Source organism: Coffea arabica, chromosome 2c (genome assembly GCF_036785885.1).
Source record: "Coffea arabica cultivar ET-39 chromosome 2c, Coffea Arabica ET-39 HiFi, whole genome shotgun sequence".
Classification (NCBI taxonomy): Eukaryota; Viridiplantae; Streptophyta; class Magnoliopsida; order Gentianales; family Rubiaceae; genus Coffea; species Coffea arabica.
This window is the reverse complement of record NC_092312.1, coordinates 3,886,695-4,024,517: the sequence shown is the minus strand read 5'-3', so window position 1 is coordinate 4,024,517 and position 137,823 is coordinate 3,886,695. Positions and strand designations below refer to the sequence as shown.

Sequence of the window (137,823 nt, the reverse complement as noted above, 5' to 3'; positions counted from 1 at the left end):
ATGTATATAAACTGGGAAGAGGGTGCCAAAGCATGGTCGTCCTCCATGTCTTCCTCACGTGCGGGTTGTGAGAGTTGAGCATGACCTGGAATTCCTTTTTTTTTTTTTTGTATTTATACTTGTACTTTCTTTTGTCCTATTCTTTCTATTGTTGTATGGACTCAGTCTCAGCATCATGCGTCTCTTGTCCTTGGAACCAAAAAAGGCGTCAAACGTTCTCTGTCCTTGGAGCCCAGCAGCAATTATTACATCTTTACTAGGGCTGCAAACGAATCGAGCCGCTCGCGAGCGGCTCGAGTCAAGCTCGAGTCGAGCTCGAGATTAATCGAGCTCGAGTCGAGCTCGAGTCAAACTCGAGCTCGAACTCGAGCTCAGAATATTAAGCTCGTTAGCTCGCGAGGCGGCTCGCAAGCTTGAGTATATATATTTATATATATTTTTTATTTTTATTTAATAATAAAATTACGTATATTATATATAAATATATTTTAATTTTTTATTTTCATAGTGAAATTACGTATATATCCTTAATATTTTATTATTTATTCAGAAAAAATTATTATTTTTTTTATTTTTTTAAAAATAAAATAATTTTTTTTTATTTTTTTCGAGCTCGAGCTCGAGCTCGAAAATTGCCAGCTCGTCGAGCTCGAACTCGAGCTCGAGTTTGGTAAAATTTAGTCGAGGCTCGGCTCGATTAGCTCAAAGTTCGACTCGACTCGGCTCGTTTGCAGCCCTAATCTTTACTAAGAGCCTTATGGAAAGGCGGAATGCTTTCTATCGAGCTGTTAAAAGCAGGGAAGTGATGATTTGCTTTCTATTAAAAGCAGATAATAGAGCTTGAATGAATTACTAGAACTTGCTGCCCCTATACAGTTTTTTGGTATTTTTGTCTTGATTTATATTGTAGTGTGATAAATAGGAAATTGCTTGACAACTTTTGCCCAAATTATAGAATATGTCAACAACCCATGCAATTTTAATAATAATATTAATCAAATTACCATCAATTGTGCCGTTTATTAACTACGATTATATGTTATATTAAATTATAGTGTGATAAATGCGAAATTGCTTGATAACTTTTGCCCAAGCTATAGTATATGTCAATAGCCCATGTAATTTTACTAATAATATTATATCATATTACTGTAGTTTTGTGATTTATTAATTACAATCATATATTATATTAAATTATTGTAGGAAATTGTATTTAAGTGGAATAATAGCACTTGACAATAATGTACATGTTTTGGCTATTTTTGTCTTACCTTTACTTTATAGTGTGATAGATAAGAAATTGCTAAATAATTTTTGTTTAGTGCATGAGACATGGCAATGATCCATGTAATTATGCTAATTGTGTTATGTTAAATATTGCTATTGTCCGATTTATTGGTTAAATAAGAATGTCTAATAGGAACATGATTTTTGGTGAATCACTAACACTGGCCGACAATATACATCTCTTTATGTGCATGGACAGCCATATATTCACTGGCTACACTAGCTTTTGACGCTTTAATGGTTCCTCGAATTTGTAACGCATGGGCACTGCACGCTTGTGAGGCTTCTCTTCGCAGCTTTTCATGAAGTTTCTCCACCCGGCTTTTTATGAATGGAAATGGAAAGTAGCTTTCCATTCATTTCTCATGCAAACTTCAGGCCTTATATTCCTCCCATGCAGCTCATTCTGTACCAGTTGCTCAGCCTCCCCTGGTTTTCTTTTTTCTGGCTCTTGGCATCAGCATCGGTATACTTCTTGTTGCCATGAGGTGGAAGAGGTGTTCCTCCTATTTCTACTTTAGACTTCTTTTAATCAAATTATATTTCTTGTTTCTTGGCTATCTATCCAAATTCTTTTAGACTAGATGTTTGCTCCTTTTTCCTTGGTTTCGCACTGTTGCTGCACTAGATGTGCTTCTTCCCTTTCTTACATGCAAATTGTATGTGCGTCTCCTGGAGTTGTAGCCACTTTCTACTCTTCGAACTATGTGACTTTTATTGTTTAACCTCCTTGCTCATTCAGTCTTTTTTTGTAAATTTGTTTAGTCTCTTCTGTTTTTATTTTGCAAGTTTTCCTACTTTTTCTGCTATCATTTGCTATTCCTTTCTTGTTGGTCTTGTTTCTGTTAGTTTGCTTGGATAGTTTGTCTACTATAGATGTTATGTGGTATGAAAGTAGCCATATATATCACCTTCATGTCTTGCCGCTGTTTTGGCGTTTTTTGGCTGATAGCTAACTTGTGTTTGGGAGTGTGTGAATTATTTACTTCATTGGTGCCAGCTTAATGGATAGAAATACCAAGCATCGCAAGCGTTATGCAAAAATGCCACAGGAAAAGAAGGATAATCTCTGAGACGTCTTTGCTGCTGAGCATCAACTAGAACTGGATGAAATTTTAGCTTTCCTTTCTGAATCAGCTTACACCTACAATGTTCTAATTTTTTATGAGTATGGTGTCGAAAAGCAGTTCTCATGGTATCATAGTTTCCATGTGTACTCTAACATGAAAAATGAGTGAATTTAGATCTATCAAAATAAGAAATTTCCCTGCGCCGTATTTCTTTTTTCAGCGTTTAGTATAAGGACTATTTTTGCTCATGTATTATTCCATCCTTCATAACTCCTTTTTCGTTACTAGCTTAAACTTAACAAATGAAAAACCCTCCTACCGAAAAAGTTGCCTACAAACATTTCATTTTTCTAGCCTCTATGCCTCTGCACTCACTGCTAAAAAGCAATCAGAGTGCATATCACAGGCTATAGGATAAGAAAACGAAAATGTATTTGGATTATGTCATTTTTCCTTACCACAGTGATTTCGAACTTGCATTGTAATGTTTTTATTAACTATTGGCTCTCTCTCACATGCACACACAAAACTGGAAAATTAAAGGGTACTGTGAAAGCTTTGGTGTCCTTTTGATAATTTACTTCTTGCCTAGGTTGCTATTTAGTTGTGTTTTTTGCATTTATGACTCTTTGCCTTGTTCTTTTTCCTTCTGTTACAATTAGGTATAGGATGTCAGGATGCTTATACTGGATTCTTTGGGTCAATATGTAGCAGCTTTGGCTATTAACTTAATTGAGTGGATGATGCTTTAGAGTTTCTTCTCCCTGTAGACTCACAATGGTGTCTTTGTTTTTGGGGAAGAAGAAAAATTTGTATCAATCCAACTGAAACTGAATGCATTACATTGGAATAGCATTAATTTCTCATGTGGACATTTTAAAGTATAGCATATTCATTTTCTTTGCATACTTAGTGTACACCAGGAATTTTAAATGTTCTGATTATCTCTTTAAATATAAAATAACCTATAGAATTAAAAAAAATTCCAACCAAGCTTAATAAGTTCTCTGTACAACAAATCTCTTCTAAAATAAATATTTACTATACTTTCAACCTGGGCATACCTACAACTTATCACCGTGCGCGAGCACGGTGAACATCTCCTAGTAAACTATAAAGTTAAACCAGAGAGGATTTTAAGTCCTTCCTTAGGTTGTATGTGAAGGTTCAAATCCTCAGGAGTTATGCCAAAACGCTCTCTTGGTTTAGTAAGGTCTGTATGTCTGCTAGCCCCAAATACAGTCTCTTTAAGCTCTCCGTCCCTGTAGTTTAGAATAGATAGGTTATACAATAGTTGTCGTCTTAAAAAAATATATATTACTTGGTCATTCTCTTTCTTTGTTCTTGAATTTTAGGTATACTCATCCCTCCCTCGGAGAAATTGGAGGGAAGAGGTAATGCAGAGGAGTGTAATCCCTGTCTTATAAATACTCAATATCAAGTACACTGTGAATTTTTGTATGTGTATATAGCTTTTAACGTGTGTGTGATCCTACTATTACTCTTTTCTTTTCTTTTCTTTTTTTTGGTGATGGAAGGAAAATCTTTTCGTGTTACTCTCCCAATCACTAGGTAAAGACGTTTTTAAAGGGGTTTATCCGATACGCATTCTCGTATGGCGGTTACAGGTTCTTTAGTTAACAAAAAAAAAAGAAGACGTTAAAAATTAATCTGCACTGTCATAGGATTAGTGTACATCAATAAGCAACTTATCACTGAAACAGAAAACACAAACACAAACAAGGAAACACAAAAAAATAAGAGAGAGAATGTCCAATTTGGAGTTTTTACTGGGAGTGATACTTCTAGTGCAAATTGTTGTAACAAATGTTGGTTTGCTCAGTAAAATGTATACAAGGTCAATGTTGTAGTCCCTTGCATCAACCAAACACACCGCAGTTTTAACAAACAGTAACTTGTAATAGTTAACAGTTTCACAAACAATTACTTATAATACTTCCATCAATTAGACAACAAATTAGTACTTGCTTTGTTATTTGCTTTTGCTGTGCCTGTTGAATTTTTAAATACATATGGAAGGCCTGTATTTACTCTTTTCTAGTCCCTCCCCTTTCCTCCAATTAGGTAGAAAATGAAAAACAGTGAATGAAAGGCCGTGCTTTTCCTTTTCTGACGGTAAGCTCTGTTTTTTCTTCTCCTTGGAATTTACAAGAGATTTGAAAATGTGTCCCTCGTGTAATTTTATGCCAACATTAGTTAACTTTTTTGCATAATTTTTTTTGGTAATAAAAGGGATTATATATTGAAAAAACTTAAATTATAGGTACAAAACGAGAGAAGCAAATTCCTTTAATATCTGCATCTACTGGATTCTTCAAAACATGAGGGACACTGTCATAACACACAAAATTCATATTTTGTTGAGTACCCAATTTCGTCAATCTGTCAGCACACTAATTTATTTCTCAGTAAACATGTCTAAGTATGACTTTCAGCGGAATAGATGCCAGGAACCTGCAATCAGGGATAATTAAAGCATACTCATGAGTTAGAGGTATCTGCAGATATAAGCAAGTGATTTCAGGGTGAAGCACATGAAGGTAACACGTGCTGATACATTAATCAGACAGTTGTGACGCGTGCTACCTTGCATGGTGAAGCACATGAAGGTGCATTGTGTGAAGGTCTCTTGCATTTGTTAAAATTTGAAAATTTTTTTGTGGCGTTTACCAAGTTGATTTGTATTCTATGTTTTTTTTTAATAGATGCATTGAATTTCCTCCTTACTACTAAAAGGTGACAAATAAAATGTTGATGCATTTACGATTCCACTACTACATTACCTTGCACCTGTGTCACGGCTTTCTTCTTGTGAACTGCCATTTGGTGCGAGTATAGGTCAAATTTGCTGATTTTCTCGGACTAAATTTGCCATTTGCTGCAAGTATAGGAAAATACTGTAGTAACTATCATTATGGTAACTAAATAGTTTTTACCTGATATAATAGGTTATTATATTTTTAGCGACCATTTAATTACCAGTTAGACCTATCTACCCAGGCATGTCAATGGGTAAGATTTGGGTTTGATCCCTTTGATCCAGACCCAGATCCATTTAATTTAGTTATACTCAAACCCAGATCCATACTTTGGGTCCAAAAAAGTAAGTTCATACCCAAACCCTTATGAATTTGGGTATCCAATGGGCATCTATGGGTATTTTCTGAACATACTAAAGTAAAAATGTATTTAAAATACATAGAGTTCATAAATAATATAAATACCATCCAATTTTTGTTTTCAAATAATAAAATTAACATTCAACAAATTAAATGCAATATTGTGAATTCAAAAAAAGAATTATTATAGACTACTTCTATATATTTTCAAAGATTCAACTGCATTCACATCCAATATTTTATTTGTTTGCCTTTACCTTTTCTCCTTTTCTCGAAAAAGTTTGTATCAATTATAATGATAACTAGGACTAGTTTTTAAAAAAAGAAAACAACCATAACATATATAAATATTTAGTCTTATTAAAAAAAATGTAAATTTATACCTCTTTTTCTTATTTGTCTCGCAATCCAGCACTAAAATAGTAAATGAGATAAAAGTCATTTGACTAAGAATCGATAGCAAATAAATAACAAAATAAGAGAATTTATAAACACTTACTCATTTTTTTTATTCAATCCAATTATCAGCAATCACTAATATTTCAACCATATCTAAAAGCAATTAGGCACAACTCTCATCAATCACCCAACCGCCAATACTAAATGCAGATTCTAATGCCATAAAATCTTACTGTATTTGATCCAATAGTCATAAAATATTATATTATTTTATAAATTTACTAATATATATTATTTAATTAAATAAATATGGGTTTGGGTAAGGTCTGGTATAAATCTAAATTTGAATATAGATTCTAGAAATCCAAACCCTACCTAGAGTCACGGCTCTCTCACTGGGTCTGGATCTGGGTAGGGTCTGGATTTAAGAAATTAAATCCAAATCCTACCCAAATATATTGGGTCTGGGTTGGATCTGGATAAAACCCGGCCCATTGACCTAAATAGGATAATGCCTAAAAGTAAGGAAGTAAGTTTCTCATTTAAATAGTAAGTTAATCATAATAATTAGTAACTTGTGTGTTTTAAAAGGTAAATTAGAATAAATATTAAACTTACTTTTTAAAGAGATAAATTATTATTTTATATCCCAAACATACTTTTGAGAAAGTAAGTTTACTTCAAGTAATAGTAAGTTTTTATACATAAATAATAATTCTTACTTATAACATAATAAATTTGATTAATGACCAAAACTGACTAATTTATGGCACAAATATACTATTTTGCTTAAAAAAACTTATACCAAAGCAATACTAGGAAGTTTATTTGAAATAACAATAAAATGTTTTATTAATAATTAAAACTTAGTACCTTAGTTAGTAATTACTCATAATATACTTGTATAATACATGATTATATTTATAATTAAAATTTTTTTTTGTATTTATATACTTTAAAATACTATGAAAAATATTTTGACCTTTCACATAACCTTATAAAATAATAAAATTTTGTTGTATTATAATTTTTTAATCATTTTCAATTTCATGTGGGCCAAAACCTACAAGAATTGATTTAGAACCACTACCTTCAGAGACAGACATACTCTATAAATTCCAGTACACCTAGGCCTTCACAGAAAATCTAAAATAAGTAAATGCCATATAATATTAACAAAAATGTGGTGCTCGGCATCACTTTTCTGATGTCTTGCTGCGCTCCTCCCAACTACTTTCCCGTGCACATTCTCCACAGACGGTGCTGCAACCCATTTTTGTGCCCTGACTTCGAAGTGTCAGCAGATGGGAGAGATTTGTACATTTTCTCGTAATCATCCGGTTTCTTGCGCGTGAAGGTGTGGCTTCAAGATTGATTTCAGGAGCAGAGGGAACTGTGTTTCTGCGTGCTGGTTTTTCATCAAATGCAGTTTCCTCGAGGTACTGTCTGCTGCTCATGTGCAAATTTGTAATTCATTCGTCTTTCTCTTGCTGATCAATTGCAGATGCATCAGGTCAAACTGGTTGCACTTTCTCCCATAAAAAAGTTCTCCTGAGTACGTCCCAAGCCATCTCTTGTTCCTCTTTTGACAGCTTTTCCTCTTCATTCTCTTGCAAGAGTTTCATGTTCATGATAATGTGCAATCCATCTACATGTAGCACAACTTTATTAGTGAATATGCATAAGACTGCATTAGACATGCAGCGAAGTTTACCATACCAGCTGAAGGTCCAAAAAGAAATGCAGCACAAGCTCGACTATTAATCTCTTGGCGGATACAAGCAACCGATGGTCATAAAAACGAAGTTGTTTTCCATATTGGTAGTGAACTTGTAACCTACCTAAGATAATGCAGTATTACGTTCTCATGAAATAATCTCATAGACACTCAAACGAAAACTATTGGAGACCTAGATCAGTCGTTGAAAGATACAAGAAGAAAGCCTCCCAACTAATCAGAAACAAGTCAATAAATATTCAAATAGTTTGAAGAAATACTACTGTCTTTCCATAAACAGTAGGAAAATAGACAATCCCAAAATCTAAAGATACTTGTCAACTACCATTTACAAACAAGCTCACACCAAAGGTAAAAGGAAAACAACATAGGTTAGGACCAACAGAAATGGAAGCGGAAAAGACTCTCAAGGCAGACATAGCTTGCAGAGTGTCAGATATTTGCCCAAACTTAGTAATTTCCAGTTTGATACCTTAATATTTATTTGCTTTTTATACCTGCCAGAGTTGAAGTAGACTGAAGAAATATCTAAGATATTAAATAATGTCAACACTGTCACCGAGAGACATTTGATTTTCACAATATTGATCAACTAATTAGTCATCAACTTTTAACTAGGTTGAGATAAGTGTTAAAAATTTGAAGATGGTTAATTTCTTGACATTTCATCTGGCCAGGCAGGAAATAGATTTCTGTGTATAACGTCTTTGAATCATTCTAGAGCCTTGCTAAAGAAGGGCTGAGGATATGTAATGCAAACGCATAGCATGAAGACTTTCTCGAATAATGAGAAAGATACTGTTACTGGCAAACTACCTAAAGCACTACGAAAAGCTGCTTACCGCAAGAATTAGTGTACGTGGAAAAATAACGGAAACTAAATTAATTTTTTTCTCAAAAAAATACGGTTGGCATTTTTCCAAATTCATAAAAGGCGCCATCATGTCATTACAAAAATTGATTCTAAGCCACAAAAAAACACAACCACAATCTTTTCCGATGACTTCTCTCTGGCGCATGTTCATCTGTGTCTCTGGTTTCACGTCGCGCTCTATAAGAACAGCCCGGTTTCCTCCATTTACCTTCGCCACTTGCTGGCTTCCAAGAAAGCATAATTAGCAAGTCAAAAACAAACCAAAATTGGTGACATGGCCTTGAACAAAGCAATCCTTTTTTCAACCCTTCTCTTCATTCCTCTTGTTCTTTCAGATGATACCGTACCTGCCCCCGCTGATAAGGCTCAATTGAATAGCTGGTTTGAGCAAAATGTGCAACCTTTGGCATCCCGGAAAGACACTTTGGACCCGGCACTAGTCGCTGCAGAAGCCAATCCCAGAATCATCAAGCTCAAGAGCGACGGAAGCGGTGAGTTCAAGACTATAGCCGATGCCATCAATAGCATCCCAAATGACAATACCAACCGCGTCATCATTTCACTTGGCCCCGGAAACTATACAGAGAAAATCAAGATTGAACGTAACAAGCCATTCATCACAATAATTGGAGATCCAAACAATATGCCTACTCTAGTGTTTGATGGTAACGCGGCCAAGTATGGAACCGTGGAAAGTGCCACCTTGATTGTTGAATCTGATTACTTCAACGCCGCTAACCTCATTCTTGCGGTAAGCGAACTACATATATAGCCAGCACGCGTTGTTCTTGTTTCTTTTTCCTTGAAGGTCTTGTTTCTGATCGATCACATCTTGGGTTGCTTCGAATTGCTCTAGAACTCAGCACCAAGGCCAAACGGCGACGTGAAGGGAGCCCAGGCGTTGGCTGTGAGAATTGGAGGGGATAAGGCTTCCTTTTACAACTGCAAATTCCTTGGTTTTCAAGACACCCTTTGCGACGACAAAGGAAAGCACTTGTTCAAGGATTGCTACATCGAAGGCACCGTAGATTTCATTTTTGGCAACGGAAAATCCATCTACTTGGTAAAATATTAGTAAAAATAGAAGATCAATTCATCATCTTTTACTTCTTTTCTGATCATTTTCTCGAAGAATGCGAACAAGCTGTGGATGAAATCTTGAATGTGATTCATATTGCAGAATGTTGAGTTGCATGTTATCCCAGGCGACCAACAGGCATGGATCACCGCACAGGCGAGGCACACCGATGCTGAAGACACAGGATACTCATTTGTCCACTGCAAAGTGACTGGCACAGGTCGCACTGCTTACTTGGGCAGAACTTGGATGCCTTATGGCAAGGTCGTGTTTGCCTACACCGATATGAGCGACGCGGTAATCCCCGACGGATGGTCTAATAACTCCCATCCGGAGACTGAGAAGTAAGTTGTATTCATATTTAATGTACAGTACACGCCAGCGAACTCGGTTTTCAAGATTTATCAAGACAGCTTCTTTTGTGTGTGTGTGTGTGTGTGTATTGTTGGCTGAGAGTTACTGATTAGTTATTCCTTTTCTTGTTTTTGTTTTCTTGGATATTTGTCTAATGGTGGCAATGGTGTATTGCAGGACGGTATTGTTCGGAGAATTCAGTTCCACCGGACCAGGTTCAGACACAAACAATAGCCGGGCTGCATTCACCAAGAAGCTTACTGAAGCAGAAGTTAAACCCTTTCTGACTCTTGGATTCATCGAGGCTTCTAAGTGGCTGCTTCCTCCCACCCAAGTTCCAGCTTAAGCTTCTTAGCTCTGGATTGCCCTTTTCTTCATGTAATTCGTTCATCCGTATTCCCGAAATAAATATTTGGAGCGCACCATAATTTTTACATTTAGAAATGCTTACGAAAACTATAAAGTTATAGACGTTGTAATTTTGACACAAACCAGTTTTAATCATATTTCAGGAGAACTAAGTAACTTGTTCATTCAACCGCTGAGCTTGGCTCAGTGGTCACGGGAGGGTCTTAAGTCCTTTCTTAGATTATAGGTGGAGGTTTAAATCCTACCTATAGTAAAAGAATTCAAGGATTATACCAAATTACTCGCTTGATCTAGTAAAATTTGTGTGCATGCTAGCCCCAAAACACAGCCTATTTAGGTTCTCGCGCTCCCTTCCTGTAGTTTAGGATAAATAAGTTATACAATAGTTATCATCTCCCGAAAAAACAAAGTAACTTGGTCATTCTCTTTCTTTATTCTTAAATTTTAGGTATACTCATCCCTCCCTCGGAGAAATTGGATGGAAGAGGTATTGCAGAGGATTGTAATCCCTGTCTTATAAATACTCAATATGAAGTAACGCTGTGAATTTTTGTACGTGTATATAGCTTTTAACGTGTGTGTGATTCTACTATTACTCTTTTCTTTTCTTTTTGTTTGGTGATGGAAGGAAAATCTTCTTCGTGTTACTCTCACAATCACAAGGTAAAGACGTTCTTGAAATTTAATCTGCACTGTCATAGGATTAGTGTACATCAATAAGCAACTAATCACTAAAACAGAAACACAAAAAATAAAAAAATAAAAAAGGAGAAGAGGAAAATGGATGCAGATAGATCTGTACTCAGAATTCGGCAAATGGGGATGACGCAGGGACCTCGACGTCATGGGCCAAGGCGTAAACGCATTTGCTCCAAACAATAAAACTCGTTTTCAAAATATTGTCAGCATCATCTCTCGCGGGTTTGGGCTGAAGAAGCTGTACAGACGACAAAACAATAATTTCATGACGTTTTATTCCAATGCCCACTAGATTGTCATAACAACCGGTAGAAACAGTCCCATGATCTTTGAAGATTCCGAGGTAAATTTCTTCCCCACATTATTCAGTGATATTCTTACAACACTTGCCTACAAAATCCTGGGCGAGGCTCAGATGGCAAAGTGAAGTTCTCCGTCTCTTACCATTTGGTAACTGGCGATGCATCCTTTTCTACTGCAGCTGCAGGGGTAAGTGTAACCATGACAAACAGGCCTAGCACCCCTGCAGCTACACCAATGAATGAACGGATGTATCGTCTTTTTCTCAGATTTACTTATCAACAATCAGATTGTAGCCTTTTTCTTTTGGGAGTTGCTTTTGATTCTGGGGAAGGTAATGAGTAGTATTCTGCAACTATATTTAATGATTCCATGGTTGCTTCTATGGTGGAAAGTCGGATCAACTATGCACCGTCAATTGGGATCATCGGTGACATGTTTTCTGTGCCAATTTAATGCCACCTATAATATTGCGCCAAGTGTCCTGTTATTATTTACACTTGTGTTAAACCAAACCAAGTTGAATTATTAGAAAATTAAAGTGTAAATAATAACAGGACACTTGGCGCAATACTATAGGTGACATTGGATTGGCACAGAAAACATGTCACCGAGGATCCCAAATGATGCACCGTAGGCAGAACTATTGCTAAGATGACAACTCAGCATAGGCATCTTTGTCTATTTGTTTGGATCCCAAAGGTAACCGGCAAAGTTTATATTACCTGAAGCAGTGGACAGCAACATTGATATAAATTGGTTGGTGTAGATGCTAATTTTTTTAAACTTAATATTATAAGAGAGTGAAAAATGGATCAATAATTGATAAACTTAAGCAATAAATAAATAAATAAATAAAAGAACAAAGTCAAAGAATCACTTAAATTCTACCACTGTTGCATTAAGTTTCCCTATGTATGTAGAAATAATTAATTTTATGGTCATTTAAAAATGTATTTTTTCATGAAAATTGGTTTTTCAATTTGAAATTTAATTTGTAAAAGAATTTTTATGATATGGTGATTTTTGTACGGTATTTACTTATTTGGTAATTACTAACATTAACTGAAAATTTACAAATGAAGTGCTTAAAAACAAAAGAAAGGCACAGAAAGGAGGGTGAGTAATTGGTAAATAATTAATTAACAAAACTACTCAAGAAACCGTAACTTTTATATATGTGAGGAAATATTAAATACTCTTAATAGTAAGACACAAAAGGAATTTAATAGATGAAAAATGTGTATTAACAACACTTAGTGATGCTCCCAAATATTGGATGGATGGTATAAAAAAATATTAATCTAAATTAAATTGATAGTGTATACACTAAATACCTAGATGCATGCCATAATTTGTGTAGATCATTTTTTTTGTGAAAATTCATGAAATATACGATGCAATCCCAAACCACGAGTTTAATGTTTTGAGAGTATGCAAAATGAATTAATGATCAATTGTAAGTAAAGAAAAAGAAAAGTCAATGAATGATTGATACTTAATATTATATTAGCGCAAAAGACACATTCTAGGTCTCTCTCTCTCTCTCTGTGTCTCTCTCTCTCCATTCTAATCTTTATATATATATATATATATATATATATATATATATATATATATATATATTTTCAATATTAATAAGATTACCAAGGAAAAGAGATTAATACTTGCTACTCTAAATTTTTTATTATTCAAAGAGAAGAGTATTTTCTTCTAAAATTTATGATTATTTTATCTACAAGCTCAATTCTAGTTTCTTGAAGTACTATGTTAATTAAGTTTATGATTACTCATCTACAAATTCGATATTAATTTAAAAGTCACCATGTTACATATAAGATTACTTATCTAATTTCTAAATTTAAATTAAAATCTTCTAGGTTAATTATGTCACGATTATAGTTACTTGAAGTATTGTGTTAATTATGTTTCTAATAAATCATCTATAATTTTGATTCTAATTAAAAAGCTACTATCTATTCAACATATAAAGTTAGAGAGATCGCAGTTAGTGTAAACATTTTTATGTCATTTTTCAAACTTTCTATTTTATCCTTAAAGAAAAACTAATTTTTACTCTGACTACTTAATCACATTTTGCCAATATAACTACTGTAACTACTCTAAACAATGTTGGTGTTTTAAATAATGTGTTGGATCTCACCTCTTTATTTTATCGTCAAGTGCATTGTTTGGATATGTATATTAATTTGAATACGAGATTGTAATTGACATTTATATAGATGTCATTGTTTGTTTGTTTCAATGGATTTGCTCTCATTAGATAATCCTTATCACAACAAAATCTTTTAATTCAGTACTTACTTTTAAGAGTAAATTTTGATTTTTGCTATAATTGGTTATCCTTATCATTAGATAATGTTAATATTTAAAAATTCTCAAATTTTGACACTATTTTACTAGTCAATTTTGTGATTTATAGTTTGTCATGTCCAGTACAACTAGTTGCAGAGTTAGAACTTAAGTTGGTAACTATCTAGTTATTTCAATAGTTCAAACGTTCAATCTTTGAAACTTTTGTATTATGTGATTTATGTTTATGAATTTTTTATCTATAATCTCAATTCTAGTTTCTTGGTAGGGGTGTGCATCGAATTCGAATTCGGTAATTCAGAAGTTTGAATTCGAAATTTTTTGGAATTTTGGCATAGGAATTACCGATCGATTTCAATTTCGAATTCACCAATTCCGATTTCGATTTCGATTCCAAATTCGATTCGGAATTTGGTAAATTTTTAATTCACCGAATTCGGAAACCTTTTTTTTCTTTTTTGTTAGATGTGTTGTTATATAATATAAATTTTATATTGCATATATTATAAAAAATATTATTATATATAAATATATTATAAAAATATTATTATATATAAAAATATTATAAAAAATATTATTATATATATAAATATACATAAATATACATATTATAAAATGAAATTGAAATAAAAAATATTATTATATCTATAAATAAATAAATAAATATTAATATATATATTATAAAACGAAATTGAAATCGGAAATTCCAAATATTGGATGGATGGTATAAAAAAAGATTAATCTAAAATAAATTGATAGTGTATAACTAACTACCTAGATGCATGCCATAATTTGTGTAGATCATTTTGTTGTGAAAATTCATGAAATATGTGATGCAATCCCCAAACCATGAGTAATTTTTTTAAACTTAATGTTTTGAGAGTATGCAAAATGAATTAATGATCAATTGTAAGTAAAGAGAAAGAAAAGTCAATGAATGATTGGTACTTAATATTATATTAGTGCATAAGACACATTCTAGGTCTCTCTCTCTCTCTCTCTCTCTCTCTCTCTTTATATATATTTTTCAATATTAATAAGATTACCAAGAAAAAGAGATTAATACTTGCCACTCTAAATTTTTTATTATTCAAAGAGGGGAGTATTTTCTTCTAAAATTTATGATTATTTTATCTACAATCTCAATTCTAGTTTCTTGAAGTGCTATGTTAATTAAGTTTATGATTACCATCTACAAATTCGATATTAATTTAAAAGTCACCATGTTACATATAAGATTATTTATCTAATTTCTAAATTTAAATTAAAATCTACTGGGTCAATTATGTCACGATTCTAATTTCTTGAAGTACTGTGCTAATTATGTTTCTAATAAATCATCTAATTAAGCCATGTGTACTCCAATCTTAAACTATAAATGCTTACCTAATGTTAATCATCATCAGGTAACCGTAGTTTGTTTTGGGATTCATAAAACATGCCCACAACTTGTGCGGGTACATGTTTATTTACAATAATACAGTCCATATACTAAAGTGGGTCCCATCTTTACAACTCCTTCTACCCGGTTTCGGTAGCTATTTCACGGTCGCTGTCCTTTGCCTGGCCCATGCTCATGTGCTGTCCTGATTCCATTTGTTCTGCCTACGGTACAAAGCTGACTCAGCTTTCCACCATAGACGCACCCATGATTCCATCCATAGGTTCCGCTAGCATAAATAGTAGTCATTTGCTAACTTGTGAGCTATTTAACTCAATCTATCTGAACTCAGCCAGAATCCTCTGTATCACTATTCGGTAACAAATTTATTGTCAATCCTATTTATCACGTGATAGTAGAAGAAATTTAAATAAATAACACATGACAAAAATTATATAAACAGGATACTTGACATAAATATAAAAATGATACTAAATTATCAGTGAAAAAGTAATATTGAGGATCCGGTGATCGAAACGACCCAAGGAGAGAAAGTCTTGGCCTACTTTTTCTTGTGGTTGCAAGTGAGTTGCTATGGCATTCGATTTTGGCTCAACTTGCAAGATCTCGCCTGCACAATAGGTACGATTTATCCATGGGAGTTTCAATTTTTTACTCCATTTCCTTTCAATTGAATTTTAGGCATGGCTGCACCTGCACGTGTATAGCCACTACCAGTGTATGTGTCCCTTCTGATAATGAATTGCGGTGGACGAGCCTCAAAATAAGAGAGATAATGTCCAATTTGCAAAATAAGAAAATGATTAAATTTGTTTGAACATGAGGAGGATGGTAATAAAAGTGGGTGTCCGCGATTGTCCACGTCACGGGAGAGTAAAAGGCAAGGGACGGAGCAGGAGACAGGGAGGATACTCCAACCTCGTCCCTGCTTCAAACTAGTATTTTACATGTATATTGCATGTATATATTAAGTACTTATTACTGCTTATATCCTAAGCTTCCTAAATTAATTTAATCAAAGAGAAAAAAAGGTGAGTAACTACTAAATGTCCACTTCATTAATGACTCACTTAATTTGATACATTAATGACTACGAATTCTATTGCAGTGCTAAGGGCTAAAGTCTCGTTTAATTTGGTACATTAATGACTAACAATTTTATCACAATACTAAGAGCTAGAAGAACCCGCATAAAAAGTGATAAACATTGGTTGACAATGGACTGCCTTAGCCCAAAAGAATTCTGGTAATTAGCGAAACACACATTAACACACTCAATCATACACCATCTTTTTGTAATTATGCCCACGTTTCTGTAAATTTTGTTTGTCAACAAAAAAAAAAAAGGAGCCTTGGAAAATGCACTGAAGAATTCTGAGACTTTAAAAATGAAGATATACATATATATTTTTTAGCGCTTTATAATGTCTCATGAACTTTTGTAAGTTAAAATTCATACCAGCAGTGGATAGGGCAGAAGTAGAGATGACAATGAAGATAGGTTCAATATGGGGAGTGTGGAAGCAAGGTTAGATTTCTCCCCGAGCGTTAAATAGGACACCCCCGGCCCACCCCCCTTAAATATAAAATTCATAGTATATAATATGTAATATATATAATATACAATATAAAATTCATTATATAATCTACATACGTGTATATATATATCAAATACAAATTTCATAATATAATATAGTTGTATATATGTAATATGAAATGAGTAATATGATATTTTCTTGTGATAATATAGTATAAATTTTTTGTTAATAATTTGTAATAAAATGATATTTTTGTCAATAATTACTCTTTTTTTTTTTATGGAATGTTGTTTATAAAAAATAATGATACTTGATTCATAATTTATGTAAAATCAAATATAGAGCAACGGATTCACAAGGTCAAAATAATTTTTAAACTTTATCTCATGTTAAATTTTTTTACTAAAAATTCAAAAGAACGATTAGTAAATTTATTATTAGTGTTTAATATATATAGCGAAAAGAGATCGCCCTCCGGGGTTTGGTCTGGTGACTAAAGTTACTAAAGATGGGACTTAGGTCCCTGGTTCGAACCTTGCCCTACCAACAAGTTGCGAAGGGTGAGGAATAGCCTACAGGATCCACTCCCTATAGGATAAAAAAAATAAAAAAAAGCAGCTAAAAAAAAAGAAAAGAGATAGGGATGCCTGTACGAGTAACGAGACGAAGGGCAGGGCGTGGCGAAGATAACAAGAATGGGACGGTAGATGGGAGGAACTTTTAAGTGATAGCCGATAGGGCGAAGAGCGGGAAATCTCTCGCCCGCCTCAAACCCCTTCCATTGCTAATCCTAGGCAAGGACGTGGGCCAGAGGACGATTGGCAAGGGATAGGTTCAGAGGCGACATCAGGGGCAAGTTCAAATCAAATTTCTTTTGATCATTGATCTATTTATTTCATTTCCTTAACAGAAAGTAGGCCTGTCGGGTCTAGATCCGGATCCGGCCCAGATCCGTGAAATTATTGCGGGTATGGGTAGGGATTTAATTCCGTTACCCGGATCCGGATCCGGATCCGTTTTATCAAATAAAAAATGAGTCGGATATGGAATATAGAATTCCGGCCCGTATTAGACCCAGATCCGGATATAAATGGATTAATAATTTAAAATATGTATATTTATTAATATAATTTAATTAAGATGATGTATTTGAGTAAAGTCAATTTGATTTATTTTCTTATTTATTTTTTTTGTATTGGTTAGAAATTAGTGTACAAGTATATTTTTTCTCATTTTCATAATTTTTTTCGAGTAGACCCGGATCCGGAACATAGAGTAAAAGCCCCGTCGCGTAAACGGGTCGAATTCAGATCCGATTTGATATGCCGGGTCCGGAATAATGAATTTCGACCCGGACCCGACTCGTTGACAGGCCTAACAGAAAGGCACCGTTTTGTTTTTAAATGAATTGGGAAGAAATAAGAGGAAAGGCAATGTAGAATTAAAATTTTATCTGTTAAATTTGATTTTTATGAAAGGAGGATTAGATCTATTTATTACAATGACATGTTTACAATGAGATAAATGGGATGGAATGAGACAAGATTAATGAAGTAATTTTATATTTCCTAAAAGAATTCTTTTCTTATTTACAATTAATTTCTTCAATAAAATATCCACATCATCATCAAACCTAATTTCTTTGTTAGTAATATTTTGAACTTACCAATATTAAATAGTTCTTGTAAATTCAAATATTAATGTCTTATTAATTTTTAACACGTAATAAAAAAAAGGATGAATACCACCAAACAGAACAGAAAAGAAAAAAGAATCATAAGGGTTAAAATATGCTCACAAATTAGACTTTGTAGTTCAGACATTTAATTACAAATTCAAATACCTTTTAAGTAATCCAATTAATTTATAAATATTTAAGAGAATTTCAAATTTTTCATCAAAATTCCTCAATCAAAATACGATCTAATAGAATCTTGAACTACCCAAATTATGTTCTACAGCAGGTATTAAAGTTTGCAAACAAAAATTTTGTCTGACTCACGCAATTCTTTTAGCTAATAACCTTTTCCATATTAGCTTTCAAAATTTTTAAATTGATCACTGTCACATCATGCCATAGATATTATTGCCTAGAACAAAGAACTCAATTAATTATAGATCAAAACTGCTAAATACATAAATAAACAAACAAAAAGTTATCTTTAGCGTGACTAAGAACCCTAAAAATTATAAAGGATCGTACACTTATTTTAAACAAAAAAAGAACCGAGCAGGTATATTTTGAGTAAGGAAGAAATTAATAGGTATATTTCATAGATATGACACAAGTATAGCAATTTGGATTGGCTTCGCGAATTAATGAGTTGAATGTAGAAATATTCGACTCGACTCGAGTGACTCACCAAGTCAACTTGAGCTCAAAATTAATCGAATTCAAATTGAATTTTGATCGAATAGACTAACAAGCACTCACAAAATAGCTCCACTTGTTTGCAGCATAGGCTCAAACATACAATAACTTGGATTATTTCTTTATTTATTTTAATCCATTTTTTATCTTTTATATTTTTAAAGCTTGTTTCTGTCTAGGGATAATTGCAAAAACCTTCTCTAAGTTTTCTAACAGTTGCACTCACTTCCCCTAAAGTTTCTAAAATAGCACTGACCTCCCCTAACATGAATTTGGGCCTATAATTGACATAAGATATGATGAATTTACTTTTATACCCTATGAGTCTAAGGTTATTAGTAAATAAATTTGGAACAAAAAAGTAATAAACAAATGTAGGATAACTAATTAAACAAGTTAATAGATATTTCTTATCTGATTAGGCACCGTAAGTGCACTTACAAAATGGCACCACAAAATAGTGCTACTTGATGCTTCAACATTGCATCATTTTGTTATTGACAACACTTGAGAGGACAATCCAAATCGTATAGTATATACACAGAAGATAAGTAGAAGCAAAGGGCAAGAAACCTCAGAGTTAAGCTCCATAAGAAAATAAGTTTTGGTGGTTTTGATTAAACTCATTTCATCTTAAGCATTCATGAAAACAAAAGTAGAAAGAAAGTAGCAATCAAGGCAAATGTTGAGAAATTTCCCATTCAAAATTTGTGGCAATTAGAAGATAATACATAAATAATCCTTCGTAGTTTCAATTTAATACACAAAGTTTCTATGCGCATTAGTGAATGAGAGTTTTTTAAGTTGGTTGTATACATTCTATGCTTTAGAACCTTAGATTTCTGAACGTATGTTCATTTTTTCTTCTGGTTGTTACTGTTGCACTTGTTCTCTTTGCATTTATATAAGTTTCACTAATTATTTCCAACTTTTAATTTTATTCATTCTTTTAGTAATTCAATCTCACAAGAGGCAAAAGAAGTAAAAATAGAACAAAATTATTATCCCTATTCTCAAAAAACTTTTTTAATGAAACTTTATTTAACATGGGCTGAATATGCTATCAAAATCTTAAATTCAGGGGAGATTAGTGCTATTTTCAAAATCTCAGAGAAGGTGAGTGCAATAATAAAAAATTTCACGGGAGGTTTCTGTAAGTATCCCTTCTATCTAAAACGATCCTAATTTTAATTATAATGAGATAAAATATTGGACATCATGAAATTTTGGAAATTCACATGTACTAAAAATAAACTGGTCCACGAGAAACGGCCTTCTTTCCCATTAGATTCTAAAGTTAAGGGACTAAATTAGTCATGATGATCGATAAGGGACTAAAATGATTAAGACTCCACAGATGAGGGACTTAAACAGCATTTTCACTTTTAACAAACAAAAACAAGTAATTTGTCAAATATCGAGGGGTGCAGCTGGCCGATGGTTCAAGCGTCCATCCATAAATTTTCCGGTAATTTTTTTAAAACCCAATAAAAAATTTCAGCTTTAGATTGAAAAATAATTTCAATACCCAGATCCGGATCCGTTTATTCTAACAAAAAAAGAGGTCAAATACGAAATATAGAACTTCGAACCGTATCTGACTCGAATCTAAATAATATATTAATAATTACTAGGCATTGGACCCCGCGGCTATCGCGGGATGCCCATATTATAGGGTTGTTGAGTGATGAGGAATATAAATTAAAGTAGAAAGAATCATAAATAGAGGGTTATTATTTTGTTGAATATTAGAGTAGTGATTGTAGATTAAGCAAATATGAGATAGTATATGTAAATGTAGAGCGATTTGAAATTGGTATTTATTGTATCTAGTGTAAGAGTGCTAACTGATGGTTTATTTATGAAGAAGATGTTTGTGCAAGAAATAGATTATGAATAGGAAAGCAAAAAGCATGTGTTTTTTTTTATATATACATCCTAATTTGAGAGTGTACTTAGGTTAATGTAAGATTTATTTAATAACATAGATTTAGAGTATTTTGTATCATAATAGAGTTGGAATAGTGGATAGAGAATTGATAGATTGGATTGATTTATTTATAAATAGATATAGTAAAATTGGTGTGATTTGTATTGTGTTTTTTAAAATTAATATGATCTACAGATTTGATGGATAATATTGGTTTCAAAAAATTTTGTTTTTTTATTTTAATTTAGTGATAAGTAAATATTATTTAAATTAATGGAATATATATTAATTTTTTAAAGTTGATAGGATGGAAAATTAGGTGGAGAATTGCATTGAGAGTGTTAAAATTTATTGAACTTTGGGTGTTGGTAGTTTATGTATTCTAGGATGATGATATTTTCATAATTTGGATAGCTAGGATGAGTAAGTGTGCATTGTTGCAGCAGAAAAGTCTATGGAAAGGATATAAAAGAATGGGAAGTTTGTTGAAAAATAAATGAATAATAGATATTTTTTGGCCAATTTTGATATAGTTTGGGTGTTGTGTGATGAGATAAATTAATAATTTGGAATAATTTGATATTATAGCTTGGTAAAATATGTGTTTATTCATTAAGTAGGTTTTTTTTTTCTATAAGTAAAGATGATATTGATTTAGTTATGAATAAATGTGATTGAAATAGATGAGAGCTGTATTTTTTTAATTAATAGAATCTGAATAAGGAAAGGATAATATTAATTTTGAGAGCTAATAGATTTTATATTAATAGGTTAGTACTAAATGGATATTATTGAAAGTAAGGTGATGCATATAAATTTTTTTTATAAGAAATGGACATGATTGCACATGAAAATTATAAAGTTTAATCACTATAATTTACAGTAGAATTTTTAAATATTTACTGTTTGATGTTTATGCGACTTATTTTATGGTACTCAAAGTTGTAGTGAATTTTGTATTAATATATATATATATATATATATATAGGTACACGATATATTTTGTAATATGTGTGGATATATATATATATATATATATATATATATATATATATATATATATATATATGCGTGTGTGTTTAGTATTTTATTTTAGGAGATATAATGGTTTAATTTTTTATTGTTTATATTTTTTGGGATTTTGTTTGTTTGTTTGTTATATTTTTATTATTTATTTATTTATACACATGTATATATATATGTATATTTAATATTTTATCTGAGCTTGTAAGATTGTTTAATATTGTTTTATCGTGTCTATCTTTTCTAGTTTTGTTTGTTTGTTATATTTGTGGTATTACTATTTGTCTTGTGATTCATGTGTCAGTGCGATATTTGTTTTTTGAATTGTATCATGTATATTTTTGCTATATATATAGGAGTTCGGTTTTAAGTATTTGTATGTAAATTTCTAGTTGTTTGGTTATATTTTTTTATAGTTTTAGAGAAAAGTTTGTCTTTTTTATTTTGGTTTTCAGTGCTATATTTTTAAATTTTGAAATATTATCAAAGTAACATTTTTGAAATAGAGGGAAATTATCTTGTATTTTTAAAAACAATTAGTTGTATAATGCAAGCTAATACAAAGTGGCACAATTGATTTATATTTATTAGATACACACAAAATTTTTGTCGATATATATAATTTTCAGAAAATCAATATTTTTGTCGATATATATATTTTGCTGAAAATAAATATATATAAAAAGGCACACAATTAATCATCACTTTGTATTGACCACATTTATGTTATGTTACTCAATCTTAAAATGCAAAAGCTTTAAATTAATAATTTAGTAGTTAACAAATATTATCGAAGTAACATTTTTGAAATATAGGAAACTTATCCTATATTTTTAAAAATAATTGGTCGTATTAGTGGAAGCTAATACAAAGTGGCACAATTGATTTATATTTATTAGATATGCACAAAATTTTTGTCAATATATATATAGATAAAGGCACACAAATAGGATGCAATAATATATATAGATTTGTATAGCCCTAAAAATTCGTGCTGCATTAGGGAATGGAAGGTAGCAACTGGAACAAACAAAACCAAAGAAACAATAATTAAGTGAGATGACATCTAAAGACCACAAGTTACAAAATTGATAGGGAAATTACGAAGAGACCAGCACAAAAGAGGACAAAATCAACACCGAAATTACAAAATAACCGGCGTCCAAGGATAATTGAAGTAGCGGACAAAAGAGGACGTGGAAGGAGAATTGCACCAGCGGACAAAAGAGACAAAATCAACACCGAAATTACAAAATAACCGGCGAAAATCACTGTAGCAAGCCCTTCGGCGCTTTATGTAGTTAGAGAAGAGATATAGTATAAATATTTTTAAATATTTTTTTTATCAAATTAATAATTTAATAATGACTTTGTAGATGGATTTGTTATTAGTTTTGGATTGATTATTGTAATTTATTTGTGATTTAATTTTATAATTTAATTTGTTTAAATTTGAAAATTGAATTTATGATTGATTTTAGATTTAATTTTGAAATATTTAAATTTGAATTTTTTTTTCGAATAGATCCAGATTCAATATGGGATCCGGTTCCAAAACCCAAAAGTCAAGACTTATCGGGTATACAGATCGAATCCCGATCTATTACATAAAACGGATCCGAATATGAAATTTTCAATTCTGACCCAAATCCGACCCGTTGACACTGCCCCATCCTCCAACACCTTCCAAGTTCCAAATTAAACCCCTCTGGAGCATGTAAAAGACGTTTCTATTTTGTGCCGGCGCCGATGAACCCCAATTTTCTCCGGAAAAGTGGAATTAGATAAATTGGTCGACAAGAGATAACCTTTATCCTCGCCTTGCTGCTGTCTCCTTGTCTTCGAAGGGCTCGATTAAATCAAGAAATAATCTTTTATCCTAGCCTTGAAGGTTAGGGTTTGATCGGGTTCGTGCTACCTCTGTCCCCATTCTTTACCGCCAACGAACGGATTGACGCCATCCTAGCCTCATTCAGCGGCTCCTGTTCCCCAGGTATCTTCCGCCATCATCCCCAAAGTTAGGGTATTCCTCGAAGCTTGGGGTAGGATTTTTTGCTTAGCCGTATTTGTTAGAGCTCATACATAGAATAAGCTTAAGCGAGAGTTTTTTTCCTTTGGATTTTCCCTATATTATTTGGCAGGAATCATGTCTGTAACAGCAGGGGTTAGGGACACAGTAATTGCAGTTAGGGATAAACTTAGAGGTAAAATTGGGCAAACCAAAGTTAAAAGGTACTGGCCTGGAAAAGCGCCTGAGTGGGCTGATGATAATGATGAGGATGGAGATATTAGGATGTCAAGGGCAGCTGCCCTTGAAAAAGCTTTCCCTAAGCATGAAGACTCATTGGATGCTGTTAGAAAAGATGACCCTAGGTTGCGGCGGTTGGCTGAGAGTAGGATTGATAATCGTGAGGAGATTAGGGCTGATCATAGACGTATCCGTCAAGCTGAGATTGTTTCGACGATTGAGGAGGAGGAGAATAGGAGACAAGATTGGATGGACGTAGAAGAAGAAGATGAAGATGCATTAGAGGAGAGGAGGAGGAGAATTAGGGAAAAGTTGCTGCTGAGGCAGCAAGAAGAAGCTGCACTCCTTCCAGAGGAAGAGGAGGAGGAAGCAGAGGAGGAAGAAGAGGAGGAGGAGTCTGAGTACGAGACAGACTCTGAAGAAGAACAACCAGGTATTGCAATGGTGAAGCCAGTGTTTGTTCCTAAGTCGGAAAGAGATACTATTGCTGAGCGTGAGAGGCTTGAGGAGGAAGAGAGGGCCCTTGAGGAGTTGGTAAAGAGGAGGAGGGAAGAGAGGAAAGTTGAAACAAAGCAAATTGTAGTTGAGAAGATTCGGGAGGACGAAGAGATTCAGAAGAACATGGAATTGGAGGCTAATGTTGCTGATGTGGATACGGATGATGAAATGAATGAGGCAGAGGAATACGAGGCCTGGAAGGCTAGAGAGATTGCGAGGATCAAGAGAGATAGAGATGACAGGGAGGCAGTATTGAAGGAGAGGGAGGAGATTGAGAAGGTAAGAAACATGACTGAAGAGGAGAGGAGGGAGTGGGAGAGGAAAAATCCAAAACCTGCTAAACCAGGAAAGCCTAAATGGAGATTCATGCAGAAATACTACCACAAGGGTGCTTTCTTCCAGTCAAATGCTGATGATCGTGCTGGAACTGCTGGCTCGGACGGTATCTTCACTCGTGATTTCTCTGCTCCAACTGGAGAGGATAAGATGGATAAGACTATCCTACCTAAAGTTATGCAAGTCAAGCACTTTGGTCGGAGTGGAAGGACTAAATGGACACATCTTGTCAATGAGGATACAACTGATTGGAACAATCCGTACGTACTTCTTCTTGCAAATTGCATTAACTGCTGATATTGGAATCTGTACTTGAATCCAGATGGAAATGAATGCTTGATGTGGTTTAATTCGACTAAATCCTAGTTTTCCACTACTGGAAACTGGAATAAGTAGCCCATTAAGAAAGTTAGCATAAAATATTTTTCCTTTCTAGTTTAAAGTAAGCAAGCAAAATTTTACTTTATACAGAACAGGCAAACTTTAACTTCTCTCTGATAGGTTGTATATATTTATAGTTTTGTTACCTTTTTTTTTTTTGCAAAATTGCATTATGATAATTGCTTGCTATCATGTGTCAACAAATGTTAATCCTAGTTTTCTTTGCTATACATCTCAACCGTTATATTATGCTAGATTTCTCCTTGCTTGGTTCTAGAAAAAGGTTCTAGTAAATGTAACTTTGCAGGTAAATTATGTGTTTATGATGGTAAATGAAGATAGAGTGAGGACCTATTTGTGTCTCTCTGCAAATGGGTAATTTTGAAACAAATTATGTATTCTAAACAGTTCAATGATTGCATTCGTACTTAGTTCAATCCTGACAATTTGGACTGAGACACTGAGATGTGCATATTGTTTTCTTCATCTGAAGAAGCAACCACACAAGAGGTTTTTAAGTATGTTACTTTTACAAGAGGTTTTTAAGTATGTTACTTTTACAAGTAAATATCTGACGAAATACTAGATGGTTGATTTTGAACACCTGTTGGTGAATTGATTTTGACCTTTCGTCGTGAATTATGTTTTTCTGCTGCTTGATGTCTTGATTCTGAGTGCAGATGTAATTATTTGTGTTATGTTCTTTGTTGCAACCATTATGACGTGCTTGGAAGTTGGATTGCCATTGGAGTATTCTGATTTCCATGACGGACTAATAATTATCTTGTATCTGTGCAGGTGGACTTTCAATGATGCCATGCGGATCAAGTACGATGCAAAGATGGCTGGAATGAATGCACCTATAGCAAAACCTAAAGGAAGTAAGAAGCTAAAGGATTGGGAGTCTAAGTGATGCTGCATGTCAAACTTGTTGTGCAGACATATCAGGACGCATCTCTGTAGGTTATCTGATTATTACGTGAAGGTTTCAACCCGTTTTTTGATGGCTCTGCTATTGTAGCCAAAAGTAGTGCTTCTCAGTGTGGTGCCTTTTCCTGTATCTCAGTAGTAATGAGTTGTCTTTTTAGACTACTCTCACCCCATCACAAATCGCCCAGTTACAAAATGAACTCTTGTTATACTCATGGTCCTTCTAGTTGCCTGTATTTCACAATGATATTCTCTTACCCTCTCTAGGCGCCCAAATGGCATGGATTGGAATCATGCATTTTGTACACCTGTCTTTAATCTAGGCGCCCAAAGAGGATTTACTGACTCTTGACTGCATCCGGCTGATGGCATTCAATCCTTCGGAAAGTTGCAGTTTAGCGTTTTCGTCTTTGGTCACCCTTTTGTGAATTGGGAAACATTTATATTGTGCTTCGTCTGAGTTTGAGAACCTTGCGCTCTCATTAAACGGCTTTGCTGATGGACGCTTGTAGTTGATGGGTGTGCCTCCCAAAGACGGCAAAACTGAGATTGCTCTCATTTATGATGTAACGCTTCTCTTCTGATTTATTCGGTATAGATACAGCTTTGATTCTAACTCCTCAATCCAGAGAAGATCAACCTGGGATCAACTTTTACACTTTCATGTGTTGATTCGAGGCTACAACAATCTAAAACCACATTATGTTCAAGGATCTTCATGGTCTTGTTTGGATTGTGGTGTTTTACAGAAAAATTTTTATGTTTATTGTAAATATAATTATGTTTTTATTTCATATATATTAAATTGTTATGGTGGAAGTTGCATGGTAATAAATAATTATCTTGAGATTAGTAAGATTTTTTCCTTCCCAACTTTCTTCATGCGCTACGCATGCCCGTCTTGTCGTCGGGAGTGAAAGTGTGATGGTTGTGTCTCAACCTTTTTTGTTTGGAGCTAGGACGGTCGTGGCTCACTTAAAGTGGTCGGATTGTTACCAGTTCAATTGGTGATAGGATCAACCGCTAGACACCTGATTAATCGAACCTTATAATTCGGTGTCTGTCGCAAAGAAGACAGCTGCCGAGCCGAGTCGACAGCACAAGTTCATCTGTAAAAATACAAGAGTGGTTGGGGTTTTGTCTACAGTCTCACTCCTATGCTGAAGTTAGTTATAGATCGAGGGTTAAAGGTACAAGTAGTTGGATGGTTCGTAACGTGTACCTGACTTGCAGATAATGATGAGTAATTATAAGGGAAAATTCAATGGACGGGATTTGATACCTATGCCTGATTAATGATTAGATGACAAGCTATAGCGACATATTCAAACATAATTCTGATCACTAAGATGGTGGGCGGTCACATCAACCTGTCAATTATTAGTCATCTCATCCACTAAGGTATTAGGTGTCGGAGTCTATAACTGTGCTCAAGAGAATAGTGAAGTTGGGTCAATTAACCGAGATGATCCTTCATCTCGAGACGACGAAAACGAGATTCTTGAAGAAACTAAAGAGCCGAGATAATCATCTTAGTATTGAATAACCGAGGTGGTAACCACACTTCTCGTTTATAATTTGCTCTGCGATGCAACTACTTGTAAAACAAAACCCAAGACAAATCCTAATCAAAATTCACATCTCACAAGATTGAACTAGAAAAACCCTGACCCCTCTAGATATTTTTATTTTGATAGAAAGAAAATGGAGAGAAGTTTAGGGGGAAATTCATTTCATTTCAAATATAGTGTAGGCTACCGATGCATTTTTAGTTACTGTTTTGTACAACTCTCCTTTAAGTAGCGTGACCAAATCAATCCTACTAGTTGAGCCGCCCATCGAAATCGATTTAAACACGAATAGCGGAAGGGGGGATAGGAGAAGAACTCATCAAACCAACCCAAAGTGAAGAAAGGGAGTAAACCGGGTTGAGTCAAGTCACGGAAAACTCAAACGTGAAAACCATTAGAAAATATTTTGAGATAATTTCAAAACCCCTTCTAAGCTTTCTCCTAATATCACTTAGCACCTTTGAGATTTTTAAAATTTCATTTACCTCCTCTATCCACTTGACAAGATTAGATGTCCTTTTTAATAGTCACAAATTAATGCCATTACCCTTACATTTTTAATAATTATTAACAAAAAGTTCCCAAACAAAAAGAGATTTTTTAACCCCAAAAATAACCAAATAACAATCCAATATTAGTTAGTATATTATATGTATCTAGATGGTGGTAGATTAGCAAAGGAGGTGATTAAGTTAAATTTAGTAACATCAATCACTTAAAAAGATTTTTTGATAAATAATTTACACCTTAAAAAATTTTGTTGGACGATCTTAAGGACTTCAAGCAAATACACAATGTAATTCAAGTTGTATTCGAAATTAAAATAATCTTTTTTATACATGTAGTCTGCATGTAAAGCCTACTTATAGAAAAAAATTTATAAATAAGCCATTTTTAAAATATTAATCAAAAAACGATCTCATGATAAAATATCAAAAAATTGCCTATACTTTTTTTTAGGTGAAAACAACATGGGCAATTTCTAGGTATATTTAGTTTTACTTTCTAGTCTTATTTTAATTTTAATTGTTGATGTAAGTTTCATAAATAAGACAACATTACCGTAGTATTGGAAGTAGAATTTTTTCTCTCTTTGCTTTCTCCTAAAGGGCCTAGAATGTTACAAAAAAAAAAAAAAAGTAAATTCAAGGGGTAAACTAGGACTGTAGTTGAAATTTGACTTTCTCCGCTCCTTCCATCACGGACCCTAGTGAAAACAACATCCTCTACTGAAGAAAAATCCAATTATTTTCCGCCCCTCGCCCTCTATTTAATCCATATCTCAGTTCCTCGATCATTTCTCACGCCTGCTAATATATACCTAAAGAAACTCATTTTTCCATACCGATAACCTGCATTCATATATACATAACTCATTCTTGGGAAGTGAAGTCAAAGAAACCTTCGACGATGGAACCTGACTACTTCGGGGATGAGCAAGACGAGAAAGACTTTGAAGCTGAAATCCCCCTCGATGAGGAAGAGGAAGAGGAAGCACAGAGGACTACTGTTTCTGAAAATCTAAGCACAGAAGAGGTTTCTTTCTCTCTTTTTTTTCTTGCTTCACTTCACTATAGCTCGGTTCTGCATATGTCTATTTTCCTATCTCTATCGTATGCTGCGCTTTGAAGTATATAATTAGTGTTCGGGTACATGTTTTTTTAATGTATATCAGGGCAAATATACTTAGCCCTAGTTCTTTTTCTGTTTTTTTCCCTTTTTCCGTTTTGGGCGTGTGATCAGGAGCTGGAGAACGTGAAGAAGAAGCTTAAGGAGATTGAAGAAGAGACTGGCAACCTCCGCCAAAAGAGTGCCCTAATTGAGAAGGAAATTGGGGGTGCTGCTGAAGGTGAGATTTACTTCAATCATACACATGCAATCACAAAAACACAGACACCGACAGCCAATATTTGTATACATTTTAACATTCACTGGGCAAAATGTTAGTCGGATCATATTCCTGCAAAAACACATCGGTGCGCACACAATGTTTTTACAGAAGTGCATATTGAAACCAAATATTTGATGTCATAATAATACATTTCCGGGGGTTTTTTTTTGGCAATCTTTACTTGTGTTTCATCATTTCCAACAAGCTTCTGTAAATTTATGGTAAAAGCTATAAAGGGAAAGTAATGAGCGGCAGCCCTCTTGCTTGGGTGCATCTTAATAGAAAATAAGATATGATGACAAAAAGAGTTTTGCAACATGTTAAAATGACACTTGGTATGGTCATTACTTGACAGCAATGAACTGTTATAAGTTATTACTTCATGTGTAATTTCATTTATGAAGATAGTGATAGTTGTTTTGCTGGTATGGATATAAAGTAGGAAAGCATAGTGTGATATCTGGAAACATTTACAGCAATGGCAAATGGTTGTGGTTGGGCCCCTGGAAGTCAAAGTTATGCTATTTATGTTTTTGTGCCACATGAAACATGTGGCAAAAACAAATGACACATCCTGGGTAATTTGAATACTCAGTCATTGTATCGATGAATGGAGAATGTTTCCGATTCATGTAGGATATACGAGCAAACAATTTTTGGGCCTTGGAACCAGATCAAGTAAATACCCTAGGGATGGTTTGGAATATCTTTAACTGATTCATGTGTGGATAATGATCATTTGAGATATTAGTTCAGATTTTCTATTCTGTAAATAGAGCCATGGATGATATCTTTAGAAAAGAGCATGAAAGAAGGATGGATTTTTTTGGGTTTTAATGGCAATGTTAATAGAGGAAGAAGAGATGAAAAGCAAAGTGAAATTAGGAAGGGAATAAAATGCCAAATGTAGACAGATAAGTGGTGGTAGCTGTTAGATTCATTTGAATAAGGGTTATGCTTATAGTCTAATTCATTGGAATCCGAGACTAGTATTGCTTAACGCGTGTCTTTATTTTCTAGATTGGCTTCCTTCTGCTAACCACTTCTCAACATTGAGGATGAATAAATATTGTTGCTTTATATGTGGATATACATATTTAATTCATTTGAACATCTGTAGACAATCTACAAATTCCAGATGATTAATGTTTTGTACCTTCTCTAGTTCTCTTAGACGTCTTGCTATGTTGCAATTCTGCTGGGTATTAATCTGGTTACTTATCATGAAAGATTTATATACATTTGCTAGGTCATGAAAATTCAACTGGTGCTTCTGATGATGGTCAGTCTGAAAAAGAGGAGGTGGATTCCCGTTCAATCTATGTTGGAAATGTGAGGCTCAAACCCCATCTTACATAAGTTGCTTATAAACATTTGTTTGCCACAGTAAAGTTTTGTCAATACTGTAGCACAGAAATTAACTGGTTTTATGATTGGTTGGAAGGAGATGTGCCACACTGAAATTTCATCCTTTTAACATCTTAAAATTCATTCATTCTGTGTTTGAACGGAATCTTCTTAGAATCTAAATGTGATGGTTTCATCTTATTGCGATGGAAGTGCTATAAACTATTGTTTCGTCAAGAATTTCTGGGTTGCATTGAAAGTAAGTAGTATAAGGTGGTGAGATCATCTCTTTTCTTGTTGACATGATCTAACCCCTGACAACTAACTTGTGGGAAATCTTTACATCTCTGTCACTTTCAAGTATCTAAAATAAGCAGTTAGTCGTACCCCCCAACACAGACACACATACACAAAAACAAAAGGGGAAAAGAAACAAAGCATGCTTTGTCTCAGATTCTTAATAGATTTTAACATGTTGCATAAACTCTTGAAAAATTTCTAATGTGTTTAAACACAGAAGAAAATTGCAGCAATCAAGAGCAGCTTATAGCTCTGACTTTCGCTTTATAGTAGATTGTTTTTCCTCTTGAATGTGATCTCTAAGTCATTTATGCACAATTCCTAGAATTGCTTGAAGTCACTATAATTACTATCCGTTATGTATTGCTATCCGTTATGTATTGATGACAAAGAGGCCTCCGTCACAGAACAGCTTTTCCAAGCCTTATGCCAGATTGCATGTTTGGCAACATTCAGTATTGTCTTCTAGATGTTAAACTTTTACATCTAGTTTGCTACGTTTCATTAGTCATTGTTTCACGAGGAGGGTGTGTTGGTTCATTATAACGCATCCTTAAGGGTTGCCGATTTCATGCCTCTAATTTTGGTTGTGGTGCTTTATATCAAAGGTATCACCACTGATAGGAAGGATATTGCTCAATGTCAACATAACTGGAATGTACAAGTTCACAGTTCGATGACATTGTATGCCATGAGAACTTAATTGGTCTTGCAACTGAGATTGCCTTGTTTGTGTTCCCTCTTAGGCTATATTGACTGGGATTTCGTTGTCAACTTTGTTTTTTAATTGCCCTCTTCACTTGTTAGGTGGACTATGAATGTACTCCTGAGGAAGTCCAGCAACATTTCCTGTCCTGTGGTACAGTGAATCGTGTGACAATACTGACAGATCAATTTGGTCAACCCAAAGGATTTGCTTATGTGGAGTTTGTCGAAACTGAAGCTGTTCAAAATGCTCTCATGCTAAATGAATCGGAGTTGCATGGTCGTCCAATTAAGGTTTTGAACGTCTCCTGCTTGAAGACTTATGATCTTAACCTCCGGTTTTCACTTAGACAACATTCATGATTTCCTACAGGTAATGCGTAAGCGGACTAATATCCCTGGAATGAAACAGCACAGAGGAAGGCCGTCATTCAGGAGGGGTTTCACGCCAGGCCCACTTTCCCACCAGTCATATAGTTATGGGTAAATATTGCCTGTTGGATTGTGCTTTTGTTATCAAAGTATTGGCTGCAATCATTTTCTGGTTTAAGAATTTAGGTTTTCATACTTTTGTTGAAGGAAAAGAAAATCCTGCAGTAGCTGGGATTCTCTTCTAAACTTTGTTTTGCATGCAGGAGGGTTCCGAGGTATAGGCGTCCAACGCGCTATAGTCCATACTGACGGACGTCCCCGAATTGATGACATGCTTTTTTACCGGGCCTTGATTGAAAGAAGCATTGACATTTTCTGGCTCATGGCGGTCACAATTTTGTATTTCTTATGCAGGACTTCGTTTTTAGCGACTTCTAGCAGCATGCAATGGTAGCAGGGAAACTTCAATTAATATCTGAAACATACATGTAGCTCGCAGGTTGTTTTGGTGTTATGTAGGTGACAAATTATAGGACAACAATAGTATGTTGTAATCAACTGATAAAAATGTTGTTTCAAGTTAGTCCGAGGTGACCTCAGGCCTCGTACTAGCAACTTTCGAGCCCTTGTTTGTACTTTGTAGGCATTGTTCAAATTGACTCTATTGGAGATGCTTTAGACTAGCTGTGGGTTAATTCCATAATCCCATTAGTGCTTTGAAGGAAATATTTGAATGATTACTCTGCAGTTATTTCTGGTTACATGCTTTGATCTCTCTTTTCAAGTCAGCTTATGGCCGGAATTGATAACACAACCCAAGAAAGAAGGGGCTCAGGTATGATGTAATTGGGATTTCCATTCCGCCGTCAGTCCCTAGCTGATAGGCCCATGGTCCTCCTTTGTACCGGAAAAGATTAACGCTACAAAATCTGGTGTTTAATGGTCTGCGAAATGGACAAGTTGGTGAATGAATGCGAGTCTTTTGCTTGGGATCAAAGGAGGCCTGTGTTTGTTTATAAAAAGCAAAATTCTAAAGCAGACATTCTAATCGGCTTCCGAGTGGATGAGTAATTTGGAAAAGTTATGAAACGCTCGTGGAAGAACTAACTGCATTTAGGACTTTAGGTGCAATAGGAGCGAGTCTGCTGAAAGGGAGCCGATCTGAGGAGCTGTTTGAAACTATTACGGACGGTTTACAATAAAATATCTTTCGGCAAATCAAGGCCGTACAGTTGCAAATCAAATTGAAGATTTTTTTAAAATAAATATTTTGTATTGTTGACTGTATTGTTCTGTAGGATGTACGTAAGAAAAAAAAAATGTTGTTAGAAAATTTTTTTTTTTGAAAACAAAATACTTATAACAATTTTGGCTCCGTTTGGATTAATTATTTTTTAAGATATTTTTGAAAAATTTTATTGTAATAGAGTTTTTAAAGTATATTTTGAGATATTTTTAAAAAATATTTTGAAATATTTAAGAGTAGTAGATTTTTAAAGTATATTTTTAGATATTTTTTAAATATTAAAAAAATTTAGATTATTTTTTAATGTACTTTTTAAAAATTTTTGTAATATTTAAAAAATTAATTTTTGAAAAACTGAAGGATTCAATGAGTACAGGACTGTTACCTCAAGAAAGGGATTGCAATTGGTAAAGATGCCAATAGGCCTTGACCAACGATTCAGAAGCTATCAAAAGAACATTACGAATGAGTAATCTGACGATCTCACCTACCTCTCTCGAACTTTACAAAATATCATATACCTCTCTTGTTAAGTTATTGGGTCCTATTTATGATATTATTGATGATGAATTGATAGATATACCCTCAAAATTTATGATATATTTTGAAACTATTTTGACAGAATTAGTTAAATGAGTAATGCGAATGATTAACCAACTTGACTACAATATGGATGCAAAACTAATAGCAAATGATTAGCCAACTTAACTTCTATTTGCTCTTTATCGTTGGTTTTGATGTGCACAAAGAGCTATTGGCTTCTACCTTCCAAAATGCAATAGGCACCTTGCCTTTTCCATCAATTTCAGATACAACCCCTGAAATTTCATTGTTGTTAGATGGTTTGTACTGTTCAACAAAAATGAAGCCCCGTTTGACAAGTGAATTTTTAGGTGTTTGTCTAAAATTTTATTGTAGTTTACTGTAGAAATTTTAAAAAAATTTTTGAAATGTGTATAATTTTGAATATTATGAAGTGCATAGTTTAAAAACTTTGAAAGTTTTTTGATATGTTACTGTAATTAAAGTTTTTAAAAAACTTGTAGTACACAAATTTAGCAAAAAATTCAAGTGCCAAACAAGGCCTAAATCACTAATGATAATCTTGAGAGCAGATAAGGGATGAAGTTTTTTTCTCTCTCCTGATACATATTTAAAATTGTTTGTGCATTTGAATTGGGTCAGATTTGATATACTCTATTGAGTTTTAGGGGAGGTGGCCGATATTTTGTAAAGTTCAAGGGAGGTGAGTGAAACTGTCAGAAACCTCCCCTGAGATTTCTGAAATTATCCCATATATTTATATTGAAAACCCACGACTGTATGTAATTGTGAAAAAGGGAAACAAAATTAACGACGTTTAAAACCTGAAAAAAAAAATACTCCTGAAAGATAAGAATGTTTTGATTAAGAATTTGCTTCACCAACGTGGTAATTAATCGACTCAAATAGTTGTCTAACGAATACCGTTTCGACTCCTCTTCTCCAGAAAAAAGGTCTCGAAACGAGAGTATGCAATTTAGGGCTTTAGTTTAGCCACAAGAAGAAACCCAGTAATGGCTTCCAATAATGATGCCAACGACTCTGAAAAGCCACCTTCCTCGTAAGATAACCCATTGTGCGAGAATAATGCGTCCCAATCTGAATTACCCAAATTTTAAGATTGTTTTTTAAAAGATTTTTTTTTTTTGCTCTTTGTAAATGAAAATATAAATCCGTGATTTCAGGCCGAAGAAGAGTGTATATAAAGATCCAGATGATGGTCGGCAACGCTTCTTACTTGAATTGGAATTCGTTCAATGCCTCGCTAATCCCACTTACATCCACTGTATCGTCTTCTTCTTCTTCCTCCCATTACTTTTCACTTTTATTATCCGTAGTTCGATCATAAAATCGTCTCTTTTTTAAAAATTTTTAGCACTAGTTAATCTGTCGAGTTTGCTGGTATGTTGCAAAAATGATAGTTCTGTTACTTTCCGGTAGAGCTAAGAACTATGGAAGGAGAATGCTATGGGCTTGGATTTTACGTGGTTTACTGTGCTTATTATGTATACTATGCTACTAGTAGTATTTAATTAGTATGTATTTGTGTTGAAGTTGTATGGTGTACTCAGTTCAATTTGAAAATTCTGCTATAGATTTAGCGCAGAATCGATATTTTGAAGATGAAGCATTTATTGGGTATTTGAAGTATCTCCAGTATTGGCAACTCCCGGAGTACATTAAGTTTATCATGTGAGTTTAGAAGTTCTGTTGCTTTTTCTATGGAGCTCCCCTGCTAATTTCTTGTAGGCTTTATACTTTGGCTGTATGAGTGCTCATTTTTTTGGGAATTGTCTTTAGGTATCCCCATTGCCTTTTCTTTCTCGGGCTTCTCCAAAATCCCAACTTTCGGAATGCAATGGCCCATCCTGCCAACAAGGTCTGGATTTTCAAGACCTATTTGCGTATTCCATATCTCCTTTTTCCTTATGTTTATGTTGTGTAGTAGGAGTCTGTCTAATTTCCTATGCCCTTGCTTTCTGCTTCTTCTCCAAGCGCATTTATTGTTGAAAAGAAAGAAATGCAAGGCATTGTCATCTTTTACTGCGATTGAATTAATGGTATGACAAAAAATTGATGCTAATTACTGTCATTTTTTGTTTAGTTTTTTTTTTTTTTTGGGGGGGGGGGGGGGGGCTTCTTCATATAGCTCCTCCAGTCACTCCAGTGCTTTCTCATAATTAATCCATAAATCATATGCAAGGAACTTATAACCGTAAAAATGAGAATAAATAGAGCTCTGGGTTAGACTCTTGTTTTCTCGATTAATTGAATATCTTAATCTTGATTGTCCTCGTTCGACGTCAATTTTATGGTGATTTTGAGTAAAATATCAATGAACATATCCTGGAAATGATGTTGGATTCAAATTATAGCTGCCTGGGTTCAAACAATTTCATTCTGGTTTTAATTGAACCTTGACTTCTGCATTATACAACCCTTCTTTGGGTGTTTGGAACTAGATCTTTTGGATGAGTGGTATGTATTTGGATTTGAACTCTTTAAGTCTTCCAGCATTTCTTTTACTTTGGTAAGGCCAATTCTTAATAAATGAAAAGTAATAATTAATAGATGAGGTGACATGTAAAAGAAGATGATTGTCCCATCATCCTTCACTAAGATGGATTTTTTTGGATTATAAAGAGAAATGTTGCTACTTGGTTGAATTTCTGAGGATTAATCTCTTGTATTCTTACTTATTATGAAAGCAAGTTTTTGAAATTTTATATTCACTCTAGTTGACTCTGTTGGTTAGAGGAAGCATGTTTAGTACATTTGTACATACTGCTCGGAAGGAGCCTCAGTCAGGGGATGGAAAAGTTTTTTCTAGGTTGCTAAATGAGGTAGAAAGTAAAAATGCTCTGGAATTTTCTTGATGAATGGCCTACATCTAACTTGCTGGGATTGTAGACCCATATTATGGATGCTATGATTGAGGAACATTTCTTGCTGTATATGGTAATTTGGCTTTTAAGTCTTGAAGAGATTGGGAAAGCCAAAACAATTGATCCTCAGTTATTAGGTTGATATAGGCTTTTTGTTAAAAATGTAGTTGTCTCCAACATGATTGCAAAAGCCAAAATTGTATGAGAACAAGGAAACTCAGTAAAATTATATAGAATTCTATTCCTCTTTTGTGTTCATTGATATGCAATGCTTTGGTTCCTCAACGTATCTTTTTGGTGTACACTCTGGACATTGTAGGAATTGGCACATAGGCAGCAGTTCTATTTTTGGAAGAACTATCGAAACAACCGATTGAAGCATATCCTTCCAAGGCCCCTTCCTGAACCTAGTGCTGCTCCATCTATTCCCACTCCAGTTCCACCTCCACCTGGACCACCTACAACTTTATCTGCTCCTTCTCCTGGTCCTGTACCTTCTCCAGCAGCTTCAGCACTCTCTCCAATGCAATATGCCATTCCCTCTGGATCTGCTTTTCCGAAGAATGATCCCAGAAACAGTGGGGTTGATCGAAGAAAGAGAAAGTATAATCTTGTCATTTCTATTGTTGCTTTATCTTTGACTTCGAACATTTATCCAACTGAGTCCTTTTAGCCGCATACGTATTAAGCAACTTACTACACAAGGCACTTAACAACTCATCTTATCTAAACAATTTTTATTTTTGACAGGAAAGATGGATGACACTACATTCATCTCTGAGCAACTGTGTTGTGCATGGGATAAACTATTGAAGGTACTGATATCTTTACACTCTTGGGCTTGACTAGATTGAGGTACAGTGCGTGTCCAGATAATTTCTTCATCAATTCTGAAATTTCAGTAGGGTTCGTGCAATGAATATGTTGTGATGGTTATGTATTTTTCGGGTTTCGCATTTGTGTACATCTCTACTGGCCGGAGAGAAAGAACTAAAGAATATTATTTGTTATTCCCATCTGTTCTCCATGCTTGTTCACATTCTGTTTTGTTTCCCAAAACTGTTAGTGCTTCTGCTGCAGATCCAAAAGTTGATGGTGAAATATGCCAAATAAATTTTTGTCAATGATGATAAATGCTGCTTCATATCACCTCTCAAATGAGTACTGAGTGCAATTTGTTGTTTGAGTGAGCAAATATCTGAGCTGCTTGGTTGGACATTGCTCATACAGAAATCTGGTAATGCACCCAACTTTAGTCCATTTAACAGCATAATACCGAGAAAGCATGTGATTGTACAGAGAATGGAAACGAGTGCGTCAGTTATTTCATCATTGTTGGTAAATATTCGGATTTATAAGTTATCTTTAAATTTGATTTTTATGGATGATTGTCTGTTTTTGAAGTTATATTAGAAAACAGTAAGTATTGAGTGCTCAATTAAGTTTCAACGGTTGCTGCTACATCGCACTTTCAGTTGGCATGTTTCCTCTAATATTAGAGTTTCATTAAGGTCTGAGTGCTCGTAAATAGATTCCATTTTGTTTTTCTTGATCGTTTAGGCTGCTTAGAACTCAAGATGTAATTGTTGGTTTGTCGTTGAGAACTTTCCGCGTGATATGTTAAAAAACAAGTGTTTACTTTTGAGACAATACTACTACTAGAGCGAAGTAGTACACTGTGTCTTTTCACCTTTAGAGTTGAACAAGAATTGTAATATTTGTGTACGCGAGAAGGCTAAAGTTCCCTTGTGCTCCTGTATTTACGTTGCAGGTGAATATGGATGGATGGATGCAGCACTCTCTTCCTGTTGCTTCTGAAAGCTTGTTAGCTTTTAGGATCCTGGTTGGAGAGACAAGATTATTCAAATGTGCTGCAAATAAAAGCTGCCTTCTTGAAAAAACTGGACTCAGGCAAACATCTGGTTGTGCTTATTCTCCCTACTTTTTTGGGGCTTTCCAGTTGTACAGACGTAACAGAGCTGGAGCTAGTGTAACCTTAGTCCCATTTGAAATCTCATTTTCTCGATTCTGGTTCATGGTTGCATGATTCATTAACACCATGTGTTGCATTCCTTCCATCATCAGTACTCAAGGAAAGCCACGAATAATGAACAGAATTTGACCTGAGATTCGAACAAATTGTAGAGATGACTTTTACAAACTTGCCTAAATTTTCCAATTATTATTATTATTTTTTTTTTTGGTCAATCTCACCATCATCATCATGGTCTTCCTTCAAAAAAAAAAAAGTCTCCACGTACTACTGCTCGATGGCCTTATCCATGTCCGTCTCCGCCGTTGACCAAATCTGCGTTTACTAATTCCCAAAAATTGTTAATCAATTATTGGTCCAGCGTAGCACTAGCTTCCGGTGTTTGGTGAGATGAGAACGTCGGTGGCTCGCAGCGTCCAACCGCAATGCCACGTGCTCTCTTCTTTTTTTTTTTTTTGGGGGGTTAAATTACTAGTATCAATCAATCTCGTCATGGAAAACGATTTTCCTTCCTCGTAAGATCCACGTCATCCAGTGCGTTGGCGCTGCGCGGCGTCTTCGTTGGTGGGCTCCGTCCATGAATCCGTATCAGGGGTGGCAGTAATCGTCATTCGTGATTCATGTAGAGCTGCCGGCGGATAACGTTCCCGCAGCCCCAACAGGTGGCAACGGTCCAAATATGAATGCGAGGTGGGACTGAATTGAGTAGGTCCAAATATAAATACGGTTCAGAGTAGGATTGTTTGAGTAAAATATTTGAAAAATCATACAACTGTGAAAAATAAGGCAACAACAAACACGTGTGATTGAAATAATCAAAGCAGCTAAATGATAATCCAAACATCAATTTGGATTTAACTACTACAGCTGTGCGATGAAGTCTGAACGTTTTCCCTATATTTTGGAGGATAGAAGAGTTTTTTGCACAAGTATAATTACCAATTTATCTTTTTTTTTTTTTTTTTTGTTTCCTAGTGTCTTTTTTATGTTCGGGATGACGCTGTAAATTTTGTTATCAACTAATCGAGTATCGGGGCTTTGATTGGACTGTATTCCTAACTTGCTGATTGTTTTACACGTATATGCAGTTGAATCCGCGTGGTGCGCGAGTTTAGTGTTTTAATCCATCAAAGACACATTTATTATTGGTCTCCGGTGTTTTAAATGTCTTCATCCTCCAAGATCACTTTCCGTGCCAAATTATGCTTCCAACCGAGTAGTCCTTTTTTGTTAATTGCGACACAGTTTAATAAATCCCCTCCGTCCTGCTTTGATAGTTTTTGTTTTCTTTTTAATACAGTTTGAGAAAAATTAGTTAACTTATTCTTTTATTTTTCTAAAATACCCTTACATTAATAGTAGCAAGAGTATGACTAATTACTATACATTTACATTAATTACAATAACAATATGATGAAAAGTTGCACCATTCAAGGCACGAATCAAAACAATTAATGAATAAGGCAGGTTATCAGCCAAATTTAATCCATCAAAGGCACACTGGTCTACGGTTGTTTTAATGTCTTCATCCTTCAAAATCACTTTCCTTGCCAAATTATGCTTTCAACCGAATAGTCTTTTTTGTTAATTGCGACACACACGTTAATAATCTCCTCTATCCTACTTTAATAGTTTTTGTTTTCTTTTTCACACAGTTTGAAAAAAATTAGTTAATTTTATTGAAAGAGTAAATCTAATCTACTATTTTCTAAAACATTCTTACATTAATATTATCAAGTGTATGACTAATTACTATATATTTACATTAATTACAATAACAATACTATGGAAAGTTGCATCATTCAAGACATGAATCCAAGCAATTAATGAATAATATAGATTATACTCATTAATAATAAAGTACATTAAATAAGGGTATTTTAGAAAATTTATAAGTTAATTATATTTTTTAATTGAAAAGTGGAGTATAATTTGAGAAGAATGAATAAAAAAAAGACTATTAAAATAGGACGGAGGGAATAGTTTGTTTAAGCGCCATATCTTCGATTCCACTATAACTTCAAGATGTACTATTGTATTTTTATTTTTTAATTTTTGTTGGCGGTTTCTATTAAAGATTTGGAGGGAGTTTGCTAATAGATAAATGTTCAATGGAAATTCTAAGGTACCAAAAGATTTTGTTGAATATATAATCATAATCATACCCTGGAGATAGAGTATTCATTTTAACAATCGTATTAAACTAATGACATAGTGATTAGTGCCTTAACGGCTCTGTCGAATCTCCCGTTTATTACACGAAAAGGGGCATCTCCGGAATTCCTGAAAAGTGAGGTTGGTCGCCCAGACCTGCTTAGTGGTTACGTTTTTATTTATTTATTTATTTATTTATTTATATATATATATTTTTTCCTGCCAAATTTCCTCGTGCGTTTCCCTTAAACCAATTGACTTCCCTTAAAACAGCTATGTGACTGCTGTGATCGTCCAATCTGACTCCCGTCCCAGTCAACATTTATCCCCATCCGGTAACCCCGGCCAAGTCCCTGCCCTCCCCAGCATCTCTCAAAAGTCAAAAGTACTCCGCGTATATATACATATACATATATATAGACATTTATTTATGGGTATGCTTGGCCTTGAGTAGAGACTGTAGATTGAATAGTATAGCTAAACTACCAGAACATTTGCTCTTTTTCTGTTTCATTTTTATAGGAGCAGCCATGAATGCACTTGCAGCCACCAATCGTAACTTTCGCCAAGCGGCCCGTATTCTTGGCCTTGATTCAAAGATTGAGAAAAGTCTTTTGATTCCATTCAGGGAAATCAAGGTAACACTCGAAAGAATTTTTGCCTTTTGAATCATGTTGTTCTTTTTTTTTTTTTTGTCTTTTTTTTCGGAGGGGGTGGCTTAAGAACGTTTCTTTGATGGGGTGTGATCAGGTTGAGTGTACCATTCCAAAAGATGATGGAGGTCTGGTGTCTTTTGTTGGATTCAGAGTGCAACATGATAATTCTCGTGGACCCATGAAGGGAGGCATCAGATACCATCCTGAGGTGATCTTTTTCTCTTCATTTTTTATTTCCCAAAATCTAAGCTTTTACAAGATCGGCGTTTGTTTTTCTCTTCTTGTTTGGTCGTTCATGTCTTTGTTTCATGGTTCGGCATTCACCCACTTGAATCATGCATGTGTTTCATTGCAGCTGAAATTGATTATATGATCACGGGATATGGTTTTAGGATCCTTAAATGTTTGTGGTTCACCTGAGATCTGTTTAGTATCGCTAGCCAGCAGCATGACACCTTATTCAAATTTATTCTGTTATATTGTACTGGGTTCTTGGGGTTGGGGTGCGGAGGTCGGGGTACAGTGTTGTGTTGATTGTTTGATCGAAATGAGAAGTTACAAATTTGAGAAAATGCTGTAAACCTCTCTCCTCCTGGAAGTGGTTGGAGGCCTTTTAGCAAAAGCTGAACAATGGAGCCCCTATGAGTAAGGATCGTGAGTTGTAATGTAGTTTGTAAGAAAGAGATCCTATGCAGGATTTATGCATACACTGATGTGAATTTGAAAGAAAGAAAAGTTTAGTATGTGGTTTTGTATCATCTGTTACTGTTGTTGTTTTTAGCATCACCGAAACAGGATGTCATGCTCAGATGTACTGTAACATTCCAATTAGTCCCAGTTTGTATCCATTCATTATGCTTGGAGTTGGGCGTGAGCATTTGGCAAATCCAACTACCCAACTAGGTGATACATGATGAACTGTTCGCCTTTATTGCATAGATGGGCTGTTTCAACTTGATAATCATTCATGCACTTCTGTTTCTGTCTTCAGAAAATTGTCTTTGAGATTGTAATCCTTCCCCATCCTGCTTGAGTGCCTCTAGTTTTGCTTTTGGGTAGTTAAAATTGAATCTCATATGAATGATTATAAGTTTTCATAGTATTTGTTTGCAGAGAAAACATTACAGTTTGCTCGTTTGAGTTAAGTTTAAAGTATGTTTTAACGAAGATTTATCTTTGATGTGCTGGTAAAGCGAGAAAAGCGCTAAAAAGTGTATTGAATTCTGGACAATAGACTTTGTTTCTTATGCATTTATTGATGTGCTTCTGCTAGGTGGATCCTGATGAAGTCAATGCTCTTGCTCAATTAATGACTTGGAAGACTGCTGTAGCTGACATTCCATATGGCGGAGCTAAAGGTGGGATTGGGTGCACTCCTAAGGAATTAAGTACGAGTGAGTTGGAGCGCCTTACACGTGTCTTCACACAGAAGATTCACGATCTTATTGGAATTAATACTGATGTTCCTGCACCAGACATGGGCACTAATGCCCAGGTATAGAAATTTCTACTACCCATTAATAGATAGATTGCTTTTACAGAAGTGGTTAACTATTCTTATTTCTTGGATCTCAATTATATATATATATGTATATATCCTTATATGCTTCTTTTTTTGATCTGGATTATATATATCCTTGGACGCTTTACAATTTTAAAAATTTGAATGATCAGACAATGGCATGGATTTTGGATGAGTATTCGAAGTTTCACGGTCATTCACCTGCTATTGTAACAGGAAAGCCCATCGTAAGTACTTTGGTATTAAAAAGAATGCGCAGACTATGTCCAGTTAGATCATGAGGATGTTTTATGATTTGCCATATAACTAAGGGGTGAATTAAATTCATGCTTGTTATGCTAGGATCTTGGTGGATCTTTAGGCAGGGAGGCTGCAACTGGGCGTGGTGTTGTGTTTGCCACTGAAGCATTACTTGCTGAACATGGGAAGTCAATTAAAGACATGACATTTGCCATTCAAGTACTAATTCAGTCCTTAAGTTATATCATCATGTACATCAACTATACATTGTACAAATTCTCATGCAAGCTGAGCTGGTAATGAAACCATGTGTTGCTTAGGGGTTTGGCAATGTTGGATCTTGGGCTGCAAAGCTTATTCATGAGAAAGGTGGGAAAGTTGTTGCAGTGAGCGATATAACAGGAGGACTTAAGAACCCCAGCGGGATTGATATTCCAGGACTGCTAACTCATAAAGATACAACTGGAAAGCTAGCTAATTTCAGCGGTGGAGATGCCTTGGATCCAAATGATTTGCTTGTACATGAATGTGATGTTTTGATCCCATGTGCTCTTGGTGGAGTTCTGAACAGGTTTGCGACTAAGACTTGTCATCATGTGCATATGCTTTCTCCATCTTCTTTTCTAGCCCACTTTTAACATTTCCTGTTTGATTGAATCTCCCTAAGAATCTTTCATGAAGTGCATGTCACATACACCTTTTCTCAATTTGTTTTCTATACCTAAACTGGCTTTTCCTTTGACATACTTTAGCTGAGAGAAGTATATCTTTTTTGTCCATTGTAAGTACATATGTGCATGGTACTCTATGCTGTCTCAGCGTAGAAACCTTTTGGTTTTGTTTTCAGAGTTCAAAAAAAATTAATGTTGCTTAAAAATGCTTTTCATGAGGCTCTTTTGAAGTATCTGAACCCTGCTGGTTTCTTTTCTGATACAAGGGGATTCCTCTTTGTTTTGTTTATTTAGTCTTTTATAAATTAGAACACCTTTAGAAGGAATAAAGAAAGTGGCTCTGTGTAGCATCTAACTTTTGTATTTGTTGAACTTTTCGCGACTGAAGGGAAAATGCAGACCATGTCAAGGCTAAATTTGTTATAGAAGCTGCCAACCATCCTACTGATCCAGAAGCTGATGAGGTGCCACTTTTGCCTGGTCTTTTTGTGATTTATTGAGCAAGTATAGTGCAATATATCTAAAAACATGCAATGAACTTGCAGATTTTGTCCAAGAAAGGGGTCATCATTCTTCCTGATATATATGCTAATGCTGGAGGTGTAACTGTCAGTTATTTTGAGTGGGTTCAGGTACAGTTATTGGTTGAATTCTGCAATTTAGGATTGTATACTTCATTTCTTACCATAAATTCAGTTTTATAGCTTTTCTTCTTTCAAGCACCGCTCGAGCATATTCAGGCATCGTTTATCAAAAACCATTTTTCATAATCATCCACACATGTTTTTGTTTAAGTCCCATTTCACATAAATGGCACTGGGGCTTGTAAAGTATACTTCCCGAAATTAGTTCATAAAAACTGGTTAGTCCAGTATTTGTGTCTAGTTTGCTTCGAAACAAGAATTATTTGTGTACAAAGAGTTTGACTTTATGTGTTAGGCTTTCAGTGTGATGTATGGAAGATTTATATATAGAGAACGCATAGTAAGCTGTCTGAGCTTTCTTGCAGACTGGCTAATAGGAGCTGATAGAATTGACCTTGTTTTGCAGAATATACAAGGTTTCATGTGGGATGAAGATAAAGTAAACAATGAGCTCAAGAAATACATGACAAGATCCTTTCATAACATCAAGAACATGTGCCAGACACACAATTGCAACCTCCGCATGGGTGCATTCACACTAGGAGTGAATCGTGTCGCCCGTGCTACCCTGTTAAGGGGTTGGGAAGCATAATTTAACCTCTTCGTGGTTGCCTACTTTAGTCGCCAAAATTCACAGGAAGACGGCAAATTGAATTGAATCTCAATAGTTCGTGGCCCTGTTGAGCTGGCTGCATTATGTTGCTTAATCTCAATGGTTCATATATTAAGCTATAGAGACTTCTGAATTATCATTCTTTTTTGTTTGAAGAACAGCATTATGTTTTGGAAATGCAGAAAAGCATTGATTAATGAACTTGGGAAGTGTATAAATTTTACAATCTCAATTTAATGAAAAAGAATTGCTTATTGTCATTTTTGGTTTCGTTGCCTTGAAGCATAAAGCGCCGGTGGGTTTCTAGAACTTAAAACGGCATTTACGGTGTTGCTTTTGAAATGAAAATATCCGGGAGATTTGCCCCTATTTGTCATGTACCGATAGAAGCAGGTGCAGAGCATGGGGTTTTGAAGTGTCCATGATGTTGCCGAAGCAAGGCACTGGCTGGAGGATAAGGTTATATATTCCTACTAAGGCATGGCTTGGCTTGTTTACTAGTTTTGCCCTCTCCAAATTTCAGTCAATTACACAGGATTGTAAGAAAGGGACGACAGAAGCTCGGCACCCATGGCATCAATCGGCCTCAACACCAAGATCTCGCACCTCCCAGTGTTTTACCAAGAAACAATGGCCTGGAGGCACACGAATAAAAAGGGCAAGCTCTTTAGGCGCACAGCAGGAGACGCCTACAATCACCTCGAATTCTGAAGAAGGCCATAAACGCATTACTTTAACTCAAACAGGAAACTATCCTCTTGTCTTAACTCCGGTATTAAAGCAGGCCAAGGATGGAAAACAACCAACAGAAGCGGATTCTTCCGCTCCAAAATATTTTGATAAAAGATGGAAGAATGGGACGTGGGATCTCAACATGTTCGTTAAGCATGGCAAAATGGATTGGCACGCTGTGATTTTTGCAGGTGAAAAAGTTATTTCCCGTATTTGTTTCGAACCAATACACGTTATCAATGTTGGGATTTTTCATGTCCTATATGGTGGATGCCTTGGCGAGGGCTCATTGTGTTAGGCCAAACTGGCAGTGTTGCGTGCAAGGCTGCCCTCTTCATCACAGTCATGGTGTGGTCTTTTTCAGACGGAAAGAAGACTTGGGGAACCTACAAAGGCTTGCTGAAGAGGCCACATTCTCCGACAAGCAATGGCAAATATCATGGCAAGATCAAAACGATCGTAGTGGTGCTTCAGATTAGCGTTAGTTAGTTTAATCTCATCAAAAGAAGAAGTTCTTGGATTGATTTGCATGCAAATGCGTACGAGTAATTTTCAATGAGAGTGCTGGTGACTTTCACAAGCTGTATATCATCCGAGTCTTAGCTTCTTGATCCGATATCTTTCTGGAGTGCAATAAGAATTGCGATTTCCAAGCTGAAATTATGGCATGTAATAGTCGGACACGACAAATGTCAAACTGACCCTGAATCATGGACAGGAATTTGGCATATGGTCGGCATTTGGTGCAAACCAGAACAGTAGTAGCATCTCAAACGGAAGACTTCTTCGAACACGCGAAGTGTATGATCAATTGTAGGCTGTTATTTCTGTTTGCATACGTTGTAGTAGCATATCGTTCTTCCGTTTCCATTGGGATACAACAAAACTGCTGGTAGGCATTGTCCACTGGCCTCGCATTTGTACAACAAGCTGTCTACTTCCAACTCTCTAGTTACTATGAAATACTGATAACACTAAGGGTTAAAAACATAAAAATCCCATGTGGTATAGTTATTACACATAAAAACCCCTTGTGGTTTCAAATCATACCTATCGGTACCCCATGGTTTGAAAAAAAATGCATTTTCGACGGAAATCGTTAAAGGAAACACAATTATCAACCACGCACTGAAAAAGAGCATGGTTGCTTCGAAAAATGGTTTTTTAACTCAAAGTTTGAGCTGATATACCTCTTGTGCCCTTGACAACTTATTAAAACTTCAAGCCAATCAGCTTCTTCGGCATTTTGCAGCAACCCAGCTTCTTTGACCGAAGAATTGCTCAAGCTCTCATGCCTCCTTAAGATCGAGGAGGAAAATCTGCAGGCTCGTGCCTCCTTAAGTGCAAGTTTCAAAAGGTAAAACCTTTAACCATTTGGAATATTAATAAATTCTTATAATGAACTCTATATTTTTTTTTGGTGTAAATAGTGAATGGAATAATTAAGAAACCGTACGATGATGTTTTCCTCAAGCTCTCGACCAGGCAGTGGGGGAAACGGAGCTAGAGATCTTCGATTTTTCAGCAATCTTCACTTCCTTGTATTTCCTGTCGCTGTCGGAGTTTGATTGCTATAACAATCGGGAATTTGGTTGATAATTGCCTCTCTCTCTCTCTCTTTCTAGGGCTTTTTCTTCTTCTTTGTCTCTCTCTTCGTTGGTTCTTTCTCTTCGTTTGTTCTGAAACAGCCAAACTGACTAATTCCTTCACCAATTTTTCGCTTATATTGTTAGGGCATTTATGTCTTTTTACTGACCTCCGTTTCCTTTAACAATTTCCGTCGAAAATACATTTTCTTTCAAACCATGAGGTACTGATAGGTATGATTTGAAACCACAAGAAATTTTTATGTGTAATAGCTATACCACAGGGGACTTTTATGTTTTTAACCTTAATGGTAATGCTGGTGTCTCTTTTCTTTTCTCTTCTTTTGTTGGTGACTTCTCAAATAGAACATAAGTCATAGTTCCTCTGCGCCTAGGACACCAGAATATCGAATCCTGAATGAAGAAAGGCATGAGAGAAAAGTATATTGGCTAGTGATTTTGAGGTCCCAATTCTTGACTTGGGGGGACACCAAAGGCCTTTGCCCTTCCATCCCTTAGATGAAGAGGGAGGGCGGAGCTTTTGGTTTTTTCATGTTGTCAAAGAGTTGAACAATGTTTTTTCATGTTGTCAAAGATTTGAACAATGAAGATAGATGGCAAGTGCCTGATCGAATTGATCAGGTCATGTAGGAACAAGGTTCAAGTCTACCGGTCTGTTAGGATGCCTCAGCTGCATACATCACTGCACTTTCACTTGACACCTATCGTAATGATAAACGGCTCATCTCGCCGTGACCTTCTCTTGAATTCTCAAAACTTCTGTCGCTCCATCCCCGCAAGGATGGAGAACCTGTCGCTGTCTCGGCTATGCTACCGGAGGCTCTGGGAAAATCGGAATAGGAGAGCACTCATCTTGGGGTGGGCTTACAACTTAGACAACGCTAGTCGGACAACGTGGGCTAGGGAATGGATATAGGTTGTTTTTCCTACTTATCCATTTATTGTTTTCATTATTATTATTACGAGTAAATCTTATATACACTGACAGTGCATGTACGTATTGTCACGATTGATTGGATAGATCAGTTATCATATATTATCAAATAATAACGGTATATATATATTATATTATGAGTATGTAAAAGATTAATCATATTATTCTTATTATTATAAAAAGTATATCCTTTTGTTTGAGGCAACTAACACATACATATTATTGCAATTAAAAGTAGCAACGCTTTTAAAATAGAACTAGTTTTGTTACGAGAAAAAAAAATTTGTTCATTGTCAGGGTTGTGAAGCCCTCCTCCTGTCCTCCATATACTAATGTATAACAATTAAGAGAGTAATAATGACGCAAGAAAAGTGGGACTCCTATTTCACAAGACACGTTGAGACTATACATCAATTTGAGATGAACTGAAAAGGTAGAAGGATATCCTTTCTTGTCTTGTCTTGAACAGCCAGTCAATCTTTTTCAGAAAAAAAAATAGGCAGTCAAAGCCGTATAGTACCGTTCCGTCTCTCTCACGGCGGCGGCACACATTAACCCCATCCCGTTTACGCGACCCAATTCACATCATAACGGTCGCCACGTTTTTCATTTTGCTTCTCCAACACCGTCATCTCAGCCGTTTGATGATTCCGAAATTTCCACGCCTGGAACATCCCACGTCTGGAACATCGATGGTTAATTTCTTTCTCTTTCTCTTGAAGAACACTCAAATGCTGCTGTGATGCAGAAAGCCAGAAACCCCCAAATTCTCTCGTACCAAAATGCGTTCTCCGTCCTCTTCCACTTCCTCTTCTCCGCTTCACCCGCCCCAAAAGCACTCATCTGAGTCCTTCGCCGGTGGAGCTGTAGCTGAGCGCCGCCTGCGTGAGGCCGAAGAGCGCTTGAGAGATGCAATCGAGGAGCTTCAACGGCGGCAACGCTCAGCGCGTGGGCTTCACCCGCCATGCGACCATGCGGATGAGTCTTGTGTCGCCAACGCCATCGGCAACCTCTGTCAGAGCTTCCTGCTCTCCTATGGCGTTCGCGTCGGCATTGGAATCCTCCTCCGCGCCTTCAAGCTCGTTCGCCGTCAGTCCTATTCTTCTCTACTTGATCTCAAGGTTCATCTCCTGTCTGCTCTATGTTTTATCAATTCTGTTTGCTTGTGGATTTTGCTAAACTAACTAGATCAGAATAATTTTGTTCATCTTCATTCATCACTACCTCGTTTTAGTGGCGGATTTTCTACAACCTTAATTCATCTCAATTCCAGGATTTATACGTTGATTTTATTTATTTATTTATTTTTGCAGATTTTACTCGTCAATGAGCTGAAGTTAACAACAGTTTTCTTTTTGCATTGCAGTTGACAACTCTAGTGACTATGATCTTAAATTATTCAAATTACTTTTGCTTTTATGTGTATTTCTGATCAAGTGGGATACTGAGTTGGTTTCACTTTGATTGGTATATTAGCTTATGGAGACTGATTTTGCCTATAAATAGTAAGAAGTGGCGATTTTGGAATCTTTGGTTGAGTGAAAAATAGATAATTAGGATAGAAAATTAAAAAAAAAAAAAAATTGTTGAATCAAGGCATGATCAGTTAAATGGAGGAATGTATTCTTAGTATGATGCAGGCGTATTGAACTGCTATGCTTAGTGCGTCAAGATATTCAGGGTGCTAGTAAAATGTCGATTTTTAAGTAGCATTATTAGAAGAGCTTAGTTTGGAGATGTGATCAGACGAGACAAGATGTTTTGAGAATGTTCAATGGAGGTCATAGTTACTGCTGCCAAAGTAAAGGTATATAAGTCCATGCTGGGGAAGAGGAAGCTGAGTAAGACTTCAAGTTTTGCCATGAAGAAAGTCAAATCTGGGGTTAACAACTATACATTATTTGCATATAGCAGATGGGAAAAGATGTTTAGCTTTTAGAAAAGCATAGTAAAAGAATTTTCTTAATGTAGTATTCCAAGCCTTGAATGTTTGGTCTTCTGGAGTATGGTCTGGAATAAAGTTTCTAATTGTTCTTGAGGAGATGTAAACTTTGCATGACCTTTAAAATCTCATTACGATCTCTTCTTGTATGTCTCGCAACATATACTTATAAAGAGATTTTTTAAAAGTTGTTTTAATGTCTTTCCATTGTGCATGCGCGCTTTGCACAGCCCACGTCAACTGCCGGAGAAAGAAATTATGTTCACTACCTATTGTCCACTAACATTCCTGCTTAATCTCTTCTATTAAGGGTTAGATATCATCTCTAACTACACTCAGAATGAATTAAGTGCTTTTGGATACTAGATAATCATAATCCTTGTGGGCATTAATTTACATGATGGATTCCTATCGGCTTTTACCGAACAAATTGTCTGCTTTTATAACTCTTTGTAAGTCACTCAAATAACAAGAGACACAGCATTTATTCGGTTCAGCAATTATATCCAGTCATATTTCAAGCATGAGATTGTAGACCATAATTCATTGTCTTCAAGATTTATGGATTAATATGACATAGATGACAGTTTGTTGTGGCCTTTAAGAGTTTAAAGATTTCTGCTTTATGATTTTTTATGAGCAGATTAGAGGAGTGGTTTATTTTTATAAATCCAGTGCATTATTATACTGCTGTAATAGCCTTGTGGTTTTTGTCAACATGGTGGAATTTTGCAATACTACATGATAATATTTTATTGTTTTGTATGCCCATTTAAGGATTTCTTATTAGCTTATTATTAGTCATAAATCTTGATTGCAGCAACTTGTCTCAGAGAAAGATCTTATTGTAAGAGAAGAAGCATGCCGAATTGGTCTGCTTTTTGGTGGATTTACCGGTTCCTATCATGCTCTTAGGTGTTTGTTAAGAAAGTTGAGGAAGAAAGAGACCCCAATGAATGCGTAAGTTTACCTTCTCAAACCTCTTTTTAATGCTGTTTTAGACTTATACCTCTCCCTATATCTTGTCTTGTATCCTTTTCTTGGCAAATGAGTATTAAAGTTAACTTTAATGCATGAAGTATTATATTCCACATACGTGGCATTAACAAAGGGGGTGATGGAGCAGAATTTTAGCAGGTTCAATAGCAGGTTTATCCATATTAGCATTAGATGATTCCAGTCGGAGGCGAACACTTGCATTGTATCTTTTGGCTAGAGTTGCGCAGGTATAAACATGCTAAATCTTGTTTTCCTACACTTGCTTCCACCCACTCCTCAAAACCAAAAGGAAAAAAAAAGAGATAAAGAAACAAAAAATAGAAAAAGGAGAAGTGTTCCTTGCCCCTCTCCTGAGAAGCAATGTTCAGGATTGCAATTAGCCGTTGTATAGATAATTGGACCATTTGATTGAATCTTTTGTTCATCTTTTATTTGTCTGTGGGCAGTGTAATTAGTTTGTTTATTTTCTCAGTGTGCGTATAACTCTGCAAAATCCAACAACAAGTTCCACCTCTGGGGGAGCCATTGGGGTCATGGAGATTCTTTACTCTTTTCTATTGCTTGTGCTCAGGTGATTTATAGTCTCCATCCTTAAATAATGATTTCATATATCATAATTAGATCCACGGAATCCATTTTGTAACTGATAAAGTGCTGTGGCATCCTCCAGCTCTGTTGTCCCATTAAGACCCCTTTGTGGGCATCAAACTTCTCATGGATTGCCTTGTGCTTCTTGTTTGTTACTGGATAAAAAGAAAAGTTTTTGTAAAAGGAATTTCCAAGACAACTTAATCAAACAAGGGATTAAATGATGCTGTTGTAAAGACTTCAATTTCTGGTTACTTTTTCCTGGAGGTATTAATTAGCTGTGTTATTGAAATCATCCATGTGTATGGTTCTTAAGCACAACTTCATATTCCAGGTTATGTATGCTTTTGTAATGCGTCCTGAGAGCCTGCCGAAATCATACCAAGATTTTATTCAGAAAACTGGGCCGGTTGCACATCCAGTGTACAAAGCTGTTAGGGAATGCTGTCGAGGTTCTCCAGTAGATGTTGCGTCGTTGTCTTCTTACTTATCCAGGCGAAGGGGCTCCAACATTTTGAAGTTGGAAGAATATCCATCTATCATACCCTGCTCTATAATTCATCCAGATACAAACTCATGTTTAAAGCACAATACCAAAGCATTGACGGATACTTTCAGGAAAACATTTCCTTTGTACTTCTCTTTGACTTTTGTGCCATTTGTTGTCCTACGCCTACAAAAGGTACATTACCTTTAAATCTTGAACATGATTTATCAGTTTGATGTACTAACTTGTCAAATTGATTCTCAAGTTAAAACATATAAAATACTCTGCCTTCATCACCCCTACCTGTATTCCCTTGCATTCTTTTGGAAAGTTGAGAATTGTGGTTGGGATTAGCATTTTTAGGCTGTACTAAGTGAGATTGCATGAAAAGATGGTATCACGTAACAACAATTAGGTGATCTGCCATAATATATATGTATATATTTTTTTTATGAAGCAGATTGTACTTACCATATTTTACACCAGCATTTTAGGACATCATATAGATATACCTTTATTCTCAAAATTTCACCCATTTAGGCATTTCTTGAAGAGAGGATGCAGTTTAAATAAATTCTTTTCATGTATAATGATCTCAATGTTTTAAGTACATATATTTTGTATGTGCATTCTTGTCAGTTTATGGATGCCCCAATTCGAACCTGTTGGCATGCTGTTACAGGAGCCGTCCGCTCAACAACTTTCTTGTCTGCTTTTGTGGGAATCTTCCAGGTAGCTTGTTTACCTCATATTAACTTTGTAGTTTAAACAGCTCTGGTGGGTTTGTTAATTGGTTTCTCCTTTCCTGTTGAAGGCTGTCATATGTTTGCACAGAAAAGTGGCAGTGAAGGACCACAAGCTTGTTTATTGGTTTGCAGGTTTGATGTCTGGCCTTTCTGTTCTGCTGGAGAAGAAAGCTAGACGTGGAGAACTTGCATTGTATGTTCTTCCACGAGCTGGGGATTCTTTGTGGTATATTTTAGTGAACCGACACTTGCTGCCTTACCTAAAGAATGCTGAGGTATTGCCTTTGATCTGGATGTAGCAGTTGCCCAAACTGCAATGGTCCCTACCCTCTTCCCCCTCACAATCATACGCCCATCCTCCCTCCTAAGCATATCTTCTTGGATAGTTTTTCCATCTACTTTCATTTCCACATCTTTTATGCTTGCTTTTTTTGTTTTTATAATTTGTCCATGTTGTCTTTATTGTCTCTGGATATCATGTGCTCTCATTTTATATTTGAAACATTTATTGGGATATCAAGATCTATGTGATTAGGTTTGATAAATCGCTTATAGAACAGGAGTTTTGATACTCTATTGAATAAATGTTTTATCAACCAAAATAAGTTTGCTATTATGATTAGATAAATCACAGATTAGATAATTCTTAGACCAGCAAGTATTAGTAGGAGAAATAGTTTCATCATTATTGCACTCAACTGTTTGCAGGTAGCTCTCTTCTGTTTATGTATGGGTGGAATAATGTACTACCTGGAACATGAACCAGACACCATGGCTCCGTTCCTCAGGGGTTTGATTCGGCGTTTCCTTGCCAGCAGAATCAGCAACCCAGGTCCCTCATCAAATCGCAGTGCTTCTTATAACTACTTGCAAAGTCTTGATGCCATGAATAAGCCAAAAGTGCTTGAGAATCACGAGGCTGAAACTTCTACATCAACTTCACTTGCTGCTTCAGAGAAATACAATCTGGAATCTATACCTGGACTCTGAGTTTAATTTAAATTGTTCACGCAATACCTATAGCTAAAGCTCAACTTTGCCTATTGATTCATTGGATTTTTTTATTTAAAACCCGCATGGTTCTGCTCATTCTGTGTTCAGCCTGTAGGGGGAATCAATGGCGTTCTTTATCCTTCTCTTCTATTAGGTAATTTGACAATTGAAGATCCTCATCCAAGAATTCCCGAAGGTTTCTTCGCTTCATATTCGTCCAGCATTAGCTGTGGCTGAAGTCATAAAGATAATTTACGCGAGAACTTTTGAGCGTGTAAATAAAAATATAGCCTGTTGTGCAGATTACGGTATTTGATTCCAATATGCTGAGACATTTGTTTCCTTGCTCTTCCTAAGTTTTTGGACAAAGTATTGCTTCCAATCATATGTGAGCAGACGCGCACGGTAGATGGTCAATATCAGAATTTCGACAGAAGGGTTGAAGTCATAACACTTTAAAACTGACAGAAGGGTTAAAAGTTATAACACTTTAAAACACTGTCTGCTATGGTCAATATCAGAATTACAACGGAAAAGGGTTGAAGTTAAAACACTTGGGGTCCGTTTGGAGGGGAGCAAAATATTTGTCTTCGGAAAAAGCCTTTCATGGAAAATCTTTGATAGGAAAATAGCCATAACCAACTTTCACCCAAATGTACAGGACAACAGCCCGAAATAATCAACATATACTCGTAAATATATCATCCAATTTCATGGTGATTCCACTATGGATCTCGAACAGCCCTTTGAATCTAGATTAGTTAATCTCCTCTGATTTGAGTCTGCCCGAGTTTTTTGTCTTAGCGTATGTCCCTGTGTGTGTGATTGCAGCTTGGCTTCGGTGTTTCCATTTCTTTAAGATAGGGAAAATAACTTTCGTTTCTTTTTTCGTGGAAGTTATTTTACATCGTCTAGATTCTAGAATCTTTTCTAAAAGAAAATATTTTCCTATGTTATAAATAAACCACCAAACACTTTAAAATCAGGAGAACATTTTCCAAAAAAATGTTTTCAGTCCCAACAAAACAGACCCTTCAACTGGCTGGTCTTGCCCAACTCCTCTCGTCCCGGTGCTGTGAAAGCCAACAAACAAAAAATTGTAGTATTATGCAAATAAAATAACTGGGCGGGATGAAATAAATTGTTAGTATTGAACACAATGTGGCATGCTCTCCTCCACCAGTATCATGAACACAATAATATAAGGAATAAAATTGCACCCATGCTGGCCATGCATCCCGCAATATTGAACACCATGAAATAGAAGAAGTTTGTTCCAAGTCCAGGACCGCGGTGGAAGAGCATATCCACTTGCATTGTTCCATGGGATCTCGTTTTCAAAAATAAATTTGGTGGTGGCGAGCAAGCCGCTGTAGAGGTTAATGTAGTAGCAATCATGACGAACACAATTGGGGAAAGATTATTGCTTTCGCTTAGGCGCAGAAATCGCGCATCTCTGGCACCAGCCTCAGCAAGGATTTGCTATAAAACCTCTCCCATTCACCGAATTGACATCCACTATGATTCCACTTGCCGGATTCCTTGATAGCAGTAGATCTAGAATCTGTGCAGTACTTAATTTCCCATTATTGCGTAAAAGGAAGAAGGGAATGCACACTGAGTCACTTGTGATGATTCTTCAGGGCAAGGTCACTTTTCGAAGAGTCTTCGGATAGGCAAATTAAGACCAATGCCCTCACCACATTGTCTTTCCCTCCCATTGCAGCTGTGGATTGTGGAGAGGAATGTTTGAATTCAGGTCCTCCGCCAGGCAGAGCGTGGCTTCCAAGGCTTGCTTGCACATGGGGCTGGAACCAGCCCCAATTTGGCATTTCTTGCTCGATGACTTCTTTCGCTAATTGAAATTGCAGGCTTCCATACTCGACAAGCAACGTGTAAAAGGATTTTCTTCCCACGACCAAAAATAGCCAAGAAACAGATACGGTTCCTGAGTCTGTATTGTTTTCTTCAGCGGCTCCAAGCAATCATGTGCATGGTGTCATGCAGTCAGAGTGCGAAGTCATCTATAGATTTAATCAGTCAAGTAGGATCAGAAGCTGCATTGATGATTATGATGAAGGAGACTAGACCTTTTCTTCTTGATGGGTGCATTATATTTATCTGAACAACTCTAATTAGCTTCCTCCATCACGATAATTAATCGTGAACACAAAATTAATTCGCTAAGCCTTGCTGATCCAAAGCAATTACACGACGGAAGAAAGCTATTGATTGCTCTCAGCCTCTGACGGACGTGTACAGCCACTTCCCTTGTGGTCGCATATCATTCTCGTAATTTTGGGACCAGAGGTAATTTGCACGCAGTATGAAAACGTCCTCAAATTCCAATTTGAATAATCGGGGATCTTTTCCCCTTCTCTTTTGTTGCAATAGTGATAACATCAATTTTAAATCCACACAGAATTTAAAGGCAATATATTAACTCTCTGAAGTTTATCATTTAATTCGCTATAACTCCTGAAATTTGCAAATCTCATAGGTTCGATTACCTATTCTGCACTGAACACCACCAAATTTGCAGTTAAAAATATGCTTCCTTGATGAACTTCCAGTCAAACTGAATCTCTTCATTTCTTCCTCCACAACTCCCGTCATGAAATCACCAACATCACCTAATGCCCAGGCCACAGATATATGAGGGCGTGGATCCTGTAACCAAGACCATTGAGCTATGTAAACAATGAGTGTGTTTGGATACCCCAATTATTCCAAATAATATTTCGCTTGTATCATAGATACATTTTCCAACACATCTTTTTATATTCCCAACCACCTTTTTATCTCACATACATCACATCACAAAAAGTGCTACAGTAATTATTCCAAATAATATTTCAAATAATACACTATCCAAACAAACTTATTAATATCACTTTTTGCAAGAAGAAAAATAATAATAACCACAAAATTAGCCCTTTTGCAAGGCGCGACATAGAAAAGGAAAAAGTATCTTCCATAAGCCTAACCTTGTAAAATTCTGGAAGATTGTGAAGCCTGTATACCTCATTAACAGCATCAATTTGTTTTGTTATCTGATGGGAGGGAAAAAGTCCAAATGAGTTGTTCATCCTTTTGAAAACCAATAGAAGTATATCAAGTGCAATCTTCTTTGTATCTTTCTCTACAAATAGAAGCATATCAAAGTTTGTTGACTATTCGAGATGCCAACCACATCTCTACAATCAGAAGGCCTAAACTGCCATTCTTTGCATCTTTCTCCCCTTACTTAATGCACACGTCGATATTGCTAGGACTATTTTGTAATCTTTGTGCATCATGCTGACTGCAACAAAGCATTAGATAACTCCACTGGAAAATTTCCAGCAATAGCCACAGCTATCAAGGATTTGATTTAATAGCTTGACAATAAATAAAACAGCTGAAAGCAAGAATGGCACCTTACCTCAGCCAAGCCTCCTGCAATAACTTCCATGGAGAGAAAAGAGCGGGTGAAATCATCATTAACAAATACCACCCATTTGGCAAAATCAATCCAATACCTACATCCGATTTAAAACACAAGTGGTTAACCAAGCGGAATTCACGGAATGCAACAGCAGTAAAGATAAGATCATGCAAGTTACAGAATTACATCTTCCGAAACTGAAGCTTCTGGCGAAGCATTGTCAGCACAGAGTCTCTCTGGTGCACCCGTATCGGAACAGTTCTTCCGAGACTAATATGAAATTCCCTTCCTAGAACAACTTGTTCAAATTTGTTATCATCCTTAAGCAAACTAGTTAACGGGACATCTATGTCAACAGCATGAAGACCGGGTACAAGATCAGTAACCTTTCTCAAAAACTGAACCAGCTCCTTCCTGGGCGAAGATGGTATATGAACTGCAGGAAGATGGTAGATAGCAGCTGTCAACTGAACCAGCACAGGCATTGCATTCTTTAAATAGTACACCGCACTAAAAAAGAACACAAGTGATTGCAAGGACTTGAAAGGAAGAAAAAATTACCGGGAATGTAGACGTGCAAAGCGTAATTTCCTTGGACATGAGGGAAGCTTCGAACTCGAGTGGGTTGCTCAGTTTGTAAACAATCAAATGCACCTTCAGAGTTCAAACATCAAACACTTGGCGTGCAGTAAATACAATAAATTGTTACTAAATCCAGCTGCACACTCCATTTGTATGGAGTGGTATATGTAGTATATTAAAACTATATAATGTACCGAAAGAATCGGGTGAGTGGAGGAGAGCAAGAGGGGGTGGCGGCAGAGGTGTTGATGTCTGGGTGGGGTTGTAATTTGAGGTTGACGGTGGCGGTGATGATACTGGCGAAATAGTCGGGCTGGAGTTGGAGTCGGAATCGGAAGAAGCGCCACCATAGGAAGCTCTCAAGGCTTCCATCGGCTTTTGTCCGGAGTCCGTCTCAGCCTCCGCGGAAGCCCGCTCATGAGAAGGACCGTTAAAGCCTCCTACGAGTTAAAAGCCCAGTCCTAAACAAGACCCTGGCTTTCGATTCAGAAACATAAATGCATTCATTAAGAATTACGGCGTAATAGAATGCCCCTGAAACCTGAAAGGTCTTTTGATTCTTAAGATTAATATGACATTTACCTCTCTTGTAGTTTAGTCAAAATACGATTTGAACCCTAAGGTCTGACCATATCAATCTAGCCCCTTGCCAGCAACTTTCTACAAACTCCGTTAACAGTTGTCGCGACAATGACAAAACTATCCTGATTAACTCCCGTGCTTAGTCTAATTAAGTGTGTGTGTTTATTTCTGTGTCCGGAAAAAAAAAAGACAATGACAAAACTATCCTGATTTAAAAGTTTAAACAAAAACATCTACAAACCAATTATGCGGGAAAATTTAACAAACTCTCTTGCCATTTTTGCCTTTGCAAACTCTTTTCTTCTATAATCATTTTCAAAAAATTATTTTCTTGTTCCCTACCATATTTTATCCTTACCATCGTCTTATTCTAATACTATTATAACGCTTTTACTAAACTTACAAATATGATTGAAAAGTTTCTTCTTTATCAAGTCTTTTCCTGCTTTCCTAATCTACAAACATACAATAGACTTCTATAAAAACTATATGAAATCTACATTGTCAAATAACTCAACTGAATTTCGAAAAGTATTCAAGAGCCCATTACAAAAAGGAGCAAAATCTATTAACAATATATTTAAATTTTGGACAAGTCTGGTCTGATATAGCCATGATATCTTGAATCCAATTTTCAAGTAGATTCTTGGCATTTAAGATTTCTTCTAGCGCATAAGAGTTTTATTGATTTCACAATTAGATCACTTGTAAAGAAGTTGGGCATGTATCAGCTGATAAAAGAAGGATATTAAACTTTGGCAATGATTAGAAATTTCTTTGTTAGTTGTGTTTTTGGATCATTGATGTTGTTAACATCAAAATATTTCTAAGGTTTAAATTGATCTAAAAGTGTAGTTTTAATTGAATTAGAGATATAAATTTAATGGGGTAATAATTTGGTTTTTGCAACTTTTGTTGCCTGAGTAAGTGGGACTAAAGTTCCGTTTGGAAGGAAGTGAAAGAAAAATGAGGAATTATAATAAGGTTAGTTGTTGATGGCACATTGGAGCATCTAGTTCATATTTTTTTTAAGTGTTTTTGTTTCGTATCTTCTTAACTTAGTTAATTTCTAAACGGTCAACCAGATTGATCAACAGCAAGGACTGGTTGGTAAATATTTTCACAATCCAAGGACTGTTTGGTAATACGGTCAAACATCAGGTTTGGATTCGTAATTTAGCTAAACTACAAGGGCGGTAAATGTAATTAATCCATTTTATTACCACGGTTGGTCAGTCAGGGATACGGGGCAGGGACGGTCATTCTGATGACCGTCCCTGAACGGTCCCCTCACAAACACAACTTTGAGGACTAGAAATAACCACGTCAGAAAGGCTAAAAAATGATGGGTGCTTAAAAAGAAAATTGTACAAGCCCAAACGGTAACAGACGGAGCAAACGGAAGAGTTGAAATTTTGAAAGTTGAAAATTTGAAATAGCCGTACAAAACAAAATCGACCGAAAAGGGTGCTCTCTGAGTCCCTAATAGCAGAAGCAAACGACTGAACCAAGGAAGCAAACGACTGGAGAGTGGTTTCCCAACTGAACTGTTTTCTAACAGAGGAAGCAAAGAGAGAGGAAACTGAAGCAAACTTGGTTGAAAGTGAAAGTCGTGAAGCAAACTATTATGAAGCAATCTGAAGGTCGTGAAGCAAAGTATTGTGAAGCAAACTGAAGCAAGCTATTAGAAGCAAACAGGAAGCAAAGTGAAGGTAGAAGCAAACAGAGGAAATTCATCATCTGACAAACTTGGTTCAGTCATGCAACTTAATAGCAGAAGTAACTGCGCTCTCCGAATTCGGTGAAACATAAAGCGTATTAACATACCAAGGTAACGTGACTGAACCATCGTCTTCAACTGTGGCCAATCATTTGTCACCCAATGCACATCGGTTTAGGGTTTAGGGATGAAATTAGATCCACTAAAAATATAATATTGGTTGTGAAGAATAGTGAATTTGCACCATATGTGTGTGCGTGTGAGCATTCAGCTTTTCAGTGATGAACTATAATAAGATAGTAGTTATCCGAAAATCCAAGGGTATGTATTGAAGTAAAACATCAAGCGGAATTGGGGAAAGATGAGAGAAACAGAGTCACATGTAACAAGTGAATGAATGTACATCTTGTTATAAATAAGTTACAGGTTATAGCCACCATATTACAATTGGTATGAATCATTGTGCATCTAATAGTTGGTCCATGCTCATTATACAATCTTAGTTTGCCTTTCTCCGGACCATGCAATGTGTATAAAATAGAGGTATAGAGTTGAATGAGGTGAAACAGAGAAAAAAAGGCAAATAGATGTGAATAACAAATGGGTGTACCTAGTGTTGTAAATAAATTACATGATGTAAGAAATATATTACAATGAGTAGAAAATACTTGTTTGGCCCTCAAAATGTAGAAATATTATAAAATGCGAAGTTGGCTTAAACTTATATAATTAACGAATGACATAAGGTTCAGTGAGTTAAGGAACCTAGAATCTAAATATAATCACCAGAGTGGATGTACATACAGTTAAAAAAGACTTACATCGTGTGACCAACATATTACAGTCCGTATAACTTAGTGTACATGGAGTTGTATTTGTACATAAATAATGCCGTTGTCTTAGAGTGAAAGTAAAGTGATGTGAATCATTAATCATATTCATAAGCATAATAATAGGATTTGGTATACGAATAATGTGTGATTTATAACACATTATAAACGGTAATATACATTTATATTGTTGTTTATGTACATACTATTCATGAAGTATTGCAAATTAGGATATTTGATGCATAATTTGTAGGAGCAGAAGTAATGGATTGCAGCAAATTGACAGAAGATAGGACCATTGAGTTAGGAATAGAATTCAACGGTGAAGAGGATGCGTACAAGTTTTATAACAAATATGTCTCTAAAATGGATTTTAGTGTACGCAAAGACTATTTAAATAAAGACAAAGACGGAGTGGCCACATCTAGGAGATATAGTTGCTACAAGAAAAGTGTGAAGCGCAAGTACGAAGGTAATATGATGCCAAAGAGGGCACAAGCGCAAACGAAAACAGGGTATGGAACTAAAATGGTTATCGTATTGTTTAGAGGAATAATGAAGTACCATGTGCATAACCTTGTGTTAGAGCATAACCATGAGTTGCACATTGAAACTGGATCACAACCTTGTGTAGTTGTTTAAACATTTCAATCGAGTGGTTGATGATAAGAGACATAATGAATTCATCGCAGAATATGAAATAAGGCAAAAACTGTCCATGATTGGGTTGAGATAAACACGTATACTTGTACATGCAGTAGAGACGTATTCACTAACAGTATTTGATGCATTCCAAAATGAATACGGCGAGTCAACAACTATGATTATATTAAGACAATAAGATGCAGGAATGTTTGAGGAGTTTGCGGTCATGAGGTATGATGGAGGACCCGAAAGAATAGTGGTATTCAATCAGAATGATCTAAATGTACGCTGTAGTTGCAAAAAATATGAGAATGAAGGAATTTTGTATAGGCACGCGTTGAAGGTATTTGATACTGTGGGCATAAAGACAATTCTTTCTGAATATGTTAAGAGGTGATGACCATGGCTTTAGCTTTTATTTAAATGTTTCTAACGGTATAATTAGTTACATGGATGTTACATTATGTGATAATTTCGTTACGCCTGACATACCTATTTGGTCTTTCTTATACAATGTAGGAGCCATTCAAAACTCGTAAACGCATTCAATGAGCCAATCAGTGAATGATCCTCCAAACGCCGTTGCTCTCGAAATCAAAAAAATGAAATGGTATGCATACATTTAGTTGAAAAAATAAAGATGTTCGTATCGTAAAACTACTTTTCTGATTATTGTAATGGTGGACACCTGAACACTTCAACGCATGTATATTATATAGTTAACGTATACTCGCTTCTATGACATATTATTTTGTATTATCCGAAGGTCCACCGTTTGGTTAATCAGGAGCCTCCTGCGACAGTTCATACAGAATAGATGCACCCAAATTTTCTATTTTTTTCAAACATAACTCCGTCAGAGATATCTTAATGGTTTGATATATAATTTTTTTTTATAATGTTTAGTCTAATTTAGCTTTTGAAGTGAGCAATATAGACGCTAGTAATGATTTAATGACAGTTGAATAGTTATATTATATAATGTAGGAGGAACATGCGACAATTTCAACACGCTATGATATTGATGCATATCATGTATTTTCACCATCACCGCGGGTAACAAACTTTTATCGTTACATCACATATTTATGTAGTATTGTTAATTGGATGTCTTGGATATCGTATATTATTAACCGTATGTTCCATTACGTGTATTTAGTTTCGATTATCCATTCACCAAGTTGACCACATTTATTGATGTAAGTACTTCTCTGTTGAAGATATTGTTCAGTTTCAATCGCTTTTCTATTATCAGTTTCTTTTAATCTACAATGTTGAAATGAATTAGTGCATGTTGACTATAACTGACTAGATTTTTTTTTTATTTTCATACATTAGTTATCTTGAACAAGATTTGCAGTGTTTTTCGAAGAACATTTGTTATTGGACCTCCATGTCGGCCTGATTGAGAATGCTGCATATCTACGTTACAAGCAGTTAATAAGTTATTACAAGTTATTCATGTGCCTGGACAGGCACCTTTAATGTTTCACACTATTCAAATTTAGACAAGTGGGTTACAATTGTAATCATATCCAGTATTAGTAGTCATCAATTGTTCTGTAATGGGTTGTATAAAATTGTTAAGAAATTATAAAGTTGACTGAAAATTAACATTTTTACAATACCATTGAACGTGCTTCTTTATGATTATGGAATTTTTCATAGAATATCACAACAAATGACTATCGTGATATATTCATTCGTGATATATCGTGATATATGTGCTCGTGATATACCACAAAATGGTCCTGCTTGCTTCAACAAAAAAAGGGTATGCGTTCGTAATAAAAGTAATATTTAGAAACAAATATTATGTAAAGAAAGTTGTTGTATTAAAAGAGTAGGTGTCCTAAAATCTAAACTTAAATTTTGGACGGAGTTACCACGTAATTGTAAATATTCACCAAACATTCAACTTAATTGGCTTCAACGTTTAGGGTAATGGTCATGGTAAAAGGTCAATTTAGAAACAAATAACAACTATAATTACTCAGTTTGAATTAAAAAGTAGTCATGGACTTTTTTATAACAAATCATGGCCATTCATTCATGGCCACTCTATTTTCTCGAGTGGTAATATGCGGCGTTAGAAGATGTAAACTAGCAACTAATATTGCCTGTGAAAATGAGTATGTATGAAATCCCAATCGATTTTGTTGTTAAAGATACAGAAATGCCAGCGTAACTAAGGCCGCATATGTTTTGATCTCTACTATGATAATAATGCAAACAAATTTTATAGAGCTATGTTTGTTAGTCGACATGTTCAGATCGATGTTGTATAACAATGCATGTGTACGAACTTTATATGTGCTCTGAGTAACAAATTTTGAATTACGAAAGCTATTCTTGGGTCCAAATGTGACATGTATGGACCCCATACTGGGTCCAAATTTATATGTGGTCTACTTGTGTTTTGTTGTATGGATCACACTGTAACTGCTAAAATAACTATTTTGTAACAATTTTCAAACACACTGTAACAACATACAGACACACTGTAACATACAATCATCAAATATGGAGTTTTGTATTAATTTTCAATCTCTAACTTCCCAATTAAGTATTTTGTAACAGTCTTCTATAACATTCAACTTTTCAAAAACTATTTTGTAACAATTTACAAGCACTTTGTAACTAACAGTTTTCAAATATGGAGTTTTATATTAATTTTCAAACTGTAACATCTCAGATAACTATTTTGTAATAGTTTTCGAACACACTGTATCTTTCTAATAACTATTTTGTAACAACCTACAAATATATTGTCAACAAATAGTCAAATACAGAGTTTTGTATTAATTTTTAATCTGTAACTTCCCAAATAATTTTTTTGGTAACAGTTTTCAAACATACTGTAACTTTTCAATAACTATTTTGTAATAGTTTTTAAACACAATGTAACTAACAATTTTTCAAACACACTGTAACTTTCTAATTGGCTTAACATGACATTAGGCTTATCTGGATGTAACTTGAATAAAGTCACACTTAATTATTATACTCAATTCAGTTTGTCAGATTCGCTTCATATGCAGCTGACATGGTTTATTATGACAGTATGCCTACTAACAACAATGTTATACAACTCATTTAGCTCACCCTGCAGTTACATGATGACATTACCAATCCATAAATGAGCCACATACTCTCCAGAATGGAATATAATACACGCATATACAATAATACATCTAAGTGAAAGTTATAAATTTAACATTTGTACTGTTGGCATAGGTTCTATAACTGTAAGTTCTATGGCAATAAATAAAATGGTCACCGCGAAAACTGAATTTTCATTTATTTATAATATGATTATCCAAAAGATCACTACATTTATGTATTTACATGCGTGTGATTTAATTCAAGATAACTTATTTGTTCAATGTAATATTGGGATTGGTTTCATATATTAACTGTAACTGTATGCAGTTACAAGTTGATAAACCTATCAATGACCCATAATATTGACAATAATATGCAGTAATTACGTCAAACCAAATAATAAATTTCGTTAACCATGGAACAGGCCCATTTACACCGATATCGGCATGCCCGCTATTCATCATCATCCCTACCAAATCAGGGGATAGTTTAGTATGCCACGCACCATATTATTCTCGCCCGGATCATGTCGTCCAACCTTTAACATCAAATTAAACCAACCATTTCAATAGCAAAGCCACGTAATACATACACCAATACTTTTTATATGAAATGAGGTAAACAATAAATAACATGTTACCAACTTTCCTTTTCCATAAGCCCCAAGATTCTTAATCTCTAATGCATCCCTTTCAGAGATCAGAGCATCTGTCCATTTAAACTTTACACAGACAATTGCACTTCAGTTCCATTATGCTTTCCCCATTTATTCTTAATGCATTACAAAGTACTAAGATAAATAATTTATCACTTTCAAATCTTAGTAACAATAGTTATGAAAACTTGTAACTTATTTTTCACACTTTGTTTGTCAAAATTAACAGTATGTTAATTATTTTGTCTCACCAATTCCACTTACAATTTACTCTCACTCATTTATCAACTTTGATGGGATTAACTTCTTCTTCTATTTCTTGTCCTACTGTATAAATATGAGTTAATGTAACAATCAGGAGGTACCAATTTCACAGTTATATTCACGAAATTTTACAAAGCAGTTCTTATATTGTAATTGATAACTCACTGTATGTTACAGTTATTCAACTTCATGTCCACACACACTAGCAAAGTAAAACTTGTAACCTTTTTCCACATTGAGTGTGCCAAGTTAAAAACTATGTTATTCATTTTGCTTACCCTGTTCAGATTGTCGTCTGCTGCCATAACTATCAAGTTTCAAACAATTAACCTTTTCTTCTATTTATCCTGTAATTATGCAAATACGAGTTAACTAACAAATAATAGGTAGCAATTTTACAGTATGCTCACGCAATATTACATATCGGTTCTTCTACTGTAACTGTTGACTAACTGCATGTAACAGTTATTCAACATGGTGTCCAACCCCACTAGCTAAAAAAACTTATAACTTTTTTCTCTGCAATGCATCTACCAATCTGAGTATCATGTTATTTTATTCCACATAATAATTTTACTCCGCGTCATTATTTATTCATGTGAAATGTCTCTTATATAACATGTTGTAAGAGGCATTGTTAAGGAAATTATCTTTGTAATGCTTTTTCTTTCGCTTTGTATGTTGCCATGAATAGTATGTAGAAACCACATAAAGTATAATCTGCACGCAGGCACTACTAATCAACAAAATCTATAAGAAATTCATAAAAACAATCAGTACCCTTGTTATATTATTACCCAAGCAATTTTTCATCTCATTCATATGATTTTACAAACACTTGGCGCACTAAATTTTCCTCACCTATCCTCCCCTATGTTGGCCACCAAAATACCTACGTTCTTCTACTCAAGACTAGTGAACAGTCTGTTCCACCAAAATCATTAAAAATCAATTGACCTATTCATTCACAACATTGTCCAACAATGACAACTACTCACATCGCTCCATGACCTTGTCAAATTTTGAAAGTTATGTGATACCATTATTGTTTTGTTACCTGGATGTTTCCTGCTTTATCTCTTCTTCGGATGCGAAACTCAACTCTTCTGTCGCTACTTCTTCCTTTTTCTTGTTGTAATATACCTTAGTGCAATTGTATTTTCCCTGCTTTCCCTTATACCTAGTCTGTCTTCAACCACTTTCTTATTTTGCCTCCAGCCACTTTCTTGTGTTCTCTGTTTGCTTCCATTTTCTGGTGTTATGGATGAATGAAAAATGGCAATTATTGTGGAGGGAAAGCAAATGAACTTTTTGTTTGATGATTCATTTGAGCGGGATTTTGTGGAACGGAGCTAATGTTTCATGACGAGATCCGTCAGAAGCGTCAAAGTTTTTTTCCATTACTAATTTATGTGATGTCATTTTTTTACCTTCTCAAAACTAATCGACGTGGTTATTTCTAGTCCTCACGATTGTGTTTGTGAGGGGACCGTTCAGGGACGGTCATTCTGTTGACCGTCCCTGCCCCGTATCAGGTCAGTCAAAAGCCGTTCCGCCCTTTCAAGCTATCTTGCCACCGCCATGACTTGCGTCAATACGACGCCGAAGGTTGCCAAAAGTTCGATTGCGTGGTGAATACGACGTCGTCATCATATTTGAAAAAAAGTGAGTCCCGCTCGTTCGCTCTCCTCAGTCTCTCCAACGCACTCTCCCGGGCACAACTGCCGCATTCCCCTGCTTGCTTGCTGTCTCCCACACAATATACGAATGCGCCGCTTTTTTGGTCGGCGTATATCTATCATAATGTGAAAGCCGGATTTCATAGAAGATGACGAGTAACAAGGAGAATCTGGTGGTCGACCGGGGCGAGGGTGGTTTATCGGCGGAACAGCGGTATCGTATTTCTCAAAATTTCAGAGCTGCCAAGGCGCTCCTTGCTCGCAAGCGACCTCGCCAAACCGAACCCGTCAATCTCTCTTCTCCATATCCCCGCAAGTAAGCTCTTCGACTTATGCTTACTCTGATGTTAGGGTTTCTGCTTTACACTTAACGTCGTTAGCACTAGTCGAATGGATTCTGATTTATTTCACATTTATTTTCTTCTTGTGTACATTGGCCCTGGAAATACAACAAGTCAATTATTATCTGCTTGGAAATTAAAGACAAAAGAAATCAATATAAAAAAACGGAGGACGGAACTCTCTTAACAATTTAAGGTTGTCTTCCCCAAACCCCCCCCCCCCCCCCCCCCCCCCAAAAAAAAACAAAAAGTTTACGATTAATTTTGATAACATAGAAAGGAGTTTGAGCGTGGATTCTGATTTTGTGATATCATCTGTCCTAACGTGCTTTCTTCTCATGGTATATCTTTTTCGTAGAGATGGGGTCGGACGGGAAAATGAGTCTCCTGCTCAGTTGGTGGGTATTAAAAGACTTCCCCTTTCTGAGATACCTATGAACGTGCCATCCTCTGAAACTATCAACTTGAGAATCTGCAATGATAGTACTGATTCATGCCCCAGGGTTCCAGCTAAGGTTAATGTTGATATTTGTGCAACTGCGGACACCAAGAATGTAATTAATATAAGTTCGTTAAAAACTCCTATAGAACAATCAGAGTGTTGCGTGAATCTCTCAAGTAGTAATGATGTTGATCTAAATGCAAGGCAAAGAGATGTTTTCCTGAAAGATGGGATTGGGTCGGATTCATTTGTCACTCCTGTGAGGCAAACTAGCTGCTCTAGCTTGAGTGAACCCTTATCTTTCTCTACTGTTTTAGATGATTATTTTGATGAATCCATTCTGGAGGAAATTGACGCTTTATGTAACAAGTCAGCAGCAAAATCTGAAATAGAGGTGTCAAACAGTATTCCGTTGGAGATTCAGCATGTTAGCAACAGCAGTGGGAAGGAGAACACTTGCATTAATCTTGTCCTTTCAGATAAGAACTTCAATACTGAAAGTGCATTGAACTCCAGTAGCAGCCAGGAATGTGTATTGGAAGTATTAAGAAATTCTGACACACAGGTACAGAGCATGCCTGAAGAGTATGCTAAATATATCATGTCTCTAAATGAGAGGCAGCAGGAAGCAGCTTGTAGTGACATTTCAATTCCTTTGGTGATTGTTGCCGGACCAGGAAGTGGAAAGGTTAGTAGCATCCGCTAGTTCTGAATTTGAAAATTATTTTCTTCTCTGGTCATAGCTTACTTTTGCTGTAAATGACAGACTTCTACAATGGTTGGGCGCGTTATCATACTGCTGAACCAGGTTTTTTTCAGTACTATGATTGGTTGTTGTCCTTCGCTTTTAGCAGAGTTCTGTAGAATTCTACACTTGGCGTCAATTCTTTGGGGCTTTTAGATTCATTGATCAGTTAATTCCAACACTTAATCACATATAGGGAATTTGTCCGTCCCACATTTTGGCAATGACATTTACTACAGCAGCTGCATCCGAAATGAGAGAGCGTATTGGAGCCGTGGCAGGGAAAGCAACAGCCAAAGAGCTCACAATCAGCACATTTCACTCATTTTCGTTACAACTTTGTCGTTTGCATGCTGAGAAGTATGATACTTTTACTTTGTTCTTTGTCCTCGAAGTTTAGACCATGGTGTCTTTTGTTCTTACTTTTATTGTTCTTAAAAAACGTGATAGGCATCTTCCTAAATGAGTCATTGGTAAGTGTAATGGTCCTGCTGAAGTTGATTTGCTGCTTGCAATCTAATTCAGGAACTCACCTGATAAAAATTATTCATGACTGTAACTTGTAAGACATAAAGCTGCAAGAATAGTAGGAAGATTTTTTGTTAACATCTCAATGTATTGTTTGCCCCAGGGTTTGATTTGAGGGTGTAATATCATTGACTATTCTATTTGCAATTTTCGTATTTTGAGTAGAACTGCAAACCAACTATATGCTACCTAATAGATTGTTAGTGCGTCCCTTTCAGTTGAAGTTGACTTTTAATACAATTTGTGGATTGTATTTGTTGCTGCTCTCATTTGATTCCCTACTATTGACGATTTCTGAGTACATAAGTGCTTTCTATCTGGTATTCTCTGACTATATGGTACTTTTTGAATACACAATCTTATCTACCCTATGTGATATTTTCCAAACAAAGTCTAATTGCTGTGTAAAACTGAAACTGAAATCCCAAGAGCATGTTCTAGTCAAATTTGACATCATTTTGACTATGTGACTGTTTACCTGTCCTGGTGTTGGTGTCACGTGGGCTGTTTTTTCTTTGTCCCTATTATATCTAAAGCATGCTGGTTCATTTAGATAATTTGCTCTTCCTAAAATGAGTCAAACTGCTTCCTTTTATTTGTGTTGGAGTATCTACAAAATTTTTAATTTTCAGAATTGAAAGTATCAAATATAACATGCTTGACTCAATTCTGAAGATTTTTCTGAAGCAACAATTTGTGTACTTATAAAGTTTAATTTCATTCTAATATTTAGCTGTAGCATTCAACTTTTATTACATTGCTAATTTATTAGCTTGTGAAATAGGTTAGGTCGAACACCTGAGTTTTTGGTATATGGACATGGACAACAGAGAAGAGCTGTCATCGAGGCTATCCGCTTATCGGAGAATGGGAAGAAAAAGTCAAATTATAAACTTCAACAGGCAGACGAAGTGTCTGGTGTGAGTTCCCCACAGTATTTCAAAGATGAATCAAAGAAGTGGCTTAAATACATAACCAAGGTAAGTGGTCAATTTAGTTATTTGACTTTCAGTTACGTGCATTCTATAGGGACTGAATGCATAGCTTCTAAGTTGCTTTTTTCCTCCCCAAGTGTACGAGTTGGTGAATAATAGGAGCTGGCAGTATGTGCCTTGAGAAAGGACACTTGCCCTCATTGCCTGCTATGGGGTGGTATAAATTCTTGGCTTGTTTAAGAGAACTAGCAGATTGAATCAGAAACAGATGGTGTGATGGGCATATTTCTTTGTTCAATCTTTAGCATGGTCAGAATTGGTTATTTTGAAGGAATTGTATAGTTGGACTCGACCTAAAAATGAGATGCCTAGAGTACTGTGGGCTAAGAAATACTGTAGGGTTTGTTTGGATAGGAGTTTATTTGGATGATTTATTTGAGATAATTACTGTAGCAATTTTTGTGATGTGATGTGTGTGAGATGCAAAGGTGATTGGAATTTATGAAGTAAATTATTTTATTTGAAATCATCTCAATCCAAACAAACCTCTGACACTTCACTTCCACTATGCTAATTTTATCTGGCAACGTAGTTTTCAGGAGTGAATGATTTGTAGTTGGTTCATCCAGTCTAGAAGTAATAACATCCAAGAGTAATATGTTTCAGGCAAAAGCAGCAGGCAGGACTCCTGAAGATTGCTGCAGAATAGGTGATGAGAGAGGAGTAAGCTTAAATCTCTTTCCATTAAGTTGGTGTGCGCCACAGCAAAGTCATTTATGGTCCTACTTATTTGTGCTTGACTGTTCTATTGGAATCTCTAATAGGCTGATATTCTACGGAACTACGAAGAAATACTGAAATCTTGTAATGCTTTGGATTACCATGACCTAATCAGCTGTTCTGTGAAGTTGCTGAATGAGTTTCCTGCAGGTTTGCTTCATATAAACATAATAAGTAGCATAATACAGCTAACAAAAATTCTTATTTTGTGACATTATTTTGCCTGAAGTATTCAAGGAGTGCCAGGAGTCATGGAAAGCAATTGTTATTGATGAGTTTCAAGACACAAGTTCCATGCAGTACAGTCTGTTGTGCATTCTTGCATCCCATAAACGCATAACTATTGTTGGTGATGAGGATCAGGTTCATTTCATCTTTTAAAACACTATTTCATTTTTTTTCTTTTAATTTGTTTGTCACTTTCTTAGAGATGGTTTTTTGGTGCCTTTTCTGAATTTTTTGGTTAAATGGATGTCATTTGTCATGCAGTCTATCTTTGGTTTTAATGGTGCTGATGTTTCTGGATTCCATTCGTTTCGAAAAGATTTTCCTATGCACAAAGAGGTCTGCCTAATCTGCTTTTCTTACTGTGCTATTAGTGCTTCTTTGTCTTGGTTCCATATTTTATTCTCAATTGCTTCAGCTTTTTGAATTTCGTGGTGTTTCCAAACAGCAAGTTTTCTCAATTTGTATGCATCCGTCCTCCCATCCAGGTTAGACTGAACAAAAACTACAGATCCACTCGTTGTATTGTTGAAGCTGCATCATCTCTTATTCGAAATAATTTGGAACGATGCGAATCAAAAGATGTTCTCACAGATAATTCCTCTGGTTCTAAGGTAACAATTGTCAAACAAGAATTTTGGTTTTAGCTTGCTTCTAGTTACCAATTTGTGTTTTTGAACTAAATTTTCCAGATAACAGTAAAAGAATGTAGCAATGAAAATTCACAGTGCGCATTTGTGGTTGATAAAATCTTAGAAATTACTTCTGATGGTTCAGCTGCAAAGTGCAACTTTGGCAACATTGCTGTGCTTTACCGGAGACAGGTGAATTTTGTTGTGTCCGTAATTTAGTTAGATTACAAGTGTAGCTGCACTTCCTGAACTTCTATGGAGTGTTGACAGGTGTCAGGGAAGATTTTCCAAACAACCTTCCGCAATCGAAGTATTCCATTCAACATTCATGGGGTAGCTTTCTACAGGAAAAAGGTTTTAGTATGCATGTTTTGTTATCTGGATTGTCTCTTGTGTCAGTTTCTCTTGACCGCATTCAACATCACTCTCAGTACCACAAATTCAGGAACAGGACTTTATATTGCAATTCAATTGATTTGCATTGCATTTTCAGTCAACATTTTATACAATCGTTAAGATCCCCTTAATGTGGTCAAACTTGTTATATCTTACCTTTTTCTTTCCTCCCAGTAACCTGATATATTCAGAGTAGAGGATAGGAACATGAATGTCTTACTGGTTTTAGGGGGCATTCCTAAACGATAAATGGTTTATAAAGAAAATGTAATATGGGGTGAAGTTCTGCTATCTTTTGAAGACACTGCACTTAGTTATTGACCATATTTAAATCCTTTACTTAGGTAGTGAGAGCTATTATTGCTATGCTTAGAACAGCATTGCCTGCTTGTGATGATGCACCATATCGCAAAGTATTCAAAGCTTTGCTACCATTTGAGAAAGAGGAAAAGAAAAAGGTATATTCATAGTTGGTTTTTTTTCATCATGATCACTTACATTAGTCTGTTTCATGTTGATTTCATTTTCTCTGGCCATTGTCCTCTTGCTTTCTTCTTTTTCAGGTAATTGAACATATAGATAAAGTGTCAACCGTAAGGGAATGTAGCTTTATATCTGCAGCTACCGACATATTTAGTGCAAAGATATCTGGCACCTTCAAGAGGTATGTTGTCCTTTTTCCTGCTGGGAAAAAGTATGAGTATCTAGTTGTAGGAAAGGAAATGTTTCAATATTTTTATTCTGATATTCTGTAGCACATCTAGTTGTAGGGAAGAAAAAGTTTCAATAGTTTTTATTCTGATATTTTGCAGCAGGTCAATGTTACTTATTTTATCAAGCTTTTAGCTATCACTAGTGGGATATTTTAGAGGTCGAAAGTTTATAATGGATTGCAATTGTCTTGTGGTCTATTTTGGTCATTCAAACTAAGCTCATGTAAGTGTCATAAGGTGCTCTATGTACCATTGATTTTAATCTCTTTGATGCTTATCTCATACCAATCTTGCAACATTTTCCTTTTCAAATCATTATTCCTTCTAGTTTTGTTCCTATTCCTCTTTTATGTTCTGGTGCATAAATAATTCTTCTAGTGCCTTCTGTGATATTAGAGAGTTTAGGAGGACATGGATTTTCCAAATAAGAAGAAAATTTACTGTAGTATATTTTGTTCACAGAGTACTATTGTGTGTGCAGTTTAAAGGGTTTTGCAGTTGTATTTGAACAAGTGGAAAATTGTGCTGATGCGCAATATACTTACACTTTATGTTGACTATAGGACTCAACTTACTCAGGGACGAAAGGTGTTGCTCACTCTAGACATGATATCAAAACTTATTCATACGGTAAGTGCACTTGTTCAATTGTGGCATATGAGAGTATCAGCTTTGTGTTAATCATTTAATGCAAATATTGGTACACTTGTGGAAAAAAGACATAAACTGCTAACTCATAGGGAGTATCAGCTTTGTGTTAATCATTTAATGCAAATATTGGTACACTTGTGGAAAAAAGACATAAACTGCTAACTCGTAGGGTCAGGATAGGGTTTGTTGGATGTTGGAGCCATTTTTTAAGGCTAATTCTGTTATATGGAAAGTGGAAAAATCTCCATTGGAGCCATTTTGGTGTTAGATCTTTTCTGATCAAGGCTTGTAGAATTGTTTTTATTTTTGGTTCTGGAATCCGTTACCTAAATGATACCTTAAATTCGACAATTTGAATTTTTCTGATGCTGACAGGAACAGTCAATTTCAGCTGTTATAACATCTGTGTCAAACATGATACCTCAGGTTTGTCTCATTTTAACCTTGTTTATTTTCTTATTCTACACTAAATGAGGTCAAACAATGCACAGACACAAAGTAGATTTTGTTTGGCAGTAGTAGGACCCCTTATAAATTGCCTATCATTGGCGCATTTTTTTTAATTTATTCCCAAGTGGCTCTGACACTTTTGAGGACTCATGTTACTTTCTTTGTTGAAGATCAAGAAAGAACTCTTAAGGTTTTCCTTAGGTACTCTTGCACTTCTCTATCGGCTTTATATATTAAGAGGTTCAAGGTGCCATTCTTTTGTAGTATGCCATATTCGAATTATTTTCTTTGAACTGGACTAGTAGGCATATTCCTGAATTTGGAGCCAACAATGACAAATGGTGTCCCAACTACAACTTCAGCATCTAATCCAACAACCTCAGGCATCCTTTTGCTAGTGGCGTTTGATGTGCTCAGAATAAAGGGTTTGTGGACATGCAAAGTGACAGAGGGAGAATTGCAAGTAACCTCCTTGGGAACAAAATGCTCCCTCTCTTGATGTGTTCTCTTCTTCTTTAGGAGAACACAGTGAAAATCAAGTTATAGTTGGCCAATCCTGTATATTATCTGGAACTATTTTTAGGTAAAAAATTGACCATGATGTCTTGAAATGCTGCAACTTATTAAGAAAGAACATGCTTCCGAGGAATTTGCGTCCAAGCATATTTTATTGTTCCATATATATATATATATCTACCCATTTATGCACTATACAAATTGAAACTATTGATGAAGATGTTTTCAAATCCACATGTAGACAGTGACTCGGTTAACAATCAAATAGTGGGACATTGTGCTGCTGTTCATATGGGCACCATGCATGTCCTTGCCTTTGATATCTCATGTATAGAACCCGTGATTATGACATTCTTTTGCCAGGCAAGAGGCATGATCTTGGACTATAATTCATTTAGTTCCAACATCTGATATCTAACTTGATGCTTATTCCAGAGGCTTCTGTTGCTAACATAAGTTGAGATGATGGTCCTGTCAGATAGGCTAAAGTTATGAGGAGAAGTGTTAAGCTGACATAGTGTTTCTTTAACATGTTCTAATTAGATTGTGAACTTAGATCTCCTCTCTCTAAAAAAAACTTTTTCTGTATGTCTAGCTATCATCTTGCTTGGCATACTTTAATATGAATAGCGACTCATCAACTCATGATCATCTTATTTAGAGTTACTTTGCCTTCAAGTGCTCTCTTTATATGTTTAAAAGCACTGTCCTACTGAAATTATTCTTGAGACTTCTTGGCTTTTTGTTTGGTAAAGGTTTTGCAAATTGCTTTTTGACAGAATTGGATGCGTTCTCTATGAAGTGTATCATTCATGCATTCAGATAGCCTTGCCAAATCTAAATTTGGTTAAGGTATTAGTGCTATTACATGCAAAGTTATTACCTATTAAAAACACCACATCATTCTTTTGTTCTTCAGAGATACCTTCTCGAACAACGGGCAGTTGTTGATGTAGATGGAGGAAAATTGCTAAATGAAGACAATGACCTTAGATCTGTAAGAATGGATGTTTTTCCTTAGCCATATTATGTCATATCTTTTCAGGTGAAAAGTTCTAGGCACTTTGAATGCTGGACTATCTACAGTTTTGCATATTGTGGCATACTGCAGTTGATGCTTGAACAAGTTTAGAACTTAAGTCAGTTCATATATGCAGGTGCTCCAATATTTGTTGGATGATGTCTCGGATTTTTTGACGATGCAAGGTGCTACAGTCGAAGTGAAGACTGATGATGGTGCAGAAGGGAAAGGTTGTCCGGCACTGCTCAAAGCTTTTATTGACTATGTATCTGAACGGGAGAGAGAAAACTTCCGTTCTAGAAGACAGGATAACAAAGACTCTGTTACCCTTACTACCATTCACCAGGTTTTCTCACCCACTAAATGTTAGAGTTTCTTCTCTTTGTTAAGGTTCAGTGTTACATGTTGTTTGATTTTAGGATATTCCTGATGTCTTATTTGGCTTTCCTTCATGTTAATGTCTCCTTGTGCAGTCGAAAGGCTTGGAATGGGATGTTGTTTTCATTATAAAGGTAGCATATGAAACTGCAACTTGCAATTAAAGTCCATTTTATACATGGAAGGACAATAGATTTTTTAATTGCATCCCTGATATCTTGTGGGCGAACTTCAGATGATGTCCGCTCCATATCTGGGAATGCTGGCCTACTTGACCCCAACTTTGAAGATTAATGATACCAAATCATTTTTCAGAGTGAATTGCAGTCCATACTTCAGTAAAAAAGGAAACTCATTTGCTTTAAAGAAATTGGGGAGGGTTGGGAAGAGGAAAGAAAGGGAGATTATTTAACTGCATGATTCATTTCTTTTTTCTGGGGATAGCTCTATCTTAAAGTTGCATTGATTTGGCTAAATATCCTTGGCATTCTATGCTTGAACAATACTTCCATCAAATAGAATCATACGATGTTTTTGCTGCACTGCCAGCATAGATGATAATGTAAATAAATTCCAGCTGTAATCAACTTGATGGCCATTTTATTGCAGTTCTTAGTTTTGATGTTAAACCATCTGACCAGTGGCATCAACATTTGTATAAGATGATTGAATGCTTCGACATTTAGCCATTCAAGACAAAGACAGGGGAACGCATGCTTTTTCTTTGCTTATGTTGGGAACACTCTTATTCAAATTTATTGAGTTCAACCTGTTGCATGGATCAATCACCCAGGTTAATGAGACTGAGATTCCCCTGCTGCATGAATCGAATGGTGTGACAAATGAGAAGGGTTCCTCAGTTGAGGTTAGTGTATCCATGGATAGAAATTTTGTGCTTGCTGGTAGAGCTTCTTTATTTTTCAGAAGTTACAGATTCTTATTTTAAAATTTTAGGAGGAAAGACGCTTGTTGTATGTTGCGATGACAAGAGCTCGGAAAAAACTTTTCATCCTATATCTGATTATGGATTCAAATTGGCAGGTTGTGTCCATCTAGAATTTCTTGGTCATCCATTGGTCATTTCACATTCTTATTTGTATTTTAATGCAACTTTCCAGATTCTTCAACCTTCTCGATTTTTTAGAGAAATTCCACGTCATCTTCAAGAGGTCCAAGTAAGCTTCCGTTGGAATTTAAGTCTTATGTTTTTTAAATGTGGGTTATTCCTTATATTGCTGTCACTAATCTTGACCTCTGTTTTCTGGATATGAATGCTCTGATTCTAGCTTTGATAAATCTTTGTTAGGCAGTAGAAATTGTCTAAAACTATTGAGTATAACGATTATTTTTTTAAGTCTATTACATTGTGAGCTTGGTAGACTAAAATGACAAACTCAACGCCTCTAATGTGCTTGTGTTTAACAGTCTCAAAGGGAAAGATACTTGCATGTGCAGGAAACATTTAGTATGTACATCTGACATGTTGAAAAATCAAGGCATACCAAAAGGAAGTAGTGCAATAGAAATTCATATCAGCTTTCTTTAATTCTTTTTTGTTCATAAAAGTTTGCGGTCTATGTGCTGGCATTAAATGGCAGATTCAGTCTTTGTAAGAAGCTGAACTTTATCATCGACGTATATTTTGAAGTGAATGTTTTAAGCATAATTCATAGACTGTATGATTGGAGTTTATGGTGGTCATCGTTCTTTGGTCCATCTGCCATGAAGCAGCAATGCAACATAAGCAAGAAACATTGGGTTTTGATTTGATGGTGGCACAAATGAGGATATTTTAAGAGGGGTCAAGTTTGGCTATTTGTTAAGGATCTTATAAACAATACATCCAGCAACTAATTACCGAGAGGAAAGATTTTTGTAGTAGCTAAAATGCGACCACATTGTCTGTTGGTTTTAGAAGTTCAATAATTTTGTTTTCACCTTTTTCACTGATTTGTTGTATCAATTATTTTGCTGTTAAAATGGCGTCAGTAATCTGTTTTGGTACAAAATTTCTTTCTAATTATTTCTGGTTTTTCTTCATATATAATTGGTCTTCCTTATTTTTTTTATTATTTTCTTTTTTCAATTTCTTGCCTGCAGGATGAGCCGAGTGTACAAAGTTTGCAGGAAAATAACGGGCAACTTTCTCGACAAACTCTAGAAATTGCTACTAGTGTACAAACCAAAACAGAATTAGTTGAAGTCAATAGTAAACCAAGTGGCTCTATCTGTGAAGCCTGTGATGAAGTGTCCAATGAATCAAATGAATTTTTAGAGCGCTGTAATGCTAATAGTTTTTTGCGAAGGTTCTCTTTTGAAATTGTTCCTTGAGTGGATTTTAAGAGTAAAATGGGATACTGTTATTCTATAAATCACTCAAGTTTTTAACTTAATCTTTTTGTAGATTCCATGTGGATGATCGAGGTGCTGTTTCCCAGCTATTCCATCAATGGGCTAAAAAGCCCGCATTTCATGACCCAAAGAGGTTACTCAACAAGGTTACTCTTTTCAAACCTCCTTCCTGTTTCTTTCTTGTAGTTATAGTGATATTTAAGCTTCAGCCCTGGTTGTTAATTAATTGAAGGCAAGTTCAAGGACTTCTTTTTTTGTGCACCTGTGAAATTGTCTTTGTCATGTTCCGCTCCTTTGATACAGAAAATGACCACAATAATAAACAGAAGGAGAAGTGTCCTGGTTCTTAGCTCTTGTTTCTTCCTTCCTTTTTGTCCACTTTTTGGATCTACCATCTGGCACAATAGTGGAATTAAAATATAGACCCTAGAAGTGTCTTGTTAGAGATTAAAGGAGTAATTTGCATGGTGAGTATCTCTCATAAATCTTCATTGTTATCCACATGAAAGAAATCTTGACTTCTATGAGTGTCCAAGTTACGTGCAAGAGAAGCTTTCATGCCTATCTTTTTTTTTATCAAGTAACCTAATGTTGGACTTAAGACTTAATTGTTCATGTTGACTTATAAGTTTCTTGATTTATGGTGGATTCAAATGGTGAACTAATTGAAAGAAACGGACTTGATTATGATCAGCTTCTTGGCCTGTTTTTCAGTAGTTTTCCATGGTAAATATCTTTGGTACTTAAACTGGACATGTCCTCCCCATCTGAGAAGACAATGTTCTCTCTAAAAGTTTTAGATCTTAAATCTTGCTGGCTGAGTTCTTTTTAGTTATGATGTTAAATCAAAGTGCACAAGTGTAAAACCGTTCCTGTTGCCTCTTAACGGCTTTCTAGTTTGCATCAGGGATAGAATATGAATATATTGTATGTTGATTATCTAATTTCTGTGCTCTCTCTCTCTCTCTCTCTATATATATATATATATATATATATATATGTATTCAATGTCCACAACTAACCACTATGAGATTTGCTGGCAAGTTTCTGATACTGCTGGTTCTTATTTGATTTTGTTAAAACCCATTTTGTTTAAAATGTGTTACATGAATTCATTGCATGGCAGGTTGGCTTCGTCATCGATGAACGTCTTAGAGCTAAGAAGAGCAACCGCAAGGTTGTTAAAGCTTTTTTAAGTTGTTTCTTATTATCGGGTTGCATGTCAGCTTCTCTCTTTCTATGTTGTGCCAGCTTTGTTGTTGCAGACTGATTGTCATTCAGCTTCTTTATGTGGAAAATCAAAAGTATTATTGTTGTCCCAAAATTTTTAAAACGACCAGTTACATTCTGTTTAGGTGGTGCATTTGACCCTTGTAATTTTAATTTTTGTCGTTAAATGCGGTGCATTAGTCATGCTAGTTCTATTCTTGATTTGACCGATATCTACTTTCTCACCATACAGAAAATTGATTCTTCAGATCATGCTTTAGAAAATTAAAAATTAAACACAATTTATAGGGGAAAAACATCTTATCATCTCAAGCACATGGATTGCAGATATATCTAGGCAAATGCATTTCCATCCAGACTTTTCTTTCCAGAGGATATTTAACACAAATGTCTTACTTCTCGCTGAAGTGTGTTTCGATACCCACATATTTGGAATATTGACTTTTGATTAACTCCTAGGATGTCTTGCGCACATTGAAGTCTTGCTTACATTCTGATGAAGCTTTTCATTTCGCAATATCTGTAAGTCGTTATGCTATGGATTGGAATTACTTTGAGTCTTTGATACTAAAAAATGTGACAAGAAAACAATTGTCGTATGAATGTAAAGATCTCTTTGTAATTAGGTTCTGAAATGGGAGCAAATTCCTGCTGACAAGCGAGCTCAGTTAATGAGAGAGAAGCAGGTATTGCTTTTATTGACTTTTAGTTTCTTTAGTACTTGGCTTCTGCATGCAGCTGTTTAGTCCAATTGGATAGTGAAAGTATCTTTTTTGACAGAAGAATGTTACTAACATAAACAAATTCATCTACTTTTTATCTGTATTTGATTCTGCAAGGCCATATCTGCTCTTTACTTCATAGTAATAACTAACTAGACCTCTCTTCTGCATGGTACACTAGTTTTCACTCTGGGTCTTGCACATTTAGGCATGGACTTATGTTAATTCGGCTTGGTCATGTTTTGGCTTTTAGTATCCTCTCTAAAAGCTTATGGTCAAATTTCTTTTTCCATCTCCCCCCAAAAATTGTCCTCAGTTGTACTCCATGATTTATCTGCACATGCCTCCATCGTGGTGCAATCTCTAAGTCCCTAAATAGGGAGTTAATCCATTAGTTGTTAGGCACCGAAGATACTTGTGCATACCTGCCTCAAACAGTGTAATTTTTGGTTTCAGCGTAAAATTCCTCGCTTTGGCACTATATTTTATGTAATCCAACTTAATCTTTTTCCCTATCATGTTTTACTTTTTCTCGTCCAGGAACATTTTCAAAAACAACGAATTGAGAGTGCAATGAATTCATCAAAAGCCACTTCTAAGCAGGTGAGTGATAGTTTCTTGTGGTGAGTGACTTTTTCATTCTTTTTATTTCAACACGAATATATCATGTTTTCCTTGATTGCAGATTGCGTATCTGCAGAATTTAGGATGCACTGTGGCCCCTACGTCCCGTCTTCATGCTTCTCGTTTGATAGAGCAATACAAATCTTTATAGGATACATGGAGTTGTACCTTTCTTTTCGTATCCCTTATACCAGTCACATCTTCTGATTCCAGAAATCACATGGAACTTCTTGTGAGATAAACTAATTAATTTTTGCAACGGATATGCACATGTACAATGATTGCAACGCACTATTTATAGGTTGGTGGAATTTGGAAGTGTTGTGTGAAAAACCAAAGCTGAGGTGCATATCATGTACTAACAGGACTTTGTTATTGGCTTGGTTGGACAACATTTGTATTTAGATTTTGTGTATTGCATATCATGTACTAACAGGACTTTGTTATTGGCTTTGTTATTGAGAATGCTTTTAGTGCATGCATTTTCCAGAATGTGGATGAACAACCTCTTGATAACAAGTTTGAAAAGAGAGAGAAACATTGAGAAATTCCTTCCAATATAAGGTGGTATATACGGTCCCCTGGTAACTCGCATTGAGTTCTTAAGAAGATCCTACGGCCAACATGTCTAATTGGCAAAAACAATTGGAAGGGGAAAAAAATGAGAAAAAGGTGAAATCTTGCTATATCCGTAACAGTCAGTCTTAAGGGCTGCGCAATCGAGGAAATACATACAAGACTACGCTCGAGGTACAGTTTCTATGTACAGAAAGACGTTCAATATCGTGTAACACCCTACATTTTAAGAAGAAGAAGTCATCGTCAATCAAAAGGGTCAATTCGAGGGTCGTGTTCGCTTGCCATAGCCATTCCCGTACACAGACAAGTGGGGCACATCACCTGCAGAGAGAAAACAAATCAAGATGTTTTGATATCGGGTGAAGCTAGCACTAACATTCAACATGTTACACGACGAGCACACTTAAAAATAGCATGTTGACGACGTACCAAAATTGACAGGAGCAAAATAGCCAAGTAATATTTTTTCTCTAGACTAAATAACTCACCACATTGTAAAAGGCTCACCCACATTCAACAAGAAAGTATTATCCAAAGAGAGTAGGTACTTGACCCCAGATAAATGTAGCAGTCCACATGCAAGGGTCAAAAGATGGAATTGTCCAAAAAGACGATGTTTTGACCCCAAAGAAATGTGGCAATCCACATAAAAGGAACAAAGTGAAATGTTCTAAATTTCATGAAACCTCAAAATTTGGTGTATTTCAAGGACAGGAAAGAAGGGGGAGAAAGGGGGGGGGGGGTGGGGGGAAGGTCCTCATATAAGTAGAGATCCACCATGGGAGCAGGCATATACAGAGCTAACAAGTGTCACAATATAAGAATACAATTGATGTAATTAAACGACTGCAACTTAGGCAAGGATCCATCAGAACATCAAATTTTCAAAAATAAAAATAAAAAAAGGATGGAGGGAGGGAGGGAGAGAATGTCTGAAGTTCACTATGTGAAAGAAACACTTGATTTTACAAAGAAGAATGCCAAATCATTGCAAACTAAGATGGTGGTGGTACTTACCAAAAGAAAATTAAGGTAGATATCAGATTACGTTAATGATTGCCTTTGAACCAAGTACAAAACATTTAAGGTTGTAAATTCAACACATTTCGAGCACAACTTAATTAATCCAGGCAGATCCTAAACTTCTTATTGACTTGTCATGTTCATCAGTCCATTCAATCCATCTAAGTACAGTAGCATACAGGAGGAAGATGAACAAGTAAACACTAGACGTGGATCATACCTTTCCAGCACCAGAACAATTTGGGCATCTTTCTGTTTTAGGTGGAGAAAGAGGCTGATCCCCGGCATTGAGTGTCGAAACTGGTTCAATAAGGACGAGGGCTCCAGTGCTTGAACAGCGAGCACAAGCAAGATATCCTGCATTAAATTTAATAAACAAATATCACTACACCAACCACATTCGAGGACAAGCATCCCCCATATATTTGAGCAATTTATTTATAGAACAGTTATCCAAATACTGTAGAAAAAAGACTATAGATATAAGCAGAAGTGCTCAAGAGAGTAGATTTCTGGGGGTAAGAATACCAAGGAATGTAGACTGAACCAAATGTGGATACAGAAAGGTCAGCAAAATGCCTACTGTAAAATTGTTTTCCTCAAGCAAAGCATTTAGGTGCATGTATTGGGGGTAAAGGATGTAATAAAGCTCTTGAAAAGGTGATGCATGGATCGCAAAACCAATACAACTAACCTTAAAAGCTGGATCAATCTAAGAAACTATAATAGATTATCTGCTCCAAATAGAATGAAGTTGTTCCAGGACATCAGCAAAGATCAAGATGAAAGACAAAAAAGATTGTCTCAGGGTGGAAAACCTCAGAAGAGGTGCCCACCTGTGCCAAGGCAGTACTTGCACCTCTTGTCCTCCTGCTGTTTTACATTGTTTATTTCAACTACCATCAAGGCAGAAATGACTCCAACTGCTCCTCCCGAGAATGAGGCCACAATTGGATCAACCTGACTATAATTCTCAAAAACTATATAGAATCACTACCATGAAAGAAATAGAAAACTTCACAGCCACATTATCAGGCACAAACCAAAATAGAGATTGAACCACTGCTGCATTGGCATACCTCAATTGCATAGGCAGATGCATGCTACGAATAAAATCAGCATACGATGTACCTCCTAATCCCAACTTTAGCTCCAACTGAATAAAACATAGGACAATCATGTTTAGAGCCTGTAGCAGCTGTAAAGGAAGGAAAACTGGATATATCTTTCCAATTCTTTGACTAACTATGCAACTTTTACACACGTTGATAATTAAGTATGTAACTTATACACATTGAAAAAACCAGGGAAATCCAGCTGATTTACTGAATTTTTAGCTCGTCTTTGTGCTTGTCATAAAAAAGACGTCCCAATGTATTTGTTCAAATTTCCTCTCTGAGAGTAATGGAACAGCAGCAAAGAACTTACAGTCGGGGCTAAAAGTCCACCAAAAATCATGATTCCAGCAATAAGAGAGAAACATGAAGCGTAGTAAAGCCTTAAATTAGAGGAGTTCTGCATACAACATATACAGCCGTGTGTTAGGGTCAATACATGAAGAATTGTATAAGTTATACAAGTAACCTAATTCTGAAATATAGTTGTGACTCTGGACAAGAAAAAACAAAATTACAATTCCATTGGTCCATTTAGCAACCTGGTGAATCTTGAATTGCTTATTACAAGAAGAACACTAGCATGTGACAGAAGAAATCTAACCAGAGGAGGCAAAAATGGAATGAACGATGGAAAATTAGGAAGTTCAGTTTCTTGTTCTTCCTTTAGAATTCCAAGCTCAGCACTTTTTATTCTCTGCTGTATCCTCAGGCGGCGAACCTACAATATTTTGACAACAGCGCCAAGCATGAAACGAAATGATATCATAGAAGGGGAAAATGAAGGTGGAAAGATCCACTAGAATCTGTTAACGTAGAAAACAAACCAATTCGTATTAAGACCTGGAATTGAGGCTAAACAAGTGAAGCATACGAATTATTAACCCCAAGAGCATTTATTGTCCTCGATAAGCCCTAAATACAGCAGAAATAATTACGCTAAACGAACTACTCGCACTTGCCAGAATTTATTAAGCAGAAGGTATAGGATAAGTTGAGCAAAATTTAACCGACCTCTTCCATTTGCAGAAAGATTTTATTCCGGCGACTTCGAATATTATCCTGAATTTCCTGCAGCTCCATTTTGGCAAAGTCCTGAACCGTCTCCGGACCTTCAATGATACAAAACCTATATCCAAAATAGGTGGAAAATGATGAATAAGATCTTTGACACCATGAAATTAATAGATACTGCGTAAGCAAAACCTACCCGGCGGCGTTTGTATCAGATGCTGAGGATTCAGAATCGATAGAAGGCGCGAATGAAGAGGCATCGGAGTCGGAGGCCGTGCACCGCCATTTAAGATTCGGTTTTAGCTTTCCCGGAGAATATCTTCCGGAGAGCATAAACGGCGTAGTAGTAGTAACAGAGTAAGGAAGGCACGGCGTCCTCGAATTCGACGCCGCCAATATGCGACCCGTACAAAGCATATCTCTCTCTCTCTCTCTCTCCCAAGCTGATTGATTGCCGCCCCTCTCTTCCGCCTGCCTCCTCCTCCTTGTTTGAGAAACACACGCTACACCCACGCAGTAGAACAACAGAGGGGAAAAACAAATGGTGGGGGTTTAGACACTAGATAGAGACAAGACAGAGTGCGATTATAATTTGTGAGAAGTGGAAGTGGAGGTGAAGGGAAAACTTTTAGTGGCAAAATTTATGTGGGATTGCAACGTGGCATCAGGGCATTGGGTAGCTGTTCGAGTTCTAATTATTACTATGCAACATACGAGTAGTAGATGTTTCACATTTTATTTGTTTTATGTCTGAGACATATTGGGGAAATTAAAAAAAGAAAAATGTTTTTGCTCTAAAAATAGGAAAATGGTGCAATCGATTATTGAGTGGAGGTAGGGTTCCAACTTCCAAGGTGGCGTGGCTCCTTCCAATTGTCCAAAATGCAGTTACTGTGATTGCTTGCTTCAACTCTATCCGACGGCATAATTCTTTGTCGTGTGAAAAACAGACGATGGACGATCCGCTGCTCTTTCGTCCCTGTACAATGTACATGCTATGTTGTACGAACTCCTCCCTTCATTGCATCTCTCTCTCTCTCTCTCTTTTCTTTTGATTTTCTTCATCACACCTTCATTTCTTGCTCACCAGGAGTTTGTCTACAAATCACTAAACTTTGGTTCAGTGGTCACAAAAAATGATTAAATCCTTCTTCGAGTTGTAGGTCAGTGGTTAGAACTTCACCTACAGTAAAAAAAAAAAAGAAAAATTCAAATGAAGCGTCAGAATATCCCTTTAGTTTAATCAGGTTCTTATACCTACTAGTTCCTTATACACAGTTTCTTTAAATTCTCCTTTATGTAGATTAAAATAGATTAAATAATAAAAATATTATCATTAACGTAAATAACAAAAAATGGAATTGAGTATCTATGGACTTCTAAGCTTGTTTGACTATGGTCCTAATCTTGGACGTCTTATGAAACTTCTACTAGGCCCATTGGTGGGTTGAGGTCCACCCCATTTTTGGTTTGATATTGGAGAGGAGATTATTCGAAATAACATCATTTGCAAAATTATCTTTTATGATTCGATGTATGTGAGATATAAAAAAATTTAAAAAAAGTTGATTGAATTGTAAATAATTTTTATCCAAACACACTCTTTAATTTCTTTAATAGAGTTTTGGAATTTATATTTACTTTAATGGATTCTTTTTTCCTAACATCATGTGCTCTCTTTTAAACACAATAACTATATAAGATGTAAGCTATGCTCAGAGTAAAAGTGTATTGGGATGTAATTCTTCTTTTTAAAATAATTGAATTATGGTACATCATAAAGAAACAGAAGTGATTAACAGATGGGGCAGTTTAATTTGCCCGAATAACGGAATTATTAACAACTCAAAGGGCCTATTAGACGTTTGCCAAAATTACGTGGGAGTCAATTGAAATTAACCCAAACTGCAAACATTAGGAAATCCACAATTGTCAATAAGTTGAAGGGGGAATGTGGAAATAAGCTCCCCTGATTGTAGCAAAACCCTAGCCAAATCTTCCTATAAATATGCAGCCAGAGCGTAGCACACACACTGATCCTACGCTGCTGCGACTATCTTTGGTTTCCTTCCACTAGCTTAAAACTGCCGATTAGGGCTTTCAGTTTCATCATCCCTGCCTCCAAGTTACTGTTTTTGTGAACTAGAGCTTTCGGTTTCATCACCGCTGCCTCCAAATTACAGTTTTTCTCTGGTTATATTGGTGTTTTGGTTTTGATTTCAGTTTTTTTTCTATCTACTACGAGTTTTCGATTCACTGATATCAGCAATATAAGAGTAATTTTTCGATTGCATGATGTCAACAGTACAAAGATTAGATCGCTGTGACGACTCACAAATTTTCAAGCTCAACAGACCGGAAAGCGGGTTTCTTTATATTTCTATGGAGATTCTCGCGTGTCGATAACCCCGCTGAACCGAGCGATCTCTACGCTTTTTTTTTTAACAACTCTAGTGATGACTTTTTTATGTTGTATTCTTTTCTGAATTTAGTTTGGGAAATGAAAGGATGCGATGAGGATAGCAAAGCTCCCTCTTCTGATTAAAAGTTGAGGACACTGCTGGCAGAATCGAACCAATCACTAAACATTGCCATCACTGAGTAATCCTTTTTCTCCCCAAATTTTTATTCTTTTAAAAAAAAATTTCCGGAAGAGTCCTTGTAAAAAGTATTTCCTCCTATTTATTTTGCGTACTTCATATTGTGATGTTAATATTTTGATGAGATGAGGATGAAGCAGTAATTTAACATTCCAACACTTGGACTGAGAAATCAGTATTTCGAGTGATGTACTCAACTTTATGCTTCTGAATCACATTTATAGATCGAGTTCATTTTGTATCTTTTGTTTTTGTTTTTGCTTTTTTTTTTCAAAAAAAATCATTTCAATCTGCTGCTTAGGAATACATTTTTTCTCTTAAGCTTTCTTGATTTGCCAAAAATCTTTTACATTTGATATCCTTTTCATTGTTTGTGATGATCCTTGCTATTGCTAGTGTCGGCAGGTTTTGCTCTTTTACATTTTGTATGTTCAGTATATTGTGGGAAGATCATCAAAGGACGATATACAAGTAAATCTTAGGACACCATTGGACACAACCCTTTGTTGGTTGTGGATGAGAAAACCATTTTTCTGATGATGATCGGAATAATTCAAGTTTGAGATTATATTTGGGAATGTTTTCTGGCCTAGTGACCTTCATGGCAGGATTGTAGCCTTTAAAATACTATCAATTTATTATCATCTTCATTTTTTGCTCCAAAAGTTTCGAACAAGTGATTGTGAGAATTTTGACTTGCGAAAAGGCAGGAGGTCAAAGATAGGCGAAAGTGATAACCAAGAAATTGTTGGCGTATTCTTGACCTCGCAGTACTGGGCTCAGCGGTAACTTGCAGACAATGATATGAATTGTGGACTGCAAATTGCAGTCTCAGTTTAGTTGTCCGCGAATTTTTATTTTTATTGTTATTTTTTTTACACTTTTAGTTACTTTCTACTTTGCATGCATTACACTCTAAAAAAGTGTTGCTTCCTCCGTCCCACTTTATAGTTCTATTTCTTTTTTCACATCGTTTAAAAAAAAAGTAATTAATTTTGTTAGAAAAGTAAATTTAAATTGATATTTTTCTAAAATATCTTTACATTAAATAGAATACAATTTTATGGGAACTTGAATTAATGGTAAAAAAAGAATCAATTCTTATTAAATGGGATAGGTTTATAGTAACAACAACTTACATTAAATAAAAATATTTTGGGAAAATTAAAATATAATTATATTTTTTAATTAAAAAGTGGATTATAATTTGAGACAGACGAAAAAGAAAAATAGGATTATCAAAGTGAGACGGAGGGAGTGCAATAATTCTTCAAGAATTCTCGGAAGATTGCTAAACAAGTGATGTTAATTGTCTTGTCTTAACGATAAATCTTATACCCTGTATGGTGAAATTTCTGAACCATACGTTGTTTCCATAAAGAGGACCAATGCCTTTTAAGGAAATTCGTGATGGCAGCGAATTGATGATCCTTCTACGTACGACAAACGCAATTCTGTCGGCCTTCCGCTACTGCTTGTCCCTCCCTCCCTCCCTCTCTCCTCCGGGTTCTTTTTGCTCCAAGCATACTTTCTGCCCCTGGTGGAGGGTGGAAACTGGAAAATGAGCCACAATTCTTCTGAGGCTGCCTGCACTTAAGAACTCAATTCTTTTAAGCGTTTCACATCATGTTCAGACTTCAGAAATGGTAGCGCCTTATCCTAGTTGGAAAAGTTTTTAGAAAGAACTTTTCCAAATAAAATCTTATGTTCAAACACAATATGTGATTGTTTAGATTTCAGAAACAGAAGCAGGCTTTTATCTTAATTGGAAAAAAATAGGTACATCTAAACTGTTAAAATGATCCTGTAATGCAAAAAACTCTTGGAATGGGATCCAGGAAATGGATGAAAACGAACGCAAACACATCAATATAGTGGGATTATTTTGGGTTTGCGTGTCAGCATTCAGCATGTACAAATGTGCTGTTATCTCTCTGTGCCAATCAAGGTTCTGTCAAAATCCAAACAGCTACCAATCCATTTTCAATATAAAACTTCTTAATTCACCCGACTTTTCTCATAGTGCGATAGAAAGTGATGTGCATAATATTAGTTCTGCTGTTCCTCGTGTTTTTCTTGCGGTGCCACGTGTACACGGTGTTGTAGAGTTGGACGGTTAAAAGTTGCTAGCCCCATCGGCCCATTACAGTTCGAAAGTTTCCTCGCATGTTTTCCTCCTCGATTTATTTATTGGGGCACCTCATACCCCGATGTGAAAAATTAATGTGCCTCTGCGAACAGTAAATGACCAAGATGCCCCTCTAAGGTGCGCCCATCTATTCTTCTTCGGGTTCTGAATGAGCGACGGGGTGCTGTAGCCTGCGCTGAGGGTAGACTGACCGCTAAATGGAGATGAGGACAAACAAATTTGCATTCTTACGGTTTGGTTTTACGCTAAGACGAGGCTGCTCCCATGCAAAAGAGACTGGATGAAATTTTATTCTTTTGAAGAGGTACTAGACGCAGAAGAAGAATTCACACAGTTACTTTACTGTTGGCCTGCAATGTAATTTGAAAATAGAGATATGATTATACGGTGAAATTTCTGTTTTAAAATGTAAAAAATGCATGACTCTTCATTATAGTTAAGTTGGCGGACTCGGATGGAACAAAAAAAGTGAGGTGCAGAGAATTCAAACTTTCTGGCAGAAGAGTGTCGCACGTCGACAAGTGGCCCAGGGGCTCTAGCATCTCACGATCACGGGAGCGATTGAAGGTTCATGTCAACTGTCTACACCAAAAATCCCAACACAAATACCCCACTGGCTGGCTCTAGCATTCACGGGAGCGTTAGAAGGTTGATGTCAGTTGCCAACACCAAAAATCCAACACAGATACCCCACTCTAGTCCTCCTAATGCACTATAAAAGGCCGCAATCAACTGCATGCCACCCAAAATTAGATAAAAAGGTCAGCTATCTTTCCACACTTTGTAGCAAGAAAACCCGATTTTACTTGTCACAGACCAAAAAAATGAAATCGATCGTTTTCCAATTTGCTCTGGTTCTTCTCTTCTCCATCTCATGCCACTCTTGGGCGTTCAGTACAGGTGGTAAAGCAGGAGACGAGAAGCCAGACCCTGCCGAAGCCGTCGCTAGTAGTCCTAGCAGCAGTGGCGGTCCAAGCTCAACGGAGAGTCCATCAGGAGCAACAGGCTCGGGTCATGGCTCAAACTGGGACTACAACTGGGGATGGGGCTCCAGCCCTGGAGCTGGATGGGGTTATGGCTCGGGTTCAGGGCGTTCGCCCAATGGGTTTGGCAGGGGTTCTGGCTTTGGTTGGGGTTCAGGCAGCGGTTCAGGATCTGGATACGGCTATGGTTTCGGTGGAGGCGGTGCCGCTGGAGGTGGAGGTGGTTATGGCTCTGGAAGTGGTGCCGGTGGCCATGCAACAGGTAGCGACAGCTCAGGGGCTTCTGAGGTTCGATCGCCATCTACTTCTAGGCAAAAAAACACCCATGCGTAAAGAAATCGTTCTGGGGTCTGCGTCTACATATTTCTCCAGGACCATAATGGTTCAATTGCGTGTGTATGTAATGCATCTACGGTGTGTAGGAACTGTATTCACGTGCAACGGTCTGTCTGCATCCTTTGTTCTCTAAGTGACGGTCTTAATACTGTGAACTATCGGTGTTAAAGATTATCTACATATTTGTGTGAATTCTTCCCTCTCTGTCCCTTTTGGCCGCGTTTACTACTGCTGTAACTTGTACTCCGACTGATTAACTTGGTTTGTTCCATTCTTCTTTATCTCTTATATATATATATTTACGCACAAATATATCAAGCATGCCGCCAATGAAATCAAATCTATTATGGGTAAAAGGTGCAGCTGATTGAAGTGAGTGTATGTACATTGAGAAAACAAAATTATAAATCCCCGAGAGCCAATAAGATAGCACAGAAACTGCAGAGTATCAGACATGATTAATTCACAACCTAGAACCAAAATGACGAGAGTCTTTCCAGTAGAAAAGAAAACAGTAGAGATTCGAGAATTTTCGTCTCTGGTGCCTTGGAAATTCGATTTCTGGTCGTCCGGTGGTGGGCAGATCCAAAATACTTTGTTTCCCGAATTATTGATCAAACGGTTAACTGTTGTTGTCGGTGAGCAGAACTGACGCAACGGTGGAGATTTGGCGGCGTCGAATTGTCGGGCGTTGAAGGTTGTAGTCGGGATGGAGGAGGACAGGGAAGCCAACTCTGTCTTTGGATAAAAGAGGCGTAGGTGTAGAATGTGGTGGGTGTCACGTTTAACTGGAAGCCCAGCCCAAACAAGAAGTCAATCTCCAGGAGGTTCATTTCCATTGCGCTAATTCCTCCCACTTTTGCATAGAAAGCATTGTTGTAAAATCTGCAACCAAAAAAAAGAAAAAGAGTTTCAAGACAACAAGAATACGGTGAGTTAATTAGCAGCAGTAGCCCGAGCTGTAAAGTGTTACTTAGAGCAAATTTTTGAATTGTTAATTTAAAGTCCACAGCAATGTTCCAACCGGACTTTTTGTTAAGTGCGGGGATGCGAAGGGTGTGGAGAGGGGCTAAAGATTAAAAAGAAAAAATTAGTGTAGTGGGGTCAATCTACGAATGCCACGTGTCAGCTCGGATGCGGTGATATGACAGCTCGGGCATAGCTGCTCGGACACAAATAATATCCGTTCGGCTGTTTCCATCGCCCTACAAGCCATGTAGGCTTAATGGACCGCGCCTCCCAAACCTTTCGGGATCCACAAGTGAAATCTTAGTGAGACTTCCCCTTGATTAGGACTCGAAGTCTCGTAAGAAAACCCTAGCCTCCAAGCCTATAAATGCAACGCCATAAGGCGATACAAGATACGTCATCTACAGTACTTTTATACTGTTACTTGACCTACAAGCTCAACTGACTTGACCGTCGGAGCTACCCTGGGGAGTTAGCTCCCTCCGTTTATTTCTCTCCCTGCAAGACCGATCGTTCGTTCTCTCCTCGTCAGCTCAGCCCATCAGCTCGGCCATTCTCTATTCGTTCCGCCCGTGGCAGTTCAGCTCGGATCGCATTTTTGCCAGTCGCATCAATTAGCATAAAGGACAGCGACATTGGAGGGGTTCCCGAGTCTCACCTGATGAGCTGGCTATATTAACGTCCAGTCCCAAAATAAAGGATGGTAATGAATTGTTACTAGAGACAAATTTGAAAAAATACGGGATGGTGGTGGTCCAAGCGTTGAAGCTTTTTAATTAATTGTGAATGAATTTATAGAAATCACCGGAAATGTTTGGAATTGAGGAGCACATCCAAATCTGAGGTGGCTCCCGTTTGCCTACGGTGGAAATCGGTGCTTTGTCATCAGCATTTTCTTTCGCAATATTATGGGTAATCGAGACAAATTTGGCCGCAATTCGCCAGCGGGACGCAGCGTCCGTTACTCCATTACCCATTATTTAGTCTGAGCATCCTACTAGTTAAGTTCGCTAAACAATAATGATCACAGGTCCAAGTAAAATTACATCGGTTCAAAGTCTCATACTTAATCATCATTATATCTAAGCAAGCATGCATTCATTATTTCGTCTACAGTATCATTTTTCCTCTTTCGGACACAAACAAAAAGCAATTTTGGTAAATACAAAAAAGCAAAAGACTTAAATAAGGAGTGAGTGCGAAGAAATTCTGAAACCTTTTTTTTTAAAAAAAAAATTTGCATTATAAAAGCAAAAAGTGTCAAACACGCTCGTGATTATTAGGCAACCACGAATTCACAAGGAATCATTCATCAACGAGGGAGGAAGGCTGGGTGGTAAATTGCTGCTAGTGAACCAAAATTAACCCGACAGGGAAGAAAATATCAAGATCGATTGAATATTTGAATGTCGGGAAGAGAATTTTGAGCATGTAAAAGAGGAATTAATGAAGAAGAGGGAGCTTACGTGTCATCCATGAACTTGGCGGAGACCAATACGCTGGTAATAAGCAAGCGATGCACGCTCAAGGAGGTGATGGGAAGGAGCGGCTGCTTCTGCGAAAAGCGATCGAGATAAATGTAAGCTACGATCAAGCACGAAGGGCTGCAATTGGCATACTTGAAGATCCTCTCCAGGTAGCTTTCAATTGAAATGGTTGGTCTAGTTAGGCCGTGAAACGCTGAAATTCTCTGAGGACCAAATCTTGCATTCACATCATTTGCCTCCGCCACTCTCTCAAGAACGCCGGAGACCAGACCTATGACTTTAGGCATCACCCCTGGATTCTCAAGTTCCGCCATTGATGTTGCAGGCTTCCACTACCTAGCTAGTAAAGAGGCTTAAATCTTAGCGACCGGTTGGCCGCTTAAAACTAACTCTTTTCCCTTTTCTTTTTGCTGATTGTAAAACTTATTTGGTAATGCTGGTGGTATATATATATATATATACATGTATGTATGTATATGCTGGATCTACCTTCTATCTTCTGTCATCTATAAATGTGGGGGAATTTGGCATATACCTCCACGCGGAGGTTGGGGTGTGCATGAGCTGGTTCATTGACCAGTCGGGTTACACTCTTTTAACTCTTTTCTATCTGGATTCTGGATTTTGTTTCATGAAGAAAAAAAAAACTTGTAAAACTTGATTTTGAACTCCTTATAAAAAGAAAAATGATATTTAACTGCGCTTATAAGATTTGCACAAGTTATTGCGGATTTGGGGGGGGGGAGGGGTTAAGGTTTTAGAAAATTAATTTGTACGTAAATTACTGGCTTAGTTTTAGAAAAATGTCGTCCGCCGCATAATTAAATTTGCTAGCACACCTTAGGTCGTGATAGCATGATGACAAAATTTGGTTGTCCATAATCATACTCCAATCAGTGTATGGTTAAATCTTGAATCAGGACTTCTCTTCTTAAAGAAGAAAAGAGGTCAGTCAATCGTCTAGAACAAATTTAAGCAATGATATTTTGCGTGGAAATGACCATCACAATGATGATATTTATGTCCTACTTTTGTTCTGTTCGTGTTCGTGTGGTGCACTTCTTGAGTGTTTTTCAATGATATTTTGGATCTCCTGTTTTTGGAATGTTTTTTAAAAGTTAATTTTTTAAATATAATAAATTTTTTTAAAAAGTATTGTAAAAAGTAATCTAAAAATTAATTTAAATTTTTTTAAATTTTAAAAAATATCTCAAAATATATTTTAGAAACTCTTTTACTCATAAATATTTCAAAATATTTTCTAAAAATATTCTAAAACATACAGCAAAATTTTTCAAAAACACCCTAAAAAATACTCCCTCCGTCCCGTTTACTTAGTCTTGATTTTTTTTTTCACACAGATTAAGAAAGTGTAATTAATTTGGTTGGAAACATAAATTTAGATTAATAATTTCCTAAAATACCCTTATGCTAATAACGAAGAGTGCATTGGAAAAGCTCAATGTATTCAATGTAATGGGTTAGTATTTAATAACAATGTATTAATAACAAGATATTTAATAAGGGTATTGTAGACAATTTGAAAGATCATTACATTTCTTAATGGGAAAGTGGACTACAATTTGGGACAGACCAAAAAGGAAAACAAGACTATCAAAGTGGGACGGAGGGAGTAGTTAATCCAAACGGAGCTATTAATGTGCAGGAAACACTGCTGATTCCACCAGCAAATTTTAGCCATTTTCAACCAAGATTTGAAGTTGTTTAAATCGAAAACAAACTTCCCAAACTCTAAGAGTCACCATACCCTCCCCGATGTTGCAATTAGGATGACAATTAATGCACTATTCTATGGTGCATAGGAAAACTATAAGCATAGGGATCATGACATGCACAGCATGAGATGTCAAATTAATTACTCAAAGGTAAGTCGCATCGTAGGAGCAAGACGATGATGACGACGAAAATCGTCTCTGTTTGTTGATGTGTGTGTACACACATATATATATACACACACGTATTTGGTAAAAATATGGACGCTTAGCTCGTGCGCTCACCGTTTTCGCCACTGGATTTGCTTCAACCGCATGCCTACTTCTAGTAGTAATATCTTCTGGGAGTTAGCTGGGCAGCCCATAGTTTTGAAGATCATTTGCAATCCGGTGATAGCTAGCTGCTGGTGTCGACTGTCAACCACATAAAAGCATATTTGAGAAATTATTTCCTAGAGTTGGATCTAGGGTTGTCAATTGGCCGGGTTTGGATTGGAATTGAAAATTTTGAACTCAAACCCGTATATCTGATGGGTTTGAGGTCAGGTCCAGATCTATACGGAAAGAAAAGGTTCAAAGTTAAACATTACAAAATTAAATCTAATCTCCAAATTTAAACAAATCAAATTATAAATAACTTGCAATAGTCAATTCAAAACTAACCACAAATCATCTATAAAATCATTACTAAATTGTTAATGTGGTAAAATAATTCATTTAGAAATATCTATATTTTATAATTATTAATATATTATTCGGACCTAGATCGAATGCGAGTCGGAATCCTATTTTTTGTATCCAATCCTTTTTATTAGAGTAAACGAGTTTGGACTCGGGTATCGAAATTATTTTTCAACCCAAATTCGGAAAAATTTATTTGATCCAAGTTGGGTCTGGGTCCAAACCCGACCCATTTGACACCCCTAGTTGGATCTAACCACAAAAAAATTTAAAAAAAATCATCAAAGTAAAACTTCCTTCAGCTAAGTACATATCAAAGCAGCCGTTGCTAATTGCCTTGACATACATACTACATTCGCAAGCAATTTCGCATTCGTCACTATTAGAGCTATCAAAACGGGTGACTCAATCAGATTTGGATGGATTATAATTAGATAATGAGTATAATTGAGTTAATATATTTAATAAATGGATATGGGTATACTCAATTACTCATTTATGAGTCATTTAAAATTTTGCTTATTTTTTTATGTTTTCATATGTTGTTTAACAAGAAATAAAGGTATTTTATTGTTATTAGATTAGTAAAAAAATTTAAATTTATTTGCTTAACACTCACTAAATATTGAGTTTAAATATATAATTATTTTTAAATTAATATAAATGGGTGAGTCGAGTCAATCCGTAATCCACTCTAATTAAATGGATTCAATTGAATACCCATTTAGACTCATTCAAAATTGGATATATTTATTTGTTAGTTTTTTTTTTTGAAAATTTCCTCTTAAAACAATTTTCAAATATTTTTTTATGATCGTACACATTACATCTCAAAAAGCGTTTCAGTATCTTTTTTCTTGTCACAAAAACGCTCAAAAATTGCAATTTCAAGTGGGCTCTAAATATTCATATAAATTTCAGTCTATTTTGTATAACTTATATGGGTTGATGAAATGCACAGCACGCCACTGGAATATTTGCCCACAAGCAAACTCGTTCAGTGTTTACCACTCCAATCCTTTGTCCTGGATCCGTGATTGCGTGAATAGAAAAGCAGCAACACAATAAGCAAAGACCAAATTTAGTTTTTAATTTTTTTTGGTAGATAATAACGTCATTAAACGGAGATGGCCGCCGTTGCAACCTCCGCTTACGGCAGTTGTATTCCCGCCAATTTCCTCCATTCCCCGCCAAAAATAGCCAACCAGATTTCGTCCCCGCCGCCATTGTACATCTCCACAAACCCATCCCACGTAAACCCAAGCCATCTCCAGCACCTCTACGCTATCTGCAACCACTCCTGCCACCGCTTCCCTAACCTCGACTCGTACGGCCGCGTAGAGCTTATAGACGTCGGCAAACTCCGAACTGCTCTGTCCAATAGCTCCGTTGTCCTCTCAGTCTTCACGAAACCCGAATTAGCTAATGATTTATCGTCCACTGCTGAAGTCGGGACAAGATCGATGGGCATTGGTGGGAATTGGATTCAGCGAGTGATGCCGGTGACTCCAGATAACGGGAAGCTTGTGGGGTTTGGACGCGCTGTTTCTGATTTAGGGCTAACTGCTTCCATCTATGATGTCATGGTCGGAACACTTTTCCTTCTGAAAAAGTTAAATTTTTAGTAATTTTTTTTTTGTATCCGCCTCCGACCCCCGCCCCCACACTAATGTAGTTGTTTTTCAGTGCATTTCAGGTGATCCCTTCTCTCCAGGGTAGGGGAATTGGGCGGAGGATAGTACAAAGAATTATAAGGTTGTAATGGGACTAGATATTTTTAAGATTCTAGGGTTCTAGGCATTGCTTGGAATTTGGGAATCATTAAGGAAAATCTTTTGCTTATATTGTTTTGATGGAGACGAAAGTTCAATTAACAAGTATACGCAAGGAACTGTTCAGCTTTTACCGATTGGTAATATTGAGTTAATCAGCCAAGTGTACTCACGGATTAGTTTAATTTTCGACCGTTATTCATTTTTGGCATGTTGTAATTGTGGTGTAGCATCGAGGAACCATTCTACCTAGTATTACCTGCAGGTTTTTCTCTATTCATTTACCATTTGCGGGGGGAATGTTTCGGGTTGCTGACTGCAGAGCTAAGCATAATGGGAAAAACATTTGCTACATCATGTGCTAGTTGTTCAAAACCTTTGGTAGTCAAGCTCTGAAAGATGTCTAAGCACTCCAATTTTTCTTGCAGAATGCTTACTGGCAAAGGGGTGTACGATATATCCGCCCTTTGCTCTGACAAAGAGGGGTAAAGTTTTAAGTTTCAGTAATGATTGATTGCTTTATTGTTTACTCTTATGCCTTTCTATAAATTAAGTAGCAACTGTTGTTTTGCAACCACCAATCCGATTCATCAATGTCTCATAGACTTCTCAAAGCTTTTATCAATGTAGGTAATGATCTTATTTCCTGCAATTTTTCCGAAAAGGATGTCTTTTGAAGCTAACACGGCCCTTGTATTCATCCACAGGCTATTCTTTAAAGCATGTGGATTTGGAGAAGATATTCTTGGTTCCACTACAATGATGTATACTGGGACATCTAGCTGTCCTGATGCACATCAGATTGCTATATATGCTGGCAGAAAGCTAATTTTAAGCCCCCCATCAAGACAACAGTAGAGTTTGTAATCTCTCTTTCCATGACCGTGCAGATGCAGAATGCTCTGTTCTTCAGATAATTGGATTGCAATCTACGTAGAACTTCTATTGACTGGCCTCAAAGTTGAAGGGTTCCATAGGCACTCTATTCCATTTACTGATTTACCGCACAGTACTTTTCAGGCAGTAAGTTAATGGAGTAGGACTTTGTGCTCCGTGTGAGCACTGGGTTAAAGTGTTTCCCTTCTTTAGACCAGCTCAAAGGGATGTGTTGCATAGCCAAACAATTTCATATACTATTCTAATAGGCTTTTAAGTTGTTCAGTTAACATGCTTTTTTTTTTTTTTTTTTTGGATAAATTGCCGCATGAGTGGGCCATCCATCTATTTTTCTGCCACTTTATGCTGTACAAACTTTCGACTTTTGTTCTGATTCCTCTCCTCTTGGTATGGATTTACGAGTCATTTGCTCGACAAAAAGGTGACGGAGATTTAGAAAGTCGTGATGGATAGGGAATTCTCTTGGCCTGTGGCTGTGGGTAACATTAGTCTGGAACGGTACAAAGTTGTTAACTTTCTCTTTTCCTTATCAACTTGACAAGGGAAGTACTTTTCAGAAAACAACTTCTCTTGCCGTTCTGTCTTCGTTTCACGATTGAATCTTGGCTGTGATGGGAAAACTATGGGTTGAGGTCTGCCTGATTTCTGCTAGGGGGCTCCGGCTAACATCTGCACTGTGGAAGCTCCAGTGGTTTGCCGTTGGTTGGATTGATACTAACAACAAATACTGCACCAGGATAGATGCTTCGGGAAATGCTAATCGGGTTTGGAAAACCAAATTCTCAACAGTGGTTGATCCTTCTGAACCTAACTTCCAAGATATGGCCCTCCATGTCGAGGTCTATAGTAGAGAACCCATCTTTCTTAGAGAAAGGCTCTTGGGAATGACAACGGTGATTCTTAAGGAATTTCTGGAGAAGTACTTTAAGAATTCTGAGGTTTCCAATCCGGTGGAAGAAGTAGGAAGTTTTCAGCTTAGAAAGAAGAATACAAACAAACCTCGACGATTTGTCGATATCTCAATCCGAATATCAGAAGAAAGGGAAGAGTCTAGCTCATACCAAGGTACAAATACGGACTCCCTCATCATCATGATTTTCTTTTTTCTCATAAGAACCAACCTCATCAGTCTCTTTGTTCGGATTCCTGCATATTGCAATTTTCCTTCTTGCGCATGTGCTATGTCTATTATTGAACAGCAATAATGCTTTCCACACAATTTAAGGGTTTCGACGGTAGGATTCTTAGAATCAACAAGTTTCAAGGTATGTCCTCTTTCAGATTTGTGAAATTTTGGTTTCTCAGGTGATGAGGAAGGATTTAAGCTCATGGATAACAGCATGGGAATTAACTTGGATATTGGGCACGGACCTCTGCATTCACAATTTCCTGCACCCTCACCTCTGCGCCAGGAAGTCAGCCGCAGACAAGCAGCCAGTATGCCCATCCACTTCCATTTCCTCGGAATTATTCCAATATACCAACTGGTCCAAGCTATGCACCAGCCGGTGGAACGAGCTATCAACCGCCAAGAGCTCCATCCCCACCACCTCCACCCTCAAATGTCGGCTATATACCTACCTTTCTACCGAGGACAGATGATTTGCAGCCTAGTTACGTAAACGTGCCATCATCTGGACCAGCACCCGGACGCAGTAGGGGACCTGGTGTTGGGTTGGGACTAGGTGCTGGAGCCTGTGATTTTTGGGGATGATTTCATGTCAGGTTTTGATTTTCCACGCAGTTTACAAGATGCTAGCCTGACAATATCAACTGATCCTCCTTTCTGAAAAGTGTAGAACATAATCTGCTGTTGTATGGCGAGGGACATTATTATTGTTTTATATCATTTCAGTGTTCAACAATTACTGCACCCGCACCCCGTAACAAACATGGGATATTTGCAGTCACTACATGTTGGCTATGCATGGCAATCAACATATGCTACTTTGAAATAAAAAAATGCTACTTATTGGAGGATATTATGAAGAGATACAAAACGGACAAGAAGAAATATTCAAGCGTTTTCACTTCCCTAAATTTAGAATGACATTCTAACGGCCATGAATTGTATTTCCATATTCCTGTAAATGATGTTTATCCATCTTTTTACTTTGACAATCAATGGGGAGAAATTCTTTCTGGAGTTTAATTATCTCTCCACATTTATTTTGAGGGTTCAATCCTCTCCACATCTGTCAATTGGTTTAAGAAGATCCAGGGTTAAGTCACTACTTGCAAACGCTGCTCCTGCGAAGCACCGAAAGTTCTCTGTAGAAATTTCTCAACAACCAATACAAACTCTTCAGCCGTTTCTTCAGGAGGCAAGTGGCCGCAATTCTTGATCACCTCAAGACGAGATCCTGGAATGAATTGTGAAAGCCTTCTAGAGTTCCAGGGGGGAGCAAGTCGATCACTATCACCAGTGACAATTAGGACTGTAATTTACATTGGCAATGTCAGCCAGCATATCAAGGTTTTCGGTTATACTGGATGATAAATTTGACTTCTTTTTTTTTTTTTTGTGCAGACATTTAATGTCCTAGAAGAGATGAATGCTACACCAACAGGACCCAAAACATGGAGTCAACAAACCTTTGGGACAAAATATATATAGGCTCAAGATGAAAATGTATGAGCATTCGGAGGGCTAATGATGATTAAGACTCTAACTAACATAAGCACAAAAAAATGGATAATCAGATTTAAGTATTTAGTCAATCCATTGGCATTAAATCCAACATTTAGGATCCACCAAACATTTTCCTGATTATATTTTCTGTTAAGTCTTCTATGTTGATCAATGGTAGGAAAGGATTTTATCTGTCATGGGATTATTTTGATTGGCCACAATAATATTTGGGTAAATTTTGTAACCTGGACATGAGATGTCGCTCAATCTTTTGGAAAGCTGTGGCTTTGATTGAGAAGAAGAATCTGCAAGCATTGCTGCTGTAAATTCCGCGAGGGCCTTGTCCCAGCCTTTCACCTTCTGTGACTGCAATGGTAAAGTGGGTAGTTACAAAAATATACATAAATGGAGAAATTCTGTATGATTTGAGTTTTTTCTGATTGGAAAGCAACTTAGAATAATGCATCCAGAATATGGGGAATCTGGAAAAGAAAGGTTTTTAAGAATCACCTTTGTATAACCTTGTAAGACATGATCAGTAAGTTGATTTGAATCATACCACGCATGTCGAAAAAGAGCCTTGCCAAATCTGGCAACTATCATTCTTACCTAGAAGCACGAGCGAGATAGCCGCATGCAACACAGAAATAAACGTCAGATCTGTGCATTAAAACAAACAAGACGCAGACTAACAAAAATTTCCCTCATCTAATGAAATTCCTCGGTCATCCCAAAAATTGTAAATAAAGGCTATACTGTATAGTAAAATACTCCATGCATTGAGTTAAGAAGCTGCATTTGGTGTCTCAGATGGTCGTTATCTTTCTCCATCAATCAATAGTGAGTGTTTCAAAATCCTCTATGAAATAAACTTATCAACATAATCTGTAAAATTCTCAAACCAAAAGTTGAAAGATAAAGGATATTATAATTTAGTTACCAAAGGGCCTTAAGTATTGGAAACCGTGAAAATAAATTTAAGCCAAGAGAATAATGAAAATGTGTCCTGAAAAGAAATTAATACCAGCATTACACCAATGGCAGAGCGGAGGAGTGCAGACAAAGCCTTCTTGTACACATAATTTATCATAACTCCCATCCGTTTCAATATATTCATAATTGCCTGAGCAATATGTTTAGTTAACTTTGACAACATGCTGAGAATCCTGAGAATTGGATTCCGGTGACCATCTGAATTTGAGTGCTCCTCTTGTTTCTTGTTGTTTTTACCTCTCCGATTATCTTTGGAAAAATCCTGTTTCAAAAGAGGTGCTAAAATTGGTGGAGCAACAAGGACCATTGCAGCAACTCGCTCAGGTGCCTCAAAATATGTATCAACCGCTACAAGGGAACCAGCTGAGTGCCTGGCATCCGTTAGCTCTTAGTAGGCATAAACAGAGATTTTCGCCATCAGAAAAGGGGCGATTGACAGAATGAGGGGGAAAGTACCAAAATATTGATCATAGGTGTGAAAAATGAAAATATTCTTCTTTGAAAAAAATTAAATTTAACTCTCAATTGACAGTATGCCTTCCGAAGCAGAATACATCTAGTTTAGAGCATTGGCATTGACTATTTTTCTCCTTGTTACGATTCAGGTCAACATTTGAGGAGTTTGTGCTAATTTCCAGTGGTTTACTCCATAGAATGTGCGAGAGCGGAAACAGTATAGAAACCCTTACCAGTAAAACTTAATGATGAAATATTCAGAAACCAGAAAATGAGCACAATATGAGAAATAATCAAAAGAACAGAAGGTTAAATATATCACTTTACCCCACCAGAATTACTTTTTCAGCTGCTAAGACATCAATAAAGTACCGGGATGCCAGTGCAGAGAACATAATCGAGTATGGATTTAGAGGTCTGGCATCTCTACTGCCAGTAGGTGAATGATTGGCTGGATCGACCCATGATGTCAACCCAAAGGCCGGTCTATCAAAGGCAAGAACTTTTGAACCAGTGACCTGCGCCAAAGGCTTCATGACTCGATGCCATGAGAATGTAGAAGCCATAAAACCATGCAACAGAATCATGGGAAAACCTAAACTTTTGGTGGTATCAGAATCTTGAGGAGTAGTAACTTCTTTTGACAAGTTTGGAGCCAATGATTCAGCATCATATATTTTGTAGTGTATCTGTGCCCCTTTAAACTTACAAAAGCAACTCTCAGGATCAGCCAAAAGTTTTGGATCTTGTAATTCATCCTGATCTATGCCTGTTATTCTCTGCTTTTTCTGCTGGGGTGTGACTCCTCCCAGGAGTTGCTCTGTGCAGAATGGTCACTAATTAGCACGAAGCATGTCAAGATATAGATAGCATTAGGAAGAGAAAGAGGATGACAATAGTTACTTTTCTCTCTGTTACAGCTATAGCTATTCTGTTCCCCGAGAGAATGGGAAAACATATATAGGAGTAAATCTTGTTGAATTTTCCCTTAGAACACTGATAAACAATGATAAATATTCCTTCCTTTTGATTAAAAAAAAATATTGCTTCTACAATAGCATATTCAAAGACAGCTCATGAAACCATTTCCTTTACAAGGATTTTCTTGAATAGGGAAATTTGAGTAATCTTTAGAGATCTAGAAATGAATTATGAAAGGGGGTAGCAACGACATGGGATTGTCGTTGCTTCAAAAAAATAATCAATTAAGAGAACTGAATTTACTAACTTTATGCCTACATAGATGAAGTGGTGCTGACACGGATGAACTGATCTCATAGAATGGCCATTTTGGGTTTTGACGGTAAACCTAAATTGTATCATCATAAGAAACCACTGCACTGATAGGTAGTAGTAACAGCTGCAGTAAACAAGAAAAAGGGATACTTTAGCAGCTTCTTTTCTCTCTCGCTCTAGCAAATAGGAAGCATTGTAACATGATATACTGGTTTCTAACAATTTTACCTAGCTCTTCTCTAACTTTAGGAATTACACCAACCTCCCTTGACATACTGAGTTATCGAAAGTGAAAATGATCTTCACTTTCTCGCCATTTCACATAAAAAGAACTTTTATTCTTAAAAGATAAAAAAAGAAAAAATATTGAAAAAAATTATTGGAACATTTTTTATAACATCTCAAAACAATTGCCAACAATTGGAAAACCTTATTTTAGTGAATAATGGACCGTAAGAAAATCAATGAACAAGTGCGGAGTAGGTTAATTAAGAACAATATTGATATTTGAATACAATTTGCTCTGATGGGATAATGGACCGTAAGGCTGGTTTGATTTACCAGAATATTCTGTAGGGGAAGAAGAAGAAGAAGCAGCGGCTCTAGGGACAAATTTGGAGGAGGCATCATGTTTCAGAGCCATTTGAGATTTCCCACAAGTTTTCAGTGCTGTTGAGAAGGCAGCTGCAGCTCCCAAACAACACTAACTGGTGACGACTTCACTGATATACTCCTTATATACGCATATCTAGGTGTGTGGGCACACCAACAGCGACGGAGCCAGTTTTTTTTCCATAGGGTTTTCGATACACTCCATATTTCCATTTCCACGGTTTCGGATACACTCCACATTTCCTAGGATTTCCGATGACGCTCCAAAGGAGTGTGGGCACACCAACAGTGACGTAGCCATGCAAGCCACACCAACAGCGACGTCGGAGCCGCAATTTTTCACCGTAGGATTTCTATACACTCCACGACACTGACGGAGCCTAGTGACGTAGCCATCAACTCCACGCATCCTCCTAGGATTTCTCATACACTCCACGCATCCTAGGATTTCTCATGCACTCCACGCATCCTAGCATCTTTGGGGGGTGATTTTATTTCAGGTTCGTTCCACGCAGTTTACACGACGCTAGCCTGACAATATCATCAACTGATCCTCCTTTCTGAATGAGTGTGGAACATAATCTGGTGTTGTATGGCGAGCGACATTATTATTGTTTCAAATCATTTCAGTGTTCAACATTCCTGTAACATGGGACTTGAAAAGGAGACGAGCAGAATCGTCTCCACCGACGCAGCGATGGAGATTTGGTGGCGTTGAATTATTGGGCGTTGAGGGTTGTAGGCGGGATAGAGGAGGACATACAAGCCAACTTTGTCTTTGGATAAAAGGGAAGTAGGTGTACAATGTCGTGGGCGTCACGTTTAACTGGAAGCTCAGCCCAAACAAGAAGTCCATCTCCAGGAGGTTCATCTCCATTGCGCTAATTCCTCCCACTTTTGCATAGAAATCATATTGTTGTATAGAGCTGTTAATCGAGCCGAGTCGAGCCGAGTATTTGGCTGCCGAACTCGACTCGAGTTTAATTTGAGCCGAGCTCGACTCGAGCTCGTTAGGAAAACGAGCTTTAAAATGTGTTCGAATTCGACTCGTTAAATATACATGTGGCTCGAGCTCGAGCTCTACTCGTTTATCACAAACGAGTCGAGCTTCACGAGTTCGAGCTCGAGCTCGTGCAAATTAACCTTAATAAAAACCTATAATTTTTAATTTTTATAATTTTGATTTATAAAATGACAAATATGCCCTTCATTAACGAGCTACTCGAGTATCAAACGAGCCGAGCTTACTCGGCTTGTTAACTAAACGAGCATGTTTCGAGCTCGAGCTCGACTCGTTAACCAAAATTAACGAGCCGAGCTCGAGCCTTAACGAGCCGAGCTCTAACGAGCTTTCGAGCTACTTGATTAACTTAACAGCTCTATTGTTGTAAAATCTGCAACCAGAAAAAAAAAAATTCAAGACAACAAGGATCCGGTGTGTTAATTAGCAGTAGTAGTATTAATTAGTGTATATTTTGGTTTTTTTTCTTTTATTAGCGCGAGCTGTAAAGTGTTACTTAATTAGAGTAAATTTTTCCGCACTTGAGTGAATTGTTAATTTAAGTTTCATAGCAATACTCCAACCGGAACTATATGTTAGTACGAACACGCAAAGTATTGTGTCATTCCCTTAAGAGTTAAGCTACGCGTGCCTTGATCAATTAAAATTGTTATTAAAGACCAAACCGCCGCAAGTTTAGAATGTGGAATGTTAAGTAGTTTGCATAGACACCGTTGCATAGATCAATTAAGTACGCTAATGAAAAGAGTTACCATGATGGCGTAAGTGCAATATATTTTGATTATTTTAATGTATCGGAATATCATTTTTCAAAAAAAAAAATATATGTCAAGAAAAATTAATGAATTCAAAAAAAAAATTCCCCCATCTATGTTTATTCCCATTTACGTCTAGGGGTGTGAATCGAAATCGAAATCGGTAATTCGAAACTTTAAAATCAAAATTTTTCGGAATTTTGGTATCAGAATTTTCGACCGATTTCGATTTCGAATTCACCAATTTTGAATTCGAATTCGTTTCGAATTCAATTCGGAATTCGGTAAATTCCGATTTCACAGAATTCATGAATATAAAAATGATTATTATTATTATATATAGTATTATATATGTGTGTGAAAACGAAATTAAAATCGAAATAGAAATTCTGATTTCACCGAATTCATGAATATAAAAATTATTATTATATTATATATTATATATATATATATATATGAAAAACAGATTTAAAATTGAAATAGGAATTTCGAATTATCAAAATTTCGAATCAAAATTTTTCGATTTTGCACACCCTATTTACGTCGGGTGTGCGTAGGGCGTAGGGAAGCGGGGAAAGATTAAAAAAAAAAATTAGCATAAAGAACGTGACATTGAAGGAGTCTACGAGTCCCATCCTAATTATCCTAACGAGCTGGCAATTTTAAGGTTCCGTCCCAAAATAAAGGATGGTAATGAATTGTTACTAGTAACAAATTTCAAGAAATACGGGATGGTGGTGGTGGTCCAAGTATTGAAAGCGTTAAAGCTTTTTAATTGTGAATTTGTAGAAATCACCGGATACGTTTGGAATTGACGAGGGCATCCAGTCTGGGTGGGCCAATTTCTTAGATTATAGTCCAAAAAAGAAAAATCCGCCAATCATTGCTCAGATAGATTGCATGTCTTCACACCATACCTTCCGTGCTGATTAAACACGATAGGTGACCACATATTTTTTTTTTCAAAAAGGCCTTCCGTGCTCACAAAGTACGGTAGCCTCAAATATTTTTTTTTTTTTTTTAAAGATAAAGGCTAAGCACCGCATGCAATCTTCCCGCTTGATAAAGCTTTTGCAAAGGCTTCCCAATTGCTAAATTGGAAAGAATGGGCAGCATGCATTGGGAATCTAGGAGCTGGGAATGTGTGAAAAAAATCAGGCTAGGCTATATTCCCAAAATTTTTTTCAACTAACTTTAGATTCCCAAACAAACAAACAAATTCTATTTTTCTTGTCATGTCATGCAAGAGTTTAACTTATTGCTTGAATATTTCAATTTTACATGAAACGTTATCAATACTTATTCCTTTTTTATTTTGCAAAAAATAGTTTGAATATTTATATATTATCCATCAACATATTTCTCATATCTTTAGTAGCAAATTTTAAGTACGCAATTTCTCAAAATATGTTAATCATTTCTTATTATGTGAGCCAACATGTGTTGATTTCTAATATTTATCCAATGGCTTAGTCCTTATTTGGATTGTTAATTTTTGTGGAAAAATTTTACATTTTTTCGTGAAAATTCTTTTACATACTTTTTAAATTATTTTTTTATTTCGCATATATTACACCTTAACAAAAGTATTATAATAATTATTTCTCAAACTTTTCTTTATAAAAAAAATCTAAATAAATATTTGCTAAATGTTATAGGTAAAATGGAAAGAAAAATACTTACTTGCCAAAAAAATTTTTTTACCCCAAAAAAAAGGGTATAGCTAAAAATTTGCTAAAATGTTTCAAGTAAAATGAAAAAGAAATACTTGTATTATAATGCGAGGTACTACCAGCATTAGGGATGGCAATGGTGGAGGGTGACCGCGGGCACCCGCCCCGCGGGAGGCTAATGGGGAGGGGGTTGGGGAGAATTTTTTCCCCCTGCTAAGAAATGAGGCGGGGGGCGGGGGAACTGCCACCCGCTTTAAAAAAATAAATATATAAAATATATATGTATATAATTATATATAATATATAATTTAATTAGTTACAAACTTATGATAATGATATTACTAGTGTTATGTATTATATAATGTTTATTAGTATATATAATATAATTGATATTATTAATTATACTAATAATTATATATGTGTACCAATACAAATTATTAATTGGTTATACTAAATTTACTAATATATTTATACTAAATCCCTAATTACACTTAATACAATAATATTTTTTTCTTAAAAAAAGCATAAGCACAATAATAAATTAGTGATTGTATTTGTGCCAAAAGTGAAAACTTGACTACTTTAGTTATATTTATTTCATCATATTGGATTGTATTCAAATAAATTTTATTTGATTGTTTTTATAAATTTTAATTATAAAATTATAATGAATAATAATTTGATGATATGTTGATATTTTAGTACGTGATTATTTGTTAAAATTTAACTAAAATAAAATTATATAATAAATATTTATTAGCCCCACAGGAACACCCCTGAGGGAAGGGGGCAAGAGGAGCGGGAGACGGGAGATGGGGCAGCAGTGAGGGGAGTCTGTAAGCAGCGGGGCGGGGGTTGGGGAAGGGTTCCCCGCCCCGACCCCACAGTTGCCATCCCTAACCAGCATTAGCCTAACAGAGAGAAAGAGCTGACATGGATGGCGAGGAAGGCATGTGTTTCTATCCTACAAAGTTGTCCTATCCTATCCTATACCTGCAAAACAAGGACAAGCTCAGCAAACAACCGTGCAGACTGTGCAGTCCGTGCTTTTTTTTGCAACTATCTAAAAAAAAAAAAAAAAATCTCAGAAATGAGCCATCTGGGTGGCTTCCGTTTGCCTACGTGGAAATCTGTGCTTTGTCATCAGCATTCTCTGTCGCAATTATGGGCGATCGAGACAAATTTGGCCGCAATTCAACTCAACAGCGGGGCGCAGCGTCCGTTACTCCAGACCATGCGGTTGCTTCTAGTGTGCAAAGTGGGAATTTCTTCCTACCATGGGCAGAACCACTACAATCACAACAAGTCCGCCTGGGACCAGTGTGCAAAGCTTACGAGTCCACGCAGGCTTAGGCAACCGGTAGGCAATCATAGGTGAATTACGTAGCAGAGGAATGTGGGACTTTCTAAATGACTTTTTTTTTTTTTTGAAGGACTTTCTAAAGGACTAAATTGCATATATGTATGTACATTTGATTGGGTTGATAAATTAATCATCATCTAGGTAAATGCTCAATTAGGAGAACATAAAGAACCGAGAGACAATAAGACATTAAATGCCAAATTGCTTTTCTCAAAACATGAATCCGATGCCATCATTTTCTAATTTTAATAATATTTAATTTCTGAGCGTATGATTGTTAAAAACTCTTTCAATTTCTCTTATGATGGTCAACTTTATTGCTGAACCAAGTAACTAGAACTAATTATTTACTAAAAGTTTATTATTCACTCTCACTATTATTAGTTAAATGATAATGAATTTTTGTTGAACCCATGAAATGTTTGGTAGTAACTAAAAAAATATGGGTTTGTTTGGATAGTGTATTATTTGGAATAATTACTGTAATATTTTTTGTGATGTGATGTATGTGAGATAAAAAGGTGATTGGGAATATAAAAAGATAGGTTGAAAAATATGTTTATGATGCAAGCGAAATATTATTTGAGATAATTTGGATATCGAAACACTCTCATAGGTATACGTTTTACATTTTTTCCTCTTTTACTACTTCTTTTTCTTCCCCATAAATAATTCAACTCAACATGTCAATATATCTTGAACAAAAATACTCTTTTACTCTATAGCATTACTACATTGTTATTGTCACTCTATTTCTTTAAATTACAGTGATACAATCGCTTTAATCCCTAATATTATTTTCTAAGTATTTTACCTCATTTTTAATATAACTAGCATAGCAAAACAATTTTAAATGTATTTACCTTTTTTATATGTAATTAAAAATAAAAAAGTTGGAATGGTTATTATTCATTTTTTTCACTTTAAAAGATCCCAAAACAAAAAATGAAAAGGGTTTTTTTCAAATTTATTTTGTCGCACTTATTAATACTATGAAAAGAAAAAGAGACAGGAAAGTAAAAAACAGAAAATTAGATTTTGCAAAGAAAGAAAATAAAGAAGATTCTAACATTATTATCTTACTTTAAAGTTGTCGGTATTAGGATTGGAATTAAGTGATAAACAAAAAAGTAAAAATAATTTTAAAATAATAAAAATATTTAATTCTTTCTTATTTTTATTTTTTGAAAAAAATCTCTCTCTCTCTCTCCCCTCCTAATCTTTATATATATATTTTTTAATATTCATACGATTACCAAGGAAAAAGAGATTAATACTTGCCACTCTAAATTTTTTATTATTCAGAGAGGAGAGTATTTTCTTCTAAAATTTATGATTATTTTATCCACAATCTCAATTCTAGTTTCTTGAAGTATTATGTTTATTAAGTTTGTGATTACTCATCTACAAATTCGATATTAATTTAAAAGTCACCATGTTACATATAAGATTATTTTTCTAATTTCTAAATTTAAATTAAAACCTACTAGATCAATTATGTCACGAATCTGGTTTCTTGAAGTACTGTGTTAATTATGTTTCTAATAAAGCATCTATAATTTTTATTCTAGAAGTATTGTGTTAATTATGTTTCTAATAAACCATCTATAATTTTGATTCTAATTAAAAAACTACTGATAGTGTATACACTATCACGATTGGATGCACGACACACATACAAAATTTGAGTTTCAAATTTAAATTTAGATTATATGTCATGCATCTAATGATAAAAATGGATACACTATCATGTATAAAATATTAATTCTTAGTAGATATAACTTATATAGGTTGACGAAATGCATGGCACGCCACAGGAATATTTGCCTACAAGCAAACTCGTTCGGTGTTCACCAGTCACCACTCCAATCCTTTCCTGGATCCGTGATTGCGTGAATAGAAAAGCAACAACACAATAAGCAAAGACCAAATTTAGTTTTTCAATTTTTTTTTTGGTAGATAAAATATAAAGAAAAGGTTGGAAAAATAACGTATTAACATAGGAAAGATTATTGAATACATATTTTCCAATATCCATCAACATTTTATACACAAAAACAACTCCTTCGGCCATTTTGGCACCTTCACATGTGAGTCTCCTCCATGCGGACATTCTTCAACATCAGTAGCAGCCAGCCAACCCATGCTCTATCTACCTGTAACACAGACAAACTCACCAAAGAAACAAAACAGATTGAAACTAAATTTAGTCCAATCGCCCCGAAATTAAACAGAGAGAGCGGAATACAGATTTGTACAGATAAATCTCATTCACAAGTCATAACCAATGAAATAAGTGGTATTGCAGATTCCACCACACGACTATCAACATTATAGCAAAGGAGATCAGCAGCAGTATCTCGAAATGCAGTCCGCGTCAATAGCAGGCCTCCCATTTTTTTTTTTTCAGTTGGATACAAGGGAGGGGCACGGCCTCTTACTCGGAATTAGTCTTGGGGCAGCTACCCCAGTTACATCCGCACCTGGTAGCTCCTTAAGTTTTTCTGGTGGGGGATCTATTGATCCCTGGTTCCATTGGCTTGGGGCTGCCTCTTTTGCTAACCAATCAGCACATTTGTTGCCTTTTCTCCATACATGTTTAAAGCTGCATGATCACTCCTTTCTTTTTCAGCATTCTGATTTGTTGCACTATGTTATGATATGGTGATGTTTCCTCCGCTACCTCAATCAAGCCCATCCCTGCTTTGGAGTCTGATTCAATAATCACTTTCCTGTATCCTTTCTCCAGGCTAGCTGTAGGTCTCTGAGGATTGCCCATAACTCTGCTAGAATATTGCTAGCGGTCCCTAGCCCCACTGAGAAGCCTCCTAGCCAATGACCCGCCTCATCTCTGATAATTCCTCGTAGCGGGGCGGGGGGAATTAGTAGGCAGCGGGGCATCCCTACACAGAATCCTCTGAAGGCGGCCACCATTTGATGTAGCATTCCTGCCTGGGCATCTTTCCAATTCCATTTGCGAGTACTTGCTTTGCTCGCTCTGCCAATTGCAATAGTACAGTATGAGAAATTTTTAATAGTTGATCTTCCCAGTGCTGTGGTTTTACCAGACTTCTCCAAACAGGCTTTGTCCAATCACAATCCCTTATAGCATGCATGGTGGTTTCCGTGCACTTCGTGCGGATTGGGCAGATGTCTTCTTGTACTAGCTCTCTCCTTTCTTCTCGCTTTGAGTCATCAATTTATCATGCCTGAGCATCCAAAGAAAGAACTGCCATCTATCCGATCCTTTTAGCTTCCAGATTTTCTCCCAACTCCCCAGCGAGTTCATACCAGGCCTCCTTAATCCATCAGTCCAACGATGTTTGGACACGTGTCAAGTCCGAGCATGTTTGTGTAAGCTACCATACAATAGACAGAGAAGAATGCCAGATTCTGAAAGTGATAATCCCGTTAGTCCCTGGGGCTTCCCCGCCCAGGTGGACGCAACCCTGCCTAATGCCTTCCCTTTTTTAAAAGTTAAAACCCTAGTTACAATGCCTACATACCCCTTAAATTTCGTACGATAATATAACTGCCCCATCGCAACCAAATGCCTACAAAACTTACGTTTGAATATATATCCCTCAGTTTTCTGAAAAGTTTCTTCAGTTGAAGAAAGATGGCAGTCCTTCCCCTTCATCATCAAGTGCAAATTTCTGTAATCTGATTCCGATCGAGTCTGAAAAGAAAATACACCACCAAAAATATTTTGGGAAACGAGATATGTATGTTTACCAAATTTATAAATACTTGTTTTCACGTTACTATCACGGGAAAAAATCCATACCCAGAAGCTACATACATTAAAAAAAAAAAAAAAATTCCTCGAACAAGATATTGATGGTGCCAAGATCAAAGATCAATTACCAAACTGAAACACAACCTACCTATTAACAAACATACCATAATGTAGACTTTTTTTCTTTTAAAAAGTAGTAATTTATGTATCCTCTCGGCATGGTTGAACATTTCAGCCATAGCATCTTATGGGATCATTGCAACCCTTAGCAGCAGACTGCCCAAAACCAAATCTACCCCCTTTTTCAAGGTATTGTTGGTGATACTCCTCAGCTCTGTAAAATTTCTTGGCAGGCAAAATTTCAGTAACAATCTTCCTGTTCAAAAGCTTCTGACGTTGGTCTCGGGATTCAAGTGTAGCCTTCTCTTGTTCAGGTGTATAAAAGTAAATTCCCGATCTGTATTGAGTTCCAACATCATTCCCCTGCACATTGCAAGTCAAACTGTTAAAAAAGTAATACAATATTGATATCATGAACCTGAGAGCAGAAGGCCAAAGCTCCCAAGACAACAATGCGCTCCACTGAAAACAAGTAAAATACAGAAAAATGTTGCCAATTTCATAAAAAAAATGGCCTATTATGAGGGTGTTAACTATGGTTTCAACATTAAAGGTACTAACTATAAAATTAGTCTGGATCTCTACACACTAAATTTTAAAGCTGGAATACGCTGAGGGACCCTTCAGATACTACATAAAAGCTATTTACTTTACCAAAACTTATTGGGAAAACATTATCTATCTTTCAAAAAAATTACTTCCTGAAATGAAGTCCTAGGTTCTGACAAAAATTCTGCCACAACTTCTACAGACTTCTCGAACTCTTTTTCTAACAATCCGAATAGCACATGAGAAATCACCATTATAAATTCCCAATATGCTACATAACTTGATTATGCCATTCCTAAAGTCACCACGATCCACCTTTCCAAACAAACAGCAAATGCTACACCACGTTTCACTTAAAAATACTGTTCATTTTACCACCAATCATTTTATTTATCAACTTCATGAAGTCTCATTATATTGTCATGTCTAATCTTGAATCAAAATATAGAAAGGGGCTCCATCATTGTCCTGCCTCAGTTTCCCCACCAACACCTACCCGTAGTCCACAATACACTAATAAACAGTCATATGATCTTCTCACCTCCACCCCCCCCCCCCCAAAAAAAACAAAAAAAACCCCAAAATAATAATAATAATAATAATCAGCATCATGATCATGTGAACTAATAATTAGCAAGCCAATATGGAGAAATGCAATGGTGCTGCCTATCTGAATGAGTACAGCACAATGAATCAAGGAACAGCACTCATGCACAACATCAGCGGCAAAAATGCAGCTTTTTAATGTAAAACCTGTAAAATAAAACTGGATTAATCTGGATACCAAACTCCATCGGGTAACTTCTAACTTCTCAGTTCCTGACACCACCAAACCCCCCCCCCCCTTCTGAGGAAGACAAAGTATCATATGCAGGCTTCGAAAACACCTCAAAATTACAGGCTCCAGAAGCCAAACATCTAAAAACAACAGAAGCAAAGAGGTTCAAAAGTCAAAACAACCAAACTACAATGAAGATGTCAGTTTGTCGAAGTCTTCCAGTTTGTACAGTAGTTATCCAAGAAAAAAGGGGAAAAAATTTGACATCAGAGGTCCATAATACACTATAATTATCAGCCTGATGTAAAACTAAGCATCAAATCTTTGACTTGTCTTAATTTCAGCTCAGTTAAATGTAAAAAGGAACTGAAAATTATCCTTAAAAATCTAAGGAAAACACAATGCTACTTCAATAGAAATTATCCGTTATCAAAAAAGTTGGAAGTCATTAGCAATTCCAACCGAAATTCATCAAAATCAACCATCAAAATAACCAAAAGAAGCAAGATAAAATTCCGAAGAAAAGCTTACCTGGCGATTGAGAGTGGTGGGGTCATGGCGAGCCCAGAAAACATCGAGCAAAGTATCAAAGCTGCACTCTTTGGGATCATACTGCACTCTCACCACTTCGGAATGATTAGTAGTCCCCGAGCAGACGTCCTCGTAGCTGGGATTGTGAAGATATCCCTGTGAATACCCGACCTCTGTTTTTGTGACACCTGGCACTCTCTGGAACGCTAACTCCACACCCCAGAAACAACCTGCTCCGAATTGAGCGAACTGCTGACCGGGAGCGGGGATATCATCATCTGGGCCTTGGGCAATCGAGGAGTCCATGGAGGATTCGGTCGGGGTACGCGTCCCGAAACCCAGCTTGTTGAGCCAACTCATTCTCGGGGATGAAAAGAGAGAATTGGGACGGTTGCTGTCGGAGGCGGTGGTGGTACAGGGGAATTTAAAGGAGGGTTTCGGGAAGGAGAAAGAGGGTTTTGAGAGGGAACGGAGGAGGAGGAAAGGAGGGGAGGCTTTCGTGGAAACGGCGTTAGTGCTGGTGGTGGTGGTGGTGGCGGTGGTGGTCTTGATGAGGAACATATTGTGATTGCTACTGCTACTACTACTCCGGAATATAAAACTATGTTTGTGGCCAAAGGCAAAGATGGAATTTTGCTTTTGATGAGGTGCCAGCATGCGAATTACGTGAAGATTCCTTCAAAAAAAAAAATACGTGAAGATTTATCTAGTACTAGTATATTATCAAGGACTGATCCTTTCTTTTCTTTTCTTTTATTAGCTTGTTTCTGTGTTTGGAATTCTTTTCTTTTATTACGTTCATACATTTTTATCTTATTAGATTACTATTATTTTTTATTTGATTTTGGCGAGCAACTTTGATCGAATGTGAAAGTGCGGTGTACTATTCTCAAACAACAAAAACGTCGGATACGTATTACTGCTACGCGTGAAGATAGAATATACACGTGGGCTTGCAAGAAACGTCGTCAATTTATTGCAGCAGAATTAACTGAATTCTTTTTGTTTTTTTTTGCTGGCAGAGAGGAAATTGTTATAAAACTAATGAATATACTACAATAGGAATTGAAGAAGTATTAGAAAAGAAGTAGAGAAAGGGAGAATGATATCCTTTATATTTCAACAAGATACAAAAGTACTGCCAAAGGATCTCAATGTACCTCTATATATAGGCACTACAAGATTAAAGGTACATAAATCCTATTAAACATCCACTACTACAATAATATGCAGAAATCTATGAAACGGTTTCTCCACTACATGAATGGATTTATAAATTGTAACTTCTATACATAAGTAACCATAAAATTATGAATTAATCCCCTTGGGAATACAAAGGGACATCCACATTTTTGTTATTTCATAACAGAGGCAATGGTACTTAACCCCCCGCTTCAATGTTCTGGTGGAAGTTCAGAGCCTCTGCTTCAATTTGTCGGGAAAAATTCACTTTTCGTCTCTAAACTTGAACACGAAGACACATTTAGTCTCCAAACTTTTCAACAGAACACATTGAGTACTTAAATTAACGATTTTTGTCATATTTAGTCAAAAAACGGGAAATTACACAAATTGGACAGAGAAAACCACGTGAAACTCACATGGCCGTTAACAAAAACTTCCTGATCATTACTTTTTCAAAAAATCACTATCACTAGCAGTACTGCTGTCCGTGCACATCCTACGACTTCTGCAATCACATAGTTTGATTTTAGTAGCAAATAGAAATTAGTGAATTAAATACCCCCTTCAGGCCTCCTATAGCCCCATGTCTCTGCTTTGCTGATAACCTCCAGAGATTCTTGATTGAAGAAAGTGAGGGGGAAAAAAAAAGAGGAAGAAGAAGATAGCATAAGGGAATTAATAACGATAGACATCATGAGCTTCAGCTTCAAGAGGAAGAAGAATACTGGTCTTCCTTTCCTCATTTTGTTCCTCATTCTATGGAGCAACTTGACAGGGGCTTCAGTTTCTTCCCTAATAAAGCGTGCTGGTTTACCGTGCAATGGTACCTTTTCCACGTGCTTCTTGGAAGGCAGCATGGAATCTGAAGGTGAGGTTCTCAGGCCCTATGCTACACCTGGGAGATGGCTGCAATCCCAGCAGCAAAATACAATTGGGTACAAAGCTCTTTAGAGGAAGCCAGTTTGTAGTGCGGCTCAATACAGCAATTGCATAGTCCAAGTTAATGCTGCTAATGGGCGCTGTACTGACTACAATCGATGCAAGCATCAAAATCCTATTTGATTGCTAGCCTCTGCTCTCCTGCCCTTTTTTCTGGCTTTCAATCACCAATGTTGTATTTAGTCAAGCAATAAAGGGATTTACTCTCTGTTGTTGTATAACTTTGTATTTGGAAAGGGGGAAGCTTGGAGGAGAAAAGCAACCCTGGTAGAGAGAGAGTAAAAAAGTGGGTTCTACCAACGTTTTTTTACGGATAATTGTGTTTTTGTTAACGGCCACGTGAGTCTCACATGGTTTTCTCCGTTCAAGTTGAGTAATTTCCCGTTTTTTGACTAAATGTGGCAAAAAATCAGTAATTCAGGTACTCAATGTGTTCTGTTGAAAAGTTTGGGGACTAAATATGTCTTTGTGTCAAAGTTTAGGGATGAAAAATGGATTTTTCCCTCAATTTGTCGAAGTCCTCAATCTTTCTGTGTCTCATACAGAAGGATTTTCTCTTCTATGGTGGAAGAATCCAGACCGCCAGCAGGCTCTCACCATTTTGGACACCGGGGGATGTTGGACCAGATTCTGTCTGGTGAATGGGAATTTTAAGGCACCTTCATATAAGTAATCAACAACTTTTTGGAAATGCGTTGAAGTCGGCGAACTTGGCCTGCTTATCTTGGCCATCGCAGCAAACAAATTCATTTAACGAAATTTATCCGTACCTGTCTATGAATAGTTGGATATAGGTATATTAAATTTTTGTCGTATAGTTATGAATGAGTTATCCAATTATATTTATTTAATAGATAAGTATAATTGGATAACCCATCAAACCCAATTAATCCATTTAGAACTGTCTTCCCCAAACCTCCTCTTTTCACCCACCCATTTAGAAGAAATTTGAGATCCACATTTGATTATCGAACTCATTGTTAGAGATTTTCATGCATTAATATCGCTGAAACCATATATATAGTGGAATGTTTTATTTTTTAGCCTTAATAAATATTTGATGCATTTTTTACACAGATATATATTACTTATTTTTTTTTCAAAATTTTCATTTTGTCATGATGTTGATTACTTTTATTTTATTTAATATTATTATTTATTAATTTTATCTTATCATTTTATTTTTTTCTCATAGTTTGTTAACTTGCCCATTTTTTTAACATTACAAATTTATGACAAAATTTAGTCTCTTTTCCTACCTTACCAAAACAAAACTTGAATTCACACAAAAAAATGATAGGAATTCAAAATTTTTGAATTACATTTTTATGTTAACTTTCATAGTACATAGTTCAAATTTTTATATTCTTATTATTCAATTATTAATAATATATAATTTTGCAACATAGAACACGAATGGAAAAAAATTGATAATTGAAATTATTGAACATTATAAGTAAATATTTAAAACTAATGATGGGTGCAAATAATGATATAAATTGATAATTTACTTTGCAAAAATGAATTTAAATAAATTTACAAAAAATTAAAATAAATAAATTATAAATAAATTATTGGATCATCAAACTCATTTTTTGACTTACTCATTTATATCCATATAATTATATGGATATAAATGAATTGACTCACTTGCACCAACTACCTATTTCAACCCGCTCAAATCACCCATTTTCACACCTCTATTTATAAAGATCCCTGAGGAGTTCGTTGTGCAAACTGGGAGTTCACACATTTCGGAATCATGGGATGCTTTTAATTCGTCTAGAGTCCAGAGTAGATAATTCATGTTGCTAGACTCAATCGCCCCCGGAATCTGAAGAAATTGACTATCATCAAATCTTCGCTTTCCCCTGGACTTGTATTATTTCAGCTATTGGATGACTAGCTAGAAAACTTGGCAGTTCTGAAATTACTTACTGGAGCCCTTCAGGGGCAAAGTGGGGACACGAGGGAAGGGGAGTTCCTTGGACTTGAGTACTTACTGCTCATGCTCATGACAAACATGATTATCATTGCTGAAATGCCTACATTGCCGATGATTGAAGTGCAATCCGGTCGGTGAACAATACCGAGCGGGGATTAAAATCATTATGAGTACCAAGATTCATCTTTGAGATCGTCATCTGATCTGATGACGATGAAGTGCTGCTGTATTGTTCCACTTCGATCAATGGCTGCGGCCTGGACAGGAAGCATCATCAAGGCTTGGGCACCTCAAGAACGGGAGGAGGATGAAGTTCAATGCAGATATGGGTTCTTGCCCAGCTTTGAATTTGAACTCTCGTAAGACCAAGTTATCATATTGCCGTTATATAATAACAATAATAAAATCCAGCATTCCAACTGCCAAACGAATATGAGGCAAACAGAACAACTCTCACATTTTGAGTCCCTGCGCTACTCGATTGGGAGTTTGTCTCACTTTGAGAAACATAGCATCGTAGTAACAACCAGCAAATTAGAAGATTGTGCACAAACTCAGACCGACAGAACATGCTGACCGGAAATAAGAAAAGACAAATATCTCATCACTAGATTTGTTTTGCGTTACACAATTCACCCTTTAAAACTAACACAATACCTACACCACCTCCGAGATGCAATAATCACGTCTTAAATTAGAAACAGGAAGGAGGAGCTGATCAGATGCGAGTCAACCTAGGCTCAAGCCTGAAGATCCACTGATTAATGCGGAAAAGAGGGCTTATCAAGAGCAAAAGGAATAGATATTCAATTACACAACTAGCATATCACAAACTTCATCTACTTGAACAATCACCCAAATCAACGCTATTTATAAGTTTAAATATATAACGAACTTATCAAGGCAAAGGACAACAGACCAAGCAACTTCAAAACACATGGCTTTCCTTCTGTTCCAGGGGGTGATATGGCTGACACTCAAATGGGTTTGATCTTGAAGTGGAGTGAGATAAGAGAAAACACGAAACACTTCAAATCCTGCGATTACATGACAGAACAAACAGATATTCTCAGAGAACCGAGAGTCAAAAAGCACTATTCACGCTCAATTCTATCAAAAGACCTAGCAGTTTGAACAGCAAGAGGGTATCATGGTTCTGATTGTAGGAAGCTTTAAGAATAAGCATGATAATGGAGGAATCAATGATGTTGCAATCACAACCATCTATTCAGCCATTCATCAGATCGGTAACAAGAAACATAGAGAGAACAGCACAACACGGACAGATATGTACTTCAGAAACTTCAAATCCGTAAGTGTCAAACAATGGGAGTACCTATTGACATCAAGAAAGAGAGTGCACGGTGAAGCCAAAACGAACGTGATCCTTAAAACTTAATGCTAATACCCTTTGATTAAATATTTGACAGTCTAACCAGGTTGCCCTTCCAAACTGTTGATGTAGATAACCCAAGTTCTAACTAATGCTACTCTATACTAAGCCCAAAAACACAAATTACTAGCACGCAATTTTCATAAAAACATCTTCAACTTTCTATGCACAATATGTACGCCTAAAACTGAAAATTCGATACTGAACCAAGTGGACACTTGCAATATAAACTATACAACCCACTATAGATATAGTGTCATATGATGACAAATTCTAGCCATCCCTTCAAATTTGAACATCAGCAAGACCACAACCTTGAAACCCCAGCCCAAAGAAGCAAGAAAATGAAAAATATGGAATAAAAAGTAAGGGGGAAAAGGATACAAATGCATGTCATCAAAGTTTCTGCCTTGGGTTAGACAAGCACAACTACATTAATGTTATCCGGTTTCTTTTTCTTCAGATCCTCAAAGATAAGCCCAGATACCCATTCTATTTTCACTAAATTAATATTAAAAAAAAACACCGTGCAAATGCAAGGTTATTTACATGCATCAATGGCCTGTGAAAAAACTAAAAACAGATTCTTCTTCAAAAGGAACAGTTGAAGAACAATTTAACAAAATAACAAGTGAGCCGCAAAGAATATAGTTCTCATGGTGCAATGGCAGAAAAATCTTACAACAAAGCATTGGTACAACAAATGAGAATAGACTCCAGAAAAATAAATCTTTCCTACTTCAATCATTTCCAAAAACAGCTGCCCATGAAAGAGCACCAGGATCCTCCCATTCCCTACCATTCTACTAACCTTCTGCAGGAATACTCCCATGTGGCCTATGCATTCTATTCATATATAGAATACAAGCCAAATGCACCTTAAACAAACACAACACCATAAAGCTAAACCAATAAAGTGCTAAGAAAGCTCCTCTATAGCAATCCAAGAACTAAGCGTGCTTACAGTTACAAACCTGCGCCACAGGTTTGAGAGAGAGAGATAAAAGGCAGAAAGGGGCCACTAACGACCAACCATTAAGAATCATGCCGAGTGAAATATGAGTGCCAGCTCCCTTTCAAGTAGGGAAATGATTGAACAAATAGACAAGCTCAAGAGATCTAAGAAAGAATCAGACAACTTTAGGATTTCCTTACTTTCCAAAGTCTTTTAACTGTATCCATTAAACGTCTATTTTATTGTGCCAACCATCTGTTTAAACGCATTGCTCATGACCTTAAAACACTATCTTCCAATTCCTTACTCTTGCAGAAGAAGGACGACCATAAAATTCAAGGAAATTGAACAAGGAACAAAAGTAAACTGAATAGCGTGTCATGAACATACATTAAGGGGCCAAAGCAGTAGACACATTACCTGAACAAGATAATAGAAGATTCGAAGACCTTCAGGATCTTTACTGGTATTGACATCCACGAGAGAACCAATCTTAGCAGTGGTAAAAGATATGTGCTCGTTCCCCATTACAATCTCCAGCTCTTGCCTTCCAACGCGATCTGGTTCTGGCCAATTGTTGTCATCTTCCTTCATTATCTAACAAACCAACAAGAACTATTTGAGTAAGTCTAACAATCTCCAGCACATCTCACACCAAACTCCCCCCCTGGGGAAATTCCCTTTCATGATAAGAGGGCTAGGGTTTTTCCCCAGAAAACCCAAATTAATATTTTAAGAAGAAACTAAATTCACCAGTCAAGAAATTTAAAAAAAATAAAAATAAAAAGCAACATCTATGGGTTATTAATCCAAATCAAAGATACAATGTAATTGTTGGATGCAAGCACAACACATCTAAAGAACTAAACCCCCAAAAAAAATTGAAGGAAGGAATAAGAAGGTAAAAAGGTCGGACCTCGCTTTCAACGACGATGCGACGGCATTCTTTTAGAACGGCGGGGGTGACGAAGACCTCTTTACGGATCATGGTGTCGTTCTTATAGTTGGAATTATTAGCATACCGCAGCTTGCCGTCGGGCCTAAACTCGAACTCCAAGAACTCATGCCCGAATTTACCCTTGTGGCCGACATAGTACCTCAAGTAAAACTCCCCTGCATTTTCGTCCCCTGTCTCCGCCATGACTCTCTTCCTCCACCTCCTCTTCTTCGTTCCTAGCCTTAGATGCTTTTTTCTCAATTCTTTTTAATTCTCAGCCCCTGCCCTTCTCAGAAAGCGGCGTGCAGGACCGCAAGACTTCACTTTTAGGCTTGGGCCGTGGGCCTGCTATAAATGTTCCAAGTGTTGGTCGTTATGTGCTTTCTCGATTCTTCACTGTGTTTTGTTCCCGCCAAATGTAGACATACTCTAAGGGTGGCATGGAGCAAGAAATTTCTCGGATAATTTTTTGAAGAAAAAAAAAATTACAGCAATTTACAGCAATTTTGGATGTGACGTAACGTATGTGAAATAAAAAAATAATTAAAAAATATGTTCATACAAGCAAATAAAATTTAGCAAATATTTCACTATAAATTATGTCACGTTCGGTCAGCCGATAAAACTATATATTGTGACTGTATATCAAAAATTATACTCCCTCCGTCCCGTTTTGTTAGTCTTGATTTTTTTTTTCACACAGATTAAGAAAGTGTAATTAATTTGGTTGGAAACATAAATTCAGATTAATAATTTCCTAAAATACCCTTATGCTAATCACGAAGAGTGCCAATTAATATCAGTTACAGCTAATGGGTTAGTATTGGAAAAGCTCAATTTATTCAATGTAGTGGGTTAGTATTTAATAACAATGTATTAATAACAAGATATTTAATAAGGGTATTTTAGACAATTTGAAAGATTACTACATTTCTTAATGGGAAAGTATACTACAATTTGGAATAGACGAAAAAGGAAAAAAAGACTATCAAAGTGGGAGGGAGGGAGTAGCAAATAATATAACAACTGCATGAATTCGAACAAAATTCAGTCGTACTTGTCCCAAGCCTTAGTTACTACCCAGAGAATTGAACTTGGCCTTATTGCACTCTTTGATAAGAGCATTATAAGTTCCAAACCAAATAGATGGAAATCTAAATCATCAATGCATTCGAACCGTATAACGCTTTCACTGTATGAAAACATGTTTCTATTATTGTATTGTACGGCAATTGCATGTAAGCTGTATAATTATAATCTGCTATTGTATGGTAACTATGGTTCAGCAATTACATATAAATCAAGTGTTTGTGCATAATATCAGGTCGAGCTTTGAGTGGGTTGGACGTGTTGTAGCCCAATTCAATGCACCATGAAATCTGGCTCAATTATGCCCAAAGTTAGCTCTGCTCACCTGCACATGACCCCACACTTTAAACGCAAACCTTTAATTGACTCTATTGAATTAAACTATTGTCAGGATCATGGCGATCGAATTATTTTTTGTCAATAATTAATCACTAAACACTTAATCAATAAACTCGTGGTCATTTCGTCGGTAGTGACTCTTTGTTTGGATTGTGAATTATTTGTCAAATTATATCTGCTTACATCATCATTACAATTTCCAACGCACCTTTTTATTTTTTCAATTACCTTTTTATCTCATATATATTACATCACAAAAGTGCTACAGCAAAAATTTCTCAAATAATTTACAATCCAAACAATTTCTAAATTTAGCATGACACGTGACAAAGCATGGAGACAAATTTATCCAACAATTTACTGACCGTTTACCTCAGTTTTCATTAAACCCTTGAAGAGGAGGGAAGGGAAAATCTTGGGTTAGTGTGTCTGGTCTTTTGTGGAGGAAAAAATAGGGACTCCATTGGGAACCCTAAATTGGATGTCAGAAATCGAAGAAGCCAAAGAATGTCGAGACGCTCTCCTAAACCATACCGTGTCTTGCAAGATCAGTTGAACTGTCGAGTTAAAGGCGAGTCTGTAAAGCCTCGTACCTTCCATTGTCCTAAGGTTCGTGGGTTGTTCGCCGGTGTAGTTATACTGGATTGGCGGATTCCCCAAGAAATCATCGGTGAAGACATCGCTGATATTAAAGAAATGTGCATTAAGGAGCGAGATCTCTAGCTTGATGAATGAGATGTTGTTGAAGAACGCAGCTATTCGCGATCCATGGATGCAAGTAGCACAGGGGTTGAAGCCTAGGCCCATTGTGAAAAGGAGAGAATGATCAACGGTCAAAGGGACTCTGGCGGGTGTCTCTGTGAGTTGAGGCTTTTCAGGAAGTCAACGAATGCTGTAGCCGAAGTAGTAGCATTTCTAGGTGGAAGGTCTGTTAATATGGTGGAAATCGGAGAATAACAAAAAAAAAAAAAAAATGGAGGAAAGCAACATACTCTTAAAAGGCAAAATAAATGATTATAGACTAGCTATCAAAACACACACAATGCATATGCAACTTGTCAACAAATATTTTTAATTGAAAGAATCACAAAAATAGTATAAATATAACTATTTTATGTAATATGTAATAAAAAAGTGTATTATAGAGAAATATATACAATTGAAAGTACAAAAATATCATTAGCAAAGGAGAACATGAAAATTGAAAAGATGTAATTTTGGATGAATAGGATTTGTATGTCATTGATAATAAAGATGACGATTAATGAATAATAGAGATGATGGTTAATGGATTATAAATATGAGAAACAAACAAAGTCAACACCTACACAGACATTATTATTGTAGAGATGTTGAGCAAGTTTAACTACGTAAAATAAGCATGAGTTTTTACTTCAAGTTTTTTTTTCTGTTAAATAAAAATTTAAAATTTTGATTAAAAACATATACATGAGAATTTTGAATATAAATTGGCCAATAAATTGTTAACACGTGTTCAAATATAAGTGGTTGGACATATGTGTATTGAATTTTATATTTATTATTTTGAATTATTTTTAAATAGGTTGGGTATTGGGTGTCCAAATAAAATAATCAACCTGTCTAATGAATAAGTTGGATTGTTCTTATATAATTCAACAAAACCTATAACCCAACTGAACTAACCCATTCTTTAAAATTAATGGGCGAGTTGGGTGAATTATTAGGCTTTGAAATTTTTTGCCAACTCTAATGCATTAGTAAGGGGTGGTAATTTCTGACATGACACAACAATATAACTTGAACACAAAATTAATAGATTTTAGGGCAAATTATCCAATTGGCCCTTTAACTCTTTGTTTAGGTAAAATTAAGCCCCCCATCTATTTTTTTCTGACTTTAAACCCTTGAACTTGTAAAACTGATAAAACGTGGCCCTTTTAGCCAGTTTCTCCGGTTTTGCAACCGGAGAACCAATTCACACGAATGCAACTTTAGTTCTTCAAAGGGCATTTTTGTCCGCATATTGTAAACAAAAAGCGCACAACTCCTCCCTCCCTCCATTTTTCTATCCCAACCCTACTTCACAGCAACAATGGAAGCAACAATGGAGTGGCAAGAGAAAAGGTTTCCTACATTTTGCTTACCCATTTTCATCTTCCCTTAAGGATCTTTGCGGAGGGAGAAGAGCAAGAGAGAATCAGTACTGTCGGCTTTGGGTATCATCGACATTGAAGCAACAAGGAGTGACAAATCAGGCCGAAAAATCATCGACATTGAAGCAAGAGAGCAGTCTGAAAGGAAAAAAAAGGGGGAGAAGGTAAAAGCTTTGTGAAGGGAAGGAAAAAATGCGCAAATATCGCGGCCCTCTGCTTCCTACTTGTCGTTGCGGTAAAGTCACGAAGATGATTACTTCTTGGACTGATAGAAATCCAGGAAGAAGGTACGCCGTTTGCTCAGAAGAAATTGGTGGCTGCGGGTATTGGAATTGGATTGACGACGAGATGTGCCGTCGTTCTATTGAGGTGATACCAGGCCTTCTAAGGAGGATCAATGCAACAGAAAAGCAAAAAGACGAATTTGAAACTGCAGCCGCGAGATCCGAGGCAAAAGCTGCCAAGTTGAAGGCAAAATTGAGAGAAACAGAGAAGCAGCTGCGGTGGCAAAAATGGTTGAACAAGTTGCTTGTAAGGGTTTTTGTGATAAGTTGGTTGGTTGCTGTAATAATGGTGCTTACAGAGAAAAAAATTGCAGGTGGAGTCTCTCTTGGGATGCTCCAAATTGGGAATAAATGTAATGGGATTATGCAAATTGAAGAGGATACATGAAGGGCAGTGTGTAAGTGTAACATATTGGATAGGGGAACTGTCAATTTTGAGAACCATGGATGGAGCAAATGGATCTATGGTGTATGATGCAGATGGTTAGGGAGAAGTATATTGTATTGTTTAGCTTAAACAAGTCTTTGTTGTACCCACAGATTAGTGTGAAAGTATGGTTGAACCCAATCAATGCTAACTGTAATTTTCGGCAAGTAATGTGATGAGAATTATTTATCCCAATTCGCATGTCATGGGCTTTGTTGGATTTATTTGATTTATCTAGTCAACAAAAACTGCTATACCAAACCATACAAATATAAGAGAGCAACTGCATAATATTAGAATATAATTAGCAAAAGGAAATTACAATGGTGTTTGCCTGTAAATACAGTCAACAATCACTGTCATAGGAAACAGACAAATACACAAAAAGCAGTGACCTGTGTCCATCTTACTAGATACCAAGCACAGGCACATGCTTTGATTCCCCACAAAAGCCTATTCAAAAAAATATCATTTATAGTTTCAACATTCTAGTTACATCCATTTACAGTCAACAAAATCACACAAAAATATTTGCAGGTCCAAGAATACTTCAAGAACTTGTTCCAGATGGACCCTTTCCTCTTCCCCTTCCCCTGCCTCTTCCTCTTCCTCCACCTCTTCCCTGCCAGTTTCCAACATTGAAAGGTGGATCTTTACCCAAATAAGCATAGTTGAGATTAATAAAACCTTTGTCTGCTTCTGTCAGTGGCCTTTTTGATGTACTTCTCTTGTTCCTATGAACTGCTGGCCTTGAGGTGGATTGTTGGGACTGAGGTTGATGTGTTGGCTGCTGTTGAGAAGGCTGGGACTGAGGTTGATGTGTTGGCTGCTGTTGAGAAGGCTGGGACTGAGGTTGCTGTGTTGGCTGCTGTTGAGAAGGCTGGGACTGAGGTTGCTGTGTTGGTGGCTGCTGAGAAGGCTGGGACTGATTTCTTTGTCCCTGATTCTTGCTTACCTACAAATTAAAGAAAGCATTTCAGATCTCAAAAAAAGGTCACAAACAGGCTGAAAGTTATAATGAAGTACAAACGCACACGTCGTCTTTTTGTTGGTGCTTCATGCTGCTGCTGTTGAGAAGGTTGTCCAGTAGGTGCTGGTTGTTGAGAAGGTTGCTGTTCAGTAGATGACTTAGGAGGATTCTTGCAAGTTTTAGCATTATGTCCAATCCCTCCACACTTTCTACAGTGGATTACAACCCTCTTTCGTAACCTTTTGCCATGATCTTTTCCTTCTGTAACATCTCTCTTTCTAGCTTTCTTTGGCCTACCAGGTTGAGTGACACTTGCTGGTGGATCCAACTCCAGCATGTCTGACTGTGGCCACTGAATATCTCCATTAATAGGCTGCAACACATTATCATAGATGGTAAAAAATACCTCCCTATGATAGCAATTAGCCAACATTTTGTAGGGATCCTTTTTAGCTCTATGTAGAGCAGCAATTGCATGGGAACATGGAATGCCACTCAAGGCCCACAGATTGTAGGTGCACTCATTTTTGTCAAGGTCAACAGCAAATTGGGCTCCCCGTGGCCCTTTTGCTTGATAACCTGAGCTTGAATTCCATGTTATTTCCCATTGTGCTGCATGTTTGACCCTTTCTTCCACAATCGATCTAATGAGTGGTCCACCATCTAACTTGTATTTTTCCATTGCTGCCCTTCTCTTTTGGATCCTTTCCATGAGGTATTCCCTAATAGCCTCCATCATAGAAATAATAGGCTGGTCCCTAGCCTCTAAAATATGGGCATTAAATGATTCACACAGGTTATTAACCAACATATCACACTGTGTATGTTTGGAAAAAAAGGCCTTACACCAATGTTGAGGGTGTGGTCCCTTCTTCACCCATGCATGTGCTTCTTGGTCATAGGCTTTAAGGTCATCCAAGGCTTGGTTGAAATGTTCCACTGTTGTGGTGCTTGCTATATGCCACAATCGATCCTTTAAACCTAATCCTGGATGTTTCTTTTTGAAATTCCTATACATGTGTTGAACACAGTATCTGTGTTCAGAATTTGGTAGAACCTCTGCGAGTGCTCTGTCTAGTCCCTACAAAAAATATCACAACAGGTATAAGTTAGATATACCAGCCAAGTGGTTAGTTTGAGGGCAACAAGTATGCTATATTAAAAGTTGAGGGGCTTGTTTTAACCTACACTAAAAGTTGAGGGGCTTGTTTTTACCTACACTAAAAGTTGAGGGGCTTGTTTTTACCTACACTAAAAGTTCAGGGGCTTAAAATCTGCTATAAAACCATAGAATAAAAGTTTTAGATCTCTCATTAAACTTTTACCTTCTGCTGGTCGGACATGAAAGTATAATGTCCCTGGTTCTGTATTTCCAGGTCGCCACTCAAGAGGGTTAGGAACCATCTCCATTGCTCCGTGGCCTCTTTTTCAACAGCTGCCCATGCAACTGGCCAAAAGCCGTTGTTGGGATCCACTGCAATAGCTGTCAACAGCTGGCCTGGGTACCTACCTTTAATATGACATCCATCCAAACACAAAATAGGTCTGCACCCATCTTTAAAGCCTTTCTTCAGTGGGCCAAGGCAGCAGTACATCCTCATGAACCTTGGATTACATCCAGGTTCTCTAAATGGAGTGAACATAACCTCCATTGTACTGCCAGGATGAGTTCTTTTAATTTCTTCACAATATTGCCATATTTTCTTGTATTGTGACTCAGCTGACCCCTTGATCTTCTCTATTGCTAGTGTCTTCGCCTTAGCTGCAACATGCTTAGATACTTCTGCCTGGTAGTCTTCATGGACTGTTTGCCTTAACTCTCTTGTTGGCAGATTGTTATTTGATCTTATCCTCTCTACATACCTGTCAGACAGCCACTTGGCTGTAATATTCTTATTTTTCCATGCATGGCTGCATGTTTCATGGACATCATGCAGACTCTTTACTACCAAGTCCTTTGTGCCCAGAGCCTTTTCTATTGAAGCAAATACAAACCATTTACATGGTTCCCTGCACTTGGCCCTCACCCTGGTGGGCTCATTTTTACTAGTCCAAACAGGTTTACCCATCCTAATCCCATACTCGGTCACAGCAGATTTGAATTGTGCTCTTGACTCAAACTTCATCCCAATCTCGAATTTGGGATCCCTGAGGAATTTCTCTAGGACAAAGTCCTTGTATCTCCCTTTGAATTCATCATCTGAAGAGTCATTGTCACTGCTCAGGTGATCAGGGATGTAATCTTGTTGGAGTGAATCTATATCCTCTGGTGCCTGGCTAGTTTGTTCTGCTGATCTGGTTCTCTTTCTCCTAATTTGTTTCTTTCTCGCACCTTGCTGTTGTGTTTCCAAGTCAGTTTCTGTTTGCCTTCCACAAACATTCTCCTGTTCTGAATATTGCGTCTGGTCAATTGTTTCATCTCTCTGCTGTTGCTGTGAAGTTTCACCACAACCATCAGCATTCGAATTCAAAATGTGCAGCATAATCTCTTCACCACCATAGTCATTGGCACCACTGAATCTATCATTTTCTTCCTCTACTTGTGATTCAGATTCATCATCTATGTTTTCACCTTCTGCTTCATGTTCACCTTGCTGTTTACCACCATAGTCAGCTTCATGTTCACCATCAGCTTCATGTTCACCTTCGTGTTCACCACCACCATAGTCAGCTTCATGAACACCCTCTTCTGTCCCAACATTACTAGCTGCATGAGTGCTTTTTGCTATTTTTGCACCCCCTACCTTTTCAACCGTATCTACACCTTCTACTGGCCTAACATTACTATCCCTTTGACTGTTTTTTGTTCTTTTTTCACCCCCTACATTCCCAACCATACAATCCCTTCTACTACTCTTCCCAGTACCTACATATCTAGTTATGCATTCTTCCTCATCTACTTCCTCTATGACAACTCCAGTTTTCTTTTTCCCCTTGTCTGGTGACTCTATTATTACAGCATTTTTCAATTCTTCAATTTCTGGGTCTGTCAGATGATGGCAATACACTTCCATCACCTTGAATTTATATGCCCAGTCACAGAATGTCCTAACATGGGTATCAGTAGACAATTCTCTCAAACCAGTCCTCATGTCTGCAACTGGTTCAAGGTAATAGTATAAAATGGTTGCATTACGATGACCAACTTTTCCAACCATTTTATTCAACTCATGCATTGACATACGTTCAGCATCACACATATCTATGTAGGCCACTTCTCCATTCTCATAACTGACATAATTTTTCCAATTTATTCTTCCCCCATGGTGTAATCTTATGCTAAATATTTCACATTCTGGATCTGCATATCAATATGAATATATTGTTTCAATACAAGTTGGGCTACAACAAATGCAGATAAATATACTATTCAAATTCAAATATAATTAATTAAAATTTCAATTTCTTTTTCACATGCTTTTTATCAAGGGGAAACCCTAATGTAATGCTTGAATCGAAGTTAAACAATACAAAAGTTCCAACTTTTAATGAAATGCTAATTATTCATCAATCCCTACACTTTTTGAACATCTAAACAACAAACTTTGGTGCCCACCACCATACCCCCACATCTAGGACCACTGGCACGTCACTTTCAGTAACCCCCACCACCAAAATTTTACTCTTTTCACCCATCTGACCACTAAATATGCTACCTATTTCACATTTAAAGGTTCCAACAAATATACATACCATAAGCGAGGACAGGATCAAAGTATTCATTTTCTGGCCTGATTTGCCACCCCTCCATTGTTGCTTCAATGTCGATGATACCCAAACCCGACAAGTAGGAATTAACTCTCTTGCTCTTCTCCCTCCGCAAAGATCCTCAAGAGAAGATGAAAATGGAGAAGATGAAAATGGGTAAGGCTGTTGCTGTGAAGTTTGCAGTTGGGTTGGGTTAGGAAAATGGAGGGAAGGTGGAGGAGTTGTGCGCTTTTTGTTTACAATATGCGGACAAAAATGCCCTTTGAAGAACTAAAGTTGCATTCGTGTGAATTGGTTCTCCGGTTGCAAAACCGGAGAAACTGGCTAAAAGGGCCACATTTTACCAGTTTTACAAGTTCAATGGCTTAAAGTCAGAAAAAAATAGATGAGGGGCTTAATTTTACCTAAACAAAGAGTTAAAGGGCCAATTGGATAATTTGCCCTAGATTTTAACATGAAATGAGTTTTAATGAGTCATTGTTGGATTAACCGATTAACCGATTTTAACACGAAGTTTACATGCTAACTTGATAAAGTGTTTGCTTTATGATAATAATTAAATACTACAAAGGCCATTTTGAGTGCTTAGTAAAAAACAAACAACAATCAATTTTGACTTGAATTTTTCAATTAGAAGTTTTAAAAATTCACAAGTTTTATATCTTATCATATATGGAACTATATGACTATGTTTCTAAAAGGTTCATTGGATCACATTTTTCTAGAGAGTTTTTGGAGAAAAATTATTTTACTACCTTTTAAAATATGATGCATGTAAGATAAATTGGAGAAATTTTTCCAAAAAAATAGCAATAAAGACAAAGTCAAATTTGTAACTTACATTATGCTTGAAAAGTTTCATTACCTATTATATTTTTTTGAGTGTTTTAAAAATTTTAAAATTTGTGTTGACTATGTATTTAAAAAAAATTTATCGTGTATTTTAACAATAGTAACATTAAATTGATTGTGTGATCAAATGGATTAAAATAAGTGATTAAAATGCTAGATTGTCTCCAGCATAAGTCAATAGATTGATTTAACAAAATAATGTATCATATCAAAACTATTATGTGGATTGAGCTGAATCAACCCATTAACAAACATATTATGACACGACACAACAAGAAAGTCTAATAAATTGAGTTATAGTTAAGATTTACTGACACAAACACAACACGATGACACGATAAGTATAAGATCTGTTCTTATCCCTAACATCAAATTTCTATTGTATTCTAGCCTTTCCTTTCTTTGGCGGGGGTGTCCTACCCACTTTTTATTATATGGAAAAATGCAATAAGCACAAGTAGGGATTGTTTCCATCCAAATCACAGCGTGCTATCGAGTTGGTCTACATGCATCCATCGTATTCAATTTGAAGCTCAATTGAATGAATCGCAGTTGGAATTCAATAACGCCCTCCCCCAATTTTCTTCCCTTTGTGTATTTTCCTTTTTCTTTGCGTTTCAAATTGGTTAGAGTGAGCTTGCCAATTCTCCAACCCCAAAAAAAAAAAAAAAAAAAAAAAGTTAGGTTGAAATCTTGAATTGCCACCTAGCTTTCCGGAGGCGATCTAAAGAGCTAACAAGCGTCTCCAGATTCATTAGCTTTCTGTTAAAAATTAATGCGTATATCCCATAATGACAAAATAAATTTGTGGTATTGTAAGAATCTAAACTAAAATAGACAAGCTTTGATCCTCGAGGACTACCGCTTTTCGAGAATCAAGATGAAAAATGAACTAATTTTGATCGAATCATTGGATCAACCTCGTCCAATCGGCTACCATACATCAACACAGTAGTGGCTTGTGTCCGGAGGAAAAAGGAGATGTTTGTCCGTTAGTACGGGAATTTTTTTTGTCGAACTGTAATTGATCCGACCGACATGACAGTTTCCGGTACGGTTAGTACGAGAACCTGCACCTGATTCCGCAAAGCCGGGGGCCCAAAGGCCGTTCGATCGATCCCTAATCATCTATCATCCCTTGTCACCCAGCATGCCGTACAACCACAGACAGAGACGCCAAACATGCATGTAAAACCTTTTAGGCATTTATTGTACCTTTTTGGCATTTAGTGATGCGCCCCCAGAAACCCAACGAGTGTGTGTGTGTGTGTGTTTTTTTTTTTTTTTGTCAAAACCTTTCGTAAGACTTTTGTCAATGAGTGTGTTTAAATAGTTAAATAATGGCTAAAAATTATTTACTTACATCACAGATATAATTTTTAACATATATTTTTATTTTTTTAATTATTTTTTTTATTTTATATACATCACATCACAAAAAGTGTTACAATAATTATTTCAAATAAGCTCCTATCCAAACACACTCGTTATTTCTTTATATGCAATAACCCACAGGGCCACGGCACAATATGCTTTTGGAATCTGATGTTTTTGGAAATTCATTTTCTTTTGAAAACTTTTAAGTTTTTCATAAATATATTTTTAATTATATATATATTAAATTGTTACAATATATTTTTTTACGAAATTTCAAAAAATAACAATTCAAATGGAACTAAAGTTAGATGATCTTTTTGGCATAGAAATGTCCAAACCCGGCATGCCGCTTGATTCTTGTTTCGGGTTTTGTTTACATGAATAAAAAATTTGTTTGGATAGTGCTTTTATCCTAAATAATATTTCACTTGCATCATAAACACATTTCCCAATCCACCTTTTTATATTTTCAATTACCTTTTTTCATCTCATATACATCACATCACAAAAAAATGTTACAGTAATTATTCCAAATAATATTTCAAATAATACACTATCCAAACAAACCCGTTACGTTTTTAATGGTCCTTATTCGTAGCACTGGATTTGCAGTTGCATCCATGTTTCAGCGGCACATATTCAACTTGTCGTTCGCTTTATTTCAATTCATAATCATAGATACCCATACAAGTTGTGGGCTGATCAACATCTTCCATTTCTCTGATTTAGCTGACAACTTTGAGAGCCTGAATGAAAAGCAAGTTGTGACATTGATGGAGGCGAAACATGAGGAATCCAGCTCTTTTCCAATGGGCGAAACCCCGCAGGAGAAAGAAAGGGGGGGTTTCGGCCATGTTCCTCAATGGTTACAAAGTTGCACCCCTGAGCAGGCCTAGTTTACATCCAGAAATTGCAAATATCCCTGTGGTCGATTTGAATGGTTTGAATAACCCTACAAGGCGATCTGCGGTCATCAAAGATATTTCGACTGCCTGTGGAAACAATAATGTTCTTGTCACACCAATTAATCTAATAGACCCCTTTAATTTTATCCCTCAAAGCTTTGTTCCACTTCTTGTCGTTAAGCGTTACAAGTTGATTTTAGAGAATTTAAATTAGAAAGTGTCAAAATAAATGCTTTTGATTATCAGCTTTTCTAAGTTCAACAAATCCAAAATCACGACATGGAAAACGAGAAAATAATCGATATGCATTAATTTTTTTTTAAATTTATTGTTTCGGAATTTTGAAGATCGTCGACCATGGGATATCTCAGTCAGTTTTGGATGGAGCGCTTTCAGCCGCCTTCGGCTTTTTTCAACCTGCCGTCGATGGAGAAGGTGAAATTCATGTCCAATGACGTTCGCCAGCCTGTTAGATACGGCACGAGCATAAAGGACGGAGCTGATAAGGTCCAATTTTGGAGGACATTTCTCAAACACTACGCAAATCCTCCAGACGACTGGCTGTCAATATGGCCCGATGCTCCTCTAGACTCCCGTGACGGGAAATGGACCGCCGTCCGACGTATTCAAGGTGCCTTGCAGGTTAACGTCGGCGATCATCTTGGGGTGCTTAGCAATGGCTTGTACAAAAGTGTGGTTCACAGAGTCACACTTAGCAGCGACACCATCAGAATCTCCATCGCTAGTCTTCATACTTTGGGCATGGATGAGAAGGTGGAGACTGCAAAAGAGCTAGTTGATGAACAGCATCCGAAGGGTTACAGGGACAGTAGCTTTAAACACTTCCTCGATTTCTGTGCTCAAAATGACATTGCAGATGGGAAGAGCTTCATCGATGCTCTCAGGATTACAAATCAATAATCCAGGAGCAGTAGAAGCCCTGTCAAGTTCCTGGCCCCGAGGACCCTCTTTTGGGCTCTGAAAACAAAAGCCTTTTGTGATGTATCAAAATGTACGGCTGAATCTCTTCCATGCTTCAGTCATAGCGGTCTGTACCTTTGGTGAATAGATAGGCCTGCAGGCTTTTCATTATAGGACTGCCGTCGGACAATGAAAGCAAGGAGTACGGACTACCTTGTTGCCGTCCCCACGATATCTGTGGTTCAATTTCCAGTTTTCCCTCCTTTGAACTCAAAAAGGACTGGATTGTTATTTATGTCGTCTAATTTTGGAAATGGGGCTTACAAATTGAATTCTATTCAGTTGAAATCATTAATATAATTCTTGCAGCTTATATGTATAAATTTAAATTTATCAGCTCATATAATTAATTGATGTAAAATCTACTATTACATTAAAATCACACGAGTTTACACCAAATGTATTAAAAATTAAGTAAATCGGTTTGAACCAAATAAAACTCAACTCTTAAAGCCTCGAATCCTCTACTTTTGTGTTGTTCTCGTTGTTTGTCGATCTCAAAGGTCCTTGTTATAAAGGCTTGGAGGATATTTCAGCTTGTTTATCCCAAAAAAGTATTTAATCATGGGTAGCGTTTTGTTGCAGATTCCAAAACCACCATTTATTTTAGCATATAGTCTAATAAATAAAAACTACTCTCTCCGTCTCACTTTGATAGTCCTGTTTCTTTTTTTACACAGTTTAAGAAAAAATAGTTAACTTTGTTGGAAAAGTAAATTTAGATTGCTATTTTCCTAAAATACCCTCACATTAAATATGGTACAACTTTATGGGAACTTGAATTAATGGTAAAAAAAGAATCAACTCTCATTAAATGGGGTAGGTTTATAGTAACAACTACTTACATTGAATAAGGGTATTTTAGGAAAATTAAAATACAACAACATTTTTCAATTGGAAAGTGGACTACAATTTGGGACAGATAAAAAAGGAATACAGAACTATCAAAGTGGAACGGAGGGAGTATATAATTAAAAAATAACGAACGTGTATCAAAGTGGGACGGAGGGAGTATATATTTAAAAATTACGAGCGTGTAAATAACAAAAATGAGAGTATAAATAACATTTTCTTTGATTAATTAGTTTATCAAAATGGTTAGGGAATGCCATGATATCTGAAAAGTCGGACAACTTTGGATTTGGTCCAAAAGAAAGTAAAAGCTGAATCCCCCAATTTGCTTATTGTTACACAAATTTGCTAAAATTCAGAAGATTTGGCAATACAAGCAAGAATATATGGTCATAAATATGCAGTACCATATAACAGATTCTCCCAAATCCCAAGCCGCTTGCATATATTTCGGCAACTAATCGCTTTCCCTCTCAGTTCTGTTCTTCTTCTACTACCTTTGTTTGTTTTTTTTTTTTGGGTACTGTTTCCAAATTCCAATCGTCTCTTTGCTGTGAATCGAAATAAACTAACAAAGCATGTATAGATCAGCAAGCACTAACCGAGTCACCGATGATCACTTCAACTACCTTTCGCCGGCTGCGTCATCGAAGGTGTCCACAGCCCTGAGAGCGCTGTCGCTGGAAACTAATGAGTTGCCCGTCTATGAACCACTCTCCGAGGCCTCTAAGAAAGAGAGAAGCCGTGCCAAGTTTGCAGAAAATGCGGTTCATATCATTCCTTTAGTTCTGCTCCTCTGTGCATTCATTCTGTGGGTTTTCTCCAATCCAGGTAGTTTCCTCTGTCTTTCTTTACATGGACGCTAAAAACAACCACAAAGATAACATGTATTTTTGGTTAGCAA

The 137,823-nt window shown here is 36.4% G+C and overlaps 16 protein-coding genes, 1 long non-coding RNA gene, 4 other non-coding genes and 1 pseudogene across 36 annotated transcripts in view; 16 read left to right on the top strand and 6 right to left on the bottom strand.

Annotated features, from left to right (window-relative positions):
• The window catches only part of LOC113721083 (pectinesterase 1-like), a 1,802-nt gene extending 1,696 nt beyond the window's left edge, over nucleotides 1-106 (top strand). Inside the window, exon 4 of the mRNA XM_027245524.2 lies at nucleotides 1-106. This exon is cut by the window's left edge and continues 332 nt beyond it. The gene's annotated coding sequence lies outside the window, so the exon portion shown is untranslated.
• An 8,635-nt stretch (nucleotides 107-8,741) lies between these two features.
• LOC140035806 (pectinesterase 1-like) lies at nucleotides 8,742-10,456 on the top strand. Its single transcript, XM_072077204.1, has 4 exons — nucleotides 8,742-9,259; nucleotides 9,365-9,571; nucleotides 9,689-9,930; nucleotides 10,118-10,456. Exons 1-4 carry the CDS (start codon nucleotides 8,783-8,785, stop codon nucleotides 10,284-10,286), a joined length of 1,095 nt encoding a protein of 364 aa, XP_071933305.1. The 5' UTR covers nucleotides 8,742-8,782; the 3' UTR covers nucleotides 10,287-10,456.
• Nucleotides 10,457-23,556: 13,100 nt separating this feature from the next.
• On the top strand, nucleotides 23,557-26,644 carry LOC113725229 (uncharacterized). Its single transcript, XM_027248268.2, has 3 exons — nucleotides 23,557-23,899; nucleotides 24,048-25,248; nucleotides 26,168-26,644. Exons 2-3 carry the CDS (start codon nucleotides 24,053-24,055, stop codon nucleotides 26,280-26,282), a joined length of 1,311 nt encoding a protein of 436 aa, XP_027104069.1. The 5' UTR covers nucleotides 23,557-23,899; nucleotides 24,048-24,052; the 3' UTR covers nucleotides 26,283-26,644.
• Nucleotides 26,645-29,151: 2,507 nt separating this feature from the next.
• Nucleotides 29,152-33,246, top strand: LOC113725230 (polyadenylate-binding protein 1-like). The gene is made up of 6 exons (XM_027248269.2): nucleotides 29,152-29,406; nucleotides 29,614-29,719; nucleotides 31,011-31,093; nucleotides 32,216-32,407; nucleotides 32,487-32,596; nucleotides 32,749-33,246. Exons 1-6 carry the CDS (start codon nucleotides 29,281-29,283, stop codon nucleotides 32,792-32,794), a joined length of 663 nt encoding a protein of 220 aa, XP_027104070.1. The 5' UTR covers nucleotides 29,152-29,280; the 3' UTR covers nucleotides 32,795-33,246.
• Nucleotides 33,247-35,153: 1,907 nt separating this feature from the next.
• On the top strand, nucleotides 35,154-39,195 carry LOC113725228 (mediator of RNA polymerase II transcription subunit 31-like). Of its 2 annotated transcripts, none has more exons than XM_072073697.1 (7): nucleotides 35,154-35,334; nucleotides 35,459-35,559; nucleotides 35,870-35,966; nucleotides 36,075-36,153; nucleotides 37,479-37,762; nucleotides 37,910-37,974; nucleotides 38,931-39,195. In XM_072073697.1, exons 1-6 carry the CDS (start codon nucleotides 35,288-35,290, stop codon nucleotides 37,920-37,922), a joined length of 621 nt encoding a protein of 206 aa, XP_071929798.1. In that variant the 5' UTR covers nucleotides 35,154-35,287; the 3' UTR covers nucleotides 37,923-37,974; nucleotides 38,931-39,195. The 2 variants fall into 2 exon arrangements, with proteins under 2 accessions (XP_071929798.1, XP_071929799.1); XM_072073698.1 differs by lacking the exon at nucleotides 38,931-39,195 and adding an exon at nucleotides 38,240-38,456.
• A 2,417-nt stretch (nucleotides 39,196-41,612) lies between these two features.
• On the top strand, nucleotides 41,613-45,912 carry LOC113725227 (glutamate dehydrogenase A). The gene is made up of 9 exons (XM_027248265.2): nucleotides 41,613-41,944; nucleotides 42,057-42,170; nucleotides 43,236-43,457; nucleotides 43,637-43,711; nucleotides 43,827-43,943; nucleotides 44,045-44,295; nucleotides 44,784-44,859; nucleotides 44,941-45,027; nucleotides 45,446-45,912. Exons 1-9 carry the CDS (start codon nucleotides 41,837-41,839, stop codon nucleotides 45,629-45,631), a joined length of 1,236 nt encoding a protein of 411 aa, XP_027104066.1. The 5' UTR covers nucleotides 41,613-41,836; the 3' UTR covers nucleotides 45,632-45,912.
• A 1,706-nt stretch (nucleotides 45,913-47,618) lies between these two features.
• On the top strand, nucleotides 47,619-48,229 carry LOC140035805 (uncharacterized). Its single transcript, XR_011839728.1, has 2 exons — nucleotides 47,619-47,741; nucleotides 47,815-48,229. It is a non-coding gene; the product is annotated as an uncharacterized lncRNA (long non-coding RNA).
• Nucleotides 48,230-49,380: 1,151 nt separating this feature from the next.
• LOC113725226 (uncharacterized) lies at nucleotides 49,381-54,991 on the top strand. The gene is made up of 8 exons (XM_027248264.2): nucleotides 49,381-50,046; nucleotides 51,688-51,827; nucleotides 51,994-52,093; nucleotides 52,339-52,437; nucleotides 52,789-53,136; nucleotides 53,581-53,673; nucleotides 53,756-53,962; nucleotides 54,396-54,991. Exons 1-8 carry the CDS (start codon nucleotides 49,708-49,710, stop codon nucleotides 54,675-54,677), a joined length of 1,608 nt encoding a protein of 535 aa, XP_027104065.1. The 5' UTR covers nucleotides 49,381-49,707; the 3' UTR covers nucleotides 54,678-54,991.
• Nucleotides 54,992-57,007: 2,016 nt separating this feature from the next.
• LOC113725224 (uncharacterized) lies at nucleotides 57,008-59,363 on the bottom strand. Of its 5 annotated transcripts, none has more exons than XM_072073696.1 (7): nucleotides 59,272-59,363; nucleotides 58,884-59,162; nucleotides 58,669-58,761; nucleotides 58,294-58,574; nucleotides 58,100-58,201; nucleotides 57,668-57,770; nucleotides 57,008-57,350 (listed from the first exon to the last, which is right to left on the bottom strand). In XM_072073696.1, the coding sequence occupies exons 2-7, from the start codon at nucleotides 59,037-59,039 to the stop codon at nucleotides 57,150-57,152; spliced, it is 936 nt and encodes a 311-aa protein (XP_071929797.1). In that variant the 5' UTR covers nucleotides 59,040-59,162; nucleotides 59,272-59,363; the 3' UTR covers nucleotides 57,008-57,149. The 5 variants fall into 5 exon arrangements, with proteins under 5 accessions (XP_071929797.1, XP_027104061.1, XP_027104064.1 ...); XM_027248260.2 differs by having other exon boundaries at nucleotides 58,294-58,543; nucleotides 59,272-59,356; XM_027248263.2 differs by lacking the exon at nucleotides 59,272-59,363 and having other exon boundaries at nucleotides 58,294-58,396; nucleotides 58,494-58,574; nucleotides 58,884-59,265.
• An 8,439-nt stretch (nucleotides 59,364-67,802) lies between these two features.
• On the top strand, nucleotides 67,803-82,296 carry LOC113725221 (ATP-dependent DNA helicase SRS2-like protein At4g25120). 8 transcript variants are annotated; one of them, XM_072073689.1, is made up of 31 exons: nucleotides 67,803-68,485; nucleotides 68,869-69,640; nucleotides 69,719-69,760; nucleotides 69,894-70,057; nucleotides 71,010-71,205; nucleotides 71,827-71,883; nucleotides 71,985-72,090; nucleotides 72,170-72,303; nucleotides 72,430-72,504; nucleotides 72,654-72,779; nucleotides 72,858-72,989; nucleotides 73,068-73,151; nucleotides 73,538-73,651; nucleotides 73,757-73,857; nucleotides 74,470-74,536; nucleotides 74,939-74,983; nucleotides 75,178-75,208; nucleotides 75,310-75,470; nucleotides 76,443-76,520; nucleotides 76,681-76,890; nucleotides 77,018-77,056; nucleotides 77,716-77,787; nucleotides 77,877-77,963; nucleotides 78,041-78,097; nucleotides 79,023-79,228; nucleotides 79,327-79,420; nucleotides 80,401-80,451; nucleotides 80,964-81,026; nucleotides 81,131-81,190; nucleotides 81,767-81,829; nucleotides 81,912-82,296. In XM_072073689.1, the coding sequence occupies exons 1-31, from the start codon at nucleotides 68,319-68,321 to the stop codon at nucleotides 81,999-82,001; spliced, it is 3,744 nt and encodes a 1,247-aa protein (XP_071929790.1). In that variant the 5' UTR covers nucleotides 67,803-68,318; the 3' UTR covers nucleotides 82,002-82,296. The 8 variants fall into 8 exon arrangements, with proteins under 8 accessions (XP_071929790.1, XP_071929789.1, XP_071929791.1 ...); XM_072073688.1 differs by having other exon boundaries at nucleotides 74,933-74,983; XM_072073690.1 differs by lacking the exon at nucleotides 77,018-77,056 and having other exon boundaries at nucleotides 74,933-74,983.
• Nucleotides 82,297-82,512: 216 nt separating this feature from the next.
• LOC113725223 (protein ORANGE, chloroplastic-like) lies at nucleotides 82,513-86,201 on the bottom strand. Of its 2 annotated transcripts, XM_027248258.2 has the most exons (8): nucleotides 85,778-86,200; nucleotides 85,582-85,696; nucleotides 85,172-85,288; nucleotides 84,881-84,967; nucleotides 84,532-84,608; nucleotides 84,289-84,416; nucleotides 83,673-83,809; nucleotides 82,513-82,750 (listed from the first exon to the last, which is right to left on the bottom strand). In XM_027248258.2, the coding sequence occupies exons 1-8, from the start codon at nucleotides 85,996-85,998 to the stop codon at nucleotides 82,673-82,675; spliced, it is 960 nt and encodes a 319-aa protein (XP_027104059.1). In that variant the 5' UTR covers nucleotides 85,999-86,200; the 3' UTR covers nucleotides 82,513-82,672. The 2 variants fall into 2 exon arrangements, with proteins under 2 accessions (XP_027104059.1, XP_071929796.1); XM_072073695.1 differs by lacking the exon at nucleotides 84,881-84,967 and having other exon boundaries at nucleotides 85,778-86,201.
• A 1,411-nt stretch (nucleotides 86,202-87,612) lies between these two features.
• LOC113725219 (uncharacterized) lies at nucleotides 87,613-91,841 on the top strand. Its single transcript, XM_027248251.2, has 2 exons — nucleotides 87,613-90,634; nucleotides 90,767-91,841. The coding sequence occupies exon 2, from the start codon at nucleotides 91,038-91,040 to the stop codon at nucleotides 91,644-91,646; it is 609 nt and encodes a 202-aa protein (XP_027104052.1). The 5' UTR covers nucleotides 87,613-90,634; nucleotides 90,767-91,037; the 3' UTR covers nucleotides 91,647-91,841.
• On the top strand, nucleotides 87,898-88,007 carry LOC113728310 (small nucleolar RNA Z107/R87). Its single transcript, XR_003458038.1, has one exon. It is a non-coding gene; the product is annotated as a small nucleolar RNA Z107/R87 (small nucleolar RNA).
• Nucleotides 88,085-88,186, top strand: LOC113728334 (small nucleolar RNA R30/Z108). Its single transcript, XR_003458059.1, has one exon. It is a non-coding gene; the product is annotated as a small nucleolar RNA R30/Z108 (small nucleolar RNA).
• LOC113728321 (small nucleolar RNA snoR31) lies at nucleotides 88,304-88,398 on the top strand. Its single transcript, XR_003458049.1, has one exon. It is a non-coding gene; the product is annotated as a small nucleolar RNA snoR31 (small nucleolar RNA).
• Nucleotides 88,631-88,725, top strand: LOC113728307 (small nucleolar RNA snoR31/Z110/Z27). The gene has a single exon (XR_003458035.1). It is a non-coding gene; the product is annotated as a small nucleolar RNA snoR31/Z110/Z27 (small nucleolar RNA).
• A 129-nt stretch (nucleotides 91,842-91,970) lies between the features above and the next one.
• Nucleotides 91,971-94,733, bottom strand: LOC113725220 (cyclin-U4-1). Its single transcript, XM_027248252.2, has 2 exons — nucleotides 94,085-94,733; nucleotides 91,971-92,534 (listed from the first exon to the last, which is right to left on the bottom strand). The coding sequence occupies exons 1-2, from the start codon at nucleotides 94,417-94,419 to the stop codon at nucleotides 92,264-92,266; spliced, it is 606 nt and encodes a 201-aa protein (XP_027104053.1). The 5' UTR covers nucleotides 94,420-94,733; the 3' UTR covers nucleotides 91,971-92,263.
• A 2,662-nt stretch (nucleotides 94,734-97,395) lies between these two features.
• On the top strand, nucleotides 97,396-101,053 carry LOC113725218 (GCN5-related N-acetyltransferase 3, chloroplastic-like). Of its 2 annotated transcripts, XM_027248248.2 has the most exons (5): nucleotides 97,396-98,105; nucleotides 98,216-98,274; nucleotides 98,720-98,776; nucleotides 98,999-100,253; nucleotides 100,494-101,053. In XM_027248248.2, the coding sequence occupies exons 1-4, from the start codon at nucleotides 97,647-97,649 to the stop codon at nucleotides 99,147-99,149; spliced, it is 726 nt and encodes a 241-aa protein (XP_027104049.1). In that variant the 5' UTR covers nucleotides 97,396-97,646; the 3' UTR covers nucleotides 99,150-100,253; nucleotides 100,494-101,053. The 2 variants fall into 2 exon arrangements, with proteins under 2 accessions (XP_027104049.1, XP_071929787.1); XM_072073686.1 differs by lacking the exons at nucleotides 97,396-98,105; nucleotides 98,216-98,274; nucleotides 98,720-98,776 and having other exon boundaries at nucleotides 99,146-100,253.
• A 77-nt stretch (nucleotides 101,054-101,130) lies between these two features.
• LOC113725217 (uncharacterized) lies at nucleotides 101,131-105,263 on the bottom strand. Of its 2 annotated transcripts, none has more exons than XM_027248246.2 (6): nucleotides 105,067-105,263; nucleotides 103,642-104,089; nucleotides 102,845-103,184; nucleotides 102,331-102,429; nucleotides 102,066-102,186; nucleotides 101,131-101,626 (listed from the first exon to the last, which is right to left on the bottom strand). In XM_027248246.2, exons 1-6 carry the CDS (start codon nucleotides 105,146-105,148, stop codon nucleotides 101,412-101,414), a joined length of 1,305 nt encoding a protein of 434 aa, XP_027104047.1. In that variant the 5' UTR covers nucleotides 105,149-105,263; the 3' UTR covers nucleotides 101,131-101,411. The 2 variants fall into 2 exon arrangements, with proteins under 2 accessions (XP_027104047.1, XP_027104046.1); XM_027248245.2 differs by having other exon boundaries at nucleotides 103,597-104,089; nucleotides 105,067-105,251.
• Nucleotides 105,264-113,636: 8,373 nt separating this feature from the next.
• LOC113725216 (peptide methionine sulfoxide reductase A1) lies at nucleotides 113,637-116,403 on the bottom strand. Its single transcript, XM_027248244.2, has 2 exons — nucleotides 115,647-116,403; nucleotides 113,637-114,151 (listed from the first exon to the last, which is right to left on the bottom strand). The coding sequence occupies exons 1-2, from the start codon at nucleotides 116,301-116,303 to the stop codon at nucleotides 113,900-113,902; spliced, it is 909 nt and encodes a 302-aa protein (XP_027104045.1). The 5' UTR covers nucleotides 116,304-116,403; the 3' UTR covers nucleotides 113,637-113,899.
• A 3,895-nt stretch (nucleotides 116,404-120,298) lies between these two features.
• On the bottom strand, nucleotides 120,299-123,316 carry LOC113725215 (protein mago nashi homolog). The gene is made up of 3 exons (XM_027248243.2): nucleotides 122,980-123,316; nucleotides 122,484-122,660; nucleotides 120,299-120,752 (listed from the first exon to the last, which is right to left on the bottom strand). The coding sequence occupies exons 1-3, from the start codon at nucleotides 123,202-123,204 to the stop codon at nucleotides 120,693-120,695; spliced, it is 462 nt and encodes a 153-aa protein (XP_027104044.1). The 5' UTR covers nucleotides 123,205-123,316; the 3' UTR covers nucleotides 120,299-120,692.
• Nucleotides 123,317-134,954: 11,638 nt separating this feature from the next.
• Nucleotides 134,955-136,073, top strand: LOC113720587 (2-oxoglutarate-dependent dioxygenase 21, chloroplastic-like; annotated as a pseudogene).
• The last annotated feature ends 1,750 nt before the right edge of the window (nucleotides 136,074-137,823 follow it).

What these genes read in the sequence shown, in the direction of transcription:
- LOC113725217 (XM_027248245.2), bottom strand. Translation starts at nt 105,148, where the DNA reads ATGGCTCTGAAACATGATGCCTCCTCCAAATTTGTCCCTAGAGCCGCT. An exon ending in TTCCCCTACAGAATATTCTG is followed by an intron (nt 104,090 to 105,066) that starts GTAAATCAAACC and finishes CATTCTGCACAG; the next exon opens with AGCAACTCCTGGGAGGAGTC. An exon ending in GAGCGACATCTCATGTCCAG is followed by an intron (nt 101,627 to 102,065) that starts GTTACAAAATTT and finishes TGTAAATTACAG; the next exon opens with TCCTAATTGTCACTGGTGAT.
- LOC113725219 (XM_027248251.2), top strand. Translation starts at nt 91,038, where the DNA reads ATGCACTATAAAAGGCCGCAATCAACTGCATGCCACCCAAAATTAGAT.
- LOC113725215 (XM_027248243.2), bottom strand. Translation starts at nt 123,204, where the DNA reads ATGGCGGAGACAGGGGACGAAAATGCAGGGGAGTTTTACTTGAGGTAC. An exon ending in GCATCGTCGTTGAAAGCGAG is followed by an intron (nt 122,661 to 122,979) that starts GTCCGACCTTTT and finishes TTGGTTTGTTAG; the next exon opens with ATAATGAAGGAAGATGACAA. An exon ending in TCTTCTATTATCTTGTTCAG is followed by an intron (nt 120,753 to 122,483) that starts GTAATGTGTCTA and finishes ATGTAATCGCAG; the next exon opens with GATTTGAAGTGTTTCGTGTT.
- LOC113725224 (XM_072073696.1), bottom strand. Translation starts at nt 59,039, where the DNA reads ATGGTGGCGCTTCTTCCGATTCCGACTCCAACTCCAGCCCGACTATTT. An exon ending in GGAGGCTTGGCTGAGGTAAG is followed by an intron (nt 57,771 to 58,099) that starts GTGCCATTCTTG and finishes GGTTTTCAAAAG; the next exon opens with GATGAACAACTCATTTGGAC. An exon ending in ATCTTCCAGAATTTTACAAG is followed by an intron (nt 57,351 to 57,667) that starts GTTAGGCTTATG and finishes TCTTGGTTACAG; the next exon opens with GATCCACGCCCTCATATATC.
- LOC140035806 (XM_072077204.1), top strand. Translation starts at nt 8,783, where the DNA reads ATGGCCTTGAACAAAGCAATCCTTTTTTCAACCCTTCTCTTCATTCCT. An exon ending in ACGGAAAATCCATCTACTTG is followed by an intron (nt 9,572 to 9,688) that starts GTAAAATATTAG and finishes TTCATATTGCAG; the next exon opens with AATGTTGAGTTGCATGTTAT. An exon ending in TCCCATCCGGAGACTGAGAA is followed by an intron (nt 9,931 to 10,117) that starts GTAAGTTGTATT and finishes GGTGTATTGCAG; the next exon opens with GACGGTATTGTTCGGAGAAT.
- LOC113725223 (XM_027248258.2), bottom strand. Translation starts at nt 85,998, where the DNA reads ATGCTTTGTACGGGTCGCATATTGGCGGCGTCGAATTCGAGGACGCCG. An exon ending in TCTTTCTGCAAATGGAAGAG is followed by an intron (nt 85,289 to 85,581) that starts GTCGGTTAAATT and finishes AAAATATTGTAG; the next exon opens with GTTCGCCGCCTGAGGATACA. An exon ending in CAAGTACTGCCTTGGCACAG is followed by an intron (nt 83,810 to 84,288) that starts GTGGGCACCTCT and finishes AATTTAATGCAG; the next exon opens with GATATCTTGCTTGTGCTCGC.
- LOC113725221 (XM_072073688.1), top strand. Translation starts at nt 68,319, where the DNA reads ATGACGAGTAACAAGGAGAATCTGGTGGTCGACCGGGGCGAGGGTGGT. An exon ending in TAGCTTTCTACAGGAAAAAG is followed by an intron (nt 73,152 to 73,537) that starts GTTTTAGTATGC and finishes TCCTTTACTTAG; the next exon opens with GTAGTGAGAGCTATTATTGC. An exon ending in CTTTTCATTTCGCAATATCT is followed by an intron (nt 81,027 to 81,130) that starts GTAAGTCGTTAT and finishes CTTTGTAATTAG; the next exon opens with GTTCTGAAATGGGAGCAAAT.
- LOC113725220 (XM_027248252.2), bottom strand. Translation starts at nt 94,419, where the DNA reads ATGGCGGAACTTGAGAATCCAGGGGTGATGCCTAAAGTCATAGGTCTG. An exon ending in GCCAAGTTCATGGATGACAC is followed by an intron (nt 92,535 to 94,084) that starts GTAAGCTCCCTC and finishes TTTTGGTTGCAG; the next exon opens with ATTTTACAACAATGCTTTCT.
- LOC113725216 (XM_027248244.2), bottom strand. Translation starts at nt 116,303, where the DNA reads ATGCTGGCACCTCATCAAAAGCAAAATTCCATCTTTGCCTTTGGCCAC. An exon ending in CCACCACTCTCAATCGCCAG is followed by an intron (nt 114,152 to 115,646) that starts GTAAGCTTTTCT and finishes TGCAATGTGCAG; the next exon opens with GGGAATGATGTTGGAACTCA.
- LOC113725229 (XM_027248268.2), top strand. Translation starts at nt 24,053, where the DNA reads ATGTCTGTAACAGCAGGGGTTAGGGACACAGTAATTGCAGTTAGGGAT. An exon ending in ACAACTGATTGGAACAATCC is followed by an intron (nt 25,249 to 26,167) that starts GTACGTACTTCT and finishes GTATCTGTGCAG; the next exon opens with GTGGACTTTCAATGATGCCA.
- LOC113725228 (XM_072073697.1), top strand. Translation starts at nt 35,288, where the DNA reads ATGGCTTCCAATAATGATGCCAACGACTCTGAAAAGCCACCTTCCTC. An exon ending in TAATCCCACTTACATCCACT is followed by an intron (nt 35,560 to 35,869) that starts GTATCGTCTTCT and finishes ATTCTGCTATAG; the next exon opens with ATTTAGCGCAGAATCGATAT. An exon ending in GAGTACATTAAGTTTATCAT is followed by an intron (nt 35,967 to 36,074) that starts GTGAGTTTAGAA and finishes AATTGTCTTTAG; the next exon opens with GTATCCCCATTGCCTTTTCT.
- LOC113725218 (XM_072073686.1), top strand. Translation starts at nt 99,800, where the DNA reads ATGGGAAAACTATGGGTTGAGGTCTGCCTGATTTCTGCTAGGGGGCTC. An exon ending in AGAGTCTAGCTCATACCAAG is followed by an intron (nt 100,254 to 100,493) that starts GTACAAATACGG and finishes TTGGTTTCTCAG; the next exon opens with GTGATGAGGAAGGATTTAAG.
- LOC113725226 (XM_027248264.2), top strand. Translation starts at nt 49,708, where the DNA reads ATGCGTTCTCCGTCCTCTTCCACTTCCTCTTCTCCGCTTCACCCGCCC. An exon ending in CTTCTCTACTTGATCTCAAG is followed by an intron (nt 50,047 to 51,687) that starts GTTCATCTCCTG and finishes TCTTGATTGCAG; the next exon opens with CAACTTGTCTCAGAGAAAGA. An exon ending in CTTACCTAAAGAATGCTGAG is followed by an intron (nt 53,963 to 54,395) that starts GTATTGCCTTTG and finishes AACTGTTTGCAG; the next exon opens with GTAGCTCTCTTCTGTTTATG.
- LOC113725230 (XM_027248269.2), top strand. Translation starts at nt 29,281, where the DNA reads ATGGAACCTGACTACTTCGGGGATGAGCAAGACGAGAAAGACTTTGAA. An exon ending in AAAATCTAAGCACAGAAGAG is followed by an intron (nt 29,407 to 29,613) that starts GTTTCTTTCTCT and finishes GCGTGTGATCAG; the next exon opens with GAGCTGGAGAACGTGAAGAA. An exon ending in GTTCAATCTATGTTGGAAAT is followed by an intron (nt 31,094 to 32,215) that starts GTGAGGCTCAAA and finishes TTCACTTGTTAG; the next exon opens with GTGGACTATGAATGTACTCC.
- LOC113725227 (XM_027248265.2), top strand. Translation starts at nt 41,837, where the DNA reads ATGAATGCACTTGCAGCCACCAATCGTAACTTTCGCCAAGCGGCCCGT. An exon ending in TTCCATTCAGGGAAATCAAG is followed by an intron (nt 41,945 to 42,056) that starts GTAACACTCGAA and finishes GGGTGTGATCAG; the next exon opens with GTTGAGTGTACCATTCCAAA. An exon ending in GCATCAGATACCATCCTGAG is followed by an intron (nt 42,171 to 43,235) that starts GTGATCTTTTTC and finishes TGCTTCTGCTAG; the next exon opens with GTGGATCCTGATGAAGTCAA.